This window comes from Staurois parvus, unplaced genomic scaffold (assembly GCF_062004578.1).
Source record: "Staurois parvus isolate SC_StPar_1 unplaced genomic scaffold, SC_StPar_1.0 ptg000327l, whole genome shotgun sequence".
NCBI lineage: Eukaryota > Metazoa > Chordata > Amphibia > Anura > Ranidae > Staurois > Staurois parvus.
The window spans coordinates 3432768-3576946 of NW_028318123.1; the positions used below are offsets into that span (position 1 = coordinate 3432768).

General features: G+C 43.1%; 1 protein-coding gene across 2 annotated transcripts; it reads left to right on the forward strand.

The window, feature by feature from the left end:
* The first annotated feature begins 55931 nt into the window (after positions 1 to 55931).
* LOC149457299 (arylsulfatase L-like) lies at positions 55932 to 110601 on the forward strand. Of its 2 annotated transcripts, none has more exons than XM_089683885.1 (10): positions 55932 to 55982; positions 57638 to 57784; positions 58170 to 58291; positions 64744 to 64866; positions 77537 to 77957; positions 84163 to 84299; positions 87359 to 87493; positions 95162 to 95324; positions 99978 to 100099; positions 109970 to 110601. In XM_089683885.1, the coding sequence occupies exons 2-10, from the start codon at positions 57645 to 57647 to the stop codon at positions 110317 to 110319; spliced, it is 1713 nt and encodes a 570-aa protein (XP_089540011.1). In that variant the 5' UTR covers positions 55932 to 55982; positions 57638 to 57644; the 3' UTR covers positions 110320 to 110601. The 2 variants fall into 2 exon arrangements, with proteins under 2 accessions (XP_089540011.1, XP_089540010.1); XM_089683884.1 differs by lacking the exon at positions 55932 to 55982 and adding an exon at positions 57009 to 57257.
* The last annotated feature ends 33578 nt before the right edge of the window (positions 110602 to 144179 follow it).

Genomic DNA, 144179 nt, shown 5'->3' on the forward strand with positions numbered 1-144179 from the left:
GGGTCAGAGACTGCAGGAGTGGTACAGGAGAGGGTCAAACTGCAGGAGTGGTGCAGAATAGGGTCAGAGACTGCAAGAGTAGTACAGAAGAGGGTCAGAGACTGCAAGTGTAGTACAGGAGATGGTCAGAGAGTGCAGGAGTAGTACAGAAGAGGGTCAGAAACTGCAAGCGTAGTACAGGAGATGGTCAGAGATTACAAGCATAGTAGAGAAGAGGGTCAGAGACTGCAGGAGTGGTACAGGAGAGGGTCAGACTGCAGGAGTGGTACAAAAGAGGGTCAGAGACTGCAAGAGTAGTACAGAAGAGGGTCAAACTGCAGGAGTAGTACAGGAGTGGATCAGAGACTGAAGGGGTAGTACAAGAGAGGGTCAGAGACTGCAAGAATAGTACAGGAGTTGGTCAGAGACTGCAGGAGTAGTACAGGAGTTGGTCAGGGACTGCAGACATAGTACAGGAGATTATTATTATTATACAAGATTTATATAGCTCCAACAGCTTGATCAGCACTTTACAATATAACGGGAGACAATACAGCAATAATACAGTTCAATACAAGAGGGCTATGAGGGCCCTGATCCTTGGAGCTTACAATCTAAGAGATGGTCAGAGACTGCAGACATATAGTACTACAGGAGATGGTCAAAAACTGCAGACATACTACAGGAGATGGTCAGAGACTGCAGACACACTACAAGAGTTGGTTGGTCAGAGACTGCAGACATACTACAGGAGATAGCCAGAGACTGCAGGCATAGTACAGGAGAGGGTCAGAGACTGCAGAGATAGTACAGGAGAGGGTCAGAGACTGTTTTTTTTGGGGGGGTAACAGACTCACTCCATCACAGCCAAATGACACAACCCTCATCCCCTGCTCCCCCTCCCCCCCAAAAAAACTAGGTCCTCTCAGGTCATGATTACTCCCAAAAAAATAACAGTGACTCACTGTCACAGCCAAATTAGACAACCCCCACCTGCTGCTACACCCCTCAAATAAAAAACCTAACCACCGCTCCCCAAAAGTCAGCAACTTACCTGTGAGTCCTCGCTGGTCGGGTCATCATTTGACTCGTCCACTCTCAATGTGGCTGGCACTGTACCTTGAGCCCTCAGGTGTCTGTCTCCTCCTGTCCCTGCATCGAGTCCTGAGTCCACTGCCTGGTCCCCAACTTTGTGTCTCCTGGCTGGTCCAGAGTCCACTCTTCCACTGGAGTCCACCAGTTTCTTCTGCCACACACCCGCGCTCCTCAGCTGGCCATGCCCCCTCAGAGAACTGACCAAGCACGTAAGAGAGGAGAGCACCACATGACTTCCTATCATTAGTGATTGGCCGGGGGAGGCAGGAGGAGGACTGGGAAATGTGGGGAGAGGAAACAGTCAGGATATGTCCCGGCTGCAGCCACAGCGGTACCTAAAATCTAGCCGACAGCAGATTCAGCGTGAATCAGTGTTGACAGGACAGCTATGAGCTGTCAAGTCCATGAAAAATCTACATTTTTGGGACTCAGCCCGGGACAATGACAGTCCGTGACAGCTGTCATAAATCCGTCAGCGTCCCGGGCATTTCGGGACTGTTGGCAACTATGCACACTATCACAGTTCCATAGCTGCGTAAGTTCCAATTTATATACCATAGTTTGTAGATGATATAACTTTCACACAAACCATTTAACCACTTCCAGTCCGGACACTTTTACCCCCTTCCTGACCAGGGCAATTTTCAGCTTTCAGCGCTATCACACTTTGAATGACAATTGCGCGATCATGCAACACTATACCCATATGAATTTTTTACCATTTTTTTGAGACAGATAAAACTTTATTTTGGTGGTATTTATTCACCACTGGGATTTTTATTTTTTTTGCTATGTAAATGAAAATGTCCCAAAATTTTGAAAAGTTTTTTTCTTATAAAATTTTGCAAATAAATAATATTTCGTCATAAATCTTGGCCAAAATTCATTCCGTTATCTTTTTAGTAAAAAAATAAATAAGCCAAATTAGTTTATAACCAAAAATTATAATTTTTAAACATTTGTATTTTTTTTTAATATTATTATTTATTTTATTATTATTGTTTTTTTACTTACTGTCACCCTAGCAGTACAGTGATACCATGGTGACACTGTACTACTTTTGGGGGGGGGTTTTTACACTGATTGCTTTTACACCCATATAGGATGTAAAAGCAATCATTACTTTTTCTCTCTGTCTGCATTCTTGCAGCCATTGAGAAATACTGAGTTAGTTAGTTAGTTGTGATTGGTCACAGCTTGTCACATGGTACAAGGCTGTTGTGAATAGCCTTGTACCATGTGACCTCTGTGATCATTCACAGATTTCACACGTAGTAAGCAATGATGTCAGAAGTGACATCTTGCTTACTACTTTGCATGTGATCACTGATTGGCCAACGAGGTCCCGTCCGACGATCAGTGTTTCACTGTGTCCGGAGGACACAGCGGGCACCAGATTGCGGTGCTGCGCGTTCCCAAGGAGCGCGCACAAGCAGGGTGCTGGGAGGTCGTTTATAAACAGCCACCCGACCCTGCAGTGCCACCGTCTGGCCGTTTTGTATACAACGGCCGGTCGGGAAGTGGTTAATATGTACTTATTGGGATTTTTTTTATCAAAAATATGTAGCAGAATACATTTTGGCCTAAATTTATGAAAACTTTTGATTGCTTATTTTTGTTAGATATGTTTTATAACAGAAAATAGAAAATATTGGGGTTTTTTCAAAATGTTTTGTCTTATTTCGTTTATATAATAAAAAATAAAAAAACACAAAAAGAAAGCTGTGTTTGTATGAATAAAAATGATATAAAATTAATTTGGGCTCAGGGCTGCATGACGGAGCAGTTGAGAGTTAAAGTAGCACACTGCTGAATAGCAAAAAATGCCCTGTTCATGAAGAAGGTAAAACCTTCCTGAAGCTCAAGTGGTTAAGTACTAGGTCTAGACCATAACACCACAAATTTGTACAAACTGGATAGATTTACCCTTTCTATTAGTCCTAGTGACCACTGTACAGAAAGTGTCTGGAAATCAAAATTTTTATAGAACAGAAGGTGATAGAAGATCTCTCAATGTGGACACCCATTCTAGAAACAACTGTATAAGAGAGGATTTTTTTTTTCATTTTGTTTGTGATTTCTTCTCACTTCCTTCTGCAACTCCAATTAACTGACAAGGATTTTAACCCTTTTCTACTCTGTTCAAAACTAAAACAAAAGCCTTTGGCTACTGTATATTGACATTTTTTGGCTATGAATACATATTTTGTTGTTAGTAATATATGCTGCACCAAACTTCGTGTCTATACTTTTTTTTATTTGTGTTATATACAGCTAGGCTGTGAAGGTTATTGAGCTAGTTTTAGAAGGATGTTGATTTATACAAACATTCCAGGTCACTTTTACAAGAACAATTTATTTTATTTTCCTTTGATAAAAACTGTTAAACTGAACGAGTGTTCTGTCTATCTGAAATGTTTACATATACTATTACTAAATAACATAGAAAGAAGGATGAACAATAACCAACAGCAACTAGATATCGCTTTTATGTACCAAAGAACACTAACTACCCAGTACTAAAAAAGCTGAAAATATTTTATTATTAGGACCAACTGCACAGTGTTTATTGTTGTCATAATATTGACTATACTGTGCTTCATACATACTGTTTATTATTAACCCCTTATCACTGGCACCTACTGTCCCTTTAAGGGGTTTCTGATGCCAGGAGTGCAGCTAATGGAAAGCTTCCGAGCGCTAATTGGGATCAAGAGCTTTGCAATCATGTGACCTCTGTAACAGCCAATCATGGCGATCATGTGATCATAAACCCCGTCCCACCTCCAGGCATCAGAAACCCCTTAAAGGGCCAGGAGGTGGGGCTGGGTTTATGGTCACGTGATTGCCATGATTGGCTGTCACAGAGGTCACGTGATTGCAAAGCTCTTGATCGCAATTAGCAATTGGAAGCTTTCAGTTGGGCGCTGGTAATTATGACGGGAGCGCACTCTCGGCACAGGTTTGTTTACATTTTGGTGCACAAATAGCTACAAAGAGGCTGCATATTTGTGCACTCCCAGTGCAAAGAGGTTAATACATTACATATAATCTGAAAAACAGTATGTAGCACTACCCCCTTAGGGGTTGCCTGAAGTTTTGGGTTCCCCTATAGTCCTGCACAGCCAAGCAGCACACATTTTCACATTCACTTGCATTCAGGAGTCAGTAAGCAGTCTTTGAGCTTGTTTTGATGTTTTAGTAGGGGATTTAGAACTTGGATGGGGTAAGGGGTGTACGGGATGCCCAAAAGAACAGCTTCCTAAACTATGTATAAGACTTTATACAAAAATCCACTTCATGGAAAGCTAGCCAGCATCTCCTGTAGTACCACTCCAGACCCAAGATGCTCCTCTATCTGGCTGCCTGGCGGAATCCCTGGGAAGGGAATCCAGTGCCTGTCACTTTAAGAAATAAGACAGTCCCGGGTGGTGGCTAATCTGGTTTCCTACCAGAGTGCTCCTTCCCCTATCTGGCCCAGGGGGAGCAGGTCTACTCACTCAGTCCTTCTCCAAATTTGACCCTGCTAGCTATCACACCCAGGATGCTACTCAGCCCTCCTAACTAACAATTGAACTAGAGCTCCCCCTAGCTAACTAGGAGAACACTACAAGTATAATAGATTTAGTTCATAGTGATGGTAATTAAATTATAAAACAGCAGTCCCCAAACTACAGCTGATTGTAGTAAACCAGTCGCTGCAATGAGAATGCTTTGCATGCAGGGGCGGACTGACAACTCATGGGGCCCCCGGGCAATAGGGGATCATGGGGCCCCTGTGTCCTTGCCCAAACTCAAAAAAGCCTATGAAAAAGGTACCAGGGGCATCTCATAGGGCCCCCTACTGACCCCGGGCCCTCAGGCAGTGCCCGAGTTTCCAAATGGTCAGTCCGCCCCTGCTTGCATGCAAAGCTTTCTCATTGCAAGCCGAAGCTGTATGTAATGTGGCAGACCTTCTGGCTTGAATATCATCACTCACCCAAAATAAGTAAAAGCACAAAGACTTCTCACTATTCTCTAACTTTTCTAATCTGAATAAAAGTTTTGCTTCAGTGACTCAGAAAGTATCAAAGACAGCATAACAGCCAGGCAACCAGCATTTGCAGAAGAGGGTCAGCAATAATAGTCCTTTTGTTCTCTAATATGAGGTTCAGTAGTATTGCTTTTGAGACACTTTTAGTTTTTATATATTATCTTATTGCACCATCTTGTGGCCATAGTATATTATGGACATTATAGTAATGCAACTGTTGTAAGTACAATGTTTCGACAATATCTGTACATTTTATTTCCATTGAGTGTTAAGTAATATGTACTGCATTTACATAACCAGCCTTATAAATCCCATCCAGTGAAAAAAAAAAAAGAGAGACGCTGACAGGGCTTGTATTAGCTTGTTTGTTTGTCGTTTTACACCGGTAATTTGTATTTATAAGTGATGTTGCAACAAAGTTACAGTACCATTACTGACATTCCTTAGCTTATGTAAGAGCTCTACAATTTTTGCCAATTTTATTATTGTTTATTCATTATCATTGTGAATTCTACATATTCCTACAAAAATAAAATACATAATAAATATGTATATAAGTATATAATAAGTTGTCTCTAGTTTTATTTAAAAAAAAAAGAAAGAAATATGATTTTGTAATTAGCATTTAGTAGATTAAAGAAAAGCGGATATGAAAGAAATATGCATGTATTACCATTGCTGATAGCCCATTGAAAATTCTAGTTCCTTGGCTGCTCTGCAGACTCTTTGTCTTCAGTGTTTTCTGTGTCACTTCCAAGTATGCAATTTTGTAGAGTTTTCCTATTCTGTTTTTGTAAACCCACATTAAAAAATGCATAACATTTGATAAAACAAAAATAGAAAATAATTTATTTCATTGGTTTATACCGTAATTATTCTTAGTGAAAGAAATATAGCTTCAGTGTCTTGAAAGGGGAAACATTGCAGAATAAAATTTGCACTTTTGATGGGTCATAATCTACATTATTTAGAGATGGGAGAAATTTTTGGTTTCCAATATGTTAGTAAAAATCTCACTGTTTTACAATATTCAGTATGGATAATGAGGACAGCACTATAATTTCTTCACCCTTTGTAGGTCCGGCAGCTGCATGTGTGGATGTGCGAGTATTATCTGTCTCAGCTGGGAAGAGAGGTGAATTTTCGCATTCAAATTAATTTAAAAGCTCCTTTCCAGTCATAAGCAGATGAATAAATGCCATAGTATGTATGTCTTGCAGGTAAGATACATAAATAATCACATTTTGCTACACACTAAGCTTTTTAAAAAATGTTACATTTTCTGTGCTGCCCACAGCACTGGGAAGCTTGATCACCTAAAGGCCCATTATAATAGCTTTCAATTATGGTAAGGTGTAAATTCATACACTAGGATGAAGATTTGCCTTCTTTTTTATTAAAATGAACAGAATGAATGTACAGTAGATAATCATAAAATCACGTGAGAAATTAATATGCTTCATATGTACATAAGTGTATGCACAGTATAGACAACAAAAGGGATGGAGGCCAAACAATTTGCCCCCAGCTGATCATTACTGTCAATTGACAGTGATAACCTGGTGAAGCAGCATCCAAAGGGTCCATTCATACATTGCTTTAAAAAAATGTGGTTTACAGCACCTTACAAAACATATGTTACTGTGCAGGTGAAGCACTGCAGTGCTATTCAAAATAAATAGTATTCAAACAAACATATACTTGTTTATCATATGTGCATACAGTATGTATATGCTGTGCCTTATTCTTTGGGGTTTTTTGTGTATTTGCACAAAAATGCATGCCATTATTAAAAGTGAAGTGTTCATCTAAACTTCTTTAGGCCATGCTAAAGATTACATGATCTTTTGCATACAATCATTACTACAAAAAGTCTGTTTTCACTGAATTTAATGGTGTGATAAGGCTTGCCACTTTACACACATGGAACATAGAAACATGGCAACTTTTCTTACAATACTGTTGATAGCAAATATTGATTAGTCTGAGAAGTCTAAAGCTAACTACAGATGTTTTTTCCCTTCAGCCAGCAGGCTGAATGAAAAAAAAAACTAACAGATTCCTCAATCCACACAAAATAAGGTGGATGGAGGAACCTCCCCCCCCCCCTTCCTTCTGGGACATTGTATTCAGACAGTGGGGCCCACGACTGTAAGAATGCATTGATCAGTGGCTGTAGCCACTGATTGATATAAGTATTCCAGCATGTTCCTTCAACAGAAGTCAATCAAACAATTCTGTCAAGCAGGAGCGGCCATACACTGATCGAAATCTGGCTGGTCACTTGAACTGGCTGACTTTTGATCACTGTATGGCCAGCTTAACTTAAAAAAATCCTTTTTCCATCCTGTAAAAAAAAAAAATTGTAAAAGAGTACTCACCATTTCTAGTGGTGCCGTCGACATCCTCCTATGCTGCAGGTCGTAGCCCCACTTCTGGCTTGAATGGCATCCAGTGCCCCCTGGCAGTTCCTTTTTGTTTGTAATTTCTCTTATTATCTTATTGTCCCTTAATGTCCCTTATTGTCCCTTGGTTACTATACTATGAATGAACACTCTGTGCTTCCCCGACTGCACTGATTCATAATAGCGATATTCATTCATAATGGCAAAATATCATTCAGTAATGCCTGCAAATACACAATCCCAACAGATGATTCACATAGCACTGGGTGATCTCTCACTCAGTGAACAAGCAGTGCTGTAGGGAAAGTGCCATGTATGACATAGACTCACTGTGCTTTCTCTTTATCCATAAATGATAGATCACTTAGACCTGCAGACCTTTGTGATCCACCTGCCAGGGCTGTGCAGTTACAAGCAGCTAGACACCATGTCCCATAGGCTATGGTGAATGTTATTGCCCAAATATGATCATGTGACTATATGTAGGCAATGATGTCACCCCCTATCTCTGTCCCATGCTTACATGGCCAGGGATTCCCAGCCATGTAAGTGAATGGACTAGGTGATGTCAGTGGTTGGTAAGGACATGGTCGGTGCAGGCACCTACTGCTTCCTTAGTTACCATTGACAGCAGGGAACTGTCACATTTGCCTATCTATATGTCCTAAATGTTCAGTGCTCAGATGTTTGGTCTGAACATTCTGCTCTTCCCTACCTGAGAAGAAAAGGATTATGCTGGCAAAGCAAAGGCATTGCAGATATGACTGGCCTTTGCTGTGTACAGCCCAACCAAAGCATCAATACATTAAATAAATACATATCAAAATAAAAAATAACATACGTAAAAATAAAACAAAAAATTAAGAGGGGAATCTGCCACTCTGGGGCAGCCCAGGCCATTAACTCCCACTAGAGTTTATAGGGAAAGAATTACAATGCAAGGAGCTTGGACAAAGTGGGGATCAGCACACCAAACTTGGTGGTGATTATAGTACAGCTATCTAGAGCTGCACTGCCCAGCTACTATACAATATTTATGGTTTTTTTCTCTCAAATAAAACCTGCCTTTTCTCTCCCTTTTTTGTTATGGCCTAACCAAGCGTTTTACATACTGTGCAGCCACTGAATGGTATGTGTGGCTACTGACTCCCAGATAATACACTCAAACTTGTATTCAACATAAAACGTGCTTTGTTTCTTTCCGTTTGTTGCCTATTCATCTGCTTGCGTCATGTCCAAATCCTTTTAAAATTACTACCAAACCCATATTTCAAGTCACCAAATCTATATTTTGAATAATTTGGTAATATTTGGAGATATAGGGTTGTGGGGGGTTTGGGAAATGTGGGGGTGGTTTTGAGGTGTTTTTTGCAAACTGTTTAGACTTTAAAAAAAAAAAAGTCAAGTGTCTTAGTCAAAAGTTAAATAAATAATTTACACATCCAAAATCTGCGATGCCTGGATATGTCATTGCTGATGCCGTTTGTGAAATTGTACTGTAACACCACATACAACTTAAAGTGGTTCTAAAGGATCAAGGTTTTAAGCCTTCATGCACTCTACACATGACAGTAAAAAACCTTCAGTGCGCAGCTCCCCTCACAGCCCCCCTTATACTTACCTGAGACCGATTTTGATCCAGCGATGTGCACGAGAGCAACGACTCTCTCTGGTCTCTCTCTCCTCATTGGCTGGGACACAGCTGCTGTGATTCACAGCCAGTGAGGAGGGATCAGGGGATGGGACTGAGCCAAGCTCTGTGTGTCCGAAAGACACACAGAGCCAGTTCAGGAATGAGCACACACAAGTCTGGGGGCACTCCTAGAAAAAAACACAAGCCCTTAGAACCACTTTAACAGCATCTCCTAAGCATGCAATACAAAGAACTGGTATTTCTTCCATGTCTCCCTCTAAGTCACAATTAATTTAACCTCTCTCTGTTATATGGAATTTTAATGTATTTACTTGTTAAATATTTCCCACGTTCTTTTCCAGCAATAGCTTGCTTATCAGCCTTAAAAATGGGCAGTTATTAAAATCAAGATTTTCTCCCTATCTCCAATAGGGTTCACAGCTAAGTTTGAGTTTCGTAGACTTCACGCAGGCTTTCACAAATCAAACCTGGGCAGATTTGCTCATCCCTAATCACAGTTTAAGTAACATTGCTGTTGAATTACTTTTAGTTTTACATATTTACTCTGTATATCATCTTGTGGCCATAGTATATTATGTATGTTAATGCAAATATTGCTGATTTTATGAACCATGATTTGGCAATATTTGTACATTTTATTTCTATTTAGTTTTAAGAAATATGTACTGCTGTTTTATGACAACTAACCTTATACCTGTGTAGCATTACCCCCTTAGGGGCCTCTGATTTTGAATTGTGTCCCCCTATACTCTACACGGCCAGGCTACACATATTTTCCACACTTTGCACACTGGAGTCAGTAAACAGTCCTTGAGCTTGGTTTTGTGGTTTTTATTAAGGGGTTAAACTTGGATGGGGTCTAAAGGTATATGGGATGCCCAGGGAACTGCAGAACTTGAGGACAACTCCTTAGCGACTATGTACAAAAATGCAGATTAGCAATAGTCTCTCTTTAAGGAGCACTAAAACCATTTCAGTGTACCTCCTCAGACCCTGGATGATACCTCCTCTCCACCCTGCTGCACTGAGGGTATTCCCTAGGCAAGGGGGCCAACAGCTGTCAACTGAACAGTCCAGGATGAGAAGCTAGTTGGGTCTTGCACCTGACTGCCCTCTCCCCTTATCTGGCCCAGGGGGTGTAAGAATACTCACACTGTCCTTTCCTGTCAGCTTTGTAGGTTGGTGGCTGCCTTCAGGCCTTTCGCTGGGCTGGCTCCTTCTCTGTTGCTCAGGATGTCCTCCCAAAGAGGTGGTGGTACAGTGGAGATAATCCTCTCCAGCAACCAGCCTGTAGGTAGGCTCCCTTCTCTGGGGCCTCTTCCCAGGCTCCACACTCCAGAAAGTTCTCAGGTTTCTGGAAAGGTGGGAGGGCTTCAGAAGTCCTGACCTGTCAGAGCCTCCCAGCCTGTCCTGAGGTGACCTCACTACCTCACTCCCAGGCTGACTTATCACAAGCTGCTGCTCACATAAAGAAGGTTCAATGAAGTTAGAAACAATTGAATGGAGTGTGCCAAAATCCTAAATGAACACTAAAGGTCTTATGGAGTGTATTTAAGCAGGTTCACATGTGGACTTAGAGAAGTGGAAACTCATGCCCCTTGGGACTGTCAGAAATATTTGCCTAAACATAGGATATGGTGTACAGCTGATACTCTTTATAGTAAGCAACACTTCTCCCTTGCAGACAGTTTCACTCTTGCATACTGTCACTTGGCTCAACCACACCTCTGATCGAACACCACCGATATCAGCATCTTGACACACTTCACCCTTTGGGGGAGATTTACTAAAACTGGAGCATTCAGAATCTGGTGCAACTGTGCATGGTAGCCAATCAGCTTCTAACATCAGCTTGTTCAATAAAGCCTGGAAGCTGATTGGTTTCTATGCAGAGCTGCACCAGATTTTGCACACTCCAGTTTTAGTAAAGCCGCCTTTGCAAAGCATTTCTGAACTGGTACCATATAGCTTGCACTGGCCTCCACCAGCCCAGCACCTGTCACTTCTCCGGGTGACACTGTTATATGTATTGATCTTTTTGATCCTTCTCTTCACACTGTCGTATCCTCCACTCAGATATGACACATTAAAATACAGATAAATTGCAGGAAGCCCAACACGGTATTCCACCTCTGAGTTGTTCCCAGAGGCTTCACTAGGATGCCACATACTGCAATCAGACCCAATTTGGGGGTCACAATCTCTAGGAAAGGAATCCAAGCACATAGGTTCCTTCACTCCTAATAGACTGGTGGTGGCAACACAACCCAGCAAATGTTAACTCAGTTGCACATAGGAGACCGGAACTGCATCTTCTCCTTATAATGACTCTCCTCTTAGTGTGACTATGTTGAGTTACCTAGTTACATAGTTAGTCTGGCTGAAAAAAGACACAAGTCCATCTAGTTCAACCATAGAGTGACATTCTAAGCATGCACCCCTTTCTGCGTGTCCTTAAATAACATCTGACCAGGCAGAAATCAGCAACAGAACCACGTGCATATCTACCATGAGGCAAACAAGGCGTTTGACTAAGGCGGCAATTTTTAGGGGGGCGGCACCGCAGAGTCATGCAGGGCTGCCATCAGAGGGGTACCACCGGTACTCTTGTAAGTGACCCAGACAACAGGAGGATCGGTGTGGTGGGGGAGAGCAGTTGCAGAATGATGCTTGTGTATCTCTCCCCACAGCAGCTGAAAGCCAGATTGAGGTTTCTCCCCCTCTCCCTCTCACCAGCTTTGTGCGGCTGGAGGGAGAGACAGACCTGGCCGGATGGTGGGGGTGCCCTGGTGTTTTGTTCTTGAGTGGCCGTTCTCCGCTGAGCTCCTTTCCCCACCCTCACTCAGAGCTGGGACCAGGGGAATGCTTGGAGCAGGGAGAGAAGTGGGAGAGGAAATAGCGCCCGGAGGAGGTGAGCTGTGATGTGTTCTCTGGGCTCTTCCTCCTGTCATCCATCCAGCACATGAGACACTGATAGATCATATGGAACTGCACACACACAGTATGATTACCACCCCCTGCACACATTTCCTGCTGCCCGGAGAGATCAGCAGCCCATGGAGGAGGTGTGTGTGTATGTGGGGGGGGGGGGGTAATCATACTGTGTGTGTGTGTGTGCAGTCCCATACGATCTGAGAGAGAGAAGAGAGAGAGGGGGAAGAGAGAGAGAGGGAAGAGAGAGAGAGAGGGAAGAGAGAAAGGTGGGGAAGAGAGAGGGGGGAGAGAGAGAGGGAAGAGAGAGGGAAGAGAGAGGGGGAAGAGAGGGAGATAGCGGGGATGAGAGAGAGAAGGAAGAGAGAGGGAGGGAAGAGAGAGCAGGGAAAAGAGAGAGAGGGAAGAGAGAGAGAAGGAAGAGAGAAAGAGAGAGAGAGGGAAGAGAGAGAGGTGTAGTGCTCACCCCCGAACGAGCCACTGGAATTAACGGGCACTTCTGTCCTTACTTCAGTGATGAACCATATATACAGTTGTGTTCAAAATAATAGCAGTGTGTTGAAAAAAGTGAATAAAGCTCAAAATCCTTCTAATAGCTTTTATTTCCATACACACAAATGCATTGGGAACACTACACATTCTATTCCAAATCAAAACATAAAGAAAAATATATCACATTTGTGTTGTTCCTTTAAAAAAAATTGAAGAAAAGTGAATATTAGACTGTTCAAATAAATAGCAGTGTTTGTATTCTTCTTTACAAACTCAAACATTCACTATATAAACTGAAAAATGTTTGAAGATTTTGCTTTCCTTTGAATCACTTAATTAATATTTAGTTGTATAAGCACTGTTTCTGAGAACTGCTGTACATCTGTGTTGCATGGAGTCAACCAACTTCTGGCACCTGTGAACAAGTATTTCAGCCCAGGATGATTGGACTACATTCCACAGTTCTTCTCTATTTCTTGGTTTTGCCTCAGAAACTGCATTTTTGATGTCACCCCACAAGTTTTCTATTGGATTAAGATCCGGGGATTGGGCTGGCCACTCCATAACGTCAATCTTGTTGGCCTGGAACCAAGATGTTGCACATTTACTGATGTGTTTGGGGTCGTTGCCTTGTTGGAACGCCCATTTCAAGGGCATTTCCTCTTCAGCATAAGGCAGCATGACCTGTTCAAGTATTCTGATGTATTCAAACTGATCCATGATCCCTGGTATGCGATAAATAGGCCCCACACCGTAGTATGAGAAACATCCCCATATCATGATGCTTGTGCAACCATGCTTCACTGTCTTCACAGTGTACTGTGGCTTGAATTCAGTGTTTGGGGGTCGTCTGACAAACTGTCTCCGGCCACTAGACCCAAAAAGAACAATCTTACTTTCATCAGTCCACAAAATGTTGAGCCATTTCTCTTTAGGCCAGTCAATGTGCTCTTTGGCAAATTGTAACCTCTTCAGCACATGTCTTTTTTTCAACAGTGGGACTTTGCGGAGGCTTCTTGCAGATAGCTTGGCTTCACATAGGAGACTTCTAATTGTAACAGTACTCACAGGTAACTTTAGACCTTCTTGATCTTCCTGGAGCTGATTGTTGGCTGAGTCCTTGCCATTTTGGCTATTCTTCTATCCATTTGAATGGTAGTTTTTCGCTTTCTTCCACGTCTTTCAGGTTTTGGTTGCCATGTTAAAGCATTTGCGATCATTTTAGCTGAGCAGCCTATCATTTTCTGCACTTCTGTATATGTTTTCCCCTCTCCAATCAACTTTTTAATCAAGGTACGCTGTTCTTCTGAACAATGTCTGGAATGACCAATTTTCCTCAGAATTTCAGAGAGAAATGCACTGTAACCAGCATGTACAACATTTGCTGCCTTCCTTCCTTAAATAAGGGCAATAATTGCCACCTGTTTTTCAAAGAATGAATGACCTCACTAATAGAACTCCACACTGCTAGTATTTTGAACATGCCCCTTTCAATTAGTGACTCAATTACACAGATTCAGCAGCATGCATGTCATGACTGTTGGGTCTGTTGGATTTCTATTACTCTACTATACCTGCTAGTACAGGTGAAACTTGAAAAATTAGAATATCGTGCAAAAGTTCATTTATTTCAGCAATGCAACTTAAAAAGGTGAAACTAATATATGAGATAGACTCATTACATGCAAAGCAAGATAGTTCAAGCCGTGATTTGTCACAATTGTGATATGTATGGCTTACAGCTCTTGAAAACCCCAAATCCACAATCTCAGAAAATTACAATATTACATGCAATCAATAAAACAAGGATTGTACATAGAATAGAACCTCTGAAAAGTATAAGCATGCATATGTACTCAGTACTTGGTTTGGGCTCCTTTTGCAGCAATTACTGGCTCAATGCAGCGTGGCATGGACGCTATCAGCCTGTGGCACTGCTGAGGTGTTATGAAGGAGCAGGATGCTTCAATAGCGGCCTTCAGCTCTTCTGCATTGTTCAGTCTCATGTCTCTCATCTTTCTCTTGGCAGTGCCCCATAGATTCTCTATGGGGTTCAGGTCAGGCGAGTTTGCTGGCCAATCAAGCACAGTAATCCCACGGTCATTGAACCAGGTTTTGGTGCCTTTGGCAGTGTGGGCAGGTGCCAAGTCCTGCTGGAAAATGAAGTAAGCATCCCCATAAAGCTCGCCTGCGGAAGGAAGCATGAAGTGCTCCAAAATCTCCTGGTAGATGGCTGCGTTGACCCTGGACTCAATGAAGCACAGTGGACCAACACCAGCAGATGACATGGCTCCCCAAATCAACACAGACTGTGGAAACTTCACACTGGACTTCAAGCATCTTGCCGTGTGTGCCTCTCCATTCTTCCTCCATACTCTGGGTCCTTGGTTTCCAAATGAGATGCAAAGGTTGCTCTCATCAGAAAAGAGGACTTTGGACCACTGAGCAACAGACCAGGTCTGTTTTTCTTTAGCTCAGGTAAGACGCTTCTGACGTTGTTTGTTGTTCAGGAGCAGCTTGACAAGAGGAATACGACATTTGAAGCTCATGTCCAGGATCCGTCTGTGTGTGGTGGCTCTTGATGCACTGACTCCAGCCACAGTCCACTCCTTGTGAAAGTCCCCAACACAATGGCCTTTTCCTGACAATCCTCTCCTGGCTGCGGTCATCCCTGCTGCTTGTGCACCTTTTTCTTCCACACTTTTTTCTTCCACATAACTTTCTATTAATGTGCTTTGATACAGCACTTTGGGAACGTCCAACTTCTTTTGCAATTTGAGGCTTTCCTTCCTTATGGAGGGTATCAATGATGGTTTTCTGCACAACTGTCAGATCAGCAGTCTTTCCCATGATTGTGATTCCTACTAAACCAGACTGGGAGACTATTTAAAGGCTCAAGAACCCTTTGCAGGTCTTATGGCTTAATTAGCTGATTAGAGTGGGACACTTTGAGCCTAGAATATTGCACCTTTTCACAATATTCTAATTTTCTGAGATTGTGGATTTGGGGTTTTCATGAGCTGGAAGCCATAATCATCACAAATCACGGCTTGAACTATCTTGCTTTGCATGTAATGAGTCTATCTCATATATTAGTTTCACCTTTTAAGTTGCATTACTGAAATAAATGATAACTTTTGCACGATATTCTAATTTTTCGAGTTTCACCTGTATATTATTTGCCATGTAGAAATATAATTTCTACCAAAAACAGTGATTGATCAGGTTAGTAATGTCTGACTGCTATTATTTTGAACATAACTGTATATTGGATCCACAGCACACAAGTACACCTTGTGGGAAGTTTTATAACAAGTTTAATAAGACAGGTAAAACTCTGTAAATAGACTGCAAATTAACTTGGAAAATAGCAGTTAAATGCTCTGAATACACAAACCTAGAATTGGCACAATAACATCAATAAACACAATATTTATGTATATACGTATATACTGGTATAGCTATAGATCAGAATTAACCCCCTGCAACTATAGCAGCAATATGTCCCCAGCTAAACTGCCTTCTCTTTAGGCTCAGTCCCAAATTCACTTGTATACTGTGGGATTCTAGCACTGTATGAGTCTATGTGTTGCACAGGCCTGTGTTAGTGAATCGGTGGAGCGCTCTTAATCACCTTCCGCCCATCCAATAGTACAATGACGGGCGCAAGGTGGTTCTCTCATTCTGATAGGACGTCATATGACGTCCTACCATTCTCACTGTGCATGCGCGGCTCAGGGAGCGCGCAGCACGGCGATTGCCGGTGCGCTGTGTCCCTCGGACACAGCGGATCACGGAAAGAGCCGAAGATGTTGGCTCGGTCATGTGATCAGCTGTGTCCAATCACAGCTGATCACATGTAAACACGGAAATGCCGGTTATCGGCATTTCTCTCCTCTCAAGCTGTCACGCTGACAGCGCGAGAGGAGAGCCGGTAATCGAAGTGCCACCTGTCAGTGCTCATCATTGCCACGTGCCAGTGCCCATCAGTGCCACATATCAGTGCCTACCAGTGCACATCAATGCCACATATCAGTGCCCATCTGAGCTGCCTTTCAATGTCACCCATCAGTGCCAGTCAGTGCCACCTATCAATGCCAATCAGTGCCACCTATCAGTGCTGCTAATCAGTGCCACCTATCAGTGCCAGTCAGTTTTGCCTATCAATGCGCATCAGTGCCAGTCAGTGCCGCCTATCAGTGCCAGTCAGTGCCGCCTATCAGTGCCAGTCAGTGCCGCCTATCAGTGCCAGTCAGTGCTGCCTATCTGTGCCGCCTATCAGTGCCATGTATCAGTGTCATGTATCAGTGCTGCCTTTCAGTGCCCATCAGTGATGCCTGTAAATGCCCATCAGTGCCACCTACCAGTGCCTCCTCATCAATGCCCATCAGTGCCACCTATCAGTGTCCATCAGTGCAGCCTATCAGTGCACATCACTGCAGCCTCATTAGCGCACATCAGTGAAGGAGAAAAATCCCATATTTACAAAATTGTATAACAAAAACTAAGAGAAAAACTTTTTTTTTCAAAATTTTCAGTGGTTTTTGGTTTGTTTAAGAAAAAATAAAAATCCCAGAGGTGATTAAATACCACCAAAAGAAAGCTCTATCTGTCTCAAAAAAATTATAAAAATGTCATATGGGTACAGTGTTGCATGACCGCCCAATTGTCATTCAAAGTGTGACAGCGCTGAAAGCTGGAAACTGGCCTGGGCAGGAAGGGGGTATAAGTGCCCTGTAGGCTAGTGGTTAAGGACTGACATGTCACTGGTTAGCAGTTGTTCACCACATCCACGAATAACAGTCTCCAGGGGTTAACTCCTTGAAGGGATGATGACTGGGGCTCTGTCTCTCTGCTAGTTTTTTTCTGTTGTCAATTGTTGGTGCTGCAAATCTCTGAGGTGCCTCACCTGGGATGGTCACACTCCTCCCCTGCGATTTCGAACACTCTCACCTCTCTCTGCGGTGGGAGATGTTGTTGCTGTCAGTAACTGCCGTCGCAGGTGACTGGTATCAATGATCACAGTTGCTGCTGACTTCAGCTGCTGTAGATAACCGTTGTCCTTAGCAACCTCTGCTGTTCTGGAAACAGTGTCAGTGTACTTCAACAGTAGGGGCTGCAGACACAGCCAAGTATGCAGTATGATCAGTGTCCATTAATGCAGCCTCACCAGTGTCCATCAATTCAATGCAGTCTGATCAGTGTCCTTTTCCTTGGCTGTCTGTCACTGCCCAGCGCGGGAGAACTGCAGACTCCACCCCTCTATCATTTACTCGCCACGCCGGCCGGATCTACATCCCCAGCACACAGTACTATCACTGGGGGTAGAGGCGAGGCGGAGCCAAGGGGCAGATGAGGGAGCTGAGGGAGGGAGAGGCAGAGCCAGTCAGACCGGTGCTGGTGGAATGAAAGTGAAAGTATGCAGGGGATGCCGCCGTGAAAGTACGCAGGGGGATGCCAAATATTTCAAAACACCCGGCGGGCCGGATAAATGTCCTCGGCGGGCAGCATGCGGCCCGCGGGCTGCAGTTTGAGGACCCCTGATCTAGGGTCTGGGGTGGTACATTAAGAAGACACTGGCTAGCTCTCCAACAAAGACTGTGTTGCACTGAAGGCTTGAAAATAGTTCCAGGAAGTTGTCCTCAGTTCATCAGTTCCCTTGAGCATCCTGTACACCCCTAACCCTATCCCAGTTCAAATCTCCTAAATAAAAATAACAAAACCAAAACTCAAGGACTGATTTCTGACCATGGGGGGTCGCAAATCTTCAGCAACTCCTAAGGGGGTAGTGTTATATGTGGGGGCTCGTCTGGGATTTTCCCTTTAGCAACCTGCCTTCCGTTACCCCTAGCAACTGACGAGCCAAGAATGTAATATTTCTATTGCCACTGCCCATAGCAACCATGACAGGCTTATCTAAAGACCTCCCTGGTGAAAATGACTGTGTTTTTTATTCATCTGTTCAAGCCAGAACAATGTGCTATACTGTCACTGCTGCCTCTGCCCGGAGTAACCAGAACAGCTCATCCAATGGTAGATGTCTTTTTGCTGCTCAACAGGTGGCCTCAACAAACGACTATGTCCTACATGTGCTCATTATGATCAGTGAAGTGTCTGCCATTACTGTCGTTCTGCTTGCCATTGTCCGGAGCAACCATAGCTGCCTACCAGTTTGCACAACTCCCTTTGCAGCTCAACAGGTAGCTACCATAAGAGATTATGTACGCTGTGTATCTGAAAATGCCAGTGAACTGTCACTTCTCTGCATACTGGTGTCCGGAGCAACCGGGGTGGCCCATCAGTGTTCTCAAGTCTTTTTGCTGCTCAGCAGGTGGCTACAACAAAAGAATTTGTTCTACCAAGTTCTTTATTGCCTGCAAACGTCAGTGCTTGCAACATGTCCTTGCTAGTCATTGTCCAGGGCAACCGGAGCAGCCTTCTACCCTGTGGATTACAAACGCCCAGCTGCTTTACATTATTTGGGCCCAGAGACTTTATTTGTGCAACCTTGTTCAGTGGAGGGTGTGCTTCATGTGTTGCTGCCTGTTGCAACCACTGTGGAACACCACTACTACAGTTCCTGCTAGGTCAGTCAGTCTACTCCTGCCTGGATCATCAGGGGTTAATGCTAGTGCTGGAAAATTTGTGCCCAGTGAACTGGCTGGCACCAAAGAGTCACGAGGGAGGGCAGGGCCACACCAAAAGTATGCACAAATCCACGCCCATACACCTGCCCCAAAAGCTGAAAATGTATATTATATAGGGCGTGCTTGTTGGAGTCCAACCTCTGTAGCTGTAAGATAAAGGTGCCAGATGGATATCAGGGATGGATGGATGGATGGGAGCAGTAACACTGAGGCAGCTCTTCTTAGAGTGGAAGCAAGGCTCTAATGCAGTAACAAGAAAAAGAGAGGAAGGCGCCTCTAAGTGCAGTATTGACAATTTATTTAGTAAACAATGGAAAATTTGCACTTACAAGATAAACGGTTAAAAGACTCATCCTGTGGTAATTAGATCCAGGTGGGACATCCAGCCGTCCAGCAGCAAACTATGCCTATAGGATCAGGAAGTAGAGTCCAGGATGTGCCTGTGCATCAAAAATGAAGCTTGGAGAGCAGAGTCAGATGTAGCAGGTGAAGGGGAAATTCTTGCCCAGTGGACTGGCTGGCACCAAAGAGTCACAAGGGAGGGCAGGGCCACACCAAAAGTATGCACAAATCCATGCTGCAGGAGAGTTCAGGTGAGGCTGAAGGCAGGAGCCTGGGAGGGTGCCCAGATGTAGAGAAGGCTGGAAGGGAAGAAAGATCAGAGCTTCACTGGCCCCTAGAGTGAGGACCACCTGTACAGCAGGGAAGGAGCATCCTATCTAAAAGGCCTGGTAGTAGCCACCAACCCATTAGCGGTACAGGAGACGATCTGATAGAATACCCCTACACCCCCTGGGCGGAGAGGGGAAGTAGCACTCTGATGGAAAACCAGATTTGCTACCTGTTTGGGACTGTCCACTTTTAAAGTAACAGACACCAGATCCCCTGGTCAGGGATGCCTCCAGATTGCTGGGTGAAGGAAGAGGAGTTCATCTAGGGTCTGGATGGTACACTAAGGAGACACTGGCTAGCTCTCCAACAAAGACTGTATTACAGTGAAGGCTTGTAAATAGTTCCAGGAAGTTGTCCTCAGTTCATCAGTTCCCTTGGGCATCCTGTACAGCCATAACCAGGGGCGGACTGACCATTTGAGCACTCGGGCACGGCCCAAGGGCCAGGGGTCAGTAGGGGGCCCCATGAAATGCCCCTGGTACCTTTTTTATAGGCTTTATTGACTGTGGGCAAGGACACAGGGGCCCCATGATCCCTGGGCCCCATGAGTTGTCAGTCCGCCCCTGGCCATAACCCAATCCCATTTCAAATACCCTAAATAAAAATAACAAAACCAAAGCTCAAGGACTTATTTCTGACTCTGGATGCAAGCCTGTGAGAAGATGTGGGTTGCCTGGCTGTGCAGGGCTATAGGGGGTGTCAGGGAGCTGGTCCTTCCTTCCCCATCCTTCAGGTTTGCTGGCTGCCACCCCCCACTCCTCAGCAGTCCCTCACCCCCCTGGCTTGCAGCCTGGCCTCCTGCTGAAGGAATCCACAAACAGGCCATCTCCTCCCTTCCCCCTCATGCACAAATTCCTGGGCTCCCTGGACAGGACCTGTTGCCATGGTAACCCGACAGGAAGTATCAGGTTACCAGCTCTATACTTAAGGGTGAGCAGAAAAACCTCCGTGTGTTCTGGCTGTGTGTGTGAGGGAAGGCTGTGCTGAGTGCCAGCTTCTCTCCTCCGAACATTCCTCAACCATCCCCCGTCTTCCTCCTCATCTCCCGGACTGTCTGTGCTGCTGGATCCTCTCCTGTGTGGGGTGAACTCTCTGCTGCCTGGATATCTTCTCTGCCTGGACTTACCTCTTGTTCCCTGTGAGCCTGCGGGCTGGACATTTTCCCTGTCTGGATTGAACTCTTTGTTGCCCATGAGCCAAACGGACTTAACCCTTTCCTGCCTGGAATTGCCTGTGTGGACTGTAACCCTCTGTGCCCAGCTCCCCGCATCCAGTAAGTGGACTAACCCTGTGTTGCCCAAAGGACTGAACCCTGTGGATTACAATACCCCCTGTTGTTCCATATTGCCTTCCAGAGAACTGGTGTCTGGTGTGGATCTGTGGACTAAAGGAACTGTTGTCTGTGCCCCAAAAACCTCCCCAATAAAAGCCGGGCTCCCTGCAATCTGTCTCTGTGTGCTCTCTGGTTCTCTTGACAGGGGGACCCAAATCTTCAGCAAATCTTAAGGGCGTAGTGCAACATGTATATGTCTAATTTGGGGATTCACTCTATTTGTCCTATTTACCATTATGATTAAAAATCAAAGTAAAAGAAAATTCCAAATTTGGGAACGTTCCCAGAAAAATAATATAGGGGAAATATTTCAATGGGGACACTAGTTGTGGTGACCTTAGGAGCCCCAAAGGATTCCCTTAATTTGTAGGGACTTCCTTGTTTGGCTATGAGACAGGAAGTGAAGGTACACCTCCCCAATGGGACACAGGTGGCAAAAAAATGACATGGATTATTGGGTTATATTCATTCCATAGTCTATAAAAAATGAAAAAAAAAATGTTTTGCTTATTGTTCTACTTGGATTGTTCTTCAATTACAGCTTCAGGTAAAAAAATGATCTGCCAGACTCTTATATCCTGATGAGGGGCTGGAGCTGCCAGGGAGCATTACACTCCTTGTGCTTGCCCTGGGAAATATGTTTTACTGCCTCTGCTGTAGGTTCCTTTGCTGCTCTGCACACCCTTTCTCTTTAGTGTTTTCTGATCCATTTGTCTAATTGTTTTTTTTAGAACCACACTTAAAAAATACACAGCATTTGAAAAACAAAAAAAAGGAAAAAATGCATTAGTTATGGCTTTGTATCAGGAATGTAATTTTAGTGTCTTGAATAAAAAAAAAAGGTTTGCACTTTTGATGACTCATATGGTACACAAATTCACAAACAATGTTGGTTACCATAAGTGAAAAGCTAGCTCTGTTTTACCGTATTTATTATGACTACAAGTATGGCAGCTTTCATTTCAGCACCTTCTGATGGCCTGGCAGTTGCATGTGTGGTTGTACAAACACTATCTGTCTCTGCTGTGGGGGGTGCTACAAGAGCTGTTGAGTAACTGTGGTGTACCTTGTGCTGGGCTACATGGTCACCACATGTACATTTAACCCATTCATACCTGGATGTGGAGTGGTTTCCCCAAGCACACTAAGATATTTGTGTCCTGGGGCCCCTAGGGGAGAATCCGAGGACTATAAAAGTTTCTATTGATTGCCCCTTCTTATAAACTCTCCCTTCATAGACATCCTGCCTGCCCTGACAGTATTCTCCATCTGTGCTTCCACAAACCACAGCAGGCCTTATAGCTATGAGTCTCACAGCAGCCCACACTTACACACACCTGTTACCAGGAGACCTTCCTAACAGAGATTAAGTGTCCAGAAGTAGAGAGCTTTTCCGTTACCTTACTGAAACAGTCAAAGACATGTGTACACATTTTACACTCGTCCTGATTCAAGGTGACGTCATAGTCCCTCAGTAGCTAAATATACAGGGAGAATATCTGAGCCAAAGAGTAGCTTGTACCTTACAAGGGTACACAGAGTCCTGCATCCCTAGCCAGGTATGTTCATAGTCCATAAAGTCCTGCTTCTCTCCTTGACTGTTTCCCTCCTAAGGGGAAGCTCTGAGATCTGCAGAGGCATAACTAGAACCTTCAGGGCCCTGGAGCAAGAAACCACAAAGGGCCCCCATGACCCCCCCTTCCTTCTGAGCCCAGGCCCTTTGCTCCCATCATGGGGTTCTTTATTTGGGTCCTGCAATGGGACCCTTTCAAATGTTCTGTGGTGGGCCCCCTTTCCTGCTGTCTTGGGTAGGGTTGCCACCTTTTTCTTCAAGCCAAACACTTTAGCGGAGCACAGCAATTTTTTTTGTAGTGTACACTATACATATACAGCATGTTTTGATTGAATAACATTTCTAATCATATAATAAATAATAAAGTGCAGCGCTAAGGTGAATAAAGGTAAAATCATAATAAAACTTGATATGGATCAGTCTATAAAAGTATAATAAATCCAGAAGTGTGCCAATATCAATCTCAATATATCGGTGCTTCAAAAGAATGATAGGATTGCGCGCTTACCAGAAGCACATAGATTATGCGCATTAATGTATCCTTCTCAGGAACTTCAGGGTAGTGATGTATGGTATGTGTATTGAACATCCGTCTAGTAATGGGCAGCTCTGCAATCAATGGATGATGTCTGCTCCAGAGGTCTCCTTAAGGATGGATAGGGTCAGCCATCTGATTACAGGGATTCCCTTCCTCTGGATAATGGTACTCTTCCCAGGTTCTGCAGGCTTAAAGGCTCCATAAAGAAGCCATAAGAAAAGTGCTCATAGTGTAGTATTGTCAAATATATAAATTTATTTAAATCCAGAAAAAAATTACAGATGACAGTAAACAAGGTGCACGACCATTAGTTAAGATGGCTGCCGGACCAGCACATGGCTTCAGCGGCGTGACGTCACAGCGTGTTGATTTCCTTAGGTCTTTCGTGCCAAGCACGTCTTCAGAGGAAAATCAACACAGCTATGACTAGTATAGCTGGGTTTATATTGGCTCGGCGCATGCGCTTGCGCATGCGCACTAGCTGTCCTTCGGCAAAATGGCGGTGGCGCGAAGCACATGCGCCAAGCCTATATAAACCCACTACTTCCCATCAAGACTGAACCCTGGCAGCTCCCTGCTAAAACTATTTATATCCTTATCAGTGGTGTATTTAGGTTTTTTGCTGCCCTAGGCAACACAAAAATTGGCGCTCCCCCCACAGAAAGAGCCTGACATTGACCAAGAACACCCCTGACCTCCACCTGAGTTTTCCACTACCACTACCCCCCATACACCAGCAACCATCCCCCGTGGCGCGAGAAAGACAGTCGCCTTCACAGCTCCGGACAGCTCAGGAACGAGAGTCAACCCACCAGACCCCCATGCCGCATGTGTCCCTTCTTACATCCCTTCTTCCGAGGGGCAGTGCTGCCTCCCGTGAAAAGTGCCGCCCTAGGTAAATGCCTTGTTTGCCTTGTGGTAAATAAACCCCTGGTCAGGAGGAAGTCAAGATCAGAAACCGATGAGCAGAAGTATAAACAGAATACAAGAGCAGGTCAATGGCAAGCTGGGTCAGTAACAGATACACACAGGATACAGCAGGACACAGGGAATTATCTGAAGACCAGTCAGCACTGACAGAGATTAAGAGCCTCGTTGAAATAGTTTGTCTGGTGCCAGAAACTGTGGGCATGCTCCCGCATTCGCGCACCTGCATGTGCGCATTCTTGCGTGCATGCACGAGCCTATGCTCATTTTTATTAGCAATGCGCCTCGCTCATTTTCAGGCACTAGTCGTACAGGAATTCCCTTACAAAGTGAATGGGCTCAAATGAAATAGGAGCCTGTAAAAGTAGCTGCAAAAGGTTACGGACCTCTTTCTAGAAGAGTGCAATGTGCAAGTCCAGAAAATGTGGAAGAGAGTACCAGTTTCCTCGCCACATTACCAGCAGACGGGAAACACTCAGATTGCAAGCATGGAGAACCTCAGGGGTCTTATACCAAAACGTCAGTATTTTATAAGTGTTTTCTTTATATACTACACATATAGAAGATCTGGAGGCAGCCTCCCAAATCCTACTCCACTGATCCAAGGCAATATCACGTTGAAGGATTCGGGGCCATTTGCGCATATAAAGGTGTGTATCAGTAGTAAGGGGGTAAGCGTCCTGGAGTAGCTTATAAGTAGAGGAAATTATGTCCCGTTGACATGGACCCTGAATGCAGATGCGAGTAGGCTTCTCAAGGGTTAGAGATGGGGCTTTGGAGGAAAAGAAGTGATGTATCTGTAGATAAACATAATATTGGTAAGGTGGCATAAGAGTGGCTTTTTGGATCTCAAAAAAGGCATGACTCCGGTTTAAGTTCATTGCTGAAGAATGGACTTCTGGGCAAAATCCTGCCAGTGGACATAGTAACTCAATGCCTGCACAATGCCAGCCTCTGCTTTTTCCTGACTTTAATTTTTCTGATGATCTGCTTTAACCACTTGAGCTCCAGAAGATTTAACCCCCCCCCCCATGACCAAATACTGTATAATGATAATAATGACCAGGGCATTTTTTGCTATTTAGCACTGCGTCAGTGCTTTTTTTAGCACTAACCACTGTATTGGTGTCACTGGGGATGTCAGTGACACCAATTCAGATCCCCCCAGTGTCAGAATGTGTGCCACAGTCTCGTTATAAGTCGCTGATTGCCACCATTACTAGTAAAAATGAAAACAAAAATCCCAGCATATATACCGCCATTTGTAAATGCTATAACTTTCAGGTAAACCAATTCATTTACACGTATTAGGATTTTTTTCTTAGCAAAGACATGGAGCAGAATACATTTTAGCCTAAATGTATGACGATATTTGATTTTTACAATTTGTTTGCTGGACATGTTTAATAGCAAAAAGTAAAAAATATTGTTTTTTTCTCAAAATTGTCGGTCTTCTTTTTATAGTGCAAAAAATAAAAAATGCACAGGCGATCAAATACCACCGAAAGAAAGCTGAATTTGTGAGGAAAAAAGGATGTAAATTTCATTTGGGTGCAGTGTTGCATGACTGCGCAATTGTCAAAGTAATGCAGTGCCGTAATGGAAAAAATGGCCTGGTCAGGAAGGGGAGTAAATCCTCAGGAGGGCAAGTGGTTAAAGAGGTTGTAAAGAATATTTATTTTTTTTTACCTTAATTCATTCTCTGCCCCTGAGCCCCCTAAATTACTTACCTGAGCCCCATCTCAATCCAGCTCTGTGCCTGAAGGACAGCAGTGCTGCTCTCTCTCTCCTCACTGGACTCAGTGAGAGCAGCGGGAGCCATTGGCTCCTGCTGCTGTCGATCAATCCTATGACAAGGGAACTGGGGGCAGGGAAAAAAAATCCCAGTATATATACCGCCATTTGTAAACTCTATAACGTTCGCGTAAACCAATTGATTTACACGTATTGGGATTTGTTTTTTTGCAAAGACATGGAGCAGAATACATTTTAGCCTAAATTTATGACAAAATTTGATTTTTAAAACCGAAAGAAAGCTCAATTCATTGGAAAAAAGGACGTAAATGCCATTTGGGCGCAGCATTGCATGACCGTGCAGTTGTCAAAGTAATGCAGCCAGTGGTGTATTTAGGTTTTGTGCTGCCCAAGGCAACACAAACATCACGCCCCCGCAGAGAGAGCCTGACATTGACCAACAACACCCTTGACTCCCACCCAAGAGAGCCTTCAACTACCACTGCCCCCCTTACACCAGCCATCATCCCCCATGGTGAGAGACAGAAAGACACTTACCTTCACAGCTCTGGCCATCCCCGGGAACGAGAGTCGGGCTGTGCATACATCGTCATGAAACCCACAGCCTCTCTTGGAACCCAGCAGGTTCCCATGCCGTGTGTGTCCCTTCTTCCATCCCTTCTTCCAAGGGTCAGTGCTGCCCCCCCCCCCGAAAAATTCGCCCTAGGCAAATGCCTTGTTTGCCTTGTGGTAAATACACCCCTGATCCTTAGTCTCCTACACCTTTGTTACATATGCATGTGAAAGAAAAATCAAAGCCAAACTTCAGTTTAATACAAAACAAATCTAGGCATATCCACCTTTGCAGTGTTAATTGACAGCTTACCATAATTATCAGTCTAGCACATAGAAGCTTAGAACTTTAAGGCTGATAAGAAACATCTGGCCCACCAAACTAGCCTTTTCTTCAGTCTGGTAAGAAGGGACAGACTATACATGAACTTTGACATTTCCATTCTATAAAGTTCTGTCCATTCCAATCACTTTTAAATCCCATTAACAGGCTATAAATTGCCACCTGGGTGTTCTTTACTGTTTGTGTTTCTCTTTAGCGTCCCTTGGGATTTTGCTTCTTCTAAGAGACCTCTTGTTCCTTTTACTTTCTCAGAAATATTGCTCTTTTATGTTTCTTGTTCAGATATGTATTTTACAGCACTGCTGTCTTCGTTGATACAGAGCTTGATGGGAACCATGCATGTGTTTTGCACAATGTGTTCACTCTGTGAAAGTCATATAGTAATGTTCCTTAAAAAAAACTTCTAAAGATAACCTTAAGGCTGGCTTCACATCTGCAATGTGGTAACACAATTCATAGTGATTGGTGGTGCCATTCATTTTGAATGGCACCTCAACACACTTTGCAAATAAAAAAAAACCTCCATGAAAAAATAACTCCACTTTTGAGGGTACAAAAGTAGCAAATACAAAAAAAATTAATATAGCATATACAATTGCGAAAAAGTCACATTGTAATTAAATGTTGTTAAAAAATTACCTTTCTTTTTTCAATCTTCAGCACTGTAATTATCTGTAAAATGCAAAGAAATATGGCAGCCTGGAGGCATTCTCTACACATATGGGGTACTGAACGTACCCTAGAAATATAATTTCCTTGTGTGATTGGCTTACCGACTTTCCCAGAAGTCTGCATGTAGATACAAGTCAGATTTTGGGGACCTTCTGCAATAAAAATATAATTCTTGATGAGATATTCCCAAGGGGAATTCACATCTAAATGGATTCAGACCTTGCCAATTTCCTCATTAGAGCCCTGTAAGTGTATCAGTTGATTGATAATGATAAAATCACTCCCATTAGACTCACTCTGCACATGAACACAGACAAATAAACAGCTGTTTCTTCAGAATAACAAAAGGTAGACTCTGCAACAAAGTTTGTTAAAATCCTTGCAATATACTTAGATCAACCAGAGGGGAATGTTTTTTCTGAACAAAAGTGGAGTTAGGCAGGCCATAGACGGGCTGTTTATCGGGCAAATTTTCGTCCGATAAACGAAAAATAGGTCGGCCCCGTTGCCAATGCTGCCACCCATGTCCGCGAAAAATGGTAGTTTATCGCGTATTTTCCAGCATGACCAATAAAAATAAATGAGATCAGCGAAAAATGGCGACGGGTTGGCCCCACTAACGGCGTGATTATCGGCCGATTTTTCGTGCGGACGAAAATTCGGCTGATAAACGACCCGTCTATGGCCTGCATTACTCTTTAAAATGCCAGCTCCACTCAAAGATATATTTTTGTTTTGGATGGGAAATAGACTGAAGCAACCAACATCCTTCTTGATAAAGGACTCAAATATGCACCTGCCAAAAAATTGAATAAATTTAATACATACATTGATGTGCATAAATTTGCCAGACAGCTGTCTTTGAAACGATATTTTATCAATAATCCGATTATAAGTAACGCTATTTCGGATGGTTCTGATGGCTTTGTGCATTCAAGCCTAAGGAATGCATCTACCTATAATCCACCACCTCAAATACATTCTTGTGTTAATCTCTTTAAGGATAAGGTCATAAAAGATCTCAGAAATATCCATGTTAGGGATTCATACAAAGGAGAATGTGATAATGTGGCAATTAAATCTTTACTCGAAAGAAAGGACCTTGTTGTTAGACCAGCGGATAAAGGAGGGGGTGTGGTGGTTCTCAACAAGGCCCAATATATCACTGAGGTTAACAACATCCTTAGTGATGACACCACATATAGACCTCTACCGCGTGACCCAATGTTAGGGTATAAGAAAGAGCTGAAGAAGATCATTACTAAAGGTTTTGATCTGAACATATTAAACAAGAAAGAGAAAGCTTTTCTGTGCCCTATAACACCTAAATTGCCTATACTATACATTTTGCCCAAAATACACAAGGACCCGGTCCACCCACCGGGTCGTCCGATTATTAGTGGGATAGGATCCCTCAGCTCCAAGATAGGCGAATATATAGATTATTATCTCCAGCCATTGGTGGCACAGACCCCATCCTACCTCCGGGACACAAAACAAGTGCTAAATATATGTAGCACTCTCAATATATCTCCTAACACTTACCTGGTTACTGCTGACGTAGCCTCTCTCTATACTAACATCAACCATGCTGATGGTATGGAGGCTGTTGATTTTTACCTCACTAACTCCAGTACTTTGCCCATGGTACAAAAACAGTTTATCTTGGAGCTACTTGAGTTTGCAATGGTTCACAACTACTTCTGGTTTGACCAGTCGTATTACTTGCAGATTAAAGGTGTTGCTATGGGGGCCAGGTTTGCCCCCAGTCTGGCAAACCTTTTTATGTCGCGATGGGAGGAAGATCTTATTTATGCTAGAGACTGGCCGGAATTAGTTATGTATAAGAGGTACATTGATGACATCATTCTCCTTTGGAACGGAGAGAAGGAATCCCTGATTAACTTTTTTACTAGTCTTAACAATAATAAGCTCAATATCAGTCTTACGTTTACATACAGTCAGTCTGAAATTAACTTTTTAGATCTTACACTTATCAATTTTAATGGCAAAATTGTAACGAAATCATTTTTCAAGAGTACAGATAGGAATAGTTACATTCCAACCAGCAGCTGTCACCATCCTTACTGGTTGAACAACATTCCGAAAGGTCAGTTTATGCGTATTCGACGCAACTGTACAGACATGGACACTTACTTTGACCAAGCCATGATATCGAAGAAAAGGTTCCTGGAAAAGGGCTATAAGGAGGATATTCTGGATAACACTATACAGATGATTGCCCAATATGACAGGAACGCTATGCTATCTAATAAACCCAGACCAACAGAATCAAGGGTCTGCCCCTTTGTCACGACATTTTCTACACAGTTTAGACAGATTGGAGGAATTATAAAGAAGAATTGGAATTTACTGAAATTGGACCCTATACTGTCTAAAATCTTGCCTGACAAACCAGAAATTATTTTCCGGAGAGCGACAACAATTAGGCATCAAATAGCTCCTAACGTAATTAACCCCCCGTCTGGCACCACATTTTTTGATGAATTGAAAGGGTTTTACCCTTGTAATAAGTGTATTATTTGTAAATATAATGGTATTAGGAAATGCAGAATCAATAACTTTGAATCTTTCATAACCAGGAAAAATTACACTATTAATCAGTTTATCTCATGCAACAGTAAATTTGTGGTGTATCTTCTCCAATGCCCATGCCAAAAACAGTACGTGGGGCGGACGACTAGACGTCTACGTGACCGTTTGAGGGAACATGTAGCCAATATTAAGAAAAGCTACAGAGAACATTCACTCTCAAATCATTATAGGCTATTCCACAACAGTGACCCCTCCTCTCTCAAATTTGTGGGAATTGAAGTAATATCACCACACTGGAGAGGTCAGAATAAAACAAGAGCCGTGTCACAAACCGAAACAAAATGGGTCTATGAATTAGATACCCTACACCCCAGGGGACACAATATCGAGATTGATGTCAATTGCTTTATAGCTAATAATTAGCACCCCTTAGTACTAGACTGGTTGGCATTTTTCCTATTACACTATCGATTACATTATTAAGACTGATGAATATGGGCTCTTATACTGGTTTTATGAACTCTTAGCTATCCTATTCTATTATTTATTTTTATGCTATTCTATGCCTCATTTATGGATTTTTTAGTGTATTAATATCAAGGGTCATTTATTAGGATTTATTCCCTTTCGGACATTTATGCATTTTTACATTTCTTTTAATTATCTATTACTGCACCTCGAGCACCTGTACATGCCGTGGATGAATCAGTGTCATTTCTCCCACCAGCTCACCAAATTTAGGTGCGGCATCACCGATTAGGGGTCTTGAGATAATTATTAAGATTATTCCCCTGGGATTATCAACCACTTTTTGTGGTATTCAAGCGTTTATTTATACGCTTAGATAGCTGTGCATTATCATACCCCAGCTATTTTTTATCATCCGTGGTTAATAAGCGGTGTCTCTATATGCAGTTAATTCTGCTCTATTTTAACAGTAGCGAGATACTCTGTACATTAATAACAATTCCCGTCTTTGTAACGGCTGTTTATCTAATTGCACATTATTATATGTGTATTATTATTATTATTGTCGTTTACTGTATGTAAATACTCAATTGAAGACCTTGGCACTCGGAGCGCTTCTTTACGCCGTGGGTATATTATTGCTATTTCCCTTATTAATCACCGCTTTGGTGTTGAATTATTTGGGAGGAGGGCTGAAGTTAATACACTTAAGTGATATTCTTAGTTGTTATCATTTTTACCTCCCCTGGGATCATAAGCCATTCTCTCTGGCTCAAATGCGCTTTAATGCGCTCTGTCAGCATTGAATCATATGCCTCAGGCTGACAGTTCTGTGTATCCACGACAAAATGGCGTTTTTCCGCGCGCGCATGCGCAGTTGCCCGTTCTTCTCGAAAATGGCGGCGAGCTAGTGCGCATGCGCGACTCCCCGTTTTCCATTATTTGAACACCAGGCGTCTGTCACGGAGCTGTCAGTGTTCTCCTCTGATGATGTGCCTTAGCACGAAAGGCCTCAGGAGGAACTGACAGCCTGTGACGCCTCATTGCCGCTCAGACCACCAGGAGGTCTGGCGGCCAGCTTTACCTAGGTCAGTGTTACACCTTTCTATTCACTGCTTTCCAGGCTTTTGCCAGCACCATTACTGACCTGTTTTTACTGTATTGTTTTACCAATAAATACTTTATATACTACACTATGGGTACTCTATCACTTTTTGCCCCTCATTGAGGGGTTAGCAGACACAGCTGCATACCACTTCCAGAGGAGGGAAGCCTTTTTCCTGGAGGGGACCTTCTGCCCGGCTGACTTATCTCCATCTTAAGGAGGCTCTACAAGTCCAACAGATCGATTGATGACACCTCTCCCTGGGGGATAACGACAGCTGTGGGATTTGATATATACATGCGCATTTCCTATGTGCGGTCGGTGAGTGCGCATTTCTGCCATTTTCCTGGATCACTCTAAGTTGTGTCCACCACATTCACGGACCAATTACAATTTTGAATTTATTGATCGAACTTTTTATCGAATTTTATATCGAACTTTTTAGTTTGTCATTTATTCTGTCATTTTATTCTGTTTTTTAGCGCTGCACTTTATTTTATTGTTTATACCAGAGGTGGTTGTGATCACCTCTAGTGCTACTAGCTGCTTAATTATCTCCTCATGATTAGCGCTCACTTTGTTACACATTATTTGTCTGTTTTATCACTTTGAGTTTGAGCTGCTTCTTTCTTTTATTTTACCCTCTCATAATGGGTGATATCTTTGAATATAGGCTCTCTAGAGCTGTCATACCAGAAGACTTCTTTACGGTTGACATGGTTGATAAGGAAACTGAGGACCTAAAAGGCCTATTCCTACAACTGAAAAATCTTGCAACCAGTGAAATAAAAACATTGTGGGACATCTCTTTTTTGAATAAATACATTAAAGAACAGATGGTTCCCAGGTCATTGCGCTGGGATATACGCCCAGACGCAGAGGACACCAATAGTCATTTGGAATGGTTCCAGTTTTTTAATACAGCTGGACTTGATTTGTTAAAATTTCTTATTATTCGGAAGAAGAAAAAATTGACACATCTAGATAATGAGATCAATCTCATTAGAGATAAATTGACCCCATTCAAGGATAAGGATAGCTACAATATAGAATCCAATAAACTCAAAATACATTTGGAAGGGATAGAAAAGGAACAAAGGATAAAGAAAAAGAAAAAGTTCCGTAGGGATTTTAATGATTATTCAGACCAAGAGGTTTTTGACTGGCAGAAACAGAAAGACTCTGCTTTGCAAAAAACCCCTATTGCTAATGCTGTCAATAATAATTTCAAAAAACCTAATTCCAAGCCCTCCTACGTGCATAATAAGGAGCAATATTCTAATAGATCCCAACCTCTATGGGACAATAATATTGGCTCTAGAGAATTATATAGGCATCCAAACGCCTATGCTAATCATCCAAGGGATAATATCCCCACTAATTACTACACCCCCCCAAGAAGTACTAATCAGTCATCTACCCAATATAATACCCAATTTAATAACTCTGACCGACCCAACCAGTACTATAATTCTACTAACCCAACCCCACGGAAATTCAAAGATAATAAGGGAAATAAACATCCTCCCCCAAAAAACCCTCCACATAAAAGGAAACAAACTAACACTCATGGCAATTATCAGAATTATCACAAGGATCCTCAAAATCCTCCCCCCAAAAACTCATACCAACCTCAATATCCCAAACAGCCTTTTTTAGAGGAGGGCTAGTCGAGAAAAAGGAGAGGTACGGGAGAGGCAAGAGAGGGGGAAGAAGGGCGAACAGACACCCCAAAAAAGAGGAAAATGTAGTAGGCAAGGGTATCTTCAATCTGAGTGATACACATTTAACTGATAATGAACTCCGCCTTCTTGATAAAGGACTCAAATATGCACCTGCCAAAAAATTGAATAAATTTAATACATACATTGATGTGCATAAATTTGCCAGACAGCTGTCTTTGAAACGATATTTTATCAATAATCCGATTATAAGTAACGCTATTTCGGATGGTTCTGATGGCTTTGTGCATTCAAGCCTAAGGAATGCATCTACCTATAATCCACCACCTCAAATACATTCTTGTGTTAATCTCTTTAAGGATAAGGTCATAAAAGATCTCAGAAATATCCATGTTAGGGATTCATACAAAGGAGAATGTGATAATGTGGCAATTAAATCTTTACTCGAAAGAAAGGACCTTGTTGTTAGACCAGCGGATAAAGGAGGGGGTGTGGTGGTTCTCAACAAGGCCCAATATATCACTGAGGTTAACAACATCCTTAGTGATGACACCACATATAGACCTCTACCGCGTGACCCAATGTTAGGGTATAAGAAAGAGCTGAAGAAGATCATTACTAAAGGTTTTGATCTGAACATATTAAACAAGAAAGAGAAAGCTTTTCTGTGCCCTATAACACCTAAATTGCCTATACTATACATTTTGCCCAAAATACACAAGGACCCGGTCCACCCACCGGGTCGTCCGATTATTAGTGGGATAGGATCCCTCAGCTCCAAGATAGGCGAATATATAGATTATTATCTCCAGCCATTGGTGGCACAGACCCCATCCTACCTCCGGGACACAAAACAAGTGCTAAATATATGTAGCACTCTCAATATATCTCCTAACACTTACCTGGTTACTGCTGACGTAGCCTCTCTCTATACTAACATCAACCATGCTGATGGTATGGAGGCTGTTGATTTTTACCTCACTAACTCCAGTACTTTGCCCATGGTACAAAAACAGTTTATCTTGGAGCTACTTGAGTTTGCAATGGTTCACAACTACTTCTGGTTTGACCAGTCGTATTACTTGCAGATTAAAGGTGTTGCTATGGGGGCCAGGTTTGCCCCCAGTCTGGCAAACCTTTTTATGTCGCGATGGGAGGAAGATCTTATTTATGCTAGAGACTGGCCGGAATTAGTTATGTATAAGAGGTACATTGATGACATCATTCTCCTTTGGAACGGAGAGAAGGAATCCCTGATTAACTTTTTTACTAGTCTTAACAATAATAAGCTCAATATCAGTCTTACGTTTACATACAGTCAGTCTGAAATTAACTTTTTAGATCTTACACTTATCAATTTTAATGGCAAAATTGTAACGAAATCATTTTTCAAGAGTACAGATAGGAATAGTTACATTCCAACCAGCAGCTGTCACCATCCTTACTGGTTGAACAACATTCCGAAAGGTCAGTTTATGCGTATTCGACGCAACTGTACAGACATGGACACTTACTTTGACCAAGCCATGATATCGAAGAAAAGGTTCCTGGAAAAGGGCTATAAGGAGGATATTCTGGATAACACTATACAGATGATTGCCCAATATGACAGGAACGCTATGCTATCTAATAAACCCAGACCAACAGAATCAAGGGTCTGCCCCTTTGTCACGACATTTTCTACACAGTTTAGACAGATTGGAGGAATTATAAAGAAGAATTGGAATTTACTGAAATTGGACCCTATACTGTCTAAAATCTTGCCTGACAAACCAGAAATTATTTTCCGGAGAGCGACAACAATTAGGCATCAAATAGCTCCTAACGTAATTAACCCCCCGTCTGGCACCACATTTTTTGATGAATTGAAAGGGTTTTACCCTTGTAATAAGTGTATTATTTGTAAATATAATGGTATTAGGAAATGCGGAATCAATAACTTTGAATCTTTCATAACCAGGAAAAATTACACTATTAATCAGTTTATCTCATGCAACAGTAAATTTGTGGTGTATCTTCTCCAATGCCCATGCCAAAAACAGTACGTGGGGCGGACGACTAGACGTCTACGTGACCGTTTGAGGGAACATGTAGCCAATATTAAGAAAAGCTACAGAGAACATTCACTCTCAAATCATTATAGGCTATTCCACAACAGTGACCCCTCCTCTCTCAAATTTGTGGGAATTGAAGTAATATCACCACACTGGAGAGGTCAGAATAAAACAAGAGCCGTGTCACAAACCGAAACAAAATGGGTCTATGAATTAGATACCCTACACCCCAGGGGACACAATATCGAGATTGATGTCAATTGCTTTATAGCTAATAATTAGCACCCCTTAGTACTAGACTGGTTGGCATTTTTCCTATTACACTATCGATTACATTATTAAGACTGATGAATATGGGCTCTTATACTGGTTTTATGAACTCTTAGCTATCCTATTCTATTATTTATTTTTATGCTATTCTATGCCTCATTTATGGATTTTTTAGTGTATTAATATCAAGGGTCATTTATTAGGATTTATTCCCTTTCGGACATTTATGCATTTTTACATTTCTTTTAATTATCTATTACTGCACCTCAAGCACCTGTACATGCCGTGGATGAATCAGTGTCATTTCTCCCACCAGCTCACCAAATTTAGGTGCGGCATCACCGATTAGGGGTCTTGAGATAATTATTAAGATTATTCCCCTGGGATTATCAACCACTTTTTGTGGTATTCAAGCGTTTATTTATACGCTTAGATAGCTGTGCATTATCATACCCCAGCTATTTTTTATCATCCGTGGTTAATAAGCGGTGTCTCTATATGCAGTTAATTCTGCTCTATTTTAACAGTAGCGAGATACTCTGTACATTAATAACAATTCCCGTCTTTGTAACGGCTGTTTATCTAATTGCACATTATTATATGTGTATTATTATTATTATTGTCGTTTACTGTATGTAAATACTCAATTGAAGACCTTGGCACTCGGAGCGCTTCTTTACGCCGTGGGTATATTATTGCTATTTCCCTTATTAATCACCGCTTTGGTGTTGAATTATTTGGGAGGAGGGCTGAAGTTAATACACTTAAGTGATATTCTTAGTTGTTATCATTTTTACCTCCCCTGGGATCATAAGCCATTCTCTCTGGCTCAAATGCGCTTTAATGCGCTCTGTCAGCATTGAATCATATGCCTCAGGCTGACAGTTCTGTGTATCCACGACAAAATGGCGTTTTTCCGCGCGCGCATGCGCAGTTGCCCGTTCTTCTCGAAAATGGCGGCGAGCTAGTGCGCATGCGCGACTCCCCGTTTTCCATTATTTGAACACCAGGCGTCTGTCACGGAGCTGTCAGTGTTCTCCTCTGATGATGTGCCTTAGCACGAAAGGCCTCAGGAGGAACTGACAGCCTGTGACGCCTCATTGCCGCTCAGACCACCAGGAGGTCTGGCGGCCAGCTTTACCTAGGTCAGTGTTACACCTTTCTATTCACTGCTTTCCAGGCTTTTGCCAGCACCATTACTGACCTGTTTTTACTGTATTGTTTTACCAATAAATACTTTATATACTACACTATGGGTACTCTATCACTTTTTGCCCCTCATTGAGGGGTTAGCAGACACAGCTGCATACCACTTCCAGAGGAGGGAAGCCTTTTTCCTGGAGGGGACCTTCTGCCCGGCTGACTTATCTCCATCTTAAGGAGGCTCTACAAGTCCAACAGATCGATTGATGACACCTCTCCCTGGGGGATAACGACAGCTGTGGGATTTGATATATACATGCGCATTTCCTATGTGCGGTCGGTGAGTGCGCATTTCTGCCATTTTCCTGGATCACTCTAAGTTGTGTCCACCACATTCACGGACCAATTACAATTTTGAATTTATTGATCGAACTTTTTATCGAATTTTATATCGAACTTTTTAGTTTGTCATTTATTCTGTCATTTTATTCTGTTTTTTAGCGCTGCACTTTATTTTATTGTTTATACCAGAGGTGGTTGTGATCACCTCTAGTGCTACTAGCTGCTTAATTATCTCCTCATGATTAGCGCTCACTTTGTTACACATTATTTGTCTGTTTTATCACTTTGAGTTTGAGCTGCTTCTTTCTTTTATTTTACCCTCTCATAATGGGTGATATCTTTGAATATAGGCTCTCTAGAGCTGTCATACCAGAAGACTTCTTTACGGTTGACATGGTTGATAAGGAAACTGAGGACCTAAAAGGCCTATTCCTACAACTGAAAAATCTTGCAACCAGTGAAATAAAAACATTGTGGGACATCTCTTTTTTGAATAAATACATTAAAGAACAGATGGTTCCCAGGTCATTGCGCTGGGATATACGCCCAGACGCAGAGGACACCAATAGTCATTTGGAATGGTTCCAGTTTTTTAATACAGCTGGACTTGATTTGTTAAAATTTCTTATTATTCGGAAGAAGAAAAAATTGACACATCTAGATAATGAGATCAATCTCATTAGAGATAAATTGACCCCATTCAAGGATAAGGATAGCTACAATATAGAATCCAATAAACTCAAAATACATTTGGAAGGGATAGAAAAGGAACAAAGGATAAAGAAAAAGAAAAAGTTCCGTAGGGATTTTAATGATTATTCAGACCAAGAGGTTTTTGACTGGCAGAAACAGAAAGACTCTGCTTTGCAAAAAACCCCTATTGCTAATGCTGTCAATAATAATTTCAAAAAACCTAATTCCAAGCCCTCCTACGTGCATAATAAGGAGCAATATTCTAATAGATCCCAACCTCTATGGGACAATAATATTGGCTCTAGAGAATTATATAGGCATCCAAACGCCTATGCTAATCATCCAAGGGATAATATCCCCACTAATTACTACACCCCCCCAAGAAGTACTAATCAGTCATCTACCCAATATAATACCCAATTTAATAACTCTGACCGACCCAACCAGTACTATAATTCTACTAACCCAACCCCACGGAAATTCAAAGATAATAAGGGAAATAAACATCCTCCCCCAAAAAACCCTCCACATAAAAGGAAACAAACTAACACTCATGGCAATTATCAGAATTATCACAAGGATCCTCAAAATCCTCCCCCCAAAAACTCATACCAACCTCAATATCCCAAACAGCCTTTTTTAGAGGAGGGCTATTCGAGAAAAAGGAGAGGTACGGGAGAGGCAAGAGAGGGGGAAGAAGGGCGAACAGACACCCCAAAAAAGAGGAAAATGTAGTAGGCAAGGGTATCTTCAATCTGAGTGATACACATTTAACTGATAATGAACTCCGCCTTCTTGATAAAGGACTCAAATATGCACCTGCCAAAAAATTGAATAAATTTAATACATACATTGATGTGCATAAATTTGCCAGACAGCTGTCTTTGAAACGATATTTTATCAATAATCCGATTATAAGTAACGCTATTTCGGATGGTTCTGATGGCTTTGTGCATTCAAGCCTAAGGAATGCATCTACCTATAATCCACCACCTCAAATACATTCTTGTGTTAATCTCTTTAAGGATAAGGTCATAAAAGATCTCAGAAATATCCATGTTAGGGATTCATACAAAGGAGAATGTGATAATGTGGCAATTAAATCTTTACTCGAAAGAAAGGACCTTGTTGTTAGACCAGCGGATAAAGGAGGGGGTGTGGTGGTTCTCAACAAGGCCCAATATATCACTGAGGTTAACAACATCCTTAGTGATGACACCACATATAGACCTCTACCGCGTGACCCAATGTTAGGGTATAAGAAAGAGCTGAAGAAGATCATTACTAAAGGTTTTGATCTGAACATATTAAACAAGAAAGAGAAAGCTTTTCTGTGCCCTATAACACCTAAATTGCCTATACTATACATTTTGCCCAAAATACACAAGGACCCGGTCCACCCACCGGGTCGTCCGATTATTAGTGGGATAGGATCCCTCAGCTCCAAGATAGGCGAATATATAGATTATTATCTCCAGCCATTGGTGGCACAGACCCCATCCTACCTCCGGGACACAAAACAAGTGCTAAATATATGTAGCACTCTCAATATATCTCCTAACACTTACCTGGTTACTGCTGACGTAGCCTCTCTCTATACTAACATCAACCATGCTGATGGTATGGAGGCTGTTGATTTTTACCTCACTAACTCCAGTACTTTGCCCATGGTACAAAAACAGTTTATCTTGGAGCTACTTGAGTTTGCAATGGTTCACAACTACTTCTGGTTTGACCAGTCGTATTACTTGCAGATTAAAGGTGTTGCTATGGGGGCCAGGTTTGCCCCCAGTCTGGCAAACCTTTTTATGTCGCGATGGGAGGAAGATCTTATTTATGCTAGAGACTGGCCGGAATTAGTTATGTATAAGAGGTACATTGATGACATCATTCTCCTTTGGAACGGAGAGAAGGAATCCCTGATTAACTTTTTTACTAGTCTTAACAATAATAAGCTCAATATCAGTCTTACGTTTACATACAGTCAGTCTGAAATTAACTTTTTAGATCTTACACTTATCAATTTTAATGGCAAAATTGTAACGAAATCATTTTTCAAGAGTACAGATAGGAATAGTTACATTCCAACCAGCAGCTGTCACCATCCTTACTGGTTGAACAACATTCCGAAAGGTCAGTTTATGCGTATTCGACGCAACTGTACAGACATGGACACTTACTTTGACCAAGCCATGATATCGAAGAAAAGGTTCCTAGAAAAGGGCTATAAGGAGGATATTCTGGATAACACTATACAGATGATTGCCCAATATGACAGGAACGCTATGCTATCTAATAAACCCAGACCAACAGAATCAAGGGTCTGCCCCTTTGTCACGACATTTTCTACACAGTTTAGACAGATTGGAGGAATTATAAAGAAGAATTGGAATTTACTGAAATTGGACCCTATACTGTCTAAAATCTTGCCTGACAAACCAGAAATTATTTTCCGGAGAGCGACAACAATTAGGCATCAAATAGCTCCTAACGTAATTAACCCCCCGTCTGGCACCACATTTTTTGATGAATTGAAAGGGTTTTACCCTTGTAATAAGTGTATTATTTGTAAATATAATGGTATTAGGAAATGCGGAATCAATAACTTTGAATCTTTCATAACCAGGAAAAATTACACTATTAATCAGTTTATCTCATGCAACAGTAAATTTGTGGTGTATCTTCTCCAATGCCCATGCCAAAAACAGTACGTGGGGCGGACGACTAGACGTCTACGTGACCGTTTGAGGGAACATGTAGCCAATATTAAGAAAAGCTACAGAGAACATTCACTCTCAAATCATTATAGGCTATTCCACAACAGTGACCCCTCCTCTCTCAAATTTGTGGGAATTGAAGTAATATCACCACACTGGAGAGGTCAGAATAAAACAAGAGCCGTGTCACAAACCGAAACAAAATGGGTCTATGAATTAGATACCCTACACCCCAGGGGACACAATATCGAGATTGATGTCAATTGCTTTATAGCTAATAATTAGCACCCCTTAGTACTAGACTGGTTGGCATTTTTCCTATTACACTATCGATTACATTATTAAGACTGATGAATATGGGCTCTTATACTGGTTTTATGAACTCTTAGCTATCCTATTCTATTATTTATTTTTATGCTATTCTATGCCTCATTTATGGATTTTTTAGTGTATTAATATCAAGGGTCATTTATTAGGATTTATTCCCTTTCGGACATTTATGCATTTTTACATTTCTTTTAATTATCTATTACTGCACCTCGAGCACCTGTACATGCCGTGGATGAATCAGTGTCATTTCTCCCACCAGCTCACCAAATTTAGGTGCGGCATCACCGATTAGGGGTCTTGAGATAATTATTAAGATTATTCCCCTGGGATTATCAACCACTTTTTGTGGTATTCAAGCGTTTATTTATACGCTTAGATAGCTGTGCATTATCATACCCCAGCTATTTTTTATCATCCGTGGTTAATAAGCGGTGTCTCTATATGCAGTTAATTCTGCTCTATTTTAACAGTAGCGAGATACTCTGTACATTAATAACAATTCCCGTCTTTGTAACGGCTGTTTATCTAATTGCACATTATTATATGTGTATTATTATTATTATTGTCGTTTACTGTATGTAAATACTCAATTGAAGACCTTGGCACTCGGAGCGCTTCTTTACGCCGTGGGTATATTATTGCTATTTCCCTTATTAATCACCGCTTTGGTGTTGAATTATTTGGGAGGAGGGCTGAAGTTAATACACTTAAGTGATATTCTTAGTTGTTATCATTTTTACCTCCCCTGGGATCATAAGCCATTCTCTCTGGCTCAAATGCGCTTTAATGCGCTCTGTCAGCATTGAATCATATGCCTCAGGCTGACAGTTCTGTGTATCCACGACAAAATGGCGTTTTTCCGCGCGCGCATGCGCAGTTGCCCGTTCTTCTCGAAAATGGCGGCGAGCTAGTGCGCATGCGCGACTCCCCGTTTTCCATTATTTGAACACCAGGCGTCTGTCACGGAGCTGTCAGTGTTCTCCTCTGATGATGTGCCTTAGCACGAAAGGCCTCAGGAGGAACTGACAGCCTGTGACGCCTCATTGCCGCTCAGACCACCAGGAGGTCTGGCGGCCAGCTTTACCTAGGTCAGTGTTACACCTTTCTATTCACTGCTTTCCAGGCTTTTGCCAGCACCATTACTGACCTGTTTTTACTGTATTGTTTTACCAATAAATACTTTATATACTACACTATGGGTACTCTATCACTTTTTGCCCCTCATTGAGGGGTTAGCAGACACAGCTGCATACCACTTCCAGAGGAGGGAAGCCTTTTTCCTGGAGGGGACCTTCTGCCCGGCTGACTTATCTCCATCTTAAGGAGGCTCTACAAGTCCAACAGATCGATTGATGACACCTCTCCCTGGGGGATAACGACAGCTGTGGGATTTGATATATACATGCGCATTTCCTATGTGCGGTCGGTGAGTGCGCATTTCTGCCATTTTCCTGGATCACTCTAAGTTGTGTCCACCACATTCACGGACCAATTACAATTTTGAATTTATTGATCGAACTTTTTATCGAATTTTATATCGAACTTTTTAGTTTGTCATTTATTCTGTCATTTTATTCTGTTTTTTAGCGCTGCACTTTATTTTATTGTTTATACCAGAGGTGGTTGTGATCACCTCTAGTGCTACTAGCTGCTTAATTATCTCCTCATGATTAGCGCTCACTTTGTTACACATTATTTGTCATGCATGTGTTTTGCACAATGTGTTCACTCTGTGAAAGTCATATAGTAATGTTCCTTAAAAAAAACTTCTAAAGATAACCTTAAGGCTGGCTTCACATCTGCAATGTGGTAACACAATTCATAGTGATTGGTGGTGCCATTCATTTTGAATGGCACCTCAACACACTTTGCAAATAAAAAAAAACCTCCATGAAAAAATAACTCCACTTTTGAGGGTACAAAAGTAGCAAATACAAAAAAAATTAATATAGCATATACAATTGCGAAAAAGTCACATTGTAATTAAATGTTGTTAAAAAATTACCTTTCTTTTTTCAATCTTCAGCACTGTAATTATCTGTAAAATGCAAAGAAATATGGCAGCCTGGAGGCATTCTCTACACATATGGGGTACTGAACGTACCCTAGAAATATAATTTCCTTGTGTGATTGGCTTACCGACTTTCCCAGAAGTCTGCATGTAGATACAAGTCAGATTTTGGGGACCTTCTGCAATAAAAATATAATTCTTGATGAGATATTCCCAAGGGGAATTCACATCTAAATGGATTCAGACCTTGCCAATTTCCTCATTAGAGCCCTGTAAGTGTATCAGTTGATTGATAATGATAAAATCACTCCCATTAGACTCACTCTGCACATGAACACAGACAAATAAACAGCTGTTTCTTCAGAATAACAAAAGGTAGACTCTGCAACAAAGTTTGTTAAAATCCTTGCAATATACTTAGATCAACCAGAGGGGAATGTTTTTTCTGAACAAAAGTGGAGTTAGGCAGGCCATAGACGGGCTGTTTATCGGGCAAATTTTCGTCCGATAAACGAAAAATAGGTCGGCCCCGTTGCCAATGCTGCCACCCATGTCCGCGAAAAATGGTAGTTTATCGCGTATTTTCCAGCATGACCAATAAAAATAAATGAGATCAGCGAAAAATGGCGACGGGTTGGCCCCACTAACGGCGTGATTATCGGCCGATTTTTCGTGCGGACGAAAATTCGGCTGATAAACGACCCGTCTATGGCCTGCATTACTCTTTAAAATGCCAGCTCCACTCAAAGATATATTTTTGTTTTGGATGGGAAATAGACTGAAGCAACCAACATTCTCGCTATGATTCTGAAAGAAAAGTTCACACTAGTAGATAAGTATTCTTGACTTGCAGCACTTGCTTTGAATGATATTTGCAGGATATTGATAAGTTCTTCCTGTGTTTGCCCAGTTTTCATCTCACAGTTAATAATTTAGGATGAGGATTATATGATTTAAGATGAACTCAATGAGGTCTGAAAATTACAATCACCTGGGCAAAATAAGGCCCTGTTCACGGGGCGATGATGCCCATATAATGTAAATGGGATGTTTTTTCTCTTTTCCAGGTGCTGCATGCAAGCAGTCCATTGAATTCTATTAAGACAAGTATACCCCCTTAGGAGTCGCTAGAAGATTTGGGTCCCCCTGTAGTCCTGCACAACCAGGCAACATGCATCTTTGCACAGGCTTGCACCCAGAGTCAGAGATCAGTTCTTGAGCTTTAATCTTGTTGTTTTATTTAGGTTAGCTGATCTGGGTTAGGGTTAGTGGAGTTAGAGGAGTACAGGATGCTCAAGGAAACTGATGAACTGAGGACAACTTCCTGGAACTATTTACTGCACTGCAGCACAGTCTCTGTTGGAGAGCTAGCCAGCGTCTTTCTCCAAAGCCCTAGAGCAGGGGAACATTTCAGAGGAGCCGGCCTGCAGAGCTTCTCAGCTCCTAACCACAATTGTATCTTCTGGCTATTACACCCAGGCTGCTACTCCTCTCTATCAATCAGTACTCTAGCTCCCCCTAGCTAACTAGGGGGGCACTACAGATGCAGCTGCATAGACACAGCCACTTATCCTAATGTTCCACGGGTGCAGGTGAGCAGCCCCAAATGCAAATGCATGCTATACAGGGGTCATAGCATGTGCGAACGAGGCTTCAAGATCCGTAATCCTATTTTTTCAGCATGTTAAAGATGAATTTCAGCTATGGTATATTTTTACATACTTACATTGGTCCAACTTGTGTATGTAAAAATACCTGGCTGATGCCCCTGGAATCTGGAAATCACTAAAGAGGACACCGCTATTACAGTGATCTCCACTTGCTTCTGCGTCCTGTGCTGAGCAGGGACCCGGACCAATGTAACTATATAAAAATATACCATACCTGGAATTCCTCTTTAAATCTTTAATTACCTGTTCACACTACTAAATTGCAGTAACCAAACACAGTGAAGATGCAGTTATTTTACGTGGTGCCCCAAAATATTTACAGATCACACCTGTGCTCCAGTGCACAGTGGGCAAAATCTACCCTTGCAGCGCTTTTCATAAAATACTGTTATCTCAATTTATTCATCCTTTGTTTGAATCTCTGTGCTGCTTATCTTTTCCGGCCTCTTTCAGTCACGTCTGTTTCCATGTACTCACCTTTTCACCTTAATTCTGCTCACAGGGAAATGAATCAGCACCACTGCCACTATTCAAGTAAGTGATAACAGAAAGCAGCACACCTGTTCTGTATAGTGATGTTACTAGCAGTGCCAAGTGTAAGCCAAAAGATTGGCTGAACAGAATTACAATTTTTTTTGACCAATAAACAAATAAACCTATATGTAATTGACATGGGTGTCATGTCTGGAGTTCCAATGTTGGGTTATCTATTACCCCATTCTGCTGGTATGCAGTGACTGATTTTTTTCATGAAGGTAACTTACATAATTTTGCAGAATTGCCAAACTTCTTTACTTTGTATAGCAGTTACCCTTTGGACTCACTGTACTGAACATTACATTTTAAAGTTCAATTTATATGTAAACTGTTGTTAAATACATATAGCAACACAAGACCTAATCATTCACCAGTGTGTTTAAATAGTTGCGGTTTTCGTATACGTATTAAACTGCTATAGCTAATCTATATGGACTTTTTTCATTCCAGGAACAGTTACTGTACAAGGTAAGCTTTTACAAAGAGCTTATCTTGTTTGGACCATTAATTGTGTTTCATTATATCAACGAGTCCAAAAAACACCTGTTGTTCTTGACAAAAATGTTGTCATCTGACTTTGCTTGTGCTGCACTCTTATCAGTTAGGGTTGTTACAAGCCATCTCTGAGCACTACAGAACCCTTCTACCTATGCTTTGGATAAGAGGATAGAGGAAGGTTGTGAATGGGGCTTAAGGCACCCTAGTACACTAGAGACAGTGTTCAATAAGTAATTTATAAAAAAAAGTCCCCCAAAGTAGATCCAATGTCAATTACAATGAATGATGAGCTGCATGAAAAATAAACAAACAAACAAAAAAACGCTGTGAGGTGTCCCGTGAAGAGACATTTGCAGAATGACAGGGAAACATGAGGGGGGGTCACCTCCACGGAACGTGTTCGGTGGGCTTTTTTGCTTTTTTTTTGTGCAGGTTGGTGTTCATTGTGATTGATATTGGATCTACTTCAGGGACCTTTTTTTTTAAAGGACTTGTCAAAAATGTGAGCTGATATGGTTCAGGAGGGGGGGCATTCCCTTCTCCCCCCCTTTTCCCCCTTTTCAAATTTTGGCATGATGGTTCCCTCAATATCCATTTTAAACTGGAAGGGCCTGGTATGGATTTTGTATGGGACCCCCACGCTGTTTTTTGTTTTTTTTTAATTTAACCAGCACTTTTTTTGTTTACATTCTGCTGTCAACAAGGAATCCCACTGGCAGCAGATGAGTCAGGGTTGTTTTGGATGCGGCATCCACCCACTAACAACCAGGTATTATTAACAATAAATTCAGATCAATCCAAAAATAGAAAAAAGGCTTATCAAAACGTTTCGATCCACTCAGTATAGTGAATATACAAAAAAAATCCCCAAAAAATTAAACAAATCTCAAAAATGAACCGGACTGGCACAACGAATACACAGAAACAAAATATCTACCTAACAAATGCATTCGAAACTAAAACATTTTCCAGCAAGCACGTCTACAGTTGCAAGAAAAAGTATGTGAACCCCTTGGGATTACGTGGAGTTTTGCATGAATTGGGCATAAAATATGCATCTAAGTCACAACAATAGAAGAACACAGTCTGCTGAACATAATACTACACAAACATTAGATGTTGCCATGGTTTAATTGCACATAACATGTAAACATTCACAGTGCAGGGAGGAAAAAGTATGTGAGGCCCTAGCTTAATGACTTCTCTCAGAGCTAATTGGAGCCAGGAGTGAGCCAACCTTGACTCCAATCAGTGTGATGATATTGGATGTGTTGCTGACAGCTGTCCTGCCCTTAAAAAACACACACCTGTTTTGGGTTACTGGTTTCAAGAAGCGCTGTCTGATGTGAACCATGCCTCGCAGAAAAGAGCTCTCAGAAGACCTACGATCAAGAATTGTTGACTTGCATGAAGCTGGAAAGGGTTACAAAAGTATCTCCAAAAGCCTTGATGTTCCTGTGTTCACGGTAAGACAGACTGTCTACAAATGGAGAAAGTTTAGCACTGTTGCTACTCTCCCTAGGCGTGGTCGTCCTGTAAAAATGACTGCAAGAGCCCAGCGCAGAATGCTGCATGAGATAAAGAAGAATCCCAGAGTGTCAGCTAAAGACCTACAGAAATCTCTGGCACATGCTAACATTTTTGTTGACACATCTACAATAAGGAAAACATTAAACAAGAATGGAGTACATGGGAGGACACCACGGAGGAAGCCATTGCTGTCCAAAAAGAAGATTGCAGCACGTTTGAAGTTTGCAAAAGAGCACCTGGATGTTCCACAGCACTACTGGCAAAATATACTGTGGACAGATGAAACCAAGATTGAGTTGTTTGGGAAGAACACACAACACTATGTGTGGAGAAAAAAAGGCACAGCACACCAACATCAAAACTTCATCCCCACTGTGAAACATGGCGGAGGGAGCATCATGGTTTGGGGCTGCTTTGCTGCCTCAGGGCCTGGACGGATTGTTGCCATTGATGGGAAAATGAATTCCAGAGTTTATCAAGACATTTTGCAGGAAAACGTACGACCATCTGTCCGCCAACTGAAGCTCCGCAGAGGATGGGTGATGCAACAGGAAAATGACCCAAAGCATACAAGTAATTCAACAAAACAATGGCTGCAACAGCACAGATTACGCCTTCTGGAGTGGCCCAGTCAGAGTCCTGACCTCAACCCGATTGAAATGCTGTGGCATGACCTTAAGAGAGCGATTCACACCAGACATCCCAAGATTATTGCTACACTGAAACAGTTTTGTGAAGAGGAGTGGTCCAAAATGACTCCAGATCGTTGTGCAGGTCTGATCTGCAACTACAGGAAACGTTTGGTTGAGGTTATTGTTGCCAAAGGAGGGTAAACCAGTTATTAGGTCCAAAGGTTCACATACTTTTTCCTCCCTGCACTGTGAAAGTTTACATGTTATGTGCAATTAAACCATGGCAACATCTAATGTTTGTGTAGAATTATGTTCAGCAGACTGTGTTCTTCTATTGTTGTGACTTAGATGACGTTCAGAGCACATTTTATGCCCAATTCATGCAAAACTCCACGTAATCCCAAGGGGTTCACATACTTTTTCTTGCAACTGTATAAGGAGCTTTGGGCAGCTGCAGTTAACCTATTAGAACATAGGAATATTTGTATAACAATCTCTTCTGGCCCGTATTTACCCGCATGGACAGGACATGTGGTTGAGAGATTCTCTATCTCCTCTTCCTCCTTCTGGATTTTTAAAGCCAGGCTCCCAGAGAAAGAACGTACTAATACATAATACACAGTACTGTGATATCAGCATCTAACAATAGTGGGCAGAAGATCACTACATCATAATAAATAATAGTAGTTATACTTTCATATCACAGTTAACAGATAAGTTCACCTTTAAAAAAATTAATAAATGCACATCTTTTTACAGGTAAACAAATGTGCATTTATTATTTTTTTTTATTAGGAGCCTATAAACCATTGCACCCGTGATTAGCAGATCGCGGGTGCACTCTCAGGCTACTACAGACTGTCAGTGTAGCTGTCTGCCCATACCTTAAAGAGCTCTCATCAACGCACTGGTCGTTCATTGAGAACTATAAGCTGTCAGCAGCAAAGGCTGGCAGTAGTTGTAGTTCTCCTAGTCACATAACTCTGATAATAAATGACAGGTTGGCAAAAGCGTTCTTGCAAACTCCAAGTGGGCTTTCATGTGTTCTGCACTGAGAAGCTTCTGTCTAGCCACTCTGCCATAAAGTCCAGATCAGTAGAGGGCTGCAGTGATGGTTGTCCTTCTGGAACTTTGTGCCTTCTCCATACAGGATCTCTGGAGTCAGAATAACCATCAGGTTGGTAACTTTTCTTACTAAGGCCCTTCTCCCCTGATTGCTCAGTTTGGCTCTGCAACCAACTCTTGGAAGATTCCTGGTTGTGCCAAACTTCTTCCATTTGAGAATTTTGGAGGCCACTGTGCTCTTCGGAATCTTCAGTGCAGCTGATTTTTTTTTAGCTTTCCCCAGATCTGCAGATCTGTGCTTTGCAATAATCCTGTCTCTGAGCTCTGCAGGAAGTTCCTTTGACCTCATGGCTTTTGCTCTGATACAGTATGCATTGTCAGCTGTGAGGACTTTTATAGAAAGGTGTGTATCTCAAATCATTTACCACAGGTGGACTTCATTCAAGGTATAGAAACATCCCAGCAATGACCAAGAGAAACAGGAGGCACCTGAGATAAATGGCAAGTGCAAAGGGTCTGAATACTTATGCCAATGTGATATTTCAGCTTTTTTTTTCATAAATTTGCAAACATTTCTAAAATTCTGTTTTCACTTTGTCAATATGGGGTACTGAATGTAGATTAACCCCTTCGCGCCGGCACCTCCTGGCCCTTTAAGGGTTTCAGAAGCCGGGAGGCGGGACGGGGTTTAGGATCATGTGACCAATGCGACACGCCGTCACGGCGGTCACATGATCGGGAAAGGTCCCGATCGAAAGAGGAGATCGGGACCTTTCTGTAGGTACCGGACATGTGTGCTGGGAGCGTGCAGGGCGCGCACTCTCAGCACATATGTTTTTTTTTAATAGAACGTAAATGTGCGGCCACTTGGCGTCTAGGCCCAGGCGCTGGGAGGCTGCACATTTGCCGGCGTGAAGAGGTTAATTAGAAAAAAATTAATTTAAACAACTGTAGTATCAGGCTGCAACATAGCAATATTGAAAAAAATACTTTCTGAATGTAATATATATATATACAGTCAGGTCCATAAATATTGGGACATGGACACAATTCTAACATTTTTGGCTCTATACACCACCACAATGGATTTGAAATGAAACGAACAAGATGTGCTTTAACTGCAGACTGTCAGCTTTAATTTGAGGGTATTTACATCCGAATCAGGTGAACTGTGTAGGAATTACAACAGTTTGCATATGTGCCTTCTACTTGTTAAGGGACCAAAAGTAATGGGACAATTGGCTTCTCAGCTGTTCCATGGCCAGCTGTGTCTTATTCCCTCATTATCCCAATTACAATGAGCAGATAAAAGGTCCAGAGTTCATTTCAAGTGTGCTATTTGCATTTGGAATCTGTTGCTGTCAACTCTCAAGATGAGATCCAAAGAGCTGTCACTATCAGTGAAGAAAGCCATCATTAGGCTGAAAAAACAAAACAAACCCATCAGAGAGATAGCAAAAACATTAGGCGTGGCCAAAACAACTGTTTGGAACATTCTTAAAAAGAAGGAACGCACCGGTGAGCTCAGCAACACCAAAAGACCCGGAAGACCACGGAAAACAACTGTGGTGGATGACTGAAGAATTCTTTCCCTGGTGAAGAAAACACCCTTCACAACAGTTGGCCAGATCAAGAACACTCTCCAGGAGGTAGGTGTATGTGTGTCAAAGTCAACAATCAAGAGAAGACTTCACCAGAGTGAATACAGAGGGTTCACCACAAGACGTAAACCATTGGTGAGCCTCAAAAACAGGAAGGCCAGATTAGAGTTTGCCAAACGACATCTAAAAAAGCCTTCACAGTTCTGGAACAACATCCTATGGACAGATGAGACCAAGATCAACTTGTACCAGAGTGATGGGAAGAGAAGAGTATGGAGAAGGAAAGGAACTGCTCATGATCCTAAGCATACCACCTCATCAGTGAAGCATGGTGGTGGTAGTGTCATGGCGTGGGCATGTATGGCTGCCAATGGAACTGGTTCTCTTGTATTTATTGATGATGTGACTGCTGACAAAAGCAGCAGGATGAATTCTGAAGTGTTTTGGGCAATATTATCTGCTCATATTCAGCCAAATGCTTCACAACTCATTGGACGCCGCTTCACAGTGCAGATGAACAATGACCCAAAGCATACTGCAAAAGCAACCAAAGAGTTTTTTAAGGGAAAGAAGTGGAATGTTATGCAATGGCCAAGTCAATCACCTGACCTGAATCCGATTGAGCATGCATTTCACTTGCTGAAGACAAAACTGAAGGGAAAATGCCCCAAGAACAAGCAGGAACTGAAGACAGTTGCAGTAGAGGCCTGGCAGAGCATCACCAGGGATGAAACCCAGCGTCTGGTGATGTCTATGCGTTCCACACTTCAGGCTGTAATTGACTGCAAAGGATTTGCACCCAAGTATTAAAAAGTGAAAGTTTGATTTATGATTATTATTCTGTCCCATTACTTTTGGTCTCTTAACAAGTGGGAGGCACATATGCAAACTGTTGTAATTCCTACACCGTTCACCTGATTTGGATGTAAATACCCTCAAATTAAAGCTGACAGTCTGCAGTTAAAGCACATCTTGTTCGTTTCATTTCAAATCCATTGTGGTGGTGTATAGAGCCAAAAATGTTAGAATTGTGTCCATGTCCCAATATTTATGGACCTGACTGTATATATATATATATATATATATATATGTACACTTGTGGTCAAAATAATAGCAGTCAGACATCACTAACCTGATCAATCACTGTTTTTGGTAGAAATGATATTTCTACATGGCAAATAATTTACTAGCAGGTGTAGTAGAGTAATAGAAATCCAACAGACCCAACAGTCATGACATGCATGCTGCTGATTCTGTGTAGTTGAATCACTAATTGAAAAGGGCATGTTCAAAATAATAGCAGTGTGGTCATTCATTCTTTGAAAAACAGGTGGCAATTATTGCCCTTATTTAACCATTTCAATACCGGGCAATTTTACACCTTCCTGCCCAGGCCAATTTTCCGGTTTCAGTGCTCTCACTCTTTGAATGACAATTGCGCGGTCATTCAACATTGTACCCAAACTAAAATTTTATCATTTTCTTCACACAACTAGAGCTTTTTTTTGGTGGTATTTAATCACCGCTGGGGTTTTTATTTTTTGCTAAATTAACAAAAAAAGACCAAAAATTTTGAAAAAAAAAAGTTTTTCTTTGTTTCTGTTATAAAAGTTTGCAAATAAATAATTGTTCTTCATAAATTTAGGCCCAAATGTATTCTGCTACATGTCTTTGGTGAAAATAGCCCAAATTAGGATGTATTTTTTAGTTTGTAGGAAAGTTATAGAGTTCACAAACTATGGTATAGATCTGAATATTAATCAATCCTGAAGTACTGACAGCCAATCTAATTTCTTGAGGTCCAAGAATGTCAGAACAGTACAGATATCCCCCAAATGACCCCTTTTTACATAATAGACAGTCCGACGTACTTCATAAGAGGCATGGCGAGTTTTTTGAAGTTGTATTTTTTTTGTCATAATTTTTCGGAAAAAAATGAAAAAAATTACTTTCACTATTTTTTTTTTACATATTGTCACCAGTGCAGTACAGTGTCTTCATATAACTGGCATGGCGGTGATCAGGGACACTGACTGGTGACAGTATAAAAAAAACAAAAAAAATATATATTTTTTTATTATTTTTTATTAAATTTGTCTTCTTTTATTTAAGATTTTTTTTTCATATTTCACTATGACCAAAGTAGTACAATGTTACCATAGTAACATTGTACTACTGTGGGGAAGTGATCAGTATTTTTTTTTTTTTTACACAATTTTCTTATAGCAAAGAATTACTTTGCTATAAGCAAGCATTTACCTAAATGATATCGATTCATTCAGGGGTTTTTTTTTTTTTTGTGCTTAGCTGTGATTTGGCCACAGCTAATCACATGACATGTGCATGTGATTAGCTGTGACCATTCACAGCTAGACACTAGTATACAATGGATGGCATGAATGAAGCCATCCATTGTATACAACTGTCATGTGACCTGCTGTTGAATGGTACTTGCCTGACTGCATTGTGCCAAGTGTAAAGTTTGATGAAGGGAGGATTATGGTTGTTTTTCAGGGGTTGGGCTTGGCCCCTTAGCTCCAGTGAATGAACTCTTAAGGCGTCAGCATACCAAGACATTTTGGACAATCTCATGCTCCCAACTTTGTGGGAACAGTTTGGGGATGGTCCCTTCCTATTCCAACATGACTGCACACCAGTGCACAAAGCAAAGTCCATAAAAACATGGATGAGCGAGTTTGGGGTGGAGGAACCTCACTGGCCTGCACAGTCATGACCTCAACCAGACTCCATGAACACTGGGAATTCTGGGGAGGGGCAGGGTGTGAAGGACTGTATACCAAGGCCTGGCTCTAGTGGATGTCTGGAGTCAAGGCCTGGAGAAGAGTTTAAAATCACAGAGAACTCTGCAACTGATAATGGTTTATGTGATGATGAGTGTAATGACATGTGCAAGGCAGACCTTCCCTCTGGTGCAGTGGTGACTCGGGGTGCCCACCAGGTGGCCCCGGACCAGTCATTGCCCCCTGCTACAGAGGGACTCTCTGTGGAAGGGCCCAATCTAGCTGGGTTGGACCCTTGTGAACCTGGCCCAGAGGGCCTAAGGTCTCCTCAGACTGTTGTCCACCTGGCACCTGTGACAGATAGCTCTGAGTCCCCTGGAGCTGTGAGAATTGATGGCAGCCCAGAGCATCTCAGGGGTCTGGCTGAAGGACCGCCAGCGGTGGTTAGCAGGATGGGGGTGCATGGGCAAAAGGATTTTGATTGTTTACCCCTATGTAAAGCAACAGGATGTTCTTCTGAAGTCCCCGGGGAAAAGGCACATTGGGTTTCAGTAGACCAGTGTTGTGTGCCCCTCGCCCCTTGTGGGATGAAGTTCTCTGTTGTCTGCTCCCCTGACACCACAGATACCAGTAATGCCATTTTGGATCCTGGACTGTGGAGCACAGAGGAGGGACCACAGGGTGAGGGTTTAAGTCTGATTCATTCCGACTCTACCCCCTCAGTAGCTGTGGCTGACGGCACTGAGTTTCCAGAGGCTGTTACATCTGATTCCAGCCCAGAGGAACTCATGGGTGCTGACAGACGCTCTGCTGAGGACGGAGTAGAAGTGTGTGACGTGGGTCAGAGGACAGCCCTTAGTGGAATCCTTCCTCCTGTAACCTTCCCCTCTGTCACCACAGTCGTGGGTGCTGCCAGTGCAGACTCATTTCTGTGTGTTGCAGAGGGAAGTCTGCAGGATGTTGGGGCAAATTCAGCCCAATCAGTGTCTTCCACTGCAGCAGCTGCAGCTGACATCACTGAGTCCTTCCAGGCTGATAGGTTTGAGGTTGGCCCGGAGGAGCTCAGGGGTGGTGCTGACAGATGTTCTGCTGAGGAGGACAGAGTAGAAGGGTATGGCACGGGTCAGAGGATGACCCCTGGTGGAATAAAGTCTTCTGTGGATTTATCCTTTGTCCCCACAGCTATGAGTATCATGATTGAGGATTCATTGCTGTGCAGAGCAAAGGAAGGATCACAGAATGATGGGGGAACACTGACCCCCTCTGAATCTGCTTTCTCAGAGGCTGGAGCTGACAACACTGTATTCTTGCTGGCTGATAGGTTTGATGTCAGGCTGGAGGAACTCAGGGGTTGTGCTGACTCTGGCTGAGGCAGAAAGAGCAGAAGTGTGGGAGACAGGTCCAAGGGTGGAGGTCCTGGTATCCAAGCCATGGAACCAGGTCCAGATCACTCAGGAACAACCTTATGTCAGGCTCAGGCATCTGGGTGTTGCAGCCAATGGCGAACCACCAGATGACCCTGGCCAGTGGCTGAAAATGTTGACAGCGCACAATGACAGGTTTGCCTGTACCCGTCCAGTCGATAGTCGGTGGCCAGCAGATGAAATGGATCCGCAGGGGGATCTGCTGGCCAGTGTTGACCCAAACCCTTTGGGATCAGTCAGAGAGCTGTACAGAAGCCCTCTCCCATCGGCAGGGGGACAGGCTCAGCTGTCAGCGGTGTCAAACTTTAGTTGGGAGAACTCCCCCCCCCCCCAACCTAGGGAACCTTCCATGTAAACGCGTTAGCCGACCCGTTTAGGCTCAGCTATGTGTCATCTGGAAGAGGGGAGATGTAACGGATATGTAAAATTTATTGTAACGGACATGTAAGATTTGAATGGAAATATGGAATCATAGCCATGACAGGTTGAGTAGATTAGATTATGTCAGGCCCTTTCATTGCAAAGGTGTGTGCAGGAACAGTCTGGAAATTAAGGATGTACATTGAGCCCCTGGGCAGTAGGGAAACAAATAGAAGGTACAACCAAATGGTCTGGGATCAGATGTGTATGTATACACAATTACTCAATAGGCCTTACAGACTCAATCAACATTTAGCATCAATTAGCGTTAATTACGGTAGTCAAAAGCCAGATTCCTGGAGGTGACACCTTTTGTGTGTCAATCAGGTTATCACTTTCTGGGAAAACAGGTTTGGAGTGAAGGACAGCAGACAGACTGTCTGCCTTATGTGGAAAGCTCTTTAAGTACATCATACATCAAAGAAGGATGTTTCATCTCTCATAAAATCTAAAATATTAGTTGCAGAGATATGAACATGCTTCCTTCTTGTAGACCATTCTGTGCGCTGCTTCTGCATATGAAAATCATATTTGTGGCTTGGGGAGAAAGCCAGGAAAATGCATGGAATGATTAGATGACACGGGGGTGCGACAGTCTGATGGTGTTTGGTACGGTTGCGATCGGGCTGACGCGCTGGTGTCAGAAATCCAATCCCCGACTTGGTGTTCAGGCCAGTCTCGGCCCAATTGAACTTGGGCAGGTCCATACACAGTACCTCTTGTGGGCAGGTCAGGACCACCTCCCCCAGAGTCAATTGGCCAAAGACTTATGTCCCGCCCATGTCCAAATCACAATAAATTGAACGCACGGACATTTGGACAGGGTGATCCATATGGAGCTGGTTCGATTGACCAATGGATTACTAAGTTTCTGGCTTGCTCCAGCCGCAGGGTAAAGTGTTATTCTGTCTTTTTATTCCCTTTTTATTTTATAGTAATTAGTCATTTGTGTGTCTTCTTATATCTTTTGTATTTCTGTAACTTTTTATATTTTGTACATATTTTATGCACTGCCCACTTTGGGAAATTAAATCTTAAAATTAATTAGTGACTTCTGTGTATTTAAGCACGTGTTCATATCTTCGGAGAGACTAGATCAGAGAGATTAGATTGGAGAGATTAGATTGTATTGTATTTTAGTGCCTTTAAAACGCTCGGTTAAGCTCATTGCCAATCTGTATGCAACTGCACTGTGAGTGGGCAGATTGCACACAGATTGCAAAGGTAACAGATCTGCCAGACGGAGATCTGTGTGTGTGGGGTGTCTCAACAGACCGTTCTGCGGATAAAATGTTGGGTGGTGGCAGGCTACCTTTGTGGTGCGTCTGGTGTGGGGGTGTGTGGACAGTGGAAGGGTTATCAACACCTGGGTTCAAGCTAGGATAGCTGAAGGGACCTTTAGAAGGGTGTGTGATTACTAAGCTGGTCCTCAACTCTAATCAGGGCACCAGGTTGTATGTAAGATCATATCTGCCAGTGTGTGCTCGACCAGCTGGATTGGAGTGGAGTCTCCATCTGGTGGTGGCCAGAGGTAGTGCGGGCTGTGAAAAGGTATCATGGCTGATCTTATATACGGTTTGAGATATTTAAGTGTAAATCCCTTTATTATCCCCTCTTTACCACGCTGTCGTGGCCGCACGCGTGCGTCACGGTTAGCTAGTCGCTGTGGGCGTGGAGTGTGGGGGACACGTGACAGGGTGATCTTTAACAAGTCCTTGACAATATATATATAATTTCTTTCTTTTTTGACAGTTGGTGAACATAAATACAATGACATCATATAAAATAATTGAATTATATGTTCAGCTGTGTAATGTTTAAGCTGTTAGTTAATGTATATATATGTACAGCTCAAAATTGCCCTTTCACACACAAGGCAGTTATGTTTGGCTAAGAGTTCCACTGTAAACTGAGGGATTTGAGAACAGCAGCCTTGTTCAAATATAGAACGGTAGTTAAACAATTTCCAACAACTTACATTCCAGGGGAGCTTCCCCTTTATAAAGTCATCTATTCTAACCAGTTCTACTGGTTAGATATTGAACAATCTATATTCTTCTATGGAGCACTCATAAACATATACAATACAGCTATCTATATCTGAAATTCAACCCAGACTGAATATAGTATAGCTGAGAAGAGCACACCCACAGCCTTCAGGCAACTTGTAAGTACGATGTACCTCTCATTTCTATGATTAGAGCTGCATATAAATCTGATACCTATAGGTATAGAGCCATCAAGGCTATAAAATGTATCTAAAGCCAAAACTTTGTTATTGGTTATGACTAGAGTGTAGAAGTGTTTAGATTGTTATTGTTGTCTAGGTCCTCGCTCGGGAGATTCAAACTATATTTGTCCTAGTGACCCTAGGCACCGATACTTTAGTCATGTTTGTTGAGCCTTGCTTGAAACGAATGTAGGTATGTTCATCTCATAACTAGTCCTCAATCTTCTATGTTAAACAGGTGCAAGAACCAGAACTTCAACTTTAAGTAACACTTTAAGTAAGCCAGTAATAGAGTAACACATTTTATTCTTTCTCAGGAATGTCATGGACAATTTGCCATTTATACTTTACTTTCTACTTATTTTTACAAATATAACAAATGGTCAGAAGCCAAACATTTTACTAATCATGGCTGATGATCTTGGAATTGGAGACGTTGGATGCTTTGGGAATAATACAATAAGGTAACAATTAATTGAGCATTTATTAGGATTGTGATGTTGTTTTGCCTTACATGAAAAGAAATACGATTTTTGTGTTTTAATCATCAAATTTCTATTCTTTTGCTTGAAAAGTGTTATGAGTGTTTTAAAATTTATTAGGGCATAGGGAAAGTTTTAACCCTCAGAAAATAAAATGTAATTATAGAATTGATACTGATGAACACCCATCGTACTGTTTTGGCCTGCCTGGAATTGGTCAGCATTAACAGTCTGGAACTCTGTGCTTCTGCTTTCAGATGCCACATATTTGAATGGGGCAAGCACAGGCTCATTTTACATTTCCTATTTCTATTTGTTTTCTTTTCAGGTACCAGTTTACTAACTTTTAGGAATTGTCATTTTTCAGGACTCCTAACATTGACAGATTAGCAAAGGAAGGTGTGAAACTTACACATCATATTTCTGCAGCTTCTTTATGCTCCCCAAGTAGATCAGCCTTTCTGACCGGCCGATATCCTATAAGAACAGGTAATATATTAGTAAATTGAACAGAATATTTGGCATTTGAACATTTGTAAATACACAGTATATATTAAATGTACATTTCTCTTATTCTAACAGTATGCATAATTAGATAAATGAGCAGAAAAAGGGTAGCTTTAAAATGAAGTTTACTAAACAGATGCAGAGCAACGTCAACAATACAAACAGGGTATGTATTTACAAGGGGCATTCAAGTCAAACCGGGACTTTTAATTGTACTGGTATAAAACGGAATGTTAGCATGGCAGTACTACACACAGTAGTAAGTGGCAAGTGTGTCCTATAGCTGATAAGCGGCGCACATGTTGAGTGTCAGTACAGAGACTGTTAAAGCGGAGTTCCACCCAAAAGTGGAAGCTCAGCTATTCTGCCTCCTCCCCCCTTCTGCTGCCACGTTTAGCACCTTTTGGGGGGGAGGGGGGTTTTGACAGGTACTTGCTCCGAATTCTGGCTGAGTTTGACACGGTGAACTGAGCTGGATGTTCGGCACCCCCTGCAGCCCTCTGGGACACTTCTGAGGTCCCTCAGGACTGCAGCCCATTCACTAAAATGCAGTGCGCTTTGAGCATGTGCAGTAGGAAACTGGTGGGGAAGCCGCAAGGCTTCACTAGCGGTTTCCCTTAGTCAAGATGGCAGCCCCAGCCGACTGAAGAATCATCTCAGGGTGAGGACACCGCTGGATGCCTGGACAGGTAAGTGCCCTACTATTAAAAGTCAGCAGCCACAGTATTTGTAGCTGCTGACTTCACATTTTTTGGGGGGAGGTAGCGGGGGGCCAGAACTTCACTTTAATCAAGATGGCAGAAAACAGTGCTAGTACGTGCATAGATCAGCGTGTGGTGATGACGTTTTTTGTGAACAAAAGCGCAAAACCCGCGGATATCTACAGAAGACTTCATGTACAGTATGATGATGAGATGCTCAGCCGCAGTAAGACATTTGGATGGTGTAAATGTTTGAAAGATGGCCGTACATCCTCCAGTGACTATCCCGGCAGTGGTTCCAAGCCTGTGAAGCCTGTTCATTCCTGTGAACATTGAGCACATGGAACACCTTATCCTGGATAATCAGCACAAAACCTGGCATGAAATTGCACAAGAGACCAATCTTTCATTTCAGTTCTGATGACGAAGTGAAGCAGGCTGTCCTAGGATAGTTCAGGCATACTGACAAATCTTTCTATGCTGAAGCTTTCCAGATATTAGTTAAATGCTGGGATAAGTGTATAAATGTAGCAGGGGAGTATGTCGAAAAATAAATTCAGTTTCCGCTTGAAATTTGTTTTTTTAATATATAAAATCAAAAGTCCTGGTTTGACTTAAACACCCCCTGTGGTATAGAACTGTTTTAAATAGATTTTGTAGCTATGCTAATATGAGCCCCTAAAAGCAATTCCCCTGTTACTCAATAAGGACATTAGGTAGCAAGTCTCTAGTGAGACCTATAGGAACAGAATATAGAGAAGAACTACAACTCCATTAACCACTTGACGGCTACAGCGTGGTTGTCCAGTCCTGGGAGGGCATCATATGACATCCTCCCAGAATGTGCCCTTCTGTATGCGGGGGACACAGCTGATCACGTGATGTGGTAAAAGGCCAATCACAGCAGCCTTTTAATATGTGATCTGCTGTGTCCAATGACACAGCAGATCACCGCTAAATGCAGCTGACGGTTATTGGCTGCACTTTCCTCAGTGCCCTGATGATCAATGTCCAGCAGTGCCACCCACCAGTACCGCTCATAAGTGCCCAGCAGTGCCACCCACCTGTGCCCATCAGAGCCCAGCAGTGCCACCCACCTGTGCCCATCAGTGCCCAGTGCCACCCACCTGTGCCCAGCAGTGCCACCCATCAATGCCACCCATCAGTGCTGCCAATCAGGTCCACCCAGCAATGCCGCCAGCCAGTGCCCGTCAGTGCCACCAGTCAATGCCACCCATCAGTGCCTACCAGTGCTTCCCATCAGTGCTGCCTATCAGTGCCCATCAGTGCCGCCTATCAGTGCCCATCATTGTTGCATATCAATGCATCATCATTAGTGCCACCTCATCAGTGCCACCTATCAGTGTTGCCTATCAGTGCCCATCAGTGCTGCCTATCTGTGCCACCTCATCAGTGCCGCTTATCAGTTCCCATCAGTGCTGCCTATCAGTGCCTATCAATGCAGCCTCATCAATGCACATCAGCGAAGGAGAAAATTTACCTGTTTGCAAAATTTTATAATAGAAACAAATTTTTTTCAAATTTTTTGCACTTTCTTGTTTATAGCGCAAAAAATAAAACACCCAGCGGTGATTAAATACCACTAAAAGAAATCGCTATTTGTTTGAAAAAAAATATAAAAATGTCATATGGGTACAATGTTGCATGACCGTGCAATTGTCATTCAAAGCGCAACAGTACTGAAAGCTGAAAATTGGCCTGGCAAGGAAGGGGGTATAAGTGCCCGGTAGGCAAGTGGTTAAATTGTACAGCAAAGTACAAAAACAGCTACTTGCACTTATCCTTACAGACAGCATCCCTTACAGTGAAATCCAGGCTAGGTCTAATAACACAAGTGAACAGTTGGAGGCATCTCAGAGCTGGTAATACAAGCAAGTGGCTGGAGACATAGGGCCACCCCAATTGAAGCACAGTCCTCTGGAGTACTCTGGTAGGAATGGAGTAGTGCTCCCTGCAGTGGCTGAGTCTTCCATAGAAGCTGCATGTTACTGGGTTGCTGCCCACACACAGGGATGACCAGCGGAGCACCATACACCTGGCTGCAGTTCACATGCCCAGCCATCTCTGGCTCATTAGGTGTGATCTCTCTGAGCTGCTGAGGGAAGGAAACAGGGAAACTTACATTCCCAGGGGATTGCGGGAACCAAAATATTAAGAGAAAAGGAGTTTACGGATCCCTAAATCGACGAGGCATCACCAGCACTCCATTGCAAACATATACGGTCATTTATTAGTGCAATGTCACATGGGTCAAATAAGCAAACATTTCAGGGATGTGCTGGATCCCTTCCACAAGGCAACACAAATTAAAAAAAACACAGCACTAAGGGGTCTATTTCCTTAAGCTTTTAAACCTGCAATTCTCATCCTCTGGGATTTTTTTTTTTTATTCAAATGGAAAAATGTGTAAATCCTGGGTGAACATTTATAAATAGATCCCAAAATAAAATAAACTACACTAAATACACATACAATATCTCACAGAATTGAGTACACCCCTCAGATTTGTGTAAATATTTTATTCTATCTTTTCATATGACAACACTAATGCCTAAACCGCTGGCAACAAAAGTGAGTACACCCCTAAGTGAAAATGTCCAAATTGGGTCCAATTAGCCATTTTCCCTCCCCGGAGTCATGTGACTCATTAGAGTTACAAGGTGTCAGGTGTGAATGGGGAGCAGGTGTGTTAAATATGGTGTTTTCACTCTCATTCTTTCATACTGGTCACTGGAAGTTCAACATGGCACCTCATGGCAGATATAATAAAATATTTACAAAAATGTGAAGGGTGTACTCACTTCTGTGAGATACTGTAATAACCCCACAATGTAAAAAAAAAAAACACAAGATGTTTTTTCCAAGTACATATCTATTAAGCAGCAAAATTAGATAAAACATTTACAGCAATATAAAACTTTTTATATAGTTCACGTATATGAACAGATTTAAAAGTCACATCTAAAACACATAGAGTTAACTTATATCCAAAAGTGAACCTTTAATCACAGGTTGATGGCTGGTTGCCAGCTTGAACGTGAAAGTGAGGCGACAGCTCCATAGCTGCTGATCACTTTCACAGAGCCGGCAACACGGTGCCCCCTCCCACCAGCGGCCCCCCTCCTCCCATGGTTCCCAGGATCTCAGATCTCACCAGAGCCCAGGAACACAACCATTGGCTAGGGGATGGAGAGCGCTGTGAGACCGAGGAAAGTACATGCCTCAATCTCACATGGAAACTGAGAAACCGGAAGTGATGTCACTTCTGCTTTCAGATGCACACTTTCCTGGCCAGTACAGCCAGGGGACACATCTAAACAAGTCGATCTGTCTTTGGTTAGATGGTGTGAAGGGCAGGGGAGACATTGAAATGTATTAGACCCATAGGGGTTTATTTACTAAAGCTGGAGAGTCCAAAATCAGACTCCCTTCTGCATAGAAACCAATCAGCTTCCAGGTTTCATTGCCAAAGCTTCATTGAACAAGCTGAGGTTAAAAGCTGATTGGTTTCTATGCAGAAGGGAGTCTGATTTTGGACTCTCCAGCTTTAGTAAATAAACCCCATAATGTCTCCATAAAGCATACCTGTTACCTGCCCCATGATATCACATAGGGGTTTATTAACTCCTTGTGAAAGCAATCAAGTAAAAAAAAAAATGTTTTAAACATTAAAACTATGGTAAAATCTATTAGAATTTAAAAAATTGCCATAACCCCTGTTGCCCCGCACATCAACGCAAACGCAAGCCCAGGGTGTGCACAAGTAGGTAAAACGTGGTTGCACCTCACGAGTGACATATCCCAATGAATGTCAGAGCGAGATCAATAATTCTAGCACCAGAGCTCCTAGTTAACTCTAAACTACTGAGCTGTAAATGCTTTTAAAGTGTCAGCTATGGTGATTTTTGGGGACCGTAGTTTTTAGTGCTATCGCAGGTGCATGCAATTTTAAGACATGTAATGTTTGGTATCTGTTTACTTGATGTAACCTCATCTTTTATATGATAACCAAAAATATGCATTCTATTGTGTGTTTTTGCACTAAAATTCATTTTATTATATTTTTTTCCTGAAAATTTGCAATTAATAAACCATTGCGCAAATATCATGCGACATAAAAATTTGCAACTATCACCTTTTTATTCTAAAGTGCCTCTGCTTTTAGAAAATATGAAAGAAAATAAGAAAAAGAAGAAAAAGGGACCTTAGCAAAAGTGTTATTTTTTAGGATAGCATGGGTAAAGATTAGATTCACCTTTGGATGTTTATTGCTGTTTGTGTTTTTGAAGGGAAAATGTTCCCTCGGTTCCTTTCCCAGTGATCACCAGGAATGTGAGTTGTACTCACAGACTCCCAAAGACCATATAGGTTGGTCATTTAGCGCTCATCTAACAACATTTAAAGCGGATCTTCAGATAGAGCACATTGCAGAAGCGCATTCTCATGGAATTTCATGCACTCAAGCACACAGGTGATTTTGGAACAGGGGCATGAAAAAAGACTTTTTACATTTCCCCTTGCTTAAAACAATTGTAAAGGGAAAACATGTTTTCTTTTAAAATAACAAACATACCATACTTACCTGCTCTGTGCAGTGGATTTGCAAAGAGCAGCTCCAATCCTCCTCTTCTCAGGTGCCCATGAGGCGCTACTGGCCCCTCCCTCCTGTTGAGTGCCCCCACAGCAAGCAGCTTGCTATGTGGGCACCCAAGGCTTGATGTCCATTGACACCAAGCCCCGCCCCCTCTCCCTCCTTATTTGCTCTCTGGTTGTTATTGACAGCAGCCAATGAAGAGAGGGAGTCCCAGGATAACCGAGACTCCAGTGCACATCGCTGGATCGAGAGGAAGCTTTGGTGAGTATTGGGGAGGGGGGAGCTGTGGGGGTTGCTGCACAGAGAAGGTTTTTCTTAACTTTATGCATAGAATGCATGAAGGTGAAAAAAACCTTCTACCTTTACAACCACTTTAAGTATATATATATATATATATATATATATATATATCTTTGAAACATCCACCAGTGCAATGGTGGCCAACTTGCTAAATATAGGGTGCCTGAAATGCAGTTCCTGATGACCTGATGCAGGGGGAGTTTTTTCAGACCCTCAATATGCATTAGCTGTTTTTTTAGTGCAAACCAATAAATTAATTTTGACTTTTCTATTTTTTCTGGCACTCCTTCCATTGGCATATGTGTTTTCTGGTAATCTGGTAATCTGCTGGGCACCTACTGCACAGTAGCTCTGTCAGCTGTGAGCAGTCTAACTTGACCCAGTGAGCTCTGCAAAGTTTTTGCTCTTTTGCTTCTGTCTAAGAACTCACATCAAAGTTCCAGCACCTCTTGGATGGTTTCATTCTTCAAGTGCAGCATCTGACATGTTCAGGGTGCCAAACATCAGCTTAGTTTTTTTGTAAATTGGCTAATATTATTTATTAAGATAGTACTAATAAGATAATTAATATTAAGAAGAAGTAAAATAAAATCATTCTACGTTTATTTTAGGGCAAACTGGTGCTCTTTTACAATGTTTTATGAGACCTTCTCTCCCAAACTCATTCTCTGATGATAAAATACATTTTCTTCTTCTATGGATGTTGCATTGTGATGCACACAGGAAAAAAATATTTTTTCTCATAAAATGTATTTCCTCTCTGTATTTAGTATAACTATTGGTGCTTCTCTTTTTTGGATCCATTTCCCTATGTCTAGGCATGACAGGTCACAATGATTATGAGGTTTTGATGTGGAATGCTGCATCTGGTGGTCTTCCCAGTAATGAAACAACATTTGCAAAGATATTAAAGCAACAGGGTTATTCAACTGGAATTATTGGTGAGTATTGCTGAGAAGTATCCATATTTTATGTATGTAATGTTTCAGAGTGTTCATCTTGATTAATCCAACCTCTGTTTTAGGATTAAATGAGAGATATTGGTGTGCGTTTGCTTGTTGTATATTTTTCATGGTTTCGGCATAGAAACCATTCCATTAGAATCGTGTTTTGCCCTAAATGATTCCTATAAATGCAGCAATCAGAAAAGAATTAGGTTGAACTACAGATAGTAACCAGCAGATCGTAAATACTATAAGTACATTGGCAGGCAGCTTAAATAAGCTCAACACAGCCAATTTGTTTTAAGATTTGGGAACACTTGGGAAAATAATGAATTTGGTCAAATTTTTATTGCTGTCTGTGATCTTCTTTGGCATTTCAAGTCATTTGCTATCCCTGTGACAGCACGGTAACAAATAAGGAATTGAGTGGTCATTGAGTCATTTGTAATAATCAGGATCCTGATGAAGCCACGTGATATCGTGGAGTAAGGTATAGAGCGCGGTGACGTACTTCTGGTTACGCACCTTCGGCAGATGCCATCTTTGAACACCCAGCACCTTGTAGTACACCCACAGTACATGGCAGACCTGCTGGATGAGATCTGCTATACTGTGAGTGATCTCTTTTGGCTTGTTTTCATCTGCTATATGGAATAAACGGCATTTCACTATGGAGGCTCTCTTTGTCTACCTCTCTATGGCCTTGTGATTATCCCGGGGGTATTACCATCTGAGGGCATAAGTGACCTGGCAGAGGAGATCGAGTGGTACTACAGGAGTAATATTACAGAGATCCCCAGTCTGGTGGAGCTGTATTACCTAAAGCATTGTGGCCTTTAGGGGTCGCATGGTTAAGGTGAGGAGGCACTTTAGCCACTTTTGGATTACGATATACACATGTGGCATGCTAACACGCATCATGTTTGGAGTGAGGAGTGAAGAATTGAAGCACTGACATCGCGGTGTTTGCACATGAAATGTCAAGCACTTTGTTATTGCACTTTATTGTGGATTTTACTTTTAACCAATATTCATACTCATACTGAGCACCTGTCACTTTCAGTTAGTGTGCAATGTCATTGTGTATTATTTCCCTGTGCATATATTGTATTTTGGCACGATCTAGTCAGCAAACGCATGACCTGTTTTGCACTTTATTGTGGATTTTACTTTTAACCAATATTCATACCCATACAGAGCACTTTTCACTTTCAGTTAGAATGTGTAATGTTAATGTGTATTATGTTTACTGTGCTTATATTGTATTTTGGCACGATCTAGTCAGCAAACGCATGACCTGTTTTGCACTTTCAGCACTTGGCACTTATATTTTTTGGGGGGATTATTTAGCACTAGTTATCTATACCTTTCAATACAGTGTGGTCACTTTATATGTATTTTTATATCATTGCACCTACTTATTTAGCTTTTCATGTGAAGCGCTTCACCAATATTGTTTTTTTTATGTCATACATCCTGTGGTATTGGGAATAGGTGGTAGCAGCTTGCATATATTTGGGGTTGTTTTGTTCATACCAGTGGAGCGCAGGGGGATTATTTTTATGTTTATATTTTTATATTTTTTATAAACCTGAAAGATGGACAACCTGAACAAAATGAGAACATGCATATAATGCAATACATAACCTAAATAATTAAGGCAAGAAGTATTGTATTGTCTAACATATAAAGACTGGATGTTACTGATACATTCTCCTGCTGGTTATCAGAAAATGAAATGTCTTTGTCTAGTGCAGGTAAAACAAAGTTCAGTTCCCAAAACGCAAAAGCAGTAAAAGTTAAGTGATAGTTCTGAAGAAAGTCTTTACAGTACCTTGTCTTTTGACATTCACTTCTGCCTTGTGTACTTTGCCTTAATCACTAGGCTTGAAATCCCTGGGCCAGCTTGTACTCTAAACTTGCTTGTCTTTGTGCAGGAAGCAGTGTCCAACTTTTAGATTTTGATTAACTTCTGGATGGATCTCTGGGACTTTGTCAGGCTCTAGGAGACTGAAAAAGTCAGCAGTAATTTCTTCTGCATGATCCAGCAGGAACTCTAGGCCTGTTGACCAGGAAGAATCTGCAAAGGCACATGTGGACACTGGTCTTGTTGCATAATCTGCAGAATTATTTTCAGATGGAACATAATAACATTGTTCTGGCTAGGAGGAATTCCTAATCCTTTTTGCGTACTTGCTGACATAGACATAGAAGTGTTTTGGCTGGTTGTATACAGTATGTAGCCCAAAACAACTTTGCTATCTGTATCAAATTGGACATAGTTTACTTCAATGTCTAGCTCACACAGTATGAAGTCTGCTATTTCCACAGCTAGCACAATCCTACAAAGTTCAACCCCAGAATGTGTATGTTCAGGCTTAGGTGCCAATTTGGTTTTGCCGACAGAAACCCATCATGGGTTTGATTACAAGAGTCTATTTTCTTGGGGTAGACAACAGTTGCTATGGCCTCAGTGTATGCATCTGAGAAAGTATGAATCTCCTTTCTTCCAAGGAAAATGGAAGTGGTAAACATGGTATCTGAATCCCATCTAAGGCATGTAGAGATTATTCCCATGAATCCCATTGTGATTATTTGTCAGTTGGTAGCAAAGAATCCCAGTCCTTAGTAATCTCTGATGACTGTCCTAGTAAGGATTTCCCTTGCGTGGAGATAAGAGCTACAAAACCCAGTGGATCATATAGACTGTTCGCCACTGGGAGAACACCATATTTGGTAAATGGTTTGTCTGTAAAGGTGCAATCGAGCTTTTGGAGTTATCCATGAAGAATAACCCTGATTAATTCTCTATCCTCAACAGACAGAGCTATTTTCTTGTCGTCAGGTGTAGTACATAACACTGTACTTCCTAAGCTGTCTTCACTTCACGGAGCATAGGAGTGACATCAGGCACTTTAAGGATGATGTAAATAATAACAGTGCAGCGCTCAAAATGAATTAAAGGCAGTATAAAGTCTATGCGATATCCACGGTGTTGTCTGGATTTGATGAAAAACTTCCAGAATATTTACTGCTTCAAATAATAGCAATGCGCACTCACCAGAAACGCATGGATTATGCGCATGTAGGAATAATCATCCTAGATGTCAGATCCATCGAAGACCAAGTGGTGGGCATCCCTCTCACGGTGGGTCATCAAAGACTCCAAATCAGGTCCAGAGGTCCCCTTAAGGTTAGTCAGGTAATCCACACTGGTAGTAATGATCCCTCCTCTGGATGGTATAGGCACCATCTCTTATTATCGGAAGTTAGTTCATCATTTCTCTGAAGGCACTTAGGATTTTCAGCAAGTAGTCCATGCAGTAGGCTCTCACATATCTTCAACAAGTCCCAGACTAGTTGGTGAACCCTCTCTAGGAGATGGTGGTTTTGCTGTGTGCATCTCCTAGAGAGGGTTCACCCACTAGTCTGGGACTTGTTGAAGATATGTGAGAGCCTACTGCATGGACTACTTGCTGAAAATCCTAAGTGCCTTCAGAGAAATGATGAACTAACTACCGATAATAAGAGAAGGTGCCTATACCATCCAGAGGAGGGATCATTACTACCAGTGTGGATTACCTGACTAACCTTAAGGGGACCTCTGGATCTGATTTGGAGTCTTTGATGACCCACCGTGAGAGGGATGCCCACCACTTGGTCTTCGATGGATCTGACATCTAGGATGATTATTCCTACATGCGCATAATCCATGCGTTTCTGGTGAGTGCGCATTGCTATTATTTGAAGCAGTAAATATTCTGGAAGTTTTTCATCAAATCCAGACAACACCGTGGATATCGCATAGACTTTATACTGCCTTTAATTCATTTTGAGCGCTGCACTGTTATTATTTACATTTATATACATATATCTTGAAGGTATTATGGTTACCTGGAGTGTTCAAGCTGCTGTATGTATTTAAGAGCGCTCACTACAATTTGTTTTATTATCACTTTAAGGATGATGTCTATAAGCTTCACCTTCACTTCATAATAACGAGGAAATGGTTTGAAAAAGGTGGTACATCCATTTCCTAATACATGAGTGTAGCACCCTCCTAGTCAGGTGCTAGGATGTGTATAGGTAGGTTAAGCACAGTTGTGTTTCTCTGCTTACCAGAGGGGCTGTCAAGTCAATTCAATGTGGTATTCTGCTTGACAGAGTGCTGTGATTGATGGGTTGGGTCTGCTCATGCTTCCCTGGTGCTATTGGAGTTTGTCTATGTTCTGCTCGCCTTCAGGAAGCTATGAGAGTCTTCCAAAATATGGGTAGGGGCTAGGCAAATGCACAGTATGAATGGATACAGCTCTGGCCAATTGCAGGGGAGAGTTGCCCCATTGAATGATGGGAGTGGTATTTATATTCTGAGAGCCCATGGGTACAGTGACTTTCCCAGGAGTGGATTGCACCAGCCAGGCTGCAGGTAGGCTGCCTTGTCTGGCACTTGCTGCTATGTGTCCTCAGGTGGTTCAACTTTAGAGCCTGAAGTTAGAGAGAGTGACACTGGTTCTTCAGGAAGCTGACTGAGAGGAGCTGTCTGCCAAAGATCGGTCTGGTATCACTGGAGAGAGTCACTTGTAAGATTGGAAGGAAGCAACCATTCTGTCCTTGGACTTGTGAGTACAGACACTGAGAGGTCTTGGAGACTCTGTGTGCTTTGCTACCCCTCTGGTGCTTGATAGTCAGTTTGGGTCTGAAAAATGGAACACTGGCTAGTGTTCTGAAGAGCTTGTCCAAGTGTCGCTACAGCTAAATGGATTTTGCTTGCTCCTAAAACTACTTGCTGCTATATGTTACAAGAGGAGCCTGCTATCTACTGTCAGCCAAGACATCATAAGTATTCAACTAAGAGATCAGCTAGATGTCTTCAGTGTGAATAGTTATTATTTTGGAGTGTCCTACTACAATTTCCCATCCCTATCCCCAATTCTACAATAAACTTCAAAAACAAAACATCCTCTAGACTGGTGATTGAAGACAACGAGCCAAGAAGTGTGTGTGTGCACCTGGCTGCGGGTGAAGCAAGAGGAAGCCCATGGAAAACAGTCAAGCGGCTCCTTCAGGGGCAGCGCTACATGAGCTTTGAAAGAGTTGACTTCAAGTGGTTTTCGTATTTTCTCCAAACATACATTATCTGCTATTACCCAGCCTAGATCCAGTCTTTGTGCATATGTGGCATTGTCAGAACCATTGCACTGCTAGCACACCATATGTACTCTAAGGATGTCTCTTCTTTGCAAGACTAAGATTTCAGTGTTCTGGTTCATAGTAGGCATTCGATCAGCCAGGCCTTAATTAAGGAAGAAAATATGCAGCTCCTGGATTAGGAATCTCTTCCCCATTTACAGATAACTGATCATATTCAACTGGCAAGGGTACATGCATATAATCCTTGATCGAAGAGACCATGTACTCATTAGCCCTTCTACTGAAAGTCTCTATGATACCAGGACAGATGTTTAGAGCAGGGCGGACTGACAACTCATGGGGCCCCCGGGCAATAGGGGATCATGGGGCCCCTGTGTCCTTGCCAAACTCAAAAAAGCCTATGAAAAAGGTACCAGGGGCATCTCATGGGGCCCCCTACTGACCCCGGGCCCTCAGGCAGTGCCCGAGTTTCCAAATGGTCAGTCCGCCCCTGGTTTAGAGTATATGTTGTTGCATGTCTTTTTATGTCAAAGATCTCAAAGAACTTTTTGGTATTTGTAAACCTAAAAAAAAAACTTTACTGGCTCTTTAACTACCTGCCGACCGCAGATAGCCGAATGTCGGCTGCACTGCGGCCGGCCAGTTCTGAGTGGACGTCCTACGGACACAGCTGATCACGTGATGTGGTAAAAGGCCAATCACAGCGGCCTTTTACCACGTGATCAGCGGTGTCCAATGACACGCTGATCAGAGGGAAATGCAAGTGCTGGTTCTCGGCTGCACTTTCCTCACGCTGTCAGATCGTGAGGAAAGTACTGCCGAGAACCGGCAGTTGTCAGAGCGGGGATCGGCACCGATCATCAGGGCACTGATGATCAGTGCCCTGATGATCGGTGCCCAGCAGTGCCACTCGCAAGTTCCGCCCACCTGTGCCCAGCAGTGCGCCCACTAGCTCCGCCCACCTGTGCCCAGCAGATCACCCACCTGTGCCCAGCAGTGCACCCACCTGTGCCACTCTGCAGTGTCACACACCTGTGCCCAGAAGTGCCACCTACCTGTGCCCAGCAGTGCCACCCACCTGTGCCCACCCACCTGTGCCCACCAGTGCCACCCACCTGTGCCCACCCACCAGTGCTGCCCACCAGTGCCACCCACCAGTGCAGCCCAGCAGTGCTGCCAGTCAGTGCCACCAGTCAGTGCCCAGGGGTTGTGCCAGTCAGTGCCGCCAGTCAGTGCCCAGCAGTGATGCCAGTCAGTGCCGTCTATCAGTACCCATCATCAGTGTCACCTATCAGTGCCGCCTATCAGTGCTGCATATTAGTGCTGCCTATCCGTGACACCTCATTAGTGCTGTCTATCAGTGCCGCCTATCCATGCCACCTCATTAGTACTGCCTATCAGTGCCCTTTAGTGCTGCCTATCAGTGCCCATCAGTGCCGCCTATCAGTGCCCATCAGTGCTGCCTCATCAACGCACATCAGTGAAGGAGAAAAAATACCTGTTTGAAAAATTTTATAATAGAAACAAAGAAACTTTTTTTTTTTTTCAAATTTTTTGCATTTTTTTTTTATAGCGCAAAAAGTAAAGCGCCCAGTGGCGATTAAATACCACCAAAAGAAAGCTCTATTTGTGAGAAAAAAAATGATCAAAATTTCATATGGGTACAATGTTGCATGACCGTGCAATTGTCAATCAAAGTGCGGCAGCGCTGAAAGCTGAAAATTGGCCTGGTAAAGAAGGGGGTATAAGTGCCTGGTATGTAATGTATGTAATGTGCAGTTTACTGTCACTATTTTATTTGTTCTTGCCAGTGTTCTCTAATACTTGGTTGATCTTGCCTGTGTCCCTCTTCCTGAGAATAAACTGACCACGTTAAGCATAGTATCTGATCCATGCTAGCATAGTCAGTTTACATTTTGTGCAATCCCACTGTTACAGGCTGTATGGCAGTTTTGACACCACTGGATTTATACCATGAGCTAATATCCTAGTCCTGCCAGATGAGGGCCTGCCTTTGCCAACACTAACTCCATCCGTAGGTCACTCAGTTCTTGGAGGTTGTGATGATTCTTGTTATTTTTGGAAAGGTTAGAAGTCTCTTAAATAAAGCACTTTCTATAACTTCAGAGCTACCATAAGTTTGCTTGAGCCTTAACCATACAGCAACAAGCCCTACATCTGAGCAGTCCACATTCATTTCTCTCAATCTCTTAACACAAACTGCATTTTCTGGCCTTAGCCACCTAACGAAGAAATCACATTCCCCTTTGCCAGTATGATTAAGATCAGCAATTGCAGCTTTGAAGAGTTGATCTTCAAGACCTGTAAGTCTTAGGACAGTCACTGAACTTTGCCACATCTGTGTTTCGTATTTGAAGTGGCATACACATTTGCAGCTTGGAAGGTCTTGCTATTGAGAGTCAGATGTTGCTAGTAATAGGTGCAAGGGACAGCTCTATATTTTTGTGAATATTGTGCTTCAAAGTGGTTGTAAACCTCAGGCATGAAATATGAACAAAGCATATACCTCTATAGTGTGCATTTGTCTCAGTTAGGCAAGGTTCACACTAGCCCGCAGACTGCAACCACTTGCAGCCATATCGCATTTCTTTTGCGAGTCGTGGGTGAGTATAATTCATTCTGAATGGCATCCCCATGCATCTCATCCTGCAACCTGATCAGGATGCAATCACATTTGCAGGAACCGTACAGGAATTGCATGGTCGAAAAGTGACCTGAGACCAGTCGCTTCACTGCGTACATGTAAGGGTTTACAACCACTTTAACCACATGCCGCCCAGCCACTGTATAAATAGGGCGGCAGGGCGTCATGGCTGGACAAAAGCACGTTTTAAAATGTGCGTTTTGTAAACAGGTACGCGCCGCCGATCACAGCCGCGGATGTCAGTCGCCGGGTCACAGCCGGTCGTAACCGGCTATGTCCCGGCGATCGGCGGCAATCGCTGACAGAGAGCACAGCTGCAGTAGCTGTGCTTTCTGTCAGTTCCCTGACAGCTCCAGGACAAGCTGATCGGGACAGAAGAGTTTTTCTCTCCCGATTAGCGGTGTTCCCTCCAGTACACACCCCCGCCCCTAGTAAAACACTCCCCTCACACAGTTAACCCTTTCCCTGAAAAATAAACTTAACCCCTTCCTCCCCAGTGCCATTAGTACAGTGTCAGTGTTTTTTTTTTTGCACTGATCACTGTATTGGTGTCACTGGGGATGTCAGTGACCCCAAGTCAGTACCCCCCAATGTCAGAATGTCCGCCGCAGTCCCGCAGTTCCGCCATAAGTCGCTGATTGCCATCATAAATCACTGATCGCCGCCATAAGTCGCTGATCGCCGCCATTATTAGTATAAAAAAACTTTAAAAATCCCAGTATCTTTCCCGCCATTTGTAAACGCTATAACTTTCACGTAAACCAATTAATTTACACGTATTGGGTTTTTTTTTTTAGCAAAGACATGTCACAGAATACATTTTGGCAGAAATTTATGACTAAATTTGATTTTTAATTTTTTTTTACTAGACATGTTTTATAGCAAAAAGTCCAAAATATAGTTTTTTTCCTCAAAATTGTCAGCCTGTTTTTTTATAGCGCAAAAAATAAAAACCGCACAGGTGATCAAATACCACCAAAAGAAAGCTCAATTTGTGGGAAAAAAAAGCATGTACATTTATGTACCATATTGCATGACCGCGCAATTGTCCGTTAAACTAGCGCAGCGCTGTATAGCAAAAAAATGGCGTAAATTGCAGTATCTATACCATAGTTTGTAGACGCTATAACTTTCACACAAAGCAATCAATATACACTTATTGGGATTTCTTTTACCGAAAACATGTAGCAGAATACATTTTGGCCTAAATTTATAACCAACTTTGAGTTTACTATATATTTTTTATAGCTGAAAGTAAAAAATATTGTTTTTCTTCAAAATGTTTGGCCTTTTTTTGTTTATAGTGTGAAAAATAAAAAGCGCACAGGTGATCAAATACCGCCAAAAGAAAGCTCTATTTGTGTGAAAAAAAGGATGTAAATTTCGTTTGGGTGCAGCATTGCATGACTGCGCAATTATCAATTGAATTAGTGTAGCGCCAAGTAGCAAAAAGAGGCCTGGTCATTAAGGGGGGTAAATCCTCTGGAGGTCAAGTGGTTAAAATGTATTCACTGGTGCATTCATCCAGATATTTTTGTTCTGTTGTGACAAAGCAATCTGGATTGTTACTTTCTCCTACTGCTTGTTTGAGAAATTTCAACCTTGCCACGGCAGCTGCTTCCTCCTTTTTCATTTGGGGAATTTATTTGAGCTTTCATTTGAGCAAAGCAGTATGCTTAAAGTGAAGCACAAACACAGCCACACAGTGTAAAACAGCACACATCACACAGTTAACCCTTTGATTGCCCCAGATGTTAACCCCATCCTGCCCAGTGCCATTAGTACAGTGTCAGTGCTTTTCATTAGCACTGATCACTGTATTGGTGTCACTAGGGATGTCAGTGACACCAAGTCAGTTCCCCTTAGTGTCAGAATGTCCGACGCAGTCCCGCAGACCCACAGTCCCACTATAAGTTGCTGATCACCGACATTACTAGTGAAAAAAAAAGCCTTGTGTAAAAATGCTGTTTGATCCTAACTTCTCTGATCCTCCCCTTCTTCCAGTGTCTCCCTCTTATCTCCTGATAAGACATATCATGTGGAGGCACTCTGTACATGCTCAGTTTGGTGTGTATTGCTAGAGACGTTTTTTTTTTCTTGTTAGGATGCATGTGGTCAGCACAGGGCCAATGAACTCTGTCCAGATAGAGGTCAGGGGTTCTGCATCCTCCTAGAGCAGAAAGAAAACTCCTCCTACAAGCTTTAACCAGTGCTCTGCTGGACACTGATAGAAGTCACAAGACTGCTCTAACTGCTGATGAGAAAATGTATTTAGCAGTTTATATTTACTAAAATAATTGCATTTCCATGGTATGTGTACTGTAGAAGACCAGATATAGTGAATGCAGAGTCATGGGTTTAGCAACACTTTTATAGGATGGATCCTTTGTGTTGAAACCTCTTCTTTTAATTGGAATCCACCCATCCATGTTCCCTTACCCCTACCATAGTAATCTTCCAGTGCAGTGGGGATTAAAGTATAACTAAAGGACAGAAGAGGGTTTCAATGAAATGTGACATTTACCCCCTTTAATTGCACACCCTCTAACACACTGAGGCTAAAGAAGGAATATTTAGTTGTGCCAATATTATATAACACTACAATCAACAGGAGGACCTAATGTCTCTTTTCCAAACCCTAAAATCAGGGAGATCCTAACTAAGCAGTGGTACTGGGAACTAAAGGTGCGTTAGTTTCTACAAACACTCCCCCCCCCCCCCCCCGCCAGTCTGTTGGTAATCCTTGGACGCCAAAGTTCTGGCGTTGGAGCACTCAGACTTGAGTAGATCCCTAAAGGTGTAAGTGCCCAAACTGTATCCTAAAAATAAGTGGGCACGTATTTGTAGCCAACGGCCTCACACCACCTATTATTCTGGGATTTCACCTCCTAACGCTCTCCATCTGGACTCATTAGCTGCAACTCAGGAATTTGCGATAACGATCTCTCACTGACCTGTCAGCAGCAGTTTCTCAGTATTCCCAATACTTTGAAGGACCCTCCAGGAGGCAGCTCTGTCACCCATATATTTACCTTCACTGTCCCCCATATGACTCCCACCTGCTCTAGAACTCTCCTTTTACCCCTCCCAGCTTCTTGTCCTGATGGAAAAGAAGTCCATAGTTCAAGTCCATGGTTCAATAGAAATCTTTCTCTGGGGACTACATCCTCCACAATTCCTCCACAATTCCAGGGGGTCCACCGAAGTGCTCTGTGCTCCCAGGCTGCACAGCAGCCAGTCACAATGCTCTCTGCACTATAGGGCAGTGGACAGGCTCTCTTCTGGCTTTATGGTAATGCAAACACAGCCTTAACTGTGTCCTATGTCTTCTCTCTCCTCTTCACTGGCAGCCAAGGAGAGGGAGAAATGCTTGTGTTGACAAGTGCAGATGCACTTACATCCTCACTCACAACCAGCAGCAAGTGGGCGCACCACAGACTACATGGAAGAAGAGTCGTCAGTACAAGAGCACATCCTACTGACTGTAGACTATGTCCCTTGTTCTGTTTTTTTTTTTTTTTGGCTGCATTTAGGCTTTGAAGTAGAACTAAAAGCATAACTATTTTTTTTTTGGATAGAGCAAAGAAGGTATATCAGTTTTTTTTTCATCTGTATCCCATTGGGGAGATTCCCTTTACTTTCTGTCCCATAGCTACAACAGGAAGGAAGAAAAAATCCCTCTAAAGTGAGGGAATACTCAGATGGCAGCAGAGTCACCAGGACTAATGTCCCCAATGGAATATTTTCCCTCTAGTACTGTTCTGGTGTCAGTCCAAAATGTTTCTTTTACTTTCGCATCCGATGATAATAGAAAACAGGCCAATACAGAGGGTATATCTCAATAACAGAAGCACAGATAGCAATGCAAACTGGCAGGTGTTCTAATCCCTATGCACTCTATCTTAGTTATACTTTAAGGATGCATCAAGGGTCATTTGAACCCAAATAACCCAAGGGTCATTTGAACCCAACTGAGATTTAACAGCTCTGAAATTGATATATTATATTTCACAGTGGAGATCAGCAAAGGGATGTTCTCTGATCTCCCACAGCTCTTCATCATAACACTCACTATGGAAGTCTGCGGCACCCAAGAGGGACAGGTAAGCCTAGGATATATAGGGATGTATAGGGCAAAAGTGAGCAAAGCGCTGTCAATTCTACCAGAAAACTGGGAGAAAAATGAAAACAAACTACCAGCTGCTATAGCAGATTACACATGTGGCTGGGGGTACTAAACATAGGAGGTTGAGCTGCATTTAACTGCCACCTCAACTGCAAAGTCAGTTCTATGGTGTATGCATATGACACATATGATTCAAATGAGTGGGGCACCATAAAAAAAACCCCAGCGGTGTGCAAGGCGCACCGTTGTGATGCAGTGTTGCAGACTTTTAGGGGTCAAAACATGTGGTGAGGAGGTCACATAATGCCTCCTCATCGTTCTTCAGAGGGTAATGCTTGTGTAAATGGTCCCTAATAGGTATGGTGATGGTAATGAAAATATTAAATGACTCCTGAGGGTGCTCCTTTTCAGTATCGCAGATCTGTTGTACCAAAAATCAGCTCCATTTTTTCCAAGCATACATGATTTTGCATTTCATGATAAGCAGTTCAATGAGTGAAAATGAGTTTTCATTTCTGCCAAATGTTGCCCATGGCAAAATTGTTAATTTTGTTGCAAAAACTGTTTGAACAAAATCCAACCAATTATTCCAAGTAGAAATGTGACTTTCCAGCAATATTTTAAGGCAATCTGGTGTCTGTGAGTTCTTTTTTTAATAATCCTTTTTATTTTATTGTGTCCTAATAAAACTGAAATGTTTTCATATATATTTTTGTTTCAAACAGGAAAGTGGCACTTAGGTGTAAATTGTGAATCGCGGAATGACTTTTGCCACCATCCATTAAACCATGGCTTTGATTATTTTTTTGGTATTCCTTTTAGTCTTATTAATGACTGTGAAGCCTCAAGACCAAGTGAAATGTTATTAGATAACAAGAAACAATTGAAATTTTATGCACAGATATTCACTATTACTGTGCTTACACTAGTAGTTATCAAACTATTACATTTAATGACTGTTCCCTGGAAACTTTTTATTTTTGCATTTTTTGGCTCAATTTTCTTGCTATATTGGTATGTGGCCGTTGCATTTCTACCACACTGGAACTGCATATTAATCAGAAACTTTGACATTGTTGAACAACCAATGGATCTGGAGTTAAAAGTTAGTCAGATAGTTGAGGAGGCCAGAGCATTTATCACCAGGTAAGAATAAACATATTACTTTTACAACATAGCACCAGTATAGGATTATAGATTTTAGAGGTTTATATGTAAAGTGAATCTGTGCTTTGTCCTTGCAGGGCTAAGCAACAGGTTCACTCTAATGGTGGCCCCTTAAAGTGAATGTGATTTTTTGATTTTTTAAATAACAAACATGTCATACTTAGCTGCTCTGTGCAATTCCCACTGGCACTGTCCACTCCTCCTCTTCTGTGTCTTCCCCCATGGCAAGCCACTTGGTATGGGGACAGACATGAGGGCTCGATCCTGAACTACACTGTGTCTGTCTATTGACACACACCGTGCAGATTGGTCCCACCCCCTGCTTCCTTCTCACAGGATTTGATTGACATCAGCAGGAGCCAATGGCTCCCACTGCTGCCTCCATGTCCTGTGAGGGGAGAGAGAGAGCAAAACTGCTGCTCTCAGGCACAGTGCTGGATCGAGATCAGGCTCAGGTAAGTACTATTTTGGGGGAGTTGGGGGCTGACCATGGAAGGTTATTTACCTTAAAGCACAGAATGCATTAATGTAAAAAGCCTTAAGCCTTTACAACAACTTTAAAACCTAAGTATAGCTAAAATTAAATACAGAAAAATCAGCACAAGAGTCAAAACTTAATGTCAGTAGGATATGTTCCTTCTGCTGATTCCTTTTCTTTTAGTTGAAATCTTAATAGTAATAAGGGGTTGTAATAGGCTGTCATCAAGAGAGCCTCACTATGCCCACCATTTCCACCTAGCTGTGCATTCATAGAAGTAGTACTACAGCTTCTGTGAATGAAACAGGATCTCTGAATGTAGGATGTGTGGATGATTGATAGCCCCACCTCCCCCATTCAGAGAATGTTTCATTCATAGAAGCTATAGTATGGATTCTATGAATGGACTAGCAGAACAGAAAAGGTGTGTATAGTCGGGCTTTCTTGATGAGAGCCTGTGACAGACCCTTAGTTTAATTAGGCCCCGCCACATCAGAAGATTATGGTGACGGGGTATAGAGGATGGTGGGGAGGGGGGCAGGGATAGAGGAAAATGTCAACTAAAAAAAGAGGAATCGGAATCAGCAAGGACACATTCTACTGACTATAAATCAGTAAGTGCTAAAGGCTGAAGGTTTTTAACCTTCATGCGTTCTATGCATGAAGGTAAAAAACCTTGAGTGTGCAGCTGCCCCTAAGACCCCCCTACTTACCTGAGACCCATCTCGATCCAGCACTGTGAAGGAGAGCATCGGCTTTCCCAGGTCTCTCCCTCCTCATTGGCTGAGACTCAGCCAGTGAGAAGGAAGTGGGGGTGGAGCCGAGCTGAGCTCTGCGTGTCCTAGGACACACACAGGCGACTTGGGAGCAAACACACACAAGCAGCTTGTCCAGTTCTCCTGAATATGTACAATAAGATTGCCAAAATGTAGACAATCATATCGTTTATAAATCCAGGTAATCAGGATTCATGAAATGCATGACTCTGTGGACTGGGTAAATTGCCATATACATATTCAGAACATTTTTTTAAAAAGCCTTCAGTTTTCCTATGAGGGTCATGTGCTTGGTGATTTGACAACACTTGACAGTCTACACATACTAAAATGCCCCAATTTCATTTCAAAGGTTGGCACAACTGTTTTGCTTGCACGCAACCGCAAAAAACTTACTGACCATCTACACAAGATCTGACCATCTACACAAGATCTGACCATCTACACAAGATCTTTCTGTGTAGATACTGCAAATAAATCAATACATAAATGCATGAAATGGACCACAAAATGCTTGAGTTCACAAATGTATAAATGTGTAAACTCTCATAAAGTGTTTAGATGCATAACATTCTATTTCCATTCCATTCAATTAAATATTTGTGTGAACATATGTGTGCACGTACACACACACACACATATATATATATATATATATATATATATATATATATACATACATACCATACATACATACGCATAGATTACTGACCTTGAACACAGGTTTTTCCATTTTAATTTTGTCATTGACCAATGTCATTGACTAAATGTAGGCATTGTCTATATGAGGACCCTGATGTCAACAGCATCCCGCCCCTTTGTTTACGTGTACTGCAGGGTGGTGAGAGACCAGACCAGAGCAGGAAAAATGTGTTAATAATAAATATGGTGAAAGGTTAACGGCCTATCTGCACTGCTAAGACACAACAGTGCCGACAGGGACACTTCAACCCTGTGTGCAGCCTTCAGTTTCTACAGAATCCTGGAAAGCCTGTAGCACCTGGACCCTATGAGAAATTTTCAAGCTGCTTACTAGCATCTGTCTTGGATGGGGCCTCACCTGAGAGACAGAGGGCCTTGTTGATTAACCACTTCCATACAGGGCACTTTTACCCCCTTCCTGCCCAGGCCAAATTTTAGGTTTCAGCACTGTCACACTTTGAATGACAATTGCACGGTCATACAACACTACCCAAACTAAAATGTTATAATTTTCTTCAAACAACTAGAGCTTTCTTTTGGTGGTATTTAATCACCGCTGGGGTTTTTATTTTTTGCTAAATTAACAAAAAAAGACCGAACATTTTGAAAAATAAAACACGTTTTTCTTTGTTTCTGTTGTAAAAGTTTGCAAATAAATAATTGTTCTTCATAAATTTAGGCCAAGATGTATTCTGCTACATTTCTTTAGTGAAAATAACCCAAATTAGTATTTATTATTTAGTCTGTAGGAAAGTTATAGAGTTCACAAACTATGGGATATATCTGAAAATTGATCAATCCTGAAGTACTGACAGCCAATCAAATTTCTTGAGGTCCAAAAATTTCAGAACAGTACAGATATCCCCCAAATGACCCTGTTTTGCAAAATAGACAGTCTGACGTATTTCATAACAGGCATGGCGAGTTTTTTGATGTTGTAATTTTTTTGTCAAAATTTTTGGAAAATGAAGAAATTAAACGTTTTTCACTATTTTTTTTTACATACTGTCACCAATGAAGTACAGTGTCATCATATAACTGGCATGGCAGTGATCAGGGACACTGACTGGTGATAGTACAAAAAAAAAATTGATAATTATTTTTCAATTTTTTAAAAATATTTTTATTATTTTTAATTTTTTAAGATTTTTTTTTTCATATTGCACCATAGTAACATTGTACTACTTTGCGGAAGTGATCAGTATTTTTTTTTTTCACACAATTTGCTTATAGCAAAGAATTACTTTGCTATAAGCAAGCATGTATCTGAATGAAATTGATTCATTCAGGGTTTTTTTTTATGATTAGCTGTGATTTGGCCATGGCTAATCACATGACACAGCTGGGCTGTGATTGGCCCAGCTTGTGCATGTGATCACTGTGACCATTCACAGCTAGACACAGGTCTATACAATAGATGGCATGAAAGGAAGCCTCCATTGTATACAACTGTCATGTGACCTGCTGTGATTACCAAGGAAGGACAGCCTGTTAGCCTGGAAGGGAACCAGTATAGAAAAAGCCTAAAAGCAGTTCATCAAAACTACAGGAGATAAGGACAGTGTGAGTATACACCCCTGGGGCCTACAGGAGATAGGGCTGCTATGTACTATACCAAACCAAAGTGCTGCAAGTATGTTTTGGAATCTCTTGCTGCAGGATACCCTTCAAAAGACAGCTAGGAGGAATGGTAATTTCTAGCTGGGGTCTGAAGAGGTTCATTTAGAGGGGACCAAGAGCTCATTACAGAGACTTTGCTACTGATCAGTGAAGAGACTGTTGCCACTCTGGAGGGAGTAGAAAGTCCAGGATCCTACTTTTTTAAGTTGGTCCTCAGAGTTATTGTTCTAGTTAAGTTGGGCATCCCATATACCCCTAGACCCTATCTGAGTAGTTTATCCCCAAATAAAACAACAAAAACAAGCCCATGGACTGGTTACTGATTCTGATTGAAAGTTAGAAAATGCATGTTGTCTGGCCATGTAGGAAAATAAGGGGACCCAAAACCAGGGGCTCTCAAAGGGGCAACACTACAATTACTTATGGTTAATACTTTGCACATTAATTGTTTACACATTATTCACTAATTTGACTGGTGAGCGCAGGATTTTTTGAGTGTCTATTCACTACTATGTTGCTGAGCTGAGATAGTTAGCAGCACCCAGCACATTTGGACCCTTACATGATGAAATGATTAATCACTTTCCGACTGGGCTATAGCCGAAAGATGGCTACAGTGCAGTCAGTTGGTTCTGGGAGAGCATGTATGGATGCCCCAGGGTGCACATCGGGAGCACTCTGTGATCACTATGTTTTTAGGACACAGCTGATCACAGAGAGGGGTCCAATCACAGTGGCCTCTACCATGTGATCAGCAGTGTCCAATCACAGCTGAGCACAGTGTAAAGAGACTTGCCAGTTATTGGCAGTCTTCTGATCACACACTGTAACAGCTGTAACAGCTTGAGGACAAGTGAACCAGTAACTGGCAATTTTCGCAGGGACATCTACACTGATTATCAGTGCAGCCCCGTAAGTGCCAATCAGTGCCAATCAGTGCTGCCTATAGGTGCCCATTAGTGCCACCTATCAGTGCCTCCTTGTGACAGAAGCGTAGGCAGGACAGAACACACAAAGAAGATGGTAAACACACAAAGCTTTATTGAACTATGAAAGACACTCAATCAGGACAGTTCATGGTACTCCGCAACATACGGCTTGTAGGGACACTCACGGTAAGCGGGCTCACGGGGACTCAGCGGGACTTTGGCTGGGGGTCTGACCTCAGTACAGCTCCCACACAGCTCTCTAGGGACAACATCAGGCTCATGGGGACTCAGCGGAACTTTGGATGGGGGTCTGACCTCAGCACAGCTCCCACCAGCCGGGTCTCGCGCCGGCCTTTTAAAGCTGGGCAGGACGCTTCCAGGTTGCCCCGGCAATGGTCGGCCCAGCGCCGCGTTAACAACGCAATGAGGCACGCCCCCCTTGACTTGGGCCGCACTCTCGTCACTGGCTGGTGCAGAGTGCGGGAAGCTCTGCGCCCGCCGGGGGCGCACGGAGACCTCCCGGCGGCCCCCCGCTGGGATTTCCTGCCGGGGGGTCACAGCTCCTCCTGCTATATTGCCGGGGGACTGTGATCCTTGCCGCAGGGGTCCCCTCCCCTCATCCTGCACAGCCTGCCGCAAAGGCTGTGTAAAGGATGAGAGGATGCGGCAAGGGGGGAGGGAGGGTGAAGGCAGGGCACACCGTGACACTCCTCATCAGTTCTGCTTATCAGGGCCACCTATCAGTGCTGCCTATCAGTGCTCATCAGTGCCACATATCAGGGCTTCCTCAGCAGTGTCCATCAGAGCTGCCTCATCAGTGCCCATCAATGCAGCCTATCAGTACTCATCAGTGCAGCCTCATCAGCACACATCAGTGAAGTAGAAAAATTATTTATTTTCAAAATTTTCTAACAGAAACTAAGAAAAACTTTTTTCTAAATGTTTTGTCTTGTTTCGTTTATTTAGCAAAAAAAATAAAAAACCCAGTGGTGATTTAATACCACCAAAAAAAAGTTCTGTCTCAAAAATGGTAAAAATGTCATATGGGCACTGTGTTGCATGACCATGCAATTTTGGATACCCCCCCCCCCCCCCCAAAAAAAGCACAGCAGTAGTTAATGACTGGAGAACAGTCTTTCACACTGATGTGAATAGGGAATTGTTTATTTTTATTTATATTTCATTCTTTTATTATTATTTTATATTTAGTTATGTATACCTTATTTGTATTACTTGTTGAAGCTGTAGTGAATTATCATGGGTCTGTATTTTCACTTTTGAAATACAAGAAGATATTTGAGCACACAGAGAAGTATCAGCTGCACTACTGTTGTTATTGCAGCTGCAATTACTGCTGTTCATTCAAGACAGACAAAGGATCAGTAAATATGACATGTTATATTTACAGATCGATCATCCACTCTGCCATCCTGAAGATGGATCCTCCTCCCTGGGCACTGACACAGTCCTTTGCACAGCCTGCTGTCTCCACCACTACTAATGGGAGGAACAGCGGGGGGGGGGGGGGATCTGTTGAGACAGAACATGGTGATTTTGGAGGACTCACAAACCCATCTCTAGTTATAACCCCTCAATATTCTATTACAAAAAAAAAAAGTTTTCACGTCAGATGTACTTTATATTAAAAACAGAAAATATATTATTGTATTGCATTTTAGGAATAAAAATGGGCCCTTTCTGCTGTTTGTATCTTTCCTGCATATCCACACTCCCTATTATACCACTAAGAGGTTTAGAGGAAGAAGCAAACATGATTTGTATGGAGATAATATAGAGGAAATGGACTGGATGGTTGGTAAGTTAATTCCTGCCCTGTGTAAAGGAAAAAATATTGTTTTTAATAATATAGAAGTCAGACCAATTTAAATGCACTGCTCAAAAAAATTAAAGGAACACTTTGAAAACACATCAGATCTCAATGGGGAAAAGTATCATGCTGGATATCTCTACTGATATGAACTGTGTAATGTGATGAAACTTAAGGATGCCTACCATTTGATGGAAATTAAAATTATCAACCTACAGAGAACTAAATTTAAAGACACCACGAAAATCAAAGTGTAAAAATGATGCAGCAGGCTAGTCCATTTTGCTGAAATTTCATTGCAGCAACTCAATATAGTACTCAGTAGTTTGTATGGGCCCCACGTGCTTGTATGCATGCCTGAGAACATTGGGACATGCTCCTAATGAGACGACGGATGCCCCATCATTTGATGGAAATGAAAATTATGAACCTACAGAGGATTGAATTCAAATACCCTGAAAATCAAAGTGAAAAAATAATGCAGTAAGCTAGCCCATTTTGCTGAAATTTCATTGCAGCAACTCAAAATGGTACTCAGTGGTTTGTATGGCCCCTATGTGCTTGTATGCATGCTTGACAACATCGGGGCACGCTCCTAATGAGATGACGGATTGTGTCCTGGGGTATTTCCTCCCAAATCTGGACCAGGGCATCACTGAGCTCCTGGACAGTCTAAGGTGCAACCTGGCGGAGTCCAATGGACCGAAACATGATATCTCAGAGGTGTTCTATAGAATTTAGGTCAGGAGAGCGTGGGGACTATTCAATGGTATCAATTCCTTCATCCTCCAGGAACTGCCTGTATACTCTCACCACATGAGACCAGGCATTGTCGTGCACCAGGAGGAACCCAGGACCCACTGCACCAGCGTAGGGTCTGACAATGGGTCCAATGATTTCATTCTGATACCTAATGACAGTCAGGGTGCCATTGTCTAGCCTGTTGAGGTCTGTGCATCCCTCCATGGATATGCCTCCCCAGACCATCACTGACCCACCACCAAAATGGTCATGCTGAATGATTTTACAATCAGCATAGCATTCTCCACGGCTTCTCCAGACCCTTTCACATCTGTCACATGTGTTCAGGGTGAACCTGCTCTCATCTGTGAAAAGCACAGGGTGTCAGTGGTGGACTTGCCAGTTCTGGTGTTCAATGCTTATCCTGTTCCTCCTTGTACAGAGGAGCAGATATCAGTCCTCCTGATGGGTTAAGGACCTTCTACAGCCCTGTCCAGCTCTCCTTGAGTAACTGCCTGTCTCCTGGAATCTCCTCCATGCTCTTGAGACTGTGCTGGGAGACACACCAAATTTTCTGGCAATGGCACGTATTGGTGTTCCATCCTGGAGGAGTTGGACTGCCTGTATCACTTCTGTAGGGTCCAGGTATAGCCTCATGCTACCAGCAGGTACACTGACACTAGCCAAATGCAAAACTAGTGAATAACAGTAAGAAAAGATGAGTAGGGAAAAAAATGTCAGTGACCTCCACCTATAAATCCATTTCTGTTTTAGGGTTCATTTCATTGTTGCCCATCTAGTGTACCTATTGTTAATTTCATTAACACCAAAGCAGCTGAAACTGATTACCACCCCCTCTTCTACTTAACTGACCAGATCACTCTGCCAGGAGTTTAATTGACTTGATGCTATACTCTGATTAAAAAGTGTTCCTTAATTTTTTTAAGCAGTGTAGTCTTATCAAACATGTTCATTTTTTTAAAAACAGCAGCCATTTGGGGGCGTTTTAGGGACAAGCTAGGTGAATGAACACATGGACATAGGGGAATAGATAAGCTCTGACACTACTAAATGCAGTCACAACATGTGAGCCCATCATTACAAAATAAGGCAAACAAACTACACAGGGAAAATAACTACAGTACTATTTAGTTAAAACAAACAAATACATTTGCAAGTGTACAATGCCTTTACTACTGATCTCCATTAATTAGTCAAAGTGTAACCTTGCAGTGGGGCCATCCACAGTGGAAGGTTTAAATGATGGTCTAGAGATGAACAGGCAGTTTTACTTACCTTGTTTTCACTCTGGCTGCCTCTGGTGCTCTCCTATTCTCCCCAAAGCTTAGCCTATAGACAGTCCTTCAGCATCGTTAACCCTGCATTATATGTGAAGGAGGTTCAAATGTGACCCTGGCTAGAAGACCTTGGGAAAGAGACAATGCTGGACTGGTTACACAGATCAAGGGAGCCTGCTGAAGAAAGAAATAAGGCGGGTATTACTTCTTATTCATGTCCCCTAACAAGCAGTTAATCCTTACAGTGTGTGAAGATTGTGGCTAATTCCTTGAGTTCAGCTTTAACATATCCTGTATGTAAACCCTAGCAACATACATCTCGTGTATGCTCACTTTAGAGGCTTGAAATATACAATTAAGAGCATTTTGCTATATTGGCAAAAGTGCAAAAAAAACCCAATCCATTTAGCTGATAAGTTCATCTGCACTCTGCATCTTCTGCACTTTTGTCAGCACTGTTCCCAGTTCTCTATGTGGACTAAAGAACACCTTTCATCATGTTATGGAGAGAGGCAGGTGCTCTGTAGTCTTAATACACTTCCTATCCTAAAATGACTGTTCGATAGATATAGTACGATAAGATAAGGACAGAAAATGCAGCATAATTACTACATGAAAATAGAGGTAACAAGGTAGAAACTTAGTCTTGGTAAAGAGGTTTAATTTTTTTATCATTTAGCCAGTGGGCTGAACAAAAAAACCCTAGAAGGTTCCTCCTACCACAGAAGCGAGGTGAGTGGAGGACAGCATAGTAGGACTCTCCACTGTCAAATTACACTGATCAGCGGCTGCAGCTGCTGATCAATGAAAGCTTTCCAGCGTGTCCATTCAGCTGAAGATGAAGCTGAGATCTTTTCGCTAACGGAAAGTAAAAATAACATGCTAAAAATTAATGAAGCCACCACATCTGGTAATGACTGTATGCTGCACCATGATTCAATTTTGTTTTGCAGCTTTAATAGCTAAAAATGGATATGAAAGTCATAAACTTTTTTTTCGTCATTTAAGGGGAAATCCTAGAAGCAATTGATAAAGAAGGGTTAGTGAATAATACATTTACCTACTTCACGTCAGACCATGGGGCATATTTGGAAGGAATGGAAGGAAGTCCTCATCTGAAAGGCTTCAATGGAATTTACAGAGGTAATGACTCATCCACCATCATGAATTTTTTTTTTTTTATTTTTTAGAATTTACTTTTTATTGATTTTCAAACTTTTACAACAAACAGAGTTGCATAGAAACACAATATAACAAACACAGAGCAGTAAAAGAACAGTGAAATAGGCTCACTGATGAGAGGTATATAGATATATACAATGTCAATACATAACAGTGAATTAGCTATCATTTTCAGACAATTGAGTAGACAAGTTGGAATTGGAAGTATCCCATGGTTCCCAAACTGCTTCAAAAGTGGGAACAGAGTTAGCATGCAAAGCAGTGAGGTACTCCATTTTTCTAATCTCTGCTATAACCTTCACCACTTTGATAGCGTAGGAGGCATAGTAGAAAGCCAATATATGGGAATGGTTCCCCTGGCCACCGTTAAAACGTGGGAGGAAAGTTTCCTTGCAAATTTGGAGAGGTCTGAAAAAGGTAGGCCCAACAAAAAGTGGATAGGCTCAAATGAAATAGGAGCCTGCAAAAGAAGCTGCAGAATGTTAAGGACCTCTCTCCAAAAGGGTGCAATGTACTGGCAAGTCCAAAAAAATGTGGAAGAGAATGCCAGTTTCCTCGCCACATCGCCATCAGACAGAAAAAGCAGTCGGAGTATGAGCATGGAGAACGTCAGGAGTCCTATACCAAAACATCAGAATTTTATAAGTATTTTCTTTATATACAACACATATAGAAGATATGGAGGCAGCCTCCCAAATCCTGCTCCATTGATCCAAGGCAATGTCATATTGGAGGATTTGGGGCCATTTATGCATATAAAGGTGAGAATCCATAGAAAGGGGGCAGGCATCTAGAAGCAGCCTATACGTAGAGGAAATTATGTCCCATTGGTATGGGCCTTGGATGCAGATATGTTCAAAGGGGGTAGGCTTCTCACGAGTTAAAGAAGGGGCTTTGAAAAGAAATGACGTATATGTAAATAAACATAATATTGGTGGGTTGGCATATGAGTGGCTTTTTGAATCTCAGAGAAGGATTTAAACTCGCTGGATGGACCAAGTGCTGCAACTGAAATAGATTGGCCTTGATCCAGGGGTGCACATGGGTCAAGGCCAGGCTATCTAAGAGACAGGAATTAAATATGACATTGGTCAAGGGGGAACACAGAGAAGACAGGGCTAATTTAACTTACAGCGCCTCCATATAGATAATGTGAACTGCATGGGTCCAAGCAGGAGATGTTTGTGTTGGTCATAGACCAGAGGAGAGAACAAGGGTGCATAGGACTTAATTGTAGCCATTGAATCTCGGCCCATTTATTAGGGGGGGGCGCTGGGAGGACCATGAGACAAGAGCAAGAAGGTGAGTAGCTAAGTAGTATGACACAATGTCTGGGGCCCCAAGACCCTCCCTAGTTCAAGGAGAGAGAAGGACAATATGGGTAATTCGGTATGATTCATTATTCCAAATGAAGTGGAGGAAGGATTTCTGAAGGGAGTGTAATTTGGACATGGGGATAGGAACACAAAAAGTCTCAAACAGATACAGGAGTTTGAGCAATATGGTCATTTTTAGTACATTAATCCGTTCAAGGAAGGAGATGGCAAGATTGTCCCAGGATTTTAATGACTGAGAAATTGCATGAAACAGGGGGGAGAAATTAGCTGCATAAAGGGAGTGATATGAGGAAGTAAGCTTGGTACCTAAATATTTCAAGGCATGGGGGCACCACCCATATGGATAATTTAACTGAAGGGAAGATAAAATTGTAGATGGTATATGGAATGGTAATGCTTTGTGTCAGACACTGCCCGGCGGCATCTCTAGTGATCCACAGAACGGGATTCCCCAGGATGCGGAGTCTAAGTCTCAGTCTGCCTTTTCACCAGAGCCCCTGATGGTGGGGATGGACTTGGTGCAAGACTGAAACCAGGTCGCAGCCCGAGTGCACCCAACTGTGGTAGAGGGGTCCCGCTGAGGGTATGTGCCAGGGGTGAGCCTGATGTGAAGAGGCTGACAGGTCCAGGTCCCGAGAGGGATGGATGGATGACAGTCAGGAGTGAGCGTGGTCAGACTAGCCGGGTCGGTAACGGTGGAGGCAGGTAGGTACCAAGCAGTAGACGGAGAGTAGCCGGGTCACGAGCCAAGGTTCAGCAACGGGAGGTCCAAAATGAATAATAATGACAGGCAGAGGAATAGTCAGGGACGAGCCGGGGTCAGAGCAGGAGAAGGTCAACGCAAATCAGGACAGGCAGGATCGGCAACAGGGAACGCACTTCAGAAACACAGGTACAGGAACTAGACCTTGCGGCAACCTGATCACCGCCTGGCCAGTTTAAATAGTGCGCCCTGCACCGTCATTGGTGCCAGGGACGCGCCCGTGTGCGCGAGTGCGCATGCGCAGCCGCAAGTGCCGCCGCGGACGCCCAGGTCCTGGTGCACCTAGGAAATCTGCACATGTGCAGACCTGTGCGCTGCGGTGAGACCCGCAGTCCCTGACAGCTTTGGTTCTAGATGCGTTAACCTCACAGGGCACCGAAGAGCTGTAAAGTACGATGCAAAACAGGTAAAGCAGTGTGGGGCTCCATCAGCATCAGCAAGATATCATCAGCGAACAGGGACAGTTTAAAGTCACTGTTATGTGTGCATATCCCATGGATATCCAGATTATATCTAATGGCTATGGTCAGGGGTTCTAAACAGGGGATAAACAACAAGGTGGAAAGCGGACATCCCTGGCGTGTACCATTGGACATCCAGAAGGAAGGTGATAAAAACTATGCCATTTTGACCTTGGAGGTGGGGGTGGCGTAAATAGCATTTAAAGCTGCTATAAACAGACCACTAAACCCAATCTCTCCAGGACTAGAAACATATATGGCCAGCTAAGTCGGTCAAACGCTTTTTGGGCATCCAAGCTCAACAAGAGAGTAGGAGTCGAGGACTTATTAACAAGATCCATCAAGTCAATGGTCATCCTAGTGTTATCCGCGGCATGTCTAGCCAGTACTAAACCCACCTGATCTCTGTGTATAAGTTTGGAAATACACTTGGCCAGTCTGTTAGCTACTATTTTCATAAATATCTTGTAATAAGAGTATAATAAGGCTGTAGGGCAATAATTATTTGGAAGGGAATGGTCCTTATCCGGCTCGGGGATCACGGAAATGTATGCGTGTGTAAAATCACCATGCGGATGCGACCCCATCAGGAGATCGCCAAAACAAAAGACAGAAGGTGGGGGGCCAAAATGTCAATAAAGGTCTTGTAATATGGAGTAAGGAAGACCATCTGGTCCTGGAGATTTGTGTGTAGGGAGGTGTTTAACAACATCCAATATATTTTCAGTAGAGATGTCCGCGTTTAGAGCTGTTACATCAGAAAGTGACAAACTTGGTAGTTGTAAGGAGTCAAAAAAAGTGTCAAAGGCAACCATCTGAAGGGGAGGGTGGGTATCAGGGGCTAAGCAATTATAAAGTTTCTAATAATATTCACCAAATACAGTAGCCATTACATGTGGATCATATGTGGGTTTGCCATCTGACTGGAGTAGGTGACCCAGCAGTGAGGGGGATGTTTGAGATTTGAGTCTATTTACAATCATGCGATGCGGTTTGTTAGAGAACTCATAGAATTTTTGCCTAGCCCAAGCAAGGGACTGGGCAGTTTTGTGCAGGTGAAAGGCCCTAATTTGGACACTTTCTGAAGCCAAGATATAGACGGGTTGTCTATTAATCGTCTTTCGGCTAAGGATAGTTGGCATAAAAGAGATTGTCTGGTACAAACAGAGGCCTTCTTTAACTGTGTGCCTATGGAAATACAAAGGCCTCTGAAGACAGCTTTGTGAGCTTCCCAGATGGTTGAAGATTAGGCTATCAAGCCAACGTTGTATTGAAAATAAGCGTCCAGGCCCCGAGAGAGTTCCTCCCGAAGGTGGTCCGAGTGCAGGAAACTCTCATTGAGGTGCCAGTGACAGACCCTAGGGAAGGAGTTAGGGAGAAGGGGATTAAGCTACAGTGAGGCATGAGTTTATGGAAGGCTGTCAAGGAGGAGCATAGCTTAGTAGATGTACATAGTAGATGTAAAGAGGACCTTCCTATCCTTTTGAGGAGACATAACCAGGGTAAAATCCCCCCCAACAATCATGCGTGGAGTAGATAGGGAACATAATTTATGTGAAGTTTGAGAGAGAAATAGTAGCTGACTAGAGTTAGGTGCATACAAGTTCAAAAGCACAAATGGGGAACCCTCATAAATACATTCCAGTAAAACATAACAACCAAGTGGGTCAACCTGGGAGGAGGAGACCCACAGGGAGCAGTTTTTTCTAATCAAAATAGCCACTCCGGCTTTCCCGGAGAGGTCAAAAGCTGAACAGGATTGAGGAAAGTTCTTAGAGGCGAAGCGAAAAGAGCCATCCTGTTTGAAATGAGTTTCCTGAATGAATATGATGTCTGCTCCCGAGGATCTCAACTCCATCGGAGCCATCCACTGTTTTTGAATTGAGTTGACACCTTTGACATTATGGAGTTTATTTACTAAAGCTTGTTCACTCAGAATCTCATGCACTTCTGCATGGAAACCAATCAGCTTCCAGGTTTTATTGCTAATGCTTAATTGAACTAGCTGGGGTTAAAAGCTGATTGGCTACCATGCATAGGAGCACCAGATTCTGAGTGAACCAGCTTTAGTAAATAAACCCCTATATGACAACAGCTTTAAAGCCATCATGAAACAGCAATGGGTATATCAGCTGTGTAACCTGAGTATACAGGAAAATTATCATCGATGAGGCAAAACATAAAACAACAGAGATAGAAAACCAAGTGATTATCAAGGCAATGGACCTATTTCATACAAATGTGTCACTCAAAACAGCTGTTGTAGTCAGGACATAGCAATGTGGGAAAAATGCTAAGGCTTACATTGGAAAAAAGAAGCACAATTAACAGGGCGGGAAACCTGACATGTGAAAGAGTCAGGTGGCAGGGCCCACCAATCCAGGAAGTTGTGGATGTTGAGGAGTACAAGGAAATCGCTTCCTTCTAGGCTTAGCAGGTGTCCAGATCTTGCGTGGAGTGGCAGAGGGCCTGGATGGGGTAGGAGGTAGCGGAAGGGCCTTGTCTGGCAGGAGAGGAAGTCCCAGCTGTTTAACCCCTTGACACCAATCGCACGCAAATATGCCGCCTCTCGAAGTGTGGGCCTTGATGCAGAGTGGCCGCGTATTTGCGTGCAATTAGAAAACACATATGTGCTGAGAGTGCGCGCCTCCCGGAAAGATCCCGATCTCCTCTTTCAATCGGGACCTTTTCTGATCATGTGACCACAGTGACGGCGAATCATGGCAGTCACATGACCCTAAAATCCTGCCCCGCCTCCCGGCTGATTCTGAAACTCTTAAAGGGCCGGGAGGCACCAAGAGGTTAAAGAAGGAGTCCGCTTCATGTAAGTCACAGAGTATGACTTGGGCATTATCTTTGGAGACAACTAGCTTGAAGGGAAATCCCCACTGGTATGTGATATGATGCTGCTGGAGATGAGTGGTGACCGGCTTCAAAACACGTCTTTTTGCCAAGGTGATGGGAGATAAATAACTGAAAATTTGGAGCCTGTCTCCTTTAAATTCCAAAGAGGGCTTATTGCGGGTAGAAGTGAGCAAGACTTGTTTGATGTCAAAGTAGTGAAAGTGAATGATAACATCTCTAGGCCTGGTGCCCTCGGAAGGTTTCGGGCCTAATGATCTATGGGCCCGATCCATTCGCCAATCAACATCTGGGACCTTGGGGGCCAGAGTAGTAAATAGAGACAGCAAGTGACGTTGAAGTTGGGAGTCAGAGACCGTTTCAGATATGCCACGAATATGAATATTCTGGCGACGCTCCCTGTTTTCCAGATCTTCCTGTTGGAGTTGTAACTGAGACACAGACTGTTTCAGGCTTGTATTATCCTCCTCTAGAACATGGACATATTGTACCAGTTCGTCAAATTTGGACTCAAAGTGGTCTCCTAGCTGAGTAATCTCCCCCCTAAGCTCCTGAGCCAGTTTCCCGATTTCAGCAGAAATAGTGCTGGTAATATTATATAGGAATACTTGCAGTTTGTCCTCTAAGATATCCACTGTCAGAGAAGGAACCATCGGTGAGGGATGTAGAGCCGCAGGGGGATCTGTGTCTGTCCCCTCCATTTCAGCAGCTCCTCTGGAGCGCTCACTGGGGCTGCTGCCTCTACTCGAGGCTGGGGATGCAGGCCTAGTGAAGAAGCGATCCAGCACAGAAGGCCAGGGATCCAAAGGAGGTGGCATGGGCGGCTTCCAACACCGAATTTTTCCCATGGGAATGCCGGGTATGTCTCGACCTGGGAGAGGGCTCTCCTGGAGCTGTGGATGCTGCAGAAGCGGAGCGGGAGGGCTGTGAAGGCTGAGGCTCAGCGGAGCTCAGACTTCACACGTCCACCATCTTGGACTGCCACGCATGCGCCCTATTATTTTTTATTTATTTTTTTAAATGTGTTATACCGAAACTAATGTAGTGATATGATAATCATTTTGTCTGTTTATTTGGTAAGTGTATCCACTGACCTGTAATGAAGTGTGTTCTCTTTACCCTTTCAATAATGCCCTCTGTGCCCTATGTCCTTTGTGATGAGGTCATCAAGTGTGACTTGCCTATTGCAAGGCAATATTGGATAGGCCCTTTAGGAGAGTACATGGCATATACTGTACATTAATGTAGCATCCCCTCACTGAGACATACTTTGAGGACTGTACAATATATTGATGTTCCTGTTTGGAGAATATATAAAGTTTGTGGGGCTAGTGGATGGTACTTGTTTCTAATATTTAATATATGGGCTTTTTGAATATTGACATATTTTCTTAAACAGGACTGCCTGTAATATCCCCAGTTGAGTAGAGGTACAGGCTCTTTTTAGAGATTCCATACTGGTCTCACAAATACGGTGAAGGCTTTGCTCCTTAATACCTTTAGGCTATAGGCATGTAGACACACCCCTCTGGGTGTGTGGGGTGCTCAGTAGGCCAGGGCTCTCACTATACTAGAAGGGAGTAGGAGAATTTAAGGGTCCCAGTGTGTGTGCAGCACATGCAGTCATGAAAAGAGGATAGACTTATAGCATGTCCCTCTCTGGGGGAAAGGTATGCTTGGGCCTCAGGCCTTAAGAGGAATATCTTGTACCCTGTACTGATACTAGGTGAGCTCCACAGCAAACCCTCCTGTATAGTAAGTGAGACCTAAAGACTTGTTATAGCCAGGATGTAGATGTTCTGCCTTAGGCACCTTGGACTCTACTCTATTATAGTTTGAGACTGTTTATGGCACATGTACTGAACTGTATTATCAACTGCTTGGAAGTATGTCACACTGTTGAATTGTAATTTATTAATTAAAGTCTCCTATCCAGGTTTCTTTTTGTTTGGATACCTTAGATGATCTCACACTTTGTGTGCTACTAAAAACATTTACTATTCTACAACATTAATCTGAAATATTGAAAGTAATTATATTTTTTTCAGGCAAATATTGTTTATCAACCTCAAACCAAAATACAAATGTAAATAATGAAATATTATATTTAGTCTTTTTTATTTTTTTTTAAGACAACTGTATTTACAGCTATATTTTTATTGGCCATGTATAATTTATACTTGCGGTTTTGATCTCTACATTCCAGGTGGTAAAGGTATGGGTGGACTGGAAGGTGGAATACGAGTACCAGGAATACTTCGCTGGCCAGGTATTATTCCTACAAATACCTCTGTTGATAAACCGACAAGTCTAATGGATATATTCACCACTGTAACGAAGCTTGGAGGAGGCACTCTGCCCCAAGATAGGTATGATATTTCAATAAACTATTGTGCTGCTATTACACTTTAGTAAGAACTATGCATTTTACTAAACCTACAACACTAAAATCAGTCTGTATATGCACTATAGCATGCTTGTTAAACTCACTGTGGAACCTAAGGGGTTTATCCTCTGCAGTGTAAAAAGCATGTTTTATCCTCTCTTCTCTGATCCTCCCCTCCTTCCAGTGTCCCCCTCTTATCACCTGATAAGATATAACGTGTGGAGACACTCTGCACATGCTCAATTTGGTGTGTATTGCTAGAGAGGGTTTTTTTTTGGGAGAGTGCATGTGATCAGCACAGAGCCAATCAGCACTGTCCAGACAGAGGTCAAGGGTTCTGCATCCTCCTAGAGCAGAAAGAACACTCCTCCTACAATCTTTAACCAGTGCTGGAGACTGATAGAAGTCACAAGACTGCTTTAACTGCTGATGAGAAAAGGCATTTAGAAGTTTATATTTAATAAAATAATTGCATTTTCAAGTTCTGTGTACTGTGGGAGAACAGATATAGTGGTCCTGTAGGGTCCTGGGTTTAGTAACACTTTAAGTATGGAACTGCTGAGGAAATCTTATATAATAAATATGTTGACTTAGTGGAAACACACATATCTAGAACAGTTTGGATAAGATGGAATTTATTTTAATTTTGATGGACAAACTTATGTTTGTAGCACACATTTGCAGCAAAATCTGAGACTAAGCTGACAAGGATAAGTGATTTACAAATCAGATTAGTTATTGTGCACTATAACAACCAATACGAATTGAAAACATTTGGGGAAGGGGTTTTGGAGTTGCTAAAACATCAAGAGTTCCATCTTTAAACTATGGTTGGTACTTTCAGAATACTTTGTACTTTCAAAATATCTGATGATGTAGGCAGGCTGCCATTGTTGACCTTTTCCTTGACTGCATGCTAATTCCTGAGTGTCTTAAGGTTTTAAAGCCAGGGTTAGCCAGACAACTGACATTTTCAGAAGGAGGTCAGCCATGAGAAGCTCTGTATTTCTCTCGGCACGTTTTCTTTATGCTTTGTTTAGATTTATGTGGGTTTTAAACAGAAACAATTGAGTACTGTCCGTGACACTTTTTTTATTTGCACTAACATACAATTTTGAGGACAAACTTTCAGGGTATGCCCCCTTCTTCAAGGTCCAAGCAGTGCTATTACAAATCACAAAGTTTAAGCAGAATGTTAGAAGGGATGAAAAAAAAAAAAGGCTACAGATAAGATACAGCAAAAGCGAGGGGGGGAGGGGGAGGGATACTACACTCACACAGAGGGAGTCAAGCTTCAGCTAATAGTCATAAAACTGTCAGATAATGATTGAGGAATCCCATGTCCAAGTTAAGGCGTTATCTCTTGTGTCAAATAGAATTATCATTCTTAGTTCAAAAGTTTCTTTCCTGAATGGATTGTGAGTTTTAAAGATATTCATCCAATCCTTCAGAAGGACTATCCATAGGATGTAGTCCAGTAGGACTGGATTTATTGGTCCAATTAAAATGACAGAAATGTAGTTTGCAGAGATCATTAAAGGGAACCTGACCTGCCATAAATATCTCTAAGATGACAATAGTCTTGAAGTACAGAATTGTAAAACCTGCAAATTCCTGTGTTGGTCTGTAAATTAATCCGTTTGTCCCTTTAGAGCCCCCTGTACCCTGTCCCTTTCATTCAAATGTCATTCTCTAATGCCCACTGAAGTTATGGCACAGATGAAAGGTGGGAGTGGTGCTTAGCATTAAGAGAGCAGATGTTGATGTTCTCTGTACAGCCTCAGCCTAAGATCCTAGAGGTTCCACGTCAACACAAGCTGGAAGCTGGAAGAGATGCATGTGCACAGTGGCGTTCCTAGGAAGGTGCGGTCCACACCAGGTGACACCATCACACGTGGTGCAGGAGCAGGATGCCAGCAGAGCCTCTGGGCTCTGTGAAGGTCCTGGCCAGTTATTGGGTTGATCCCGGATTCTCGGCACAGTGAAAGCTGCCCCTGGTGTAGCAGTAAAATGAGTATCCCGGACCCGTGAAGATATGTACCCCCTGAAGCAACTGCGCATGTGCCGGTTTCAGGCCGAAGAAGCCGATAGCAGATCTCCAACTTTAGCACAGAGCTGCCACAGTTAACCCCTTACAGGCTGAAAACCGCTGAAGCTGATCCCGCGGATCACTATGGGTTGCAAGATCAGTTAACCCCGTATAGTGATCTGCAAGATCAGCTTCAGTGGCTTACAGCCTGTAAGGGGTTAACTGTGGCAGCTCTGTGCTAAAGTCGGAGATCGGCTTCTTCGGCCTGAAACCTGCACATGCACAGTTGCTTCAAGGGATACATATCTACCAAATCCCACCAAGCCTTCACCCGTTATAAATCCACCTTTCTAACATACACTTCCTACCTTCATGCTGCCAAACAAACTTACTTTGTCACCCTCATTAATACCTTCTCTTCGAGTCCTCGTCGGCTCTTCTCTACCTTTAACTCTCTACTTTCTCCACCCCTACCCAGCGCCTCAATCACTGCTCATGAGATTGCACACCACTTTCAAAACAAGATTGACGCAATTCGTAGGGACATCGCCACCACACAGACACCCACCCCACCTAGCATCCCTCACACCATACCTCCCTCAACACTGTCCTCCTTTGACCTCACTACCACCGAAGAGGTCCTTAAGGTCTTCTCAGAAGCCCGCATCACCACCTGCCCCCTGGACCCTGTCCCCTCACAACTCCTTCGGTCACCCTCCTCTTCCATCCTATGCTCCCTCACTTACATCTTCAATCTCTCCCTCTCTACAGGTGCATTCCCCTCCCCTCTAAAGCACGCGCACATCACTCCCATACTTAAGAAACCCTCTCTAGACCCCACCAACCTGAACAACCTTAGACCCATCTCCCTGCTGCCATTTACCTCTAAACTCCTAGAACGCTTAGTCTACAATCATCTGAGCCCCCACCTCACTGACAACAACCTTCTCAACCCCCTACAGTCTGGCTTTTGCCCCCTACACTCCACCGAAACTGCCCTACTAAAGCTCTCTAATGACCTACTAACTGCAAAGACCAACGGCCACTATTCAATACTCCTACTACTTGACCTCTCCGCGGCTTTTGACACGGTTGGCCATCCCCTCCTCCGCAAAAAACTACACTCTTTCAGCCTCCGCTCTCTCCTGGTTCTCCTCCTATCGCAGAGCTCCTTCAGTGTTACCTATAACGCTGCCACCTCCTCCTCACTCCCTCTCTGTAGGGGTCCCCCAAGGTTCTGTCCTTGGACCCCTTCTCTTCTCCATCTACACCTCCTCCCTTGGTCACTTGATAAACTCCCATGTCTTCAACTACCATCTCTCTGCTGATGACACGCAAATCTATCTGTCTACCCCTCACCCCTTCAGTTTCCACCCGCATCACTAGCATACTAAGCGACATATCGGCTTGTATGTCACTTCACTTCCTGAAACTCAACCTCTCCAAAACTGAGCTCCTATTATTCCCCCCTGCCCGCGCCACCCCAACTGACTTCACCATAAATATCGCTAACACCATCCTCAGTCCATCCCCTCATGCCAGGGTACTAGGTGTAATCCTAGACTTCCATCTGTCCTTCCAGCCCCAGATCCAATCGCTGTCAAAATCATGTAGACACCTCTGCAACATCTCCAAGATACGACCATTCCTAACCCTGGAAACCACTAAGCAACTTATTCACTCCCTTGTCATATCACGCCTCGACTACTGTAACTCCCTCCTCATCGTAGACTATCCCCCCTCCAGTCTATCATGAACGCTGCTGCCAGACTCATCCACCTCACTAACCGTTTCGTATCCACCTCCCCTCTCTGTCAATCCCTCCATTGGCTCCCAGTTGCCCAACGGATAAAATTCAAAACTCTAACAATGACATATAAAGCCATCCACAACACTGCCCCAACTTACATAACCAATCTTATCTCTAAATATCACTCAAACCGTACACTCCGCTCCTCGCAAGACTTCTTACTCTCTAGCTCCCTTGTCTCCTCCTTCCATGCTCGCCTCCAAGACTTCTCCAGGGCGTCACCCATCCTCTGGAACTCCCTACCCCAATCTATCAGATTATCACCTACTTTACTTGCCTTTCGGCTATCACTGAAAACCTTTATCTTCAGGGAAGCCTATCCCGCCCTCTGCTAATTCTGGAATCCTCTACTCTGCCAACCACTCCATCCCCCACAGTGACTACCTACTGTACCATTCACCCCGCCCTCCTAGATTGAAAGCTCCAAGGAGCAGGGCCCTCAAATCCCTCTTGTATCGAACTGTATTGTTACTGTATTGTCTCCCGCTATAATGTAAAGCGCTGAGCAAACCACTGGCGCTATATAAATCCTGTATAATAATAATAATTCACAGGTTGGGATACTCATTTTACCACTACACTGGCACCACTCCTTCCTCTCTGGAGGGGTGACATCACGTGTTACTGCACCGGGTGACATCAACCCTAGGGATGGCGCTGCATGTGGATACCACAATGCTTCTGCAACTGTTGCTGTCTTAGGTACATTTAAAGTCATGCTCTTATTTATGAGAGTGCATGCTAGTTTTTAGCTTTTGTTTCTTTATGTAGTGAGTTATTTTTTTCCTTAATTCTAGGATTATTGATGGAAAAGATCTAATGCCTCTGGTGCAAGGAACTGCACCTAATTCTGAACATGAGTTCATGTTTCATTATTGTAATGAGTACTTGCATGCAGTACGATGGCAAGACACAAACAGTAAGTAAAATACAATAAATAATTTACAAGAAAATTAACTTCTTATCCATTTATGCAGCTAACACTCTGTTCTGTCTCTCCAATCTATGCATTGAAACTGTGATCTCTGTAACTTACAGTTGTGATGAGATGGCAATAACTCCAATCTTAGTTGAATAACATGGGCAGTGACTCGATTCAGACGACACCTTGTAGATATTGTGAAGTTTATTCCATAAACTGAGAGAATCTTACAACAATGAACATCGGATAGGTCAAAAGATTATAATGTGATCTTCTTCATATTACATGAGGCTTGAAGCTGAAATGCATTACTTGGAAAAATTAACAAAAGGGTGGAGCTAGCTATACAGCATGAACTAAACCAAAGGAAAGGGAGGAGCAGAGACAAAATATAAGGAACAATTAAAGGCATATGACAGTCATGTTAAACATGACAAACCCTGGATTATTTTCTTTTTGCCTTTCCACTTATTTCAAGTAGGGAGAACTTAAAGCACCATTTATTGTATGTCTGTGTCCTGTAAATGCATGCAGGATCAACTTTGAGAGTTCAGGAGATGGAATGGATCACACTTCTGCCTGGCAGTACTAGGGTCGTTGGTTCAAATCCCAACCATGGCACCATATTCCTGGAGTTTGCATGTTCTCCCTGTGCCTACGTGGGTTTCCTCCAGGTACTCCGGTTTCCTCCAACAATTCAAAGACATGCTGGTAGGTTAACTGGATCCTGTTTAAATTGGCCCTAGTATGTGTGTATGTATGCACATGAGTTAGGGACTTTAGATTGTACGCCCCTTGAGGGTTAGGGACTGATGTGAATTTACAATATATATGTAAAGCGCTGCGTAAATTGATGGTGCTATATAAGTACCTGTAGAAAAAAATAATAAAATAAATAAATTGCAGCCTTTTTCATGAGGTGTGCCCTTGGGCATGGCATGAGAAAGTGCCAATTGTTGAAGACGTGTATTGCAGGGCTCATCCCAGGAAGTAGTTTGGCCCTATTAGGGAGGTTGTAGATAGGGAGGAAGGGTAAGCCTTACTATAACAAACCACTGAGTGCTGTTTGTCAGTGATGGTAGGTTCACTGGAAAGGGTATAGAGGGTGTCAACAGAATGATCAAAACTGTTTATTTAAAAAAATCTGACGAAGTAATTGTTTGGAGGTTATCCATTGCCCTAAAAAAATTTTGCTTTACCTAGTTCAAAACCTCCAAACTCTATTAAAGCGGAGCTCCACCCAAAAGGGGAAGTTCCGCTTTAAGGCTTCGTCCCCTGCTCCCACTTCCGCTGCGATCACCTAAGTGATCGAAAGCAGAAGTTGTCCTCCCCCCCACCCTCCCGATAGTCTTCTGAGACACATGCCAGGTCCCAGAAGTCTACAGGACCATTCACAAAGCACAGCAGCAAGCTGTCACAGCCAGGTGCCCACGCTGAAGATGCCGGTGCTGGAGACACAGGATGGTCGGTCAACCCGGCCATTGTGAGGACACCGCGGGATCAAGGGACAGGTGAGTGGCTGTTTTTTTTTTTTTTAAAGTCAGCAGCTACAGTTTTTGACCAGACCTCCACTTTAAGAACCCTTTTTTTTTGCACATAAGGAATAGTCTCTAAAAGTGTTAGAGATTCTGTATATAGCCCTACAGAGCAGAGCAGTGCACAGCCCACATGTGCTTTTCTGCTTGCATTACTGCTAACAGGAAACTTCATTTCAGTGAAAAAACATTGGGGTTGATTTACTAAAACTGGAGACTGCAAAATTTGGTGCAGCTGTGCATGGTAGTCAATCAGCTTTTAACTTCAGCTTTCTCAAGAAAGTTTTGGCAATAAAACCTGAAAGCTGATTGGTTTCTATACAGAGCTGCAACAGATTTTGCACTCTTCAGTTTGGTGGATCAACCCCACAGTGTATATGTGCTGTCCTGCTAATAGTTAGACAACAGCTAGCTAACAAAACTGAATTTACTTCTGTGAACAGTTCGGTAAAACTGCAATACAATCACATAAACTAAAGTTACACATTTCTTACAAATGCATACAATGAATATGTCCTACAAACAGCTTCCTACAAAACACATTAAATATGCCATCTAGATATATATATATGACAAACACAATGAAAGCACTTACAGGCATATGTGTATCAAACGGAGAAGGGAAGTCTTCGCTGGTAAGTTCTTCTGGATGCTAAACTGAAATTGGACTGATGTGTGAGCAAAACTTCCTGGTTCCTGCTTCAGAAAAGAATAGCCTGTAATTGCAGTGAATGCCCTATAGATGGCTCCCTACTCAACATAATGATGAGAATACAGAACACTCTGCACCTGGTATAAATACATACCACTACTATACATATATATATATATATATATACACACACATACATACATACATACATATATATATATATTTCAATTACTGTAAAATGTAACTAGGTAGATATTTTTCTGGAAAGGGACTACTAAATCTGAGACAGGTTGGAGGTATTCTTTAGCGGTCCCCTGATTGATGATTTTCTCCTCTACTTTGCAATCTTTACCATCACCTCTGGGATTGTCTTTTATATTGAGACCCATTGGCCATACAGAGCACTTTGATGGAGGGTCTTTCAACAAAACAAGGTCTCCTACTTGTACATTTTGCTTCTCCTCTTTCTTCTTGTTTGGAGGGATGTCAAATACTCTTACTTCCAGCATTTTCAAAAGGTCTAAGCAAGGTTCTAAACCTGCTTCCACTGGCACTTGTAAAGATCTTTTAAAGTGAACTCACTAGGTGTTGCTACTACTGCACAAGCCTTTTGAGTCAAGAGCATTGCCTGTGTAAGAATTTCTGGCCTAGCATTCATTACAGCTGTAACTTCAGTCGATAACGTAGTAAGGACTTCATGCAACAATCGACTGTTTTTTTCTTCCTTCAATAAAGACAATGGGATTACTTTAATAAAGGTAAATATACTGTGCACTGCAAGTGCACCACAAGCACACCTGCAAGTGCAGTTACTTTAGATCTGAGGGGAAGCTCTGAAAAGAGGCAAAGTTCTGCTGATATTTTTCATCCAATCATGAGCAAGCAAAAATGCTGTTTTTTTATTTTCCTTGCATGTTATCCTAAGATCTAGAGCAGCTGCACTTTCAGTGCACTTGCAGTGCACAGCATATTTGCCTTTAGTAAATCAACCTCTTTATCTCTTCCAAAAATATCTCTTATTGGACACATTTGATAATGACCATTTCTGCTTGCAAGATATCTGATGGACAACATCACTTTTTGCAATAATGCCAACCTTTACATAAATCTTTTTGAGTGCTGCTTGAAAAGGATTTATTGATGTGAATAGGTGTTGCTACACCTGTCAACTAAGATTTCCAGCTTGAGAATCTGAGACATCTATGTAAGCCTAACTGGTGTTCATGCACTTTAGTTGCCAAGGATGTCATTTCAGGTCTGATCTCACTGTCAGAATTTGGTTCAATAGGGTCAAATACCTTGGCTTCAGGTGGCTCTCTTGTATCTAAATGATGTAAAAAATCTAGCCTTGAGATCTATTTGGTAAGTTTCAGGTGAGCTGCTTGAATTAGTATGGTTAAAAAAAGAAAAATAGTGAGGCGCTTACATTAATAAAAAATAATATAAAATAAAAAGTACCTTCAAAAATTATATTAAATATCATAATAATATGTGACAACTCTGTATAATATACGCTAATGTCTCCCTCTAATGGAGGAAGAAAGATGGTGCAACCAAACTTATTTAAAATAGTGAATTAACACACACTGTGAAAAATACTATTTTGCAATGCATATAATCAAAAAGACTCCACAAATCAAATTAAGAGTGAATATACAAGTGAATAAAAACTCATATAGTATATCAATTAACCACTAAAATTCCGTGCCTAATTTGCACACATTATATATACATCATAGGTGAAAAAAAAAAAATAGTCCATGCATGTGACTCTGTGCTTTTAAAACCACTCGTGTTCTCCACTTCTAGGTGTAAAATAAATCCTCCGAATGGCAGCAATGCCTGCTCACCTCCCCTCCTTGACCCTCACAGGGCCGCAGAGCTGTTTCCACCTCAGTGGTATATCCTTCCTGGCAAACTCCTTATTCCTTCTCCTCTCTTAGTTCTCCACTCCAAACTCATGAAAAAACATAGAACACTTCTTCAGTCCAGGGAACATCAGCAGCAGGATCATATTATTTTCTCTTTCCCTCCATTCACTTGGCTTTAGGTGGCTCTCTTGTATCTAAATGATGTAAAAAAATCTAGCCTTGAGATCTATTTGGTAAGTTTCAGGTGAGCTGCTTGAATTAGTATGGTACTGTGATCTGCTGGGTTCTAACTATTGATAACATAATGCCACTGATCGGGCTCAGTGGATTTTCCTGTTTGAGATATACACATACAATCTTCTAGAGGTATTTTGAATATAGCCTAACACAATTTTGCTGTCAATGTAGTATTTAACAGCATTGGGCTCAAAGCACATTTCTGCAAGAATCACTTCTGTTAACTGACAAAACAGCTGCACATAACAAAAAAAGGGGCACTGTGTGGGATGGTCTTGGAGCTAGTTTAGATTTGCCCACAATAAAGCCTACATGATATTGATTATTACTGTCTATGACCGTGAGATACGCTACAGCTGCTATCCACAGCAGAAGCATCAGAAAAGACACATACTTCTGTTTGCACTGTAGATGTTAGCAACGCTGGTACACAGGGTCTGGGAATACTGAGATCTTCAAGATGAATCAAGTCTTCTGTCCACATTCTCCATTGAGTTTCTCTTTGTGGCGAGAGTGGAGAGTCCCAGTCACATTGATCTATTGAGAGTTCTCTAAGGCTTTTCCTTGCATAGTGATTGGGGCTGCAAACCCGAGTGGGTCATAAAGACTGTCTACTAGGGCTAGGATACCTCTCTGTATGCATGGCTTCACCTCTCTGGACACTTGAAAGGTAAAACTGTTGGTCTGGAGATTCCAAATTACTCCTAAATTCCATTGAATGGGCAGAGGATTGACACCAAGAACAAGTTCTTTTAACTCCTTAGCTCTGTTATCTGCAGGAATCCATTACATCCATTACTGAGTTTCTATTGGATGCCAACTTGTGTAGCTTAAGGTTAGATCCTGCAAGTATCGCCCTAGCTTTGTACAGGAGACTGACCGCTTCAGCTTTAGTAGGCACAGAAATAAGTCCATCATCTACGTAGAAATTTCTTAAGATGAACTGTTTTACATCTTCTCCATACTCACTTGCTCCCTGCTTAGATATTTGTCTTAGACTATAAATGGCTTTGGAAAGTGATGGACTATTTCCAAAGCCATGTACTTTCATCCAGAACTCTGTAATTTCTTTGTTGAGGTCATTATCTTGAAGTCAAAGGAACCTCCAGTAGTTACGGTGATCTTCTCTAAGCACGAAACAGTAACACATTTGCTACATATCATTGGTAATTGCGATTTGCTCTCTGCAGAAACAGGACACCTAGCAGGGTACTATTCAAATCTGGACCACTAAGAAATATTCAATGGGATGCCGTCATACTTAGCACTAGAATCAAAAACTACTCTGATCTGCCCTGGATTTGGGGGGTGATAGACACCAAAGATTGGTAGGTACCAACCCTCTTCACCCTGTTTCAGTGGTGGGGCAAGTTCTGCTTGGTCATGGTCAAAGACTCATTTCTAGTCTTTGCTTGGTTGACAATAAACTTGGTGAAGAAAATGCATGGTGGGAAGGAGAGATGATGATCTTCCTTGTAAATGTGAGCCTGGATAAATCCACTTATTCTTCAGACTGCACGGGAGCTTTTGAATGATTGGTTTAATCCCACTTGCTGTTTCTAGGTATCCCAATCATGGTAAGTGGCCTTTGGTCCTGCCTGTATTGACCTCGACTAACATGTCACCAAATTCTCTTAACCTTAGGTTATCTTTGTCAGACATTGTAGGGAAGTCAAAATTATATAAATGGTGAAGCGCTCAACTTAAATAGAAGTGAAAATTATCTCATACCTAAATAAATTCCAAATATGCAAACTCAATAATCAATATAAATGAAAAAAATGGTGCAATATCCCCACATATGAATTATACGTCCCTGGTGGTATAGTGATGAACAACTCTTAAGCTGTGCAAATATACAAAAAGATAATCAATATAAATGAAAAAACTAGTGCAATATCCCCATATATGGATTATACGTCCCTGGTGGTATAGTGATAAACAACTAATACCTCTTGAGCTGTGCAAAGTGATACTTATATCCAATTAATTAAAACAATTAAATAAAATATTAATTCAAAATCAATTGTGATGCCACACTGTGCAAAATCATAAAAAGTGTTCAAATGACGTCACTCCATGCTGCAATTGTGCTCTTCGTGAAAATCTTGATGTGACCCCCCTCAATAATAGCCAAAGTGCCCCCTCACCTTCCACATTCGACCCTTGCGGGTCACAAAGCTTTATATATATATATAATATATCTCTGCCAGGTGTTTTTCTCCTCCACTGCCTCCATGGAGTTAATGCGAAAAGCGGGAGACAGTACAGGCATATCTGGAGAGGGCTGTCGGTATGTCAATTCTGGAAACTGTGGGAATATGTTGGAGATAGACTTGCCAGAAGCATACTCTTTTGTAACTTGTTCTGGAGCATGGTTCTGTACATATTCCTGAGTCCTTTGCACTGAATCATGAATGGCTATTTCCTCAAAATCTTGGAGCGGATCTCCTTCCAAACCAATTGCAGTTTTGTATGCCACAGCTTCAACTGATACTACTGATGCTGCTCTTTGAGTCTGCAGCACATGCATACTAGCTTCTAGCTCTGCTTTCTGCCTCAAGGAGTTGGCTTCTAACTCGGCTTTCTGCCTTAAGGAGGTGGCTTCTAACTTTGCTTTCTTCCTCATAAAGTCAGCTTCTTTTTGAGTGAATGAAGCCTCTTCTCATGTTGCTCCTGCCTTTGCTTTCACTCTGAGGCCTGCAGAACTGGCTGATGATCTGCTGGAATGCATTGAATATCTGGAGCCAGACATGTGAAACCTGGTCTCTGAAGTGTGATGCGGAATGTCCATACTCCTATCTGGATCCAAGAGGTATGAATTAGAAAACAGTCCCAAATACAGTTTTCAAATGGATTCTTTCAATCTCAAATGAAGCTCCTTATCTGCGCCTGTATACAGATGCCTTTTTACTGTGAAGCTTCTCTATCTTCTCCTCTCTTTTTTACTGTGCTGTCCTACAAATGCTGTCCTAGCCAACAGCTAGCTAACAAAACTGACAGAAGCAGCATTGTGTTTCATATCAAAACTGAATTTACTTCTGTGAATAGTTCTGTAAAACTGCAATACAATCACACAAACTGAAGTTACAATATGATTGTAGACATGTCTCTTACAAATGCAGTGCACACATTTCTTACAAACAGTTACCTACATATCCCACTAAATATATTGAGATGCCATCTAGATAATTATATATATATAACATTTTTACAAACACAATGAAAGAGCATATGTGTATCAAAGGGTGAAGGGAAGCCTTCACTGGTGTGTTCTTCTGGAAGCTAAACTGGAACTGGGCTGTGTGAGTGAAACTTTCTGTTTCGGAAAACAATAGGCTGCAATTGCAGTGAATTTCCAATAGATGACTCCCTACTCAACACAATGGTGAGAATACAGAACAGTATACAGTACCATAGATGCAGATACAAACTTATAAACACTGCCATCTACTGGTAGAAAAATATATCACTACTGAATACTGATGTAGTTGTTGCACAAAATACATGAACGCTGTATTCCAACAAAAAGAATTGGTTAATAATTAATATTATTAGTCATTAGAATGGTCCCAAGTTGTGAGGAGCTCATTGTGCTGTTGTCAGCAGCCATAAGAGAAAGGGTATTACCCATGTGTATGTTCTGCTAAATGCACAGAATGTAGACATTCAAGTGAGCATCCAATGAGACTGATAGGAGAGCTAACATGAAAAATAGTGAAAATAGTATAGAAATAGTGATCACATTATTACATGTAAACAAAACTGTCATGAATGGCTTTTATTCATGACAGCTTGCTTACAACTGCAATGTTGTGATTGGCCCACAACTATCACATTGTACGTAGGCCAATCACAGCACCCTGTACCATATTATAGCTGTGGGCCAATCACAACAGTAAACAATAAGTCATAAATGAAAGTCATTACTGACAGTTCATTGCTGTTACAGTGATCATTACTGCAATCACAATATAAGAAAACAAAACTCAAATACCCCCCGATAGGGTAGCCCTACGTTGTCAGCATGTAAAGAAAAATGTGTAAAAATAAGTTTAAAAAACTGAATAAAAATGTATTTATTTTCTTTTTTACATACTGTACTGCTACCAGTCAGTATCCCTGATCGCTGCCACACCAGTAATTTGATGACGCTGTTACACAAAATAACAACTTCAAAAAACTTTCTGTACCTCTTACTAAATACCTTGGATTGTCTACTTTTCAAAAAATGGGTTGCCTAGGTGGCATTTGTACTGCCCTGGCATTTTAGGAGATAGGGCATCAGTACATATGGATTGATCAATTTTCAAATCTACTGTATGTACCCTAATTTGTTTATGCTATAACTTTCAGGCAAGGTTCACACTGTGCAGAGTGGTTGCATGAATCACAGCTCTTTCTGTACCTGCAACCACCCGCATCCAAAATGCACTGTCCTGTAAAGACGTGCGGGGCTGCCATTCATTCTTAATGACACTCCTACGCAACTCAACCAGAAGAGCATTTGCCGGTGGGAACTTGTATGGTGCAAAAGCACCATGCAATTTCCCTGTAGCCGCACTTTTAAAATGGTGCAAGCACTTTTTTTTGCAGGGAATGCATGCACAGCAGCCCATTCAAATGAATGGGCTGCCATGCCTGAGCAATCACAGGCGGCAAACCCGCACGAGTATGAACCTAGGGTTACACAGAATAAATAATATACACTGATTTGGGTTATTTTTACCAAAGAAATGTAGCAGACTACATGTTGACCTACATTTATGAAGAAAGGTTATTTGTTTGCAAAATTATATAACAGAAACAAGTGGGTTTTTTTTTACATTTTTCATCATTTTTTAATTTATATAGAAAAAATTAAAAAACCCAGTAGTGAGTAACTACCACCAAAAGAAAGCTCTATTTGTTTGGAATAAAAAGGTATAAATTCAATTTAAGTATAGTATTGCATGACCAAGCAATTGCCAGTTAAAGAAGCACAGTGCTGAATAGCAAAAAATGTCTTGGTCATGAAGGGTTTAAAACCTTCCAGTGATCAAGTGGTTAAAAATGGCTTGGTACTGTTTTGTTACGACAGTTTCTGGCTATCCAGTAAAAGTGATCCAGGTGACTAAAGAGCTGCCCAGTCATTTTTACGGTACTGTCAAGGTGCCATTAAAGTAACAAATTTGGGTCCTCAGATTAAAAAGTTTAAAAACTTCTGTTCTAAACCTATGTTGGTAGATAGACTACAGATAAATGATAGTATCATATACTGTGATATGCCATAGTATGAAAAACTGGGAAAAACTGATGTTTGCAGCTTATTCATCAGTCACAGGCAAATCAGTTACCACTAATCAATCATTCTCAGCTAGGAGGGTTATTGCATCTTTGCATAATACTTCATTAAATTGTCTAGTCTTTGTGTACATGACATCAGATTGAATAAAAGCAGTGTGTCTTCAACTTAAATAATAGCACAGTAAGCTCTTACAAGGTTCTTGCACAGAATTCTGAAATAATTAGGTTGATTTGGTGATTTTGGATTCATTTTGCAATCTAATGTTTTTTTCGTATTTGCCAATAGGTAATACCACTTGGAAAGTCCACTATATTTCTCCGAAATTCCGAGAAGGAGCAAACGCATGCTATGATTCAAAACTTTGTCCCTGCATTGGACAAAATGTTATACACCACATTCAGCCATTACTTTTCAACCTTTCCAGTGATCCTTTTGAGGGGAATCCTCTGTCCAATGTTTCTGTGGTCTATGGGGATGTTATACAGAAAATACAGCTGGCTGTAGCGCATCATAACTCAACATTGCATCCAGTGCCTCAACAGCTCTATGGGCTAAAAAACATTTGGGACCCAAGACTGCAACTGTGCTGTGGAACCTTTCCATTCTGTTGGTGCAGCAAAGAAAGTAGTAGTTAGCTGTAGCAATAAATATTGAATCTGCTAAGTAAATAATGTACTCACTGTATTTTACAGAACTGGTATAATAACCATAACTGAGATATGGACTGTACCTGTTTTTGTATTTTCTTTTTACTAGCACATGCTGTTATTTCAAGTTCTGCTTTGTTACATATGAACAACAACTATCATAGTGGAAGAAAAAAGTTTTAAAAAATGGATCAACTTATTATCAGTTTGGTGATAAACAGTCTAAATAAAATTATATATTGAAATGTATAAACTCTTGTGAAAACACAATTTTAATGCTTCTTTCTTTTTATTTGTATTCAAAAAAGATTTTTTTAAATACCTACTACTTAGGCAGTGTTTTACATACAGTATTTTTAAATTGCTTGGAATTCGTTAAAAATGTGTTTGTCTTTGTAATAGGGCACTAACCAAACACAAACATCCAGAGATGTTCTGGAGTAACAGTCCAGACTGCAGTGCATGCTGCGGTTCAGAGAGTATCTCACACTTCTGCATGTGTCCCAGGGTGGGACATGTTTCATGGAATTCCTCCCCTTCATCAGCCTGCTAAAACATGCCCTGCCTCTAGGCCAGTGTGCATTCTCACTTATACTTACCTTCATTCATGGGAGCATCTTGTGTAAGATCTGAATTGCAACTCTGTACTCATGGGCCAGGAAATCAAAAAAGATCTCTTGTTCCCAAGAGTGGAATATTCTGTTCCAATAAGGAATAGAGAAGGGAAACATTTTCCAGCAACATATGTGGCATTCCACATAAAAGACTTTGTAAACTACTATAACAGTTGATTCACATCTGACAATGAGACTGCCACTTGGCAATGTGCCACCATGCGACAGATTCATTTACAAAGTGACATTGTATAACACAGCCTATCTGAGGTACAGCCCCACCACTAACTAACCACAAATGGTTAGTGCATTAATAAACAATGTATTAGTCTTCATCTTAAGTGCAGATATTTTATCATTCTTCTACTACAAGAGAACAGAATAGCATAAACATTACAATCCAGTGTTTGGAGCATCATCTCTGCAGAGATGGTTCTCCAGTTAATCACTTTACTAAACATAGCGCACTGTATAGTCCTGAGGTTTAGCGTTTAAAGTCCATAGACCATCTTTGCTACTGCACTGCCACCTAGTGTCCCAAAAAAAGTAAACAGTGCAATAACTAATTTATTGTAAGGTAGCACATTACATTTTAAACATTTCAACTCTTGACCCATGGACAGAATCAGCAAACCTAGAAAAAAAAATACATCCAGTCTAGCAAATGTTTCTAACTATTAGTTAACTGCATCAAGAATAAGCACAAAAGTTTGTGAATGATTACAAGAAAAAGAAAGGGTATTCCCCTCTTTCTTTTTTCTTTGAGGAGCTGGCTCTATGAATCAAAGAAGGCCTGAAAAAATATCACCGGAGATGAAAAAAATGACAAAAATCAACCACAACCATCGGGTTCAGTTGCTATAAAAGGTGGTGATGGACAGCAAACTGTGGTAATTGCCCTTCTGGGCATAACATCAGTAAAAGGAACAATCTTAGCTACCAAAGTTTTGATAGTTTTGGTCAGGTACCTGGACCATCCTTCCGTTTGGACCACAGCTATTGATGGACCACTCTTGGTCTCTGTGTCCAGCTCTACAGATAACTATTTAGTCTTTGTAGATGAATGTGTCTTATACTCCAGCTTTCTCTAATATATAGTAAAGTCTTTCAGAAATTTAGGGAGCCTGGGTTCCAGCAGGGTCTTGGGATGCTGAGGTACTCCCAAACCTCCTCATGACACCATCCCTGCCTTCTCTTTTCGATCTTGGCCATGTTGGCCTCTGGAAATGTAGGGGTACTCTAACCCATACTTTAGAGCCACCTTCTTCTGGACAATCATTTGCAGTCGAGAAAGATGAGGCGATGTCCCCTCTTACTGGTGGCACTGTCTATGCGCACAAAACATCCAAAAAATTGTAAAGTGCACTTAAAAACGCAGGCTGATCCCAGTCTCTGACTAAGTTTCTAATCTTTATGTATGAGTAACAATCAATCACAGAGAAGACCAGTTTTAGGTCACATGTATCAGCTTCTGTCATCCTCCTCCTCATCATGTCCAAAGACCATACCACTGCTCCTCTTCTACCGTATGTACAGAGAGATACGAATAGGATAGCAATCTGCCAGAATTAAGTGGTAACCGTGATCCCTGCAACTGGAACTGTGAACACAGTATGGGCTTCTGTAACTCTGTTGAGTTATGATGTGCTACAGCCATTCTATCTCTCCGCAAACTAAAAAAAAAATCCCCTATCTGACATCTAGCAGACTATTTTGGATAAGTGATTCATTTTTTTTTAGACAATCAAAAATAGACTGTGAACTTGGGAGTGCTGAAAGCACACCTCTTGAACCAGTCAGTTTAAATAGTTGCTGTTTTCTTATACATATTAACTGCTATAGCTAATCTATAGTTTATGGGATTTTTACATTCCAGGAACAATGTTACTGTACTTAATATATTACTAGAGGGTATGCAAGCCCTAGCAATGAATTTCCCCCATTTGGTCCTTTTTGGAAAAAAGTTTAAAAACGAAACAAATGCAGCCATCATATGGGAGGACTGGTAAGCTGCAATATATTACATGGTACTGTAGACAGCAAGGAAAGAAAACCAAACATAATAATAACCAACAATTTGAATTGGATGAAATTTGGTCGCTGCCTTTATTATTGATTTTCACAAATATAATAAATAAAGTATTTAACTTAATTCCAGCTTAACCACTAAGACTCAAGCTGAAATATATATAACATCTTCCACACAAACTATATAAAACTGTCCCCCCAAACGACAGGTGGGATGTTGCAAACATCCCACCTGTCATGACTTACCAGGACCCCCAGCTCATGGTCAATTCAATGCATGTTTGCAAATCCAAATTAAGTATGTCAAGGCCAATTTCTGTCATCTCTGTAGAGACCCAGAATACTTCCCTCTAGCTCAGAATGTTTAAATGATATACCTAAACCAGATGATATGAATTTCTCAATACCCCTGCTAATCCTCTGTCTAACCTTGTCAAAAGGCCTCAAAGTTAAGACTCAAGCCATCATAATCTAGGAATTATTTCGGAGAACAATGCGATGGTTTGAGGAGAAGCCATTTTGAGACGCTGAATCATATTTTTCTTATTAAAAATAATTTCCAAGTTTTTCTGCTGACAAATGTAATTTCCTCCTAGGTGGATAATTAGTAAATCAGGTGCAGGCCAACATAAATGCAATCTATTAAACTCAAAAATGAAATCCTCCCAAACCATTCCTCTTATGTACCCAGTAAACAAAAGAATGCCCAAGTATCCATACCACACAAGGGTGACCTAAAAACAATTAGAGATGTAGTGCTACCCCTGAAAGAACCATTGGATTGCAGGATTTTTCCCCTCCAGGGATAGGCAACCTGCGGCTCTCCAGCTGTTGCAGGACTACAAGTTCCATCATGCCTCTGCAAGTCATAGCTGTAACTGTCAGTTTTGTAATGTTGCAATGTCTCATGGGAAATGTAGTTCCACAACAGCTAGAGAGACACAGGTTGCCTACCCCTGCTACAAAACCCACAGGGAACAGGAATTTTCCACACACTCCAAATGGCTCTAGAAAACAGTGTAGGGGTTTTGGTTTTTATTTTGTTTTTGGGTAGAACTTGGATAGCGGTTAGGGATACATGGCATGCGCCAAACTGATGAAATGCTGCAAACTCTTTACAAATGGTTGAGGACCTGCTAAAGTTTCTGGCTGCTTAAGACTGTTTCAAACTGAGCTGCACACTAATTGTAATGATGACACAGCATGTAAAGTGAACAAAAGCTTCCAAAAATCAAAATTGTAGATGCAGCACCTGGCTGTATTGCACGGCACCTAGCTGCTCTCGACCCAAGCTAGAGATATTGGGGGTACTTCTGGCTGTCTTGCACTGCACTCAAACTTTCTCTAGGTCCTAGACATGTGCGATATTGCTCTACACTTATAACCAAAACACCTGCGGTCTATTGACCCCCCGTTAGCTGCTGTGATATACACAATAATGTGTAATAATAAATATAAACCAAAATATACAGTGCTTACATAAAACGTGCAACATTAAATAAAGTGCAAAACAATAAATGTCTACATGTGATTCCTATAAATATGATGCAAACCAACAAATGTCCACATGTGACTCCTATTATTATAACTCAATAATGTTTGTAAGAAGAGACTACATATACTGTATATTCTAGAAATTAGTCCATCATCCATAAAGTGCAACCGTTCTTCCACAACGTGAAATAATATAACAACGTGAAATAAAGTGTTTCATGCAAAATCCACCACTTCCTGATTCTTGTGTTCCACTCCACCTGCGTGTACAACCACCATCACAGAGAACTCACCAGACAGCCATGAACTTCTCAATTAACCACTTGCCTACCGGGCACTTATACCCCCTTCTTTACCAGGCCAATTTTCAGCTTTCAGCGCTGTCGCACTTTCATTGACAATTGCGAGATCATGCAAGATTGTACCCATATGAAATTTTTATAATTTTTTTCTCACAAATAGAGCTTTCTTTTGGTGGTATTTAATTGCCACTGGGCACTTCACTTTTTGCACTACAAACAAAAAAAGTGCAAAAAATTTGAAAAAAAAAAGTTTCTTTGTTTCTATTATAAAATTTTTCAAACAGGTAATTTTTCTCCTTCATTGATGTGCGTTGATGAGGCAGCACTGATGGGCATTTACAGGCAGCACTGATGGGCACTGATAGGCGGCACTGATAGGCAGCACTAATGAGGTGTCACGGAGAGGCGGCACTGATAGGTGGCACTGATATACAGCACTGATAGGTGGCACTGACTGGCATCACTGCTGGGCACTGACTGGCGGCACTGCTAGGCATTTACTGGCGCAACTGCTGGGCACTGACTGGCACAACCGCTGGGCACTGACTGGCAGCACTGCTGGGCTGCACTGCTGGGCACTGGTGGGTGGCACTGGTGGGCACAGGTGGGTGGCACTGGTGGGCACAGGTGGGTGGACACAGGTAGGTGGCACTGCTGGGCAAAGGTAGGTGGCACTTCTGGGCACAGGTGTGTGGCACTGCTGGGTGGCACAGGTGGGTGCACTGCTGGGCACAGGTGGGCGCACTGCTGGGCACAGGTGGGCGGAACAGGTGGGTGGCACTGCTGGGCACCGATCATCAGGGCATTGATCATCAGTGCCCTGATGATCGGTGCCAATCCCTGCTCTGACAAAAGTGCTCTGAGGAAAGTGCAGCCGAGAACCGGCTAATTGCATTTCCCGGTGATCAGCGTGCCATTGGACACGGCTGATCACGTGGTAAAAGGCCGCTGTGATTGGCCTTTTACCACATCATGTGATCAGCTGTATCAGTAGGACACAGCAATCACGGAGATCGCCGGGTGCACGCCCCCAGGGGCGCGTAGGAGAGCGCGTTCTGGGCGGACGTCATATGACCGGTCGCAGTGTAGCCGTCATTCGGCTATCTGCAGTTGCCAAGTAGTTAAGAGATTGTCTACATGCACTTGTTTGTGTATTTGGATTCACCCACTCCAGTAAGTCAGTCCACCATGCTTTTCATTATACACTTGTCCAAAGGTATCACTTGTCCACACTTGTCCAAAGGGGAGAAGGAGACTCCAATAGTGTAAAATACCCTTTATTAAAATTACACATCAACAAATATAAAATCATTGGTAAATCTGTTCACATTCCATAGTGCATAGAGCCCTGCACTTGAAGTTAAACATTCAATGTATTGCCTGGCTCTATCTGCCTCACAACGCTCAGAACGCTCCATACTACATGTGTATTTCACCACTTCTGAGTCACCAGATCGTAACTAACTGTAGAACCGCCTCAACGTACTTTTTTGTCGCACTGACTACACTGTCTTCTCTATGGCCTTGGGTATGTTGAGTGGTAGGTACTTACTCAGTCCCTTTAAATAGCTCCTTGAATCCAGAGAGCTGCTGCATGGGCCTTGCTTCTGTACAGGATGATTCTGGCTTGCAGTCCCTGGCTAAGCCTAGCTGGGACTATGGTTGTGTGATGTTCTGGAGCCTTCTTGTCTCTCTCTCTCTTCTTCGCCAGAGCATCAATTATTGTAAATAATTCCACCAATACAATATTTTTACAAAGACCTCTGCACAGCAAAAAGGATGCAAGGAGCAGAGCACCAATGACTACCCCAAATAGCAGAAAAGCCTTCAAAGCCTGCTGCTTTGGTAAATAGACTAAAGACTCTATCTGAATTGAATTCAGATTACCAAAGGGCTCTACCGTAAATGTTATCTAAAAATTAAAGCCATACCAACATATCTTCTTTTAATTCAGAAATAAGTCTAATGTGTGAATAAGGTTTTTTAGGCCAGAAGTAGTTAAAAAATATTCTTCCATGAAAAAAATCCTTCCTACTGGCAGTGTTCTAGTGACAAAGGCTAATAAACCCAGTGGAGACTGCATCTCTTTCAACCGCTTTCCCTCCGGAAGATTTACCCCCTTTAATGACCAGGCCATTTTTTGCTATTCTGCACTTTTTTACACAAATAGAGCTTTCTTTTGGTGTTATTTGATCACCACTGGGTTTTTTATTTTTTGTGATATAAAATTTTGAAAAAAAAAAATACATTTTCTACTTTCTGTTATAAAAAATATCCAATAAACTCAAATTTAGTCATAAATTTAGGCCAAAATGTATTCTGCTACATGTGTTTGGTAAAACAAAATCCCAATAAGTGTGTATTCATTGGTTTGTGTGAAAGTTATGACATCTACAAACTATAGTATAGATACTGGAATTTATGCAATTTTTACTCTCTGGCTGCTTATCACATTTCTGGAGGTGCTAAAATGCCAGGGCAATACAAACACCCACAAATTTCCCCTTTTTTGGAAAATAACACCCTAACGTATTTGCTGAGAGGCATGCTGAGTCAATGGAAGATTTATTTTTATTCCACAAGTTTTGGGAAACTTACACAATTTTTTTTTTGTTTTTTTACACAAAGATGTCACTTAAATGATATATTTCTCACACATGCAATGGGTATACAGTCATGGCCGAAATTGTTGGCACCCTTGATATTTTTCCTGAAAATCAAGTATTTCACACAAAAAAGGTATTGCATTAACACATGTTTTGCTATACACATGTTTATTCCCTTTGTATGTATTGGAACAAATATAAAACAGAGGCAGAAAAGCAAATATGACATAATGTCACACAAAACCCCAAAAATGGGCTGGACAAAAGTATTGGCACCCTTAACTTAATATTTGGTTGCACACCCTTTGGAAAACATAACTGAAATCAGTCGCTTCCTATAACCATCAATAAGCTTCTGACACCTCTCACCCGGAATTTTGGACCACTCTTCCTTTGCAAACAGCTCCAGGTCTCTCTTATTGGAAGGACACCTTTTCCCAACAGCAATTTTAAGATCTCTCCACAGGTGTTCAATGGGATTTAGATCTGGGCTCATTGCTGGCCACTTCAGAACTCTCCAGCGCTTCTTTGCCATCCATTTCTGAGTGCTTTTTGACGTATGTTTGGGGTCATTGTCCTGCTGGAAGACCCAGGATCTTGGACGCAAACCCAGCTTTCTGACACTGGGCCCTACAGTGCGACCCAAAATCCTTTGGTAATCCTCAGATTTCATGATGCCTTGCACACAGTCAAGGCACCCAGTGCCAGAGGCAGCAAAACAACCCCAAAACATCATTGAACCTCCACCATATTTTACCGTAGGTACTGTGTTTTGTTCTTTGTAGGCCTCATTCCGTTTTCGGTAAACAGTAGAATGATGTGCTTTACCGAAAAGCTCTATCTTGGTCTCATCTGTCCACAAGACGTTTTCCCAGAAGGCTTTTGGCTTACTCAAGTACATTTTGGCAAACTGTAGTCTTGCTTTTTTATGTCTCTGTGTCAGCAGTGGGGTCCTCCTGGGTCTCCTGCCATAGCGTTTCATTTCATTTAAATGTCGACGGATAGTTCGCGCTGACACTGATGCTCCCTGAGCCTGCAGGACAGCTTGAATGTCTTTGGAACATGTTTGGGGCTGCTTATCCACCATCCGGACTATTCTGCGTTGCAATCTTTCATCAATTTTCCTCATCCGTCCACGACCAGGGAGATTAGCTACAGTGCCATGGGTTGCAAACTTCTTGATAATGTTGCGCACTGTGGACAAAGGCAAATCTAGTTCTCTGGAGATGGACTTGTAACCTTGAGATTGTTGATATTTTGCCACAATTTTGGTTCTCAGGTCCTCAGACAGTTCTCGTCTCCTCTTTCTGTTGTCCATGCTTAGTGTGGCACAGACAGACACACAATGCAAAGGTTAAGTGAACGTCTCTCCTTTTTATCTGCTTTCAGGTGTGATTTCTATATTGCCCACACCTGTTACTTGCCCCAGGTGAGTTTACAGGAGCATCACATGCTTGTAACATTCTTATTTATCCGCAGTTGTGAAAGGGTGCCAATACTTTTGTCCAGCCCATTTTTGGAGGTTTGTGTGACATTATGTCGAATTTGCTTTCTTTCCTCCCTTTTTTTGTTTTGTCCCAATACACACAAAGGGAATAAACATGTGTATAGCAAAACATGTGTTAATGCAATACGTTTCGTGAGAAATACATGATTTCCTGGAGAAATATCAAGGGTGCCAACAATTTCGGCCATGACTGTATGTGGAATTAAATATATTCTGCCAATCCTCCTGAGTAGTAAAATAAAAAAATCTTTCATTGACTCAACATGCCTCTCAACAAATAGTTTTGGCTGTCTACTTTCCAAAAAGGGGTCATTTGGGGGAGGTTTGTGCTATCCTGGCATTGTATGCCCAACATTAGCACACATCACCCACTCTTCTAATCACTTGAGGAGGAGGCCTTTTCTGACACTCTTAGTTCACATGAAAAAAAAATCAGTATTTTGTGCTAGAAAATCACTTTGAGCCCCGAGCATTATATATTTTTTAAGCAGGGGCCCCAGAGAATAAAATGGTGGGTGTTGCAATTTTTTATGTCACACAGTACTTGCGCAGCAATTTTTCAAATGCAAGTTTCTTTGAAAAAAAATAGGTTTTTTTTATTTTAATGCACAAAAACACAATATATTGTCAAATTGTTTGGTAAAATACAAAAGATGATGTTATGCTGAGTACATAGATACCAAACATGACATGCTTTAAAACTGCACGCCCTGAGCAACAGCAGCAAAGTACATACATTTTTAACATCTATAGGGGACACTTTAAAAGCCTTTACGGGCTACCAGTTTAGATTTATAGAGGTCTAGCGCTAGAATTACTGCCCCTGATCTGCCCTTCGTGGTGTCAGCTCACATGCATGGTGCAACCGCTGTTTACATATTGACACGGGGCCACCGTTTGCATACTCCTTTTTTTATTTTCACACTGTCCCTTTTACTTGCTTATTTATTTTTTTATCACTTTTTTGTTATCACAGGGAATGTAAATATAATAGCAATAGGCAGTGACAGGTACTCTTTTCTGAGAAATCTGGGGTCTATTAAACTGTAGATCTCTCCTCTTCCCTTAAAGCATCTGATCACACCAATATTAGTGTGATCAGATGCTTTCCTATTTTAAAAATTGTGCTATTTATATCCGGCGAAACCAAAGTGATGAAATAAATGCTCAGAGTTTCTGGTTTCTTAGACTAAGATGATTGGGGCCATTCTAGTTTCTGATCAGCTCTGTGTTCAGCAGGCAGAACCAGTGGGATGGAAGAGCCCAGAAAGCCAAGGAAGGTGGTAGGAGGGGGGTCATCCCTTCCCACTGCTTGTAAAAGCAATCCAGTGGCTTATTAGGCACTAGGATTGTTTTTAAATAAAAGACAACTACCGGCTAAAAAATGATGATGCCTCTAGGTGCAGGAATCATCCGGGTAAAACCACTGGTCCTTGTTGGGTGTATTGGTCCGTGTTGGGTTGAACAAAAAAATAATCTAATAGATTCCTCCATTCATATCAATCAATGTGAATGCCAGGCATATATGTTGTTTTTTTTAACTTCCGATGAAAAATCTCATCCAGCAGCATTGACATATATATTCTGAGAGCAACACCCTGTTGCTGTCAGAATAAACAGATTGGTGCTGCAGCTGAATGGTGTTTCTGCAAAGCAAACAACAGTTAACAATAAAACAAAGTAGCAAAAGAAAATTTAACTCAATAAAATGACAACTATTTTTGGAGTTATTTATTTATTTTTAATTTATTTATTTTAACTTTTTTTATGTTTTTTTTTTTTTTTTACTTTTTTTCTAACTTTTAAGAGCAGCCTCTGATTTTAGGGTCTCTCAAAATGCAATAGACAGTTTTCTGACTGACACCTTTTGAGATCCTTTGTGAGAATGATGAATATGTGCCCTAGACTGAGCCGTGCTGTACCCTATACTAATACTCCACGAGTCCTTGAGGCAGAGATCAGGTTGGCAAGGACAGAAGGGACAAAAAAAAAGTGGGTGTTGCATCTTATTCTATGTCTGCTACAGACACAACATATTTTTTGGGTGACCTTTGGGTTGGGGTACCAGAGAGGACATCCAGGAAATGCCTCTCATGCAGCTGCCTCACTGCATCTGCATTTGTGAATTGGGCCACAACACCTTCTGGATACAAAAGGGCCGTGATGATCTCTTCCTGAAATTTTAGGAAGGATCCACTTTGTCTAGTTGCTTTGTAAATTACAAAAGCTTTATATATAACCAATTGAAATAAATAAATAGACACCTTTTTTTGCCAGTGTCGAACTTTTTGGAAAACTAGGTACGGATTCATCATTTGGTCATTGAAGTCCACCCCTCCCATGTTAAGATTATAGTTGTGGACACAGAGGGGTTTCTCAATAACGCCAGATGTCATGCTAATTTGGGTCATCGTGTCTGCGTGAATGGAAGACAGGTCGAAAACAGCTCATTTGTCTTTCCACTGCACTGCAAGCATTTCATCATTTCTCAAGCAGACTTTCCCCCCCTTTCTAAGTCGTGTGTGTACAAGCCATTGGTGGAAGCCTCGGCTAATAGGTCACACAGTGCCACATGAGCAAATTCCAAGATTGTACAACTGTCTAAATAGTGACACACTTGTATAGGAATTGTCCACATATAAGTGGTACCCCTTGTGGAACAAAGATGACAGCAAGTTCCATACTATCTTGCCACTGCTCCCCATGTAGTCCAGGCGGTCAGGAGGCTCTACTTCACTGTCTCTTCCCTCATAAACCCTAAAATTGAATGTATAGCCTGTGGCCGCCTATCAGTGCCCATCATTGTTGCATATCAGTGCAGCAGCATCAGTGCCGTCTCATCAGTGCCGCCTATCAGTGCAGCCTCATCAAAACAATTTTTTGCTATTTTTTTGTTTATAGCGCAAAAAATAAAACACCCAGCATCAATTAAATACCACCAAAACAAATCTCTATTTGTGTGAAAAAAAAAATGATAAAAATTTCATATGGGTACAGTGTTGCATGACCACGCAATTGTCATTCAAAATGTGACAACGCGGAAAGCTGAAAATTGGCCTGGGCAGGAACGGGGTATAAGTGCCTGGGTAGACAAGTGGTTAAATAACCACAGCTTGCTCAGTACAGTGAGCCAACTATACTTTTACCTATCAATAATTGCAACCACTCTGCCTACAGAGTGACAACTAAATTTACCTATCAAAATATAACTAACCCTATCTAACTAATCCTAGCACCTACTTAGGAGGGCGCTACAAATAACTGCCGAGCAGACCGTACCCTTGCTTCAGTGTCAGGTGAAAGAGAAGAAGAAATAGGTACAGTGTCAGACTTGGATTGTAATTCTCTAAGCAGAGTGGACAGGGAAGTAGTTAAAGAAGTAAGCAGTTGAATGTTTGTTAACTCATCAACAATAGGAGAGGATCTACTTCAGACACCACTGGATTCTGAGAAACACAATGCACTAGAATGTTGTTGAGTTCCAGAAATTGTGGGCTGTGTGCTGACCCAGATGTCATCCACTGTACAGGGAAACCTGCTGGCATCTGGCTTGCAGATTGAGGAGACTCTGGCATCACTCATTGCCTAGGGCAGTGATGGCGAACCTTTTTGAGCCCGAGTGCCCAAAACTGCAACACAAAACCAACTTTTTTATTTCAAAGTGCCAACACTGCAATTAACCACTTGCCTACCGGGCACTTCTACCCCCTTCCTGCCCAGACCAATTTTCAGCTTTCAGTGCTGTTGCACTTGACAATGACAATTGTGCGGTCATGCAACACTCATTTTTTCACACAAATAGAGCTTTTTTTGGTGGTATTTAATCACCACTGGGTGTTTTATTTTTTGCACTATAAATGAAAAAAGAGCAAAAAATTAAAAACATAGGTTTTCTTTGCTTCTATTTTTAAAATTTTGCAAACAGGTAATATTTCTTCTTTGATGTGCGTTGGTGAGGCTGCATTAATAGGCAGCACTGATGGGCATTGATGAGGCGGCACAGATAGGTAGCACTGATGAGGCGGCACTGGTGGGCATTGATGAGGAGGCACTGATGATGCACTGTTATGCAGCAATGATGGGTACTGATAAGCGGCACTGACTGATAGCACCAACTGGAGGCACTGACAGACGGCACTGATCGGTGGCACTGCTGGGCATCAATGATGGGCGGCACTGATGGGCAGCACTGATGGGCGACACTGCTGGGCAGCACTGAAAGGCAACACTGCTGGGCACTGATGGGTGACACTTCTGGACACTGATGGATGACACTGCAAGCAGTTAATCTCACCTCTGGTAGTGTCGGTGTGGCTTCCAACCCAGCAGCTCATTCCTATCCACGTTGAACACATCGTCCCTGGCCCCGGAGCAGTGTGGGAGCCTCTTCCTCTCTTCCACGCCCATCCCCGGCTACATCACCCCTGGTGCCAGATCCGCATAGGAGCTGTTTCCTCTCGTCCACACCCACCCTGGCCTCAGAGACATGTGGGAGATGTAGTTTGATGGGGGTCCAGTGTTGACGAGATCTGGATGGCCGGTCAGTGTGAGTGGTCCGTGTGCGCTCATCTTCCTCTTCTTCCTGGCGTGCCCACTGAGATGGCTCTGCATGCCAGCTCTGGCACGCATGCCATAGGTTCGCCATCACTGGCCTAGGGGATGATGAACCAATCCCTGGGGTTGGCTGCCAAAAGCTCCACCCACTTCTGACTCCACCCAGCACCTCTTCAGCCACTAGTGGCTGCCTCCCTGGAACTCTGCTGGAAATTGTCACTGTGGGCAGAGAGGAGGAGAATCTGCAGCGCTGAATGTGCCTCCTCTTGCTCCCCCGAGAAGACTCCACTTCACCCCTCTGGATGACACCTCTGCTGCTCTTTAGCCCCAAAACTTTTTCAGCTGGTTTCTCATCCTCTTCTGGATGACAGCCTTCATTCAATCACTCCTCTTCACTCCCCACCAACAGTCCGACTTATTCAGTGGTGGTACTGGAAGGCTGTTGACCTAGCGGTAAAGAAAGACATCTTCGAAGCCAGTCAGTTCCTTATTCACCCCACTCCAGAAGCTGCCACAACAAGGTCTCCATGTTGCCAAAGAGATATACAGCTGTGGGCTCACAGAATTACCATCCCATGGGCCTAGTATTATAGCTCAGGAATTCCATGGTGATCCTTCTCCAGGTGACTGGAATTGGACTTGCTGGCTAGCCCCTTTTTTTGGAATTTCCTGGAATTTTCCTTATTTTACCTATCCTGGATAGCCTCTAAAAGCTTCCAGAATATTCCAAGGCCCAACTGACCTATTAAAGTCACCCCAGGTGGATCTTAATGCTATGGGGCTGCATATACGCGGCCCTGTTAAAACTACTTACCAGCATGGTAGCTGGGAATCGGTAAGTTCCCAATGCATTCTTGTGATTGGGAGCTTGCCGATTATGTGACTGCTGTGACAGGCAATCATAGCTGTCACATGACCTGAATGCCCCCACCTGCTGGCTTTTAGAACTCTTAAAGCGTGAGGAGGCAGTTGGCACCAGGAGATTAAAACTGACTTTCTTCTTTTACCTTACTTTTTTGTTCTTGGTTTGATACACACTTTAATCTGAAATACAAAATATGTGTCCCATATATTTTAGAAACAGAATTGCTGCTTCCGTAAACCCAAGTAATTGCACAAAATTCTCACATCTGAAAATCACCTGCAGCTAACTGCACAATTCCTGCATTAACAATGATTCAGCCCAGATCATTTGCCCTTTAACTCCATGGGCAATCTGCCACTATGAGCCCTTTTACATTTATTCATATGTGGTTATGAATGTTGGTTATGCATTTCTGCATGTGTCTGTGTGTTTTATGTACATTTGTGTATATTTTACACAAACATTCTTAGGAAAGCTAGAAAAAAAAGCATTAAAAACAGATGCCTTGAAGTTTAACTTTAGTCATAAAATTAAGTCCCGCTAGATCACTTCATGCTGGCCCCTTTGACAGGTATAGCTATGTAAAACATTAAAAATAAGTGTCTATACTGTTTAAAATCCAGTAATACACTGTCGCATGATGCTCTGCACATGCTCAGTGACTCTCTATTTTTCAGCACTGTGCCGAAAATGTAGAGGCCGATCTGCTGGCAGCCTAAAGGTTTACTGTTGCTCAGGGGCTTTAGGCTTCAGCAAAATGGCAGCCTGCGGTAAGGAGAAACGAGCAATGCTGGAGGCAATTTACAGCACAAAATAATTTTGGTGATGTGGAATGTATATATGTAGCACTACACTCTATGGAGCCGCTGAATTTTGGTTCCCCCTATTTCCTACAAAGCAAGGCAACACGCATTTTCGGCAAACACACATAGTCATGAATCCAGTCCAGGGGCTTGTTTTTGTTGTTTTATTTATGGGAAAACAACTTGGATAGGGCCTAGGGGTTATGTGATGCCAAACTTGACTAGAAAGAACAGTTTGAGGACAAACGTTCTGCGTTTATGTACAAAAAAATGGATCCAGGACGTTACTCCAATCAGAGTGGGATCAGTTCCTTTAAGAATTAGTAGCAATGTTACATTAAAAAGCATTAGCTTCCCTTGTGTGAGCTCTCACGAAGTGAATACTTGGTGGGAAAATGCCAGCCCACCTGGCTGCTTTGGATAAGTGTCCCAGAGCAGGGGATTAGGTTCGCTGTGACACTGTCCCCATGAAAGCTTGCTAGATATTGCATCTGACAGCCTTCTCCCTTGTAGGCCCTGGGAGTGTAGAGGTAATCACTCTGTCCCTTGTATCCTGCGGCTTTGCATAAGACGGCTTGTCCAGGCCTTTTAGCTGTGCTAGTCTTCCATGCTGAGCAGGATTCTTTCTGGATAGGACTTGTAGTGCAGTTCCCTCTGTTTAACTTCTCTTTCCTTCCTTTCTTCCTCCAAAGCTTCACGATCCTCAACATTCCATCTTCCACCCAATTACCAGACCCCCCTGGTGGCTAGGCTCTCTCATATTTATGGGCCCATCTACCACACTGTCAGTCCTCCTGCCTGGGATTGGTCAGACTCACATGAATATGCAGGTCTTGGTCTTCCCCCCTACGCTCACTAGCTTATAGAATCTTCTGGAGGACTCCAAAACCAGGTGGAGGTGGTAGAGACCTGACTTGTAGAGCCCACCAGTCTGACCTGAAGTAAACCCAAACAGACATGCTCACTTCAGCTACTTCTGTAAGCCAAACTAAATTTAGCTCTAGCACCCTTGGAGGGCGCAACATATGTTCCTTGCTAAAGAACATTATTTTTATCAAGTTGTTATGGGTAAAGTCCTGCTTTAATGTATGTATCTTTGTACATTTATCATTGATCATTTCAATGGGCCCATGTAAAGCAGAACCCCAGCCAGAAAAAAAGCAATGAATTGTATATAAATACCTGTAATAAATAAATAATAATTGTCTATTAAAAAGATAAAATAATAAAACTTTCTTTTGCTGCAATATACACCTTTAATCCAGAGATTTCTCCTGTACTATAGTACTTTTTCCTGACACTAGATATTCTGTGTATGTCCAGCATCATTCAATTAATTTACCCTGAGCCCAAGTTATCCTTGACCTGCCACAGCCAATGACTGGAAAGCAAAATCACCTTGATAAGCTCACCTCTGTCATTTTGCTTTCTCTTCCTATCAGCATGCTCCTTGCCAGCACATGAACTGATTGTCTCCTAGTGATACATCCTATTTAAATCGGAGCTCCACCCAAAAGGGGAAGTTCCGCTTTAAGGACTGCTCCTCCGCTCCACATTTAGGATTGGCATCTTTGGGGGGCGGGTACCCGAATTTGACAGGTACCCGCTCCCACTTCCGATCCAATCACCTAGGCAACCGGAAGCAGAAGGTGTCCTCCCTCCTTCCGTCCCTGTAGTTTGGGACACATGACAGGTCCCAGAAGACTACAGGACCATTCATGAAGTGCAGTGGGTACCCAGCTGTGAAGCCGCAGGACCAAGGGACAGGTAAGTGGCTGTTTTTTAAAAGTCAGCAGCTACAGTTTTTGTAGCTGCTGGCTTATTTTTTGACAGGGTGAGTGGAACTCCGCTTTAATTCCAGCCTTGTTATACAAAGAGTGAAAGAGGCTGACCAGGCAGAGGTTCTAACCATTCCTCACGCTATTCCATACTGGACGTACACTCTAAATATGCTGAGCAGTAGCATGCCTCATATTTTAATAAATGTGATTTTCTTTTTGGTTGAACTCTATGTCTCTTTTTTCAATTTCACAAGCTATGTGACTATGTAATCTGCAGTGCATACAGTAGATGTGAACTAGCCACATCAGAATACATTTTCATGCCATAAAATGGATGCATTTTACTGCGGGGAAATGGGCACATATGAGTACAGGAATTGTTTTTTAGATCTGACTTTCTTTCTTAGTTATCTCAGTTAGACCATGTGCATACAACCATTAATATCAGGCATGACATGAATGTAGCTCCTAGGGTTGGGACTCGAGCACTGGCTGTTCGTGTGTTCAGCGAACAAGCGAATGGTAAGAGTGTTCGGCGGGCTATTCACCCGCCACGCCGCACAATATACTGCTCCCTGGCAGTGCATTGTGATTGGCCAAAGCAATGCACATGACCACAGGTCAGGTGCAATGCTTTGGCCAATCACAGCGCATGATGATGTCACAATGGGGCAAGGGTGACTCCTTCCTTTTGTAACATAATCACAGTATTTAAGAACTGTCAGGCCAGCGCAACTGTCAGACAGCGGAAGTCAGCGTCGAGAGCAGAGCTTTTTTTTTTTTACTTTTTTCTTTTTTAGGGTTGGTGGTAGCTGTGGGCATTGTGATTGACGTTGGATCTACTTCGGACAACATTTTTTCTTATTTTTGTTTTTAATAAAGGACTTGTCAAAGACTGTCTACTGTCATTTTTTTACACTACACTGGGGGCTCCCTTGTAAAAGGGCACTTCCAGATTCTGATAAGCCCCCCACTCACAGACCCCCACAACCACTTGCCATGGTTGTGGGGAAAAGGCCCTTTTCCCCATCAACATGGGGAGAAGGTGCTTTGGGAGGGCCCCCCTGCCCCAAGCCACCCCCCTCCCATGTTCTCCCCCCCTTTCCTGACCTGTGGGACTGCATGCTCGGATAAGGGTCTGGTATGGATTTTTTGGGGGGGGGGGCTCCACACCATTTTTTATTTACATGTTTTAATTGCCGGGCAATGCCGGCAATTCTTTTTACATTCAGCTGTCAGCAGGGAACCCCGCTGACAGCTGAAACATAAAAAAATGTTTTCACTACTAAAATACTGCATGACCTAATAATATAACTCATGCAGTATTTTAGTAGCTATGCGGTATCTTAACGCATACTCAGTTGCGGTAAGATACCGCTTAGCGAATTGTCCCTATTCGAAGTTTGCGGGCGAACTTTCGTTAGGTCTAAATGTTTGACAATGGGCCAAAACAGGGGGTGTTCAGCCCATCACTAGTAGCTTCCCACTACACCTTCCATCCAACCTCTACACTATTGTATTTGTTATTTTATCTGCTTGCCTACCAGGGACCCCTTGACCCAAGACCCTTTGTGATAGCAAGTGGCAGGTACTCTTTATAGAGACATTAGGGGTCTATTAGACCCCTGATTTCTCCCCTTCCCTTCAAAGCATTTGATTAAACACAGATCTGTTTGATGAGATGCTTCCCTGGCTGTACTAGCCAGAGAATGGCAGCACTGAAACTGGAAGTGATGAAATCCTTGTCGCTTGTGGCTTCATTCATCACAAAGGAGATGGAAGAATGGATGTTCTTCCATCTCCTCTGTGTGCAGTCAGCCAGACTGCTTTTAGTGGTCCTGGGCTCCCTGATGAAACTTTTATATACGTACAATGGGCAGCAAGAGAAAAAGCCAATATAAAGTGAAAGGAGTGATGAAAGTGAGAAGAGTGTTGCAAAAAGTGTGAGTTTAACCAAAAATATTTTGCACTATAATGAGTCTCTCTTTCCCATCTCAGAAAGTTAGAAGTTTTGAACATGTACCAACTACCTGCACACTGCTTGGTGCTCCCTTGTGCAAAAAGATGATGTTGTCAACTAAAATGACAGTAATTGTCATGTAGGACGAATTTTTATTATAGTTTTTGTGTGTGTGTGTGTGTGTGTGTGTATGTGCATGTGTGTCTGTGGGTGGGGCCAACACTCCCTACACAAGGGGGACTCTTTCATGAGCGCACTCACTAATGCTTGGGAGCACGGTCTTGTGAAATCAACATTAAGATCTCACTACATATTTATAAGTGAGCAGTTCACCTTGCACAAATACATATTAACTTGAGGTTATTTTACTGTGAGACACTTTCCTGTGACACTGTACACTTTGTCTTCCAAAATGTAGCATTTTGAGGGGGGGGGGCACCACTGAGCCTGTGTCCTGCTCCACCATTCCAACTTTCCTGTCACCTCCCTCCCAGTGACAGAGTAAGGGTCCCACTGTGCACTAAGCATAGACCTCTATGCTTGCACAAGTTAACTCCTTCGGCTTTCCCTTACCTGCAGCTAGGTCAATAGGGCTCCATGCCACAGGTTCTGCTCCAAATGCTCTAGTGGCACAGCCTGCTAGAAAGGGGGCACCAACCCCCTCACCACCCAGATACCCATTACCCAAAAAAATGTAAGGAACACTTTGAAAACACATCAGATCTCAATAGGGAAAAATATCATGCTGAATATCTGTACAGATATGGACTGAGTAATGTGTTAGGAACATAAGGAAGCCCCATCGTTTGATGGAAATGAAAATTATCAGCCTACAGAGGACTGAATTCAAAGGCCCCCCACCCTCCCCTCCAAAAATCAAACTGAAAAAATAATGCAGCAGGCTAGTCCATTTTGCTGAAATTGACAACATTGGGGCATGCTCCTAATGAGATGACGGATGGTGTCCTGGGGTATTTCCTCCCAGATCTGGACCAGGGCATCACTGAGCTCCAGGACAGTCTGAGGTGCAACCTGGCGTCGTCGGATGGACCGAAACATGATATCCCAGAGGTGTTCTACTGGATCAGGTGAGCATGCCGGCCATTCAATTGTATCAATTCCTTCATCTTCCAGGAACTGCCTGCATACTCTCGCCATATGAGGCTGGGCATTGTCATGCACCAGGAGGAACCCAGGACCCACTGGGTCTGACAATGGGTCCAAGGATTTGATCCTTGTACCTAATGCCAGTCAGTCTGCGATTGTCTAGCTTGTAGAGGTCTGTGCTTCCCTCCAAAGCGGTCATGTTGAACAATGTTACAGGCAGCTTAACATTCTCCACAGCTTCTCCAGACCCTTTCACGTCTGTCACATGTGCTCAGGGTGAACCTGCTCTCATCTGTGGAAAGCACAGGACGCCAGTGGTGGACCTGCCAATTCTGGTGTTCAATGGCAAATGCCAATCGAGCTCTATGGTGCTGGGCAGTGAGCACAGAGCCCACTAGAGGACGTTTGGCCCTCAGGCCACCCTCATGAAGTCTGTTTCTGATTGTTTGGTCACACCAGTGGCCTGCTGGATGTCATTTTGTAGGGCTCTGGCAGTGCTTATCCTGTTCCTTGTTGCACAAAGGTGCAGATACTGGTCCTGATGATGGGTTAAGGACCTTCTACGGGCCTGTCCAGCTCTCTTAGAGTATCTGCCTGTCTCCTGGAATCTCCTCCATGCTCTTGAGACTGTGCTGGGAAACACAGCAAACCTTCTGGTGATGGCACCTATTGATGTGCCATCCTGAAGGAGTTGGACTGCCTGTGCAACCTCTGTAGAGTTAAGGTATCGCCTCATGTTACCAGTAGTGATGATGACCATAGCCAAATGCAAAACTAGTGAAAAACTGTCAGAAAAGATAAGTAGGGAAAAAAATATCCCAGGAGTTTAATTGACGTGATGCTATACTCTGATTAAAAAGTGTTCCTTTAATTTTTTTGAGCAGTATTAGTTTTCCACCACATGTCATGTTTTGCTTTTAGGCCAAAACATTCAATTTTGGTCTCATATTGGTCTCATACATTACATTTTTATGGTCTCATATCTCAAATTTGGTCTCATGAGCACCTTCTTCCTCATGTTTGCTGTGTCCCCCACATGGCTTCTCGCAAACTGCAAACGGGACTTCTTATGGCTTTCTTTCAACAATGGCTTTCTTTTTGCCACTCTTCCATAAAGGCCATATTTGTGTGAGTGCACAACTAATAGTTGTCCTGTGGACAGATTCACCCACCTGAGCTGTGGATCTCTGCAGCTCCTCCAGAGTTACCATGGGCCTCTTGGCTGCTTCTCTGATTAATGCTCTCCTTGCTGTCAGTTTAGGTGGATGGCCATGTCTTGGTAGGTTTGCAGTTGTGCCATACTCTTTCCATTTTGGGATGATGGATTGAACAGTGAGATGTTTAAAGCTTGGGATGTTTTTATTTAACCTAACCCTGCTTTAAACTTCCCCACAACTTTATCCCTGACCTGTATGTTGTGTTCCTTGGTCTTCATGATGCTGTTTGTTTTCTAATGTTCTCTAACAAATCTCTAAGGGTTTCATAGAACAGCTAAATTTATACTAAATTACACACAGGTGGACTCTATTTACTAATTAAGTGACTTCTGAAGGCAATTGGTTCCACTAGATTTTAGTTAGAGTAAAGGGGGCTAAATATAAATGAACGCCACAGTTTTCAGATATTTATTTGTGTAACGGAACCGGACCCAGACCGCACTTGGGTATTTATACACAGGGCGGGGCAATACATTCAGTAACAGGAAACATATCAGCAGGCCATCCCATCAGAGGGAAGGGCTGCCAGAAACACCCCTCTACCAAGCCAGTACAAACACATATATCCCATAATCCTTTGCTCCTAAGAAAGACACACAATAGAACAATGGCATAACCACATGGCATTAAACAATGAACAACCCCCACACCAATACATAAACATTACATCCCATAATAGTTTGCTAGAACAATGGGATGCAGCTGCATGGCAGAGAACAATGAACAATCCCCACACCAATATTAGAAGATTTCACCCTGTACCCCTAACAGGCACAGGGTGACTTACACATAATGGGAACATGGGGAGCTGAGACAGGGTTCCCCCCACCCCCAAAAGTCACTCCCGTCACAATTTGTAAAAACTGTTGAAAGGCATTTATCAATTTCCTTCCACTTCACAATTATGTGCCACTTTGTGTTGGTCTGTCACATAACATCCCAATAAATACATTTACATTTTTGGTTGTAACATGACAAAATGTGAAAAATGTCAAGGTGTATGAATACTTCTTCAAGGCACTGTACCTGTATCTTCCCAGTGCTCATGCAAAAATGCTTCTCTTTCCTGCAGCTGTCTGCTGCTCCGTCTCTCACAGGCTCGGGCCTTGGTCTGTCCTGCCCTGGACAGCACGGTGCAGATATGCACCTCTCTTCCCCCCTAACAAACACACACTCTGACTCTCGGGAGGGAGGAGCCCTGACCTCTTATCCTGGCTCTAATATGAACCCAGCATACACCTACATCATAAGGCTCTGTTCACATCTAGTTTTGTATCACAGGTAGAATTGCGGTAATTCTGCCCATGATCCAAAATCGCTTTGCAAAACTGACAAATCGCACCATGCTTGTTCAGGTTCCATTCATTTTAAGTGGCATCTAAATGCCGTTGTAATTCTGCCGTGATTGTCGTGGGATAAGTCACACTGTAATTGCAGCAAACCATATCACGTGAAGTTTGTCGCTCAAAAAGGAGCAGGAGCTTCTTTTGGGTGACAAGCTTCATGCAATGTTTTTTGCCATGATTTATCGTGGCAGAATCGCATCTGTGTTAAGGTGCCATAGAAAATGAATGGAACCTAAACAAGCGTGGTGCGATTTGCCAGTTTTGCAGCGCCTTTTGGGATCGTGAGCAGAATCGCCATGATTCTGCCCACGATAAAAATGCCTAGATGTGAATGAAGCCTTACAAAACTTGGCCTAGACTTCCATTTTACACAATGGCATGACCTCGCCCTGCCACTATTTTTGTATATATATATATATATATATATATATATATATCAGGGGCGGACTGACAACTCATGGGGCCCCCGGGCAATAGGGGATCATGGGGTCCCTGTGTCCTTGCCCAAACTCAAAAAAGCCTATAAAAAGGTACCAGGGGCATCTCATGGGGCCCCCTACTGACCCCGGGCCCTCGGGCAGTGCCCAACTTTCTAAATGGTCAGTCCGCCCCTGATATATATATATATATATATATATATACACACACACATACATCCATACAGGGGCGGACTGACCATTCAAGAACTCGGGCACTGCCCGAGGGCCCAGGATTAGTAGGGGACCCCATGAAATTCCCCTGGTACCTTTTATAGGCTTCTTTTGAGTGTGGGCAAGGACACAGGGGCCCAATGATCCGCTATTGCCCAGGGGCCCCATGAGTTGTTAGACCGCCCCTATATATATAAATATATATATATATACATACACACACACATACACAGTGTACATATACACTCACCGGCCACTTTATTAGGTACACCTTGCTAGTATTGTCTTGGACTCGGTCACTTACAGACCATTTACCGTGATCTACCAGTGAGCCAAATTAATATGAGAATACGTGCACGTGGAAGTAAGACACTGACACTTCGCAGTTTGCCAACTTCCTAAAATTCTGTTTTATTGAGGAACTAACACTATCATTTATAGGGCATATGATGCAGGCAAAGCATATACATTGATTGGGTGAAAAGTCCACTGGGTTTCTGCGTGTTCGTCCATCCGTGTTGATATCTTCCAATCATTGTCCCCAAAGAGACTCATTCCCTTTTATGGGGGTTGTTTACATTAAAAGATACTTTTCTCCTAATGAGTCACCAAGGGTGAGACTCCGGATGAAGGCGCCATCTTAATTATCATCATTGTTCTGTCAACCTATATCTGATTGTTTACTTGAGAGTAAGGAATTTAAAGAGCAAGAAACAGACAGTAGCAAGACTATATAATTGTCATTTTACTGATCATCTAATAAAACGTGGACTGTCAATCACAATCCACTACAATCCCCCCTTAAAATGGCTATTTTATTCCTGACTGTCCCTATGTCTTCTGATGTCCTAACTGCCTGGTGGCCCTCCCTCTGGAACTCTTTTAAGACGCCTATAGAGCCCCTGAGTGGCTAATCCATCCCTAGAGTCTCGATACGTCCTGAGAAGGCCACAGTCAGGCACTGTCTTTCCCTGCTTATAGTTGTCTGTTAGGGGGGGGAGGGAATTTGTAGCATTCCCTTTTTTTTTTATAAGTCTGAAATATGATGATCAGGGGCCATGGTCTGTAAGGGAGTATAGGATTCCCTTTCTTCACGGGGGGAGTTCAACATTGTTATAGTTCAGGAATGTAGGGGAGATCTCGTTCACAGCTTTCCCTATTAGCCTCTTAATGCAAGGGATCACACAGCAGGCGACTACTGCCATTAGAATGATAATACCCAGGATAACCACCCCTGCTTGGGCGAGGGCTTTCTGCCAGCCACTCAGCCATCCAAACCACTGATCCCAGGGATGTGTAATACCAGAGTTTTCCTTAAGCTCATTTGACAGGTCCTCCAACCTCTTGATGGCCAGTGTCACCTTCCCATTTGGGCCTGTGTTATCTGAGATATACGTACAGCAGGTCATGGTCTTTGGTATCATTTTACAAACCCCCCCTTTTTTTCTTGTTCTCAGTGATGAAGAGGAATAGGGATTCAAATCCCACGGCCACCTGGTCTCTGGCCTTGAATTCATCGGGTACCCCCCTTGGGACTCCTATCGCATCTATATAGACATGGGGGTCAAAACTCCCTTGTGGGGCACTTCATTTGTGCTTGGTTGTATGGGGGGGGTTGGGCGGTCCCTTAAGTAATGGATCTGAGAGGATGTGCAATGGCATTATGGCATTGGCAAGGGTACATTCCCCTCTCCATTTCCCTATTAATCGGGTCCTAATCTTCTGATCACCACAGATCCAGAATATATCCCCCAATGACATGACCTGGTTCTGGGTTAGATCTGACCGGGCTATACTATAAGCAGCACAGAATCCCTTTGTGAAGTTCCCCAGGAACCTTCCTCCTCCCTCATAGTTGGCATAGCAGGTATAATTACCGGGATATATAGTTAAACCATTTGGGGCCTTTTCGTCTCCTTGGATTAAGGGGTAACGCTTCTTCCAGTCCTCACATAAAGACTGGTTCGTAGAGATGTTAGTATACAGGCTTAAGACACACTCCTCTATGGAATCTGGTAGGGTTAGTGGCACCGTCCCCAGATGTGGTCTGGCATGCCCACACACATAGCAGTTGGACTTATTATGCGAGTTTGCATTGTATCTCATCCATTATAACCACAGATTAGTGTCTGAGAGGCCGGTTTCTACTGCTATAGTATCTTCGTATGTAGGGTTTGCTATGGCCACCATCTCTGCCAACGTTTTGATCTTTGGCATAAGTGGGTTATAGGTGGGAGCAGTATCTCTGGAAGATTTCCATCGGTTTGATCTATACATATCCCTTATCCAGAATTTTCCCATCACTCCCCCATGTCCCCAGTATCCCAACCAGTAAAGCCTCTCATCTCCTGGGCTGGGGTTCTCTATGGTGAGGGTGAGTGGCATAGTTCTCCCTGTTGGGTTTTCATATGAACATGTGCCTTTTTTAAATATAGTCAATCTATTAATTAGGCTCTTCCCATTTTTATCTTTGCGGTTTAAAGCACTTAGCGGTTTATACCCCCAGTCAGGCCCCGTATTCCATCCTACTGAGCCCCAGTATCTGCATTTGTCTCCCCAATAGTCATCCGTCACACATATATATATACTACTGGAGTGATCCTGATACGTAGTACACTGCCAAGGTTGTTTCGGACAAGGCGCTATGAAGCAGAAGTCAAAGGCAAAAGTGGCCACACGGGTGTTGGAAGAATTGTACCAAAATGTTATCAGGCCACTCTGTTCGGGTGTCCCACCTTCCCTTGTGATTGCCACTCTTTGTCCCCTACCCATTCCCGAAAGCACATACAAAAGGATATATGTGTATAGTCTCATGTTTCTAGTTGTCTTCTGGGGGTGCAACTTTCTTGCAGTGAGAGGCGTGGATCCAGGTACTCTTTCCTTCTAGCTTCACTGAGGTGGCCATCACCAGAAGCACCTGGAAAGGACCGTCATATCTGGGTTCCAATGTATGTTTCCGCAGAAACTTCTTGACCAAGACCCAGTCTCCAGGTTGCAAAGTGTGCGTTCCAGTGTCCGCCTCAGGATCTGGAATGGAGGAGAAAACTTGCGCATGGATATTAGTCAACACACGTGCCAAAGATATCACATACTTTGTCAATGAGTCAGACTGCAACTGTAATTGTTGAGGATAGTAGGTACCCAGTCTAGGGGCGGACCCAAACAAAATCTCATAGGGAGACAACCCATGACTTCCCCTTGGTGTGTATCTAACGCTGAAAAGAGCAATAGGCAAGCTGTCCGGCCATCCCATGCCTACCTCTTGGGCCATTTTTAACATTCTTGACTTCAGGACCCCATTTAGGCGCTCTACCTTCCCACTACTCTGGGGATGATAGGGTGTGTGAAACGCAAGTGTGACCCCCAGAGCCCCCCAGATCTCTTTTGTGACATTGGCAGTAAAAGCCGGTCCCTGATCGCTTTCAACCACCTCGGGCACTCCATATCTGCAGACTATCTCCGTGAGCAGCTTCTTGCCGTCTGGTTGGTTACTGCGAATGCCTCTGGCCATCCTGAGAACATATCCACCACCACTAGGGCATATTCAAATCGTCAACTTTTTGGCATCTGGATATGATCTATCTGGATCCTCTGAAATGGATATAGTGCCCTGGCCAGATGCTTGCTTGGAGGTTTCTCAGGTCTTCCAGGATTGCACTTGGCACATACAACACAAGACTTACAGAATCTGTCTGTGTAAGCCGTAATTCTGGGTGCCACATAGTATTTACTGATCAAAGAGTTCATTAGCATCTTGGACAGGTGTGACGCTCCATGTGCCCACTGCACTGTTGCCGGATATAAGGATCTGGGAAGCAAAACCTTCTTCCCTACCACCCACAATCCTTTGTCCTCAACTGCTCCTTACTGCATCCATTCCTTCCTTTCTTCTTCTGAAGCATTATCCTGGGCTTCCTGGAGTTGGTTGTCCTTGGGCTGATGAATTAGCACAGGCATCACCTCACTGCACATCTCTTCATCCTCTTCCTGCTCCCTGACCGCAGCTTGCTTAGCAGCCATGTCTACCAGATGATTTCCTTTTGCTTCCATAGTGGTCAATTTACCGTGGACCTTCACCTTCAGTATGGCCACTTGGGCTGGTAGTAAGAGTGCTTCCATAAGGCGGTTGATCGCCTTTCCATGCTTTACAGGAGTCCCAGCTGCCGTGAGAAAGCCCCTCATTTTCCAGATTAGGCCAGAATAAAGTGCAACCCCCAGTGCATATCTGGAGTCCGTGTAAATGTTAGCTGTCTGTCCTTTTGTTAATTCACAGGCTTTGGTGAGGGCCCTTAGTTCAGCCTCTTGTGCAGACATAAAAGGTGGAAGAGGTCTAGCTTGCAGTACCATTGTGTCGGTAGTCACAGCATATCCAGTGTGGTAGGTACCAGCATTATCTGCAAAGCGGGATCCATCCACAAAACGTATTAGGTCAGGATTTGATAGGGGCGTATCATGGACTGTTGGTAGGTGTGTAGTTTCTGCCTGCATAAGTTCCAAACAGTCATGTACCACATCCTCTGGTGCCATGTCTTCGGTGTCTTCTTCTGCTACCCCCCCCCCCTGGAAGAGGGAGAAGAGTTGCAGGGTTTATCTGGGTGCATCTGGCCAGGGTGACATGATCAGGTAAAAGAAGGGAGCCTTGCAGTCGCAGATGCCTGGCGGCAGATAGATGTTTTGGTTGGGTTTGGTTCAGTATTGCGGTAATGTCATGGGGGGCCAGAAGTGTGAGTGGATGTCCTAAGACCAAATCTGCCATTTTATCCAGAAGAAGATGAGCAGCAAAAACAGCCCTCAGACAGGAGGGACCACCTCGTGCAACCGGGTCTAGCCTGCAGGAGTAATAACCCAGAGGCCTGAGGCGACCCCCATGGTGTTGTGCCAGAACTCCTGTTGCATGACCCTGTCTCTCAGCCACAAAAAGTTTGAAGGGCTCATCATAATCTGGTAGACCTAATGCAGGTGCAGTGGAGATGGCTTTTTTCAGGCGATGGAAATCAAGTACAGCTTCTTCTGTCAGGGAAAAGGGTTCAGATTTCAGGGCATCATAAAGGGATTGCATCAAGATGGAAGCTTCTGGGATCCAGGAACGACAATAGGAAACCAACCCTAGAAAAGCATGCAGGGTTTTTGGTCTCTGAGGTATTGGGACATTCTGGATAGCCCGTACTCTATCCGGTGTGAGGTGACGAGTGGCTTGGGAAATGCAATGTCCCAAGAAAATGACAGAAGTTTGGCACCACTGTAACTTGTCCTTAGAAACCTTGCAGCCCTGTTCAGCCAGGTGGTGGAGGAGGCTCAGAGAGGCGATTTTTCCCTCAGAATGGTTGGTGGCACATAGGAGCAAGTCATCCACATATTGGAGCACTATGACTTCCGGGTGTGACTGTTGCCAGGTGCTGAGGATTGTTGTCATGGCCTTTGTAAATTGGCTTGGCGAATTTTGGGCCCCTTGGGGCATAACTCTCCAGGTATACTGTCGGCCAGCATGGGTAAATGCGAAGAGATACATGCAGGAGGGGTCCAGCGGAACACTGAAGAAGGCATTTGCCAAGTCAATAACTGTGAACACTTGGGCTGTGGGAGGTACCCCTGCAAGCAGGGTGTGGGGGTTTGGTACAATGGGGGTTTCCAAAATAGTTGCCTCATTGACTGCTCTCAGATCTTGAACAATGCGACATTTGGTGGGCTCACCTTTTGGAGTTCTTTTCTTCACTGGGAAAAGGGGTGTATTGCATGGGGACACACAGGGAATTAATGCCCCGTTTTCCAGAAGTATATTGACTTGTTTGGAGATGGGCTTGCTTCAGAGGGTATTGAGGCTTCCGTGGCAATGTTGCTCCAGGTTTAAGCTGGACTAACACTGGAGCAACTTTCAGATGGCCAATATCCTCAGGGCCAAAGAGTGAGTGGCAGCTCCTGTAAGGCCTGTTCTACATGGTCTGGCAAGGGGTGGCCTGAAACTTCCTGTAGAGACATCATCTGTCAGGGCTCCCGGGTATGACCAGAGGTGTGTGACTGATGCAGGGAAACGCAGACTTCAGATGTTATAAACAATGTAATTTATTAACACTAACAATACAAACATAAACGCAGTGCAATACTAAAACATAACACAGTGCAAACAAACCAAACCAACCACCCACAGATAACAGTACATACAACGCAAGCGTCGTCAGGCAGGCCGGGTCAATATCAATCGGGCAGGTAGGTACAGGGGGAGCAAGCGGAGAATGGTCGGGGTCACAGGCCAGGTTCAGCAGGTAGCGGGCAGCGTGGTACAGAGGGTCAGGCAGAGGAGAATGGTCAGACAAGCCAGGGATCAGGAGCAGGAGAATGGTCAGACAAGCCAGGGATCAGAGCAGGGTCAGCAGAGAATCAGACAGGAACAGGGAGCAGGAACAGGATACAGGGCCCAGGAGAAAGACAACACCAAGGCAGAGTCTGCAGGTCTGAATGTCCCTTAAATACGCCAGTATAATTAGTTCCAGGTGTTTGACTGGCTGCAAGGTTGAGTCTCTGATTGCTGGGAGCACCCGCTGGCCAGCCCTGGTACTGCAGCTCATAAGGCAGGTGAGTCCCACTATTGCTGGCCAGTCCATTCCTGACAGTACCCCCCCTCAAGGAGCGGCCTCAGGACGCTCCAAACAGTCCTAGCTGGGCAAAATGTTCCACCGCCCGGGTCTGGTAACTGGCGGGATATCAAAGACTGGCACACCGGGCAGGACTCCGGGCAGCGGCACACCGGGCAGGACTCCGGGCAGCGGCACACCGGGCAGGGGCACACCGGGCAGAGGCACACCGGGCAGAGGCACATCGGGCTGGACTCCGGGCAGAGGCACATCGGGCTGGACTCCGGGCAGAGGCACATCGGGCTGGACTCCGGGTAGAGGCACATCGGGCTGGACTCCGGGCAGAGGCACATCGGGCTGGACTCCGGGCAGAGGCACATCGGGCTGGACTCCGGGCAGAGGCACATCGGATTACCAGGTGAAGCAGCAGGCACCGGGCCCCCAGGCGGGGCGACAGGCATTGGGCCCCCAGGCGGGGCGACAGGCACCGGGCCCCCCGGCGGGGCGACAGGCATCGGGCCCCCAAGCGGAGCGGCGGGCGCCGGGCCCCCAGGAGGGGCGACAGGCATTGGGCCCCCAAGCGGAGCGGCGGGCGCCGGGCCCCCAGGAGGGGCGACAGGCATTGGGCCCCCAAGCGGAGCGGCGGGCGCCGGGCCCCCAGGAGGGGCGACAGGCATCGGGCCCCCAGGCGGGGCGACAGGCATTGGGCCCCCAGGCGGGGCGACAGGCATCGGGCCCCCAGGCGGGGCGACAGGTATCGGGCCCCCAGGCGGAGCGGCGGGCGCCCGGGCCCCCAGGAGGGGCGACAGGCATTGGGCCCCCAAGCGGAGCGGCGGGCGCCGGGCCCCCAGGAGGGGCGACAGGCATCGGGCCCCCAGGCGGGGCGACAGGCATTGGGCCCCCAGGCGGAGCGGCGGGCGCCCGGGCCCCCAGGCGGTGCGACAGGTCTCGGGCCCCCAGGCGGAGCGGTGGGCACCGAGTCACCAGGCACGACAGTGGGCTCCGAGTCAACTGGCAAGACTGCGGGCACCGAGTCAACTGGCAAGACTGCGGGCACCGAGCCAACTGGCGGAACAGCGGGCTTCGAGTCGTCTGGCAAGACTGCGGGCACCGAGTCGTCTGGCAAGACTGCGGGCACCGAGTCGTCTGGCAAGACTGCGGGCACCGAGTCAACTGGCGGAACAGCGGGCTTCGAGTCGTCTGGCAAGACTGCGGGCACCGAGTTGTCTGGCAAGACTGCGGGCACCGAGTTGTCTGGCAAGACTGCGGGCACCGAGTCGTCTGGCGGAACAGCGGGCATCGAGTCAACTGGCAAGACTGCGGGCACCGAGTCGTCTGGCAAGACTGCGGGCACCGAGTCACCTGGCGGAACAGCGGGCATCGAGTCGTCTGGCAAGACTGCGGGCACCGAATCACCAGGCACGACAGTGGGCTCTGACTCAATTGGCACGACAGCGGGCACCGGGTCATCAGGTACCGGATTGTCTGGCTCGACAGCGGGCATCGGGTCACCAGGTATGACAGCGGGCACTGGGTCACCAGGCATCAGGTCATTTGGCTTGCCAGCGGGCACCGCGTCATCTGGCAAGGCAGTGGGCACCGGGTCACCAGGCATTGGATCGTCTGGCTCGACAGCGGGCATCGGGTCACCAGGTATGACAGCGGGCACTGGGTCACCAGGCATCAGGTCATTTAGCTCGCCAGCGGGCACCGCGTCATCTGGCAAGGCAGTGGGCACCGAGTCACCAGGCACGACAGCGGGCTCTGAGTCAACTGGCATGACAGCGGGCACCGGGTCATCAGGTACCGGATTGTCTGGCTCGACAGCGGGCATCGGGTCACCAGGTATGACAGCAGGCACTGGGTCACCAGGCATCAGGTCATTTGGCTCGCCAGCGGGCACCGCGTCACCTGGCAAGGCAGTGGGCACCGAGTCACCAGGTACGACAGCGGGCTCTGAGTCAATTGGCACGACAGCGGGCACCGGATCATCTGGATCAACAGCGGGCATCGAGTCAACTGGCCTAATAGGATCGTCAGGCTGGATCAGTTCATCATGCTGGGTAGCGGCATCAGGCTGAATGCAGGCATCCGGCTGAGTAAAGGCATCAGGCTGAGTAGAGGCTTCAGGCTGAGTAGAGGCATCAGGCTGAAGAGAGGCATCAGGCTGAAGAGAGGCATCAGGCTGAAGAGAGGCATCAGGCTGCGTACAGGCATCAGGCTGAGTAGAGGATTCAGGCTGAGTAGTGGCTTCAGGCTGAACCACGGAAGGCAGGTTCACCGGTTTGGATACTGGCAGGATGGTATTGATTGGAAAGAATTTTCGCTTTTTTCTGGTTTTAACTACTGGAGCACTGCAAGTAAACGCAGGTCTGCAAACGAATGGAGCAGAAGAGCTGGAGGATGGAACAGGGGAGGGAGCAGTTGCTACAGAGGGCTTTTTTACAGGGTTAAAGGCAGGATAGGTGCAGCGAGTGGGAACAGGGTACTGACATGCGGTAGATAGCAGGGCAGGAGGAGCTGTTGGGAATGCAGGAATAGAGCTTTGAGGAAATAGATTAGAAGCAGGACTGGGTCTTTGTAAGCTGACTGAGGCTGGGTGCAACAAATCTGTCCATGTCTGCAGTATCGGTTGAACAAAGCTGAGCTTACACAAAGCCTGTCTGACTAAAGACTGCACTGCGTTTATACAATCTCTTAGTACCTGTGGTGAACATGCAGCATAATGCTCCAAGAAGCAATCCACATCATCCTCTAATAACCATACCAGGGACTCTACCTGGTCGGCACTAAATGGCGGCAAAAATTCATCCCTGCATTCGGGGGAACCAGATGAAACCAACTCCGCACAGATCTGAATCAATGGCTGCACCTCAGAGAATTCTGTGCCCTGATCTACTAGAACATGAGCGAGCCGTATACATTCTAGCAGTTCATCCCGGGGATACTCCTTCAGAGTTTGATAAGCATACTCTCTGTCATCAAACACTAGCAGATATAAATACACAACCTCATCAAGATCCATCCTTCCCATCAACAAACCAAGATGGCTTCCTTGTGCAGCCACTTCTGGTCAGGATTGGCCTTGGTGTAATGTCAGGGCTCTCGGGTATGACCAGAGGTGTGTGACTGACGCAGGGAAACGCAGACTTCAGATGTTATAAACAATGTAATTTATTAACACTAACAATACAAACATAAACGCAGTGCAATACTAAAACATAACACAGTGCAAACAAACCAAACCAACCACCCACAGATGACAGTACATACAATGCAAGCGTCGTCAGGCAGGCCGGGTCAATATCAATCGGGCAGGTAGGTACAGGGGAAGCAAGCGGAGAATGGTCGGGGTCACAGGCCAGGTTCAGCAGGTAGCGGGCAGCGTGGTACAGGGGGTCAGGCAGAGGAGAATGGTCAGACAAGCCAGGGATCAGGAGCAGGAGAATGGTCAGACAAGCCAGGGATCAGAGCAGGGTCAGCAGAGAATCAGACAGGAACAGGGAGCAGGAACAGGATACAGGGCCCAGGAGAAACACAACACCAAGGCAGAGTCTGCAGGTCTGAATGTCCCTTAAATACACCAGTATAATTAGTTCCAGGTGTTTGACTGGCTGCAAGGTTGAGTCTCTGATTGCTGGGAGCACCCGCTGGCCAGCCCTGGTACTGCAGCTCATAAGGCAGGTGAGTCCCACTATTGCTGGCCAGTCCATTCCTGACATCATCAGTGGTAATGAACATAGAGCCGAGGTGTCTTCCTCTCCCAAGGGGGTGGAGAGCTGAATGGTGCCATCTGGTTGGTAGGATATAGTTGCTTGCCACCTGGACAAGACATCAGCTCCCAGCAGATTCAACGGGCAAGTATTTGACACCACAAAACGAGACAGAAGATTGGGTAAGGTGCCGATATGTAGAGGTTTTGTAAGCCAACTGCGTTGTGGGCAGCCGTCTACTCCAACGCAGGAAACATTAATGTTTGAGAGGTATGTTTCATTGGGTAAATCTTCTCTCCGCAAAACGCTTCTGGCTGCACCTGTGTCCACTAAGAATTGTGTAGGATGTCCCTCGATGGGAACAGTGACCTTTGCTAGGGGCCCACTAGCACAATATCCATGAGAAGAAACTGTCATAAGGGGAGTGGACACAGGTTTGCCCCTGTCCTATTGGAGAAGGTTTAGTTGTTCTTGGGTAGGACCTGTGCGTGGGGGTCCTGGAAGCGGTGGAGGTGGTGGCATTGCAGACTCTTCCCACCCTGAGTAGTCATTGGGTCAAAATAATAAAACTTTTCTTTACAACAAATAAATAGCAAAAAATACACAAAAAATATATAAAATAAAACCTACATACAGACATGGAACCAAAAAATAATAAAAATAAATTTCCCAAAATTCAAAAAATACAGAATATATAATCCAAAGAAATGATAATCCAAAAAAATATATAAT

What these genes read in the sequence shown, in the direction of transcription:
- LOC149457299 (XM_089683885.1), top strand. Translation starts at nt 57,645, where the DNA reads ATGGACAATTTGCCATTTATACTTTACTTTCTACTTATTTTTACAAAT. An exon ending in TTATTCAACTGGAATTATTG is followed by an intron (nt 64,867 to 77,536) that starts GTGAGTATTGCT and finishes TGTTTCAAACAG; the next exon opens with GAAAGTGGCACTTAGGTGTA. An exon ending in CTTCAATGGAATTTACAGAG is followed by an intron (nt 87,494 to 95,161) that starts GTAATGACTCAT and finishes TCTACATTCCAG; the next exon opens with GTGGTAAAGGTATGGGTGGA.